This window comes from Jaculus jaculus, chromosome 12, assembly GCF_020740685.1.
Source record: "Jaculus jaculus isolate mJacJac1 chromosome 12, mJacJac1.mat.Y.cur, whole genome shotgun sequence".
Taxonomy (NCBI): domain Eukaryota; kingdom Metazoa; phylum Chordata; class Mammalia; order Rodentia; family Dipodidae; genus Jaculus; species Jaculus jaculus.
The window spans coordinates 5,029,736-5,168,539 of record NC_059113.1 but is presented as its reverse complement, the minus strand read 5'-3'; the positions used below and the strand labels follow the sequence as shown (position 1 = coordinate 5,168,539).

General features: G+C 50.1%; 5 protein-coding genes and 7 non-coding genes across 22 annotated transcripts in view; 4 read left to right on the top strand and 8 right to left on the bottom strand.

Moving 5' to 3' along the window:
* The window catches only part of Alox12b (arachidonate 12-lipoxygenase, 12R type), a 14,116-nt gene extending 1,820 nt beyond the window's left edge, over positions 1-12,296 (bottom strand). Inside the window, exons 1-12 of the mRNA XM_045131413.1 lie at positions 12,150-12,296; positions 10,276-10,477; positions 5,782-5,863; positions 5,571-5,663; positions 5,334-5,456; positions 4,744-4,847; positions 4,284-4,456; positions 3,926-4,066; positions 2,103-2,306; positions 1,822-1,908; positions 1,378-1,547; positions 825-946 (exon numbers count right to left, since the gene is read on the bottom strand). Of these exons, the coding sequence (XP_044987348.1) occupies positions 825-946; positions 1,378-1,547; positions 1,822-1,908; positions 2,103-2,306; positions 3,926-4,066; positions 4,284-4,456; positions 4,744-4,847; positions 5,334-5,456; positions 5,571-5,663; positions 5,782-5,863; positions 10,276-10,477; positions 12,150-12,296 (1,648 nt within the window). The remainder of the gene's footprint in view (positions 1-824; positions 947-1,377; positions 1,548-1,821; positions 1,909-2,102; positions 2,307-3,925; positions 4,067-4,283; positions 4,457-4,743; positions 4,848-5,333; positions 5,457-5,570; positions 5,664-5,781; positions 5,864-10,275; positions 10,478-12,149) is intronic.
* Positions 12,297-21,052: 8,756 nt separating this feature from the next.
* Aloxe3 (arachidonate lipoxygenase 3) lies at positions 21,053-46,807 on the bottom strand. 4 transcript variants are annotated; one of them, XM_045131170.1, is made up of 17 exons: positions 46,586-46,807; positions 46,324-46,398; positions 45,980-46,159; positions 45,262-45,466; positions 44,847-44,928; positions 44,353-44,472; positions 43,915-44,040; positions 40,746-40,849; positions 40,067-40,239; positions 39,246-39,389; positions 38,969-39,172; positions 38,794-38,880; positions 38,178-38,347; positions 37,605-37,726; positions 31,816-31,916; positions 31,088-31,258; positions 21,053-21,965 (listed from the first exon to the last, which is right to left on the bottom strand). In XM_045131170.1, the coding sequence occupies exons 3-17, from the start codon at positions 46,124-46,126 to the stop codon at positions 21,786-21,788; spliced, it is 2,136 nt and encodes a 711-aa protein (XP_044987105.1). In that variant the 5' UTR covers positions 46,127-46,159; positions 46,324-46,398; positions 46,586-46,807; the 3' UTR covers positions 21,053-21,785. The 4 variants fall into 4 exon arrangements, with proteins under 4 accessions (XP_044987105.1, XP_044987106.1, XP_044987104.1 ...); XM_045131171.1 differs by having other exon boundaries at positions 46,628-46,807; XM_045131169.1 differs by having other exon boundaries at positions 39,246-39,386; positions 46,628-46,688.
* A 437-nt stretch (positions 46,808-47,244) lies between these two features.
* Trnak-uuu lies at positions 47,245-47,317 on the top strand. The gene has a single exon. It is a non-coding gene; the product is annotated as a tRNA-Lys (tRNA).
* Positions 47,318-47,834: 517 nt separating this feature from the next.
* Trnaq-cug lies at positions 47,835-47,906 on the top strand. Its single transcript has one exon. It is a non-coding gene; the product is annotated as a tRNA-Gln (tRNA).
* A 353-nt stretch (positions 47,907-48,259) lies between these two features.
* Positions 48,260-48,341, bottom strand: Trnal-uag. The gene has a single exon. It is a non-coding gene; the product is annotated as a tRNA-Leu (tRNA).
* A 481-nt stretch (positions 48,342-48,822) lies between these two features.
* Trnar-ucu lies at positions 48,823-48,911 on the top strand. The gene is given in 2 exon segments: positions 48,823-48,859; positions 48,876-48,911. It is a non-coding gene; the product is annotated as a tRNA-Arg (tRNA).
* Positions 48,912-49,441: 530 nt separating this feature from the next.
* On the bottom strand, positions 49,442-51,813 carry Hes7 (hes family bHLH transcription factor 7). Of its 2 annotated transcripts, none has more exons than XM_004669203.2 (4): positions 51,772-51,813; positions 50,825-50,920; positions 50,168-50,267; positions 49,442-49,896 (listed from the first exon to the last, which is right to left on the bottom strand). In XM_004669203.2, exons 1-4 carry the CDS (start codon positions 51,811-51,813, stop codon positions 49,442-49,444), a joined length of 693 nt encoding a protein of 230 aa, XP_004669260.1. The 2 variants fall into 2 exon arrangements, with proteins under 2 accessions (XP_004669260.1, XP_004669259.1); XM_004669202.2 differs by having other exon boundaries at positions 49,442-49,893; positions 50,180-50,267.
* Positions 51,814-53,271: 1,458 nt separating this feature from the next.
* On the top strand, positions 53,272-53,342 carry Trnag-gcc. The gene has a single exon. It is a non-coding gene; the product is annotated as a tRNA-Gly (tRNA).
* A 12,244-nt stretch (positions 53,343-65,586) lies between these two features.
* On the bottom strand, positions 65,587-65,668 carry Trnas-cga. The gene has a single exon. It is a non-coding gene; the product is annotated as a tRNA-Ser (tRNA).
* Positions 65,669-66,120: 452 nt separating this feature from the next.
* Trnat-agu lies at positions 66,121-66,194 on the bottom strand. The gene has a single exon. It is a non-coding gene; the product is annotated as a tRNA-Thr (tRNA).
* A 768-nt stretch (positions 66,195-66,962) lies between these two features.
* On the bottom strand, positions 66,963-78,134 carry Per1 (period circadian regulator 1). Of its 3 annotated transcripts, none has more exons than XM_004669199.2 (23): positions 77,973-78,130; positions 75,777-76,190; positions 75,565-75,663; positions 75,315-75,469; positions 75,106-75,227; positions 74,815-75,016; positions 74,621-74,672; positions 74,351-74,493; positions 73,893-73,971; positions 73,711-73,817; positions 73,411-73,564; positions 73,199-73,307; positions 72,983-73,114; positions 72,661-72,766; positions 72,393-72,564; positions 72,174-72,304; positions 71,777-71,956; positions 70,950-71,192; positions 69,490-70,100; positions 68,882-69,068; positions 68,550-68,739; positions 68,124-68,274; positions 66,963-67,763 (listed from the first exon to the last, which is right to left on the bottom strand). In XM_004669199.2, exons 2-23 carry the CDS (start codon positions 76,049-76,051, stop codon positions 67,521-67,523), a joined length of 3,843 nt encoding a protein of 1,280 aa, XP_004669256.2. In that variant the 5' UTR covers positions 76,052-76,190; positions 77,973-78,130; the 3' UTR covers positions 66,963-67,520. The 3 variants fall into 3 exon arrangements, with proteins under 3 accessions (XP_004669256.2, XP_044986900.1, XP_044986901.1); XM_045130965.1 differs by lacking the exon at positions 77,973-78,130 and adding an exon at positions 76,456-76,823; XM_045130966.1 differs by lacking the exon at positions 71,777-71,956 and having other exon boundaries at positions 77,973-78,134.
* Positions 78,135-84,503: 6,369 nt separating this feature from the next.
* Positions 84,504-126,057, bottom strand: Fbxo25 (F-box protein 25). Of its 5 annotated transcripts, none has more exons than XM_045131885.1 (12): positions 125,960-126,029; positions 120,013-120,191; positions 118,923-119,063; positions 113,593-113,696; positions 112,101-112,150; positions 108,019-108,111; positions 99,323-99,416; positions 97,433-97,617; positions 94,618-94,797; positions 89,649-89,792; positions 85,731-85,757; positions 84,504-84,955 (listed from the first exon to the last, which is right to left on the bottom strand). In XM_045131885.1, exons 3-12 carry the CDS (start codon positions 119,054-119,056, stop codon positions 84,866-84,868), a joined length of 1,101 nt encoding a protein of 366 aa, XP_044987820.1. In that variant the 5' UTR covers positions 119,057-119,063; positions 120,013-120,191; positions 125,960-126,029; the 3' UTR covers positions 84,504-84,865. The 5 variants fall into 5 exon arrangements, with proteins under 5 accessions (XP_044987820.1, XP_044987819.1, XP_004669253.1 ...); XM_045131884.1 differs by having other exon boundaries at positions 94,618-94,800; positions 125,960-126,026; XM_004669196.2 differs by lacking the exon at positions 120,013-120,191 and having other exon boundaries at positions 94,618-94,800; positions 125,960-126,057.
* Positions 126,058-138,804: the final 12,747 nt, after the last annotated feature.

The window sequence follows — 138,804 nt, the reverse complement described above, 5'->3', positions numbered from 1 at the left end:
CTGGGTGAGCTGTCTCCCTGGTCACGTCTCGCCCCCTCCTGCCCTCCCTGGGCGCCCCTGTGTGCCCCAGTTCTGCTGCAGTGAAACTTCCCATTTGTCAACAGCAATCCCACCAGCGCAGGCCTTGTACGCCTGGGGTGGCACCTGCGCCTGTCTTGCTCCCTTTTGCAAGCTCAGAAGCCAGCCTACCATCACATCATAGCCCCGTGCTTGCTGGCCAAAGTCCACTCCTCCTGGAGCCTGCCACTACCCCAGCTGCACAGCCACCAGCACACTGTCCTCTCCTGCTTTGGAGCACTCACTCCATTTCTCAGTGCATAAAGGCTTGTCTCTAAGATCTGAAACGTGGATCCCTCTAGTTCTTTTTCAAGATTTAGTTTTATTTATTTATTAGAGACAGAGAGAAGGAGAGAGAGTGAGAATGGGCACACCACGGCCTCTAGCCACTGCAAAGGAACTCCAGACTCATGTGCCACCATGTGCATCTGGCTTATGTGGTACCTGGAGATTCGAACTTGGGTCCTTTGGCTTTGCAGGCAAGCACCTTACCTTTAAGCCATCTCTTCAGCCCGATCCCTCTACTTCTTGACCGAGACAAGCTACAGTGTCTGGGCCTAAGACAGGAGCCGGTGGCCAGCCACGCTCCCCTAATCCCCACCCCACACCTCACTGAGATGCTACTGCTCCAAGGGCCAGGCCAGGACCTTGTGAAGATTCTTAGGCAGTGCTTGGGCCTTCTTCAGCCCATAGGAAGACACATGGCAGACCAAGAGGGTCCTAGCAGACGTGCCTGGGATCAGTCACTAAGCCCCAGGCGCCTTTACCTGAGCTCTCACGCCCCAGAAGGCATTCCTTGAATATCTCCTGCACCCAGCACTGCAACTCTGGGTCGCCCTCCACGGCCGCGTCACACGGGTAATAATAGGTGATTATCTCTGTCACATACCTGCCCAGGGAACAGGGCCTCAGTATGCAGCTCTCCTTCCCGCCACCCCTGTAACCTGGCCTCCCCTTGCCTCCCCCTGTCACCCTGGCTCTGTTGTCCCCAGAGCTGTGCTGGGCCTGTAGTCAGCAAGTTCTGGGAGACAGGTGAGGGGTGCTGGTCAAGGTCAAAGCCATTCAGTTACCCCCAGAGGTCAAGGGAGGCTTCTTGGCAGCCCAGAGCCCAGGAGGGGTCTGGCCAGTACAGCTTGGCTGGAGACCAAGGCAAAAATGGATCCCATCAGGCCGAGGGAGCAGGTACGTAAACAGCTCAGATCTTGTTTCTGAGGCCAAGACCCGGGCGACACCCAAGGCAAGTCCTTAAAATCTCCTACATCCCTTCCAACATTCCAGGGTGTCCACACTGAGTGTCACTCACTGCTAGCCCGATCTCACCTCTCCATGGCATACCACACCGCCAAGCTGTCGTCCCGGAAGTAATATCCCGGCAGGTCCTGGACCCCACGCTTCACAAAGTCATTGGGGACGCAGAGGTCTTTGTAGGTGAGCTCAGACAGAGCCCGCACCATCACCTGCGCAAAGCCCTCCAGGCCCAGGGACATGGCCTTTAGGAGAGAAAGCACTGGGTGGGCATCTTTGCTGGGCCTGCTCTCTGAGGACCACAGCCACCTTCCATCCCCAAGACTCACTCGAGGCCTGCTCCACCTTTAGGGGCCCTCGCCATCCTCGCCATCCCTGTCTCCACACCCTTCTGGACGCTGCACCCGCTCTACCCAGCCCCGCTGCCCAGAATCCAAAAGCAGGTGGGAGTCCTGCTTTCAGTCCAGTCACAAAGGCCAGACGAAACCAAATGTCGAGGCTGGAGGACAGAAGCCATACCCTGGCAGAGAGGCCGCCCTCGTTCAGAAGGAGAGCCCGCCCGATGCTGTTGATCTGGACGTTGTAGCGGGTATGAGGAATGAGGAGCTGGGCGGGAAGGCAAGGACAGTGAGAGAGGGCTGAGTTGCTCCCCAAGAACCTCAGAAACCCTACTTCTGCAACATCAGGCCTCCGTACTTGTAGAAGTACTGCAAGCCCTCGCTGGGGATCCCCACAGTTCAATGGACCCCGCCCACCTGCTGGCCAGAGCTTTCAAAGGCTCCCTTCCTCCAAGCTCATACCTTGTACAAAGGGTGGCACATGGGTAGGTTCCTCAGCAAGGCCAAGCAGAAGGCCTCCCCAATGAGGTGGCTCTCCAGCAAGTGTGCCACGGCCTCGTGGCAGTAGAACTCGGCGTAGCGCACCCACGTCTTAGCCAGCAGCCAGTCCCATTCAGAGTCGCTGGGCAGAAAGATGGGGCAATCAGGCCCAGGGGTCTGGCTGAGCTGGGAATGTGGGGAAAGGGAGAGTTAGTGGGGGCAGAAATCCCCTGAAAGAAGCCCCCCGCCCAGTGAAAGAGAAAGGCAGAAAGGAGTCTTAGGAGATATAATGGCAGCCTCTGTCTACCAGTCTCTGTTCTGAGCAGCTTAGGGTCCTTCCTCCCCATATTCATGTCTGCTGTCAGGACCTTCCCTGCCCCTCCTCACAGCCCTGCCCATCTCAACCCCCACAGGCACCAGGCTGTGCATCGAACAAGGGCGAGCGTGACCGCCCCTGCATTGGGCGGGAAGGAGAGAGAGCCTTGAAATCCAGCCTCCACTGTTCCATTTGGAGTCAGGAGGGTCAGGGCTTAGCTGACACCCACCCCCCACCCCCCCACCGCCATGAGAGGGGCCTTTTCTAATTTATACATGACCCTTATGTGGCCCCACGAGGAGGAAATGCCTCACGTCTCTCTCTGCCAGAGCAGACCTCTGGGAAGCTGCTGAGTTTTACTAGCTTAGTATGTCAGCGGGAGTGGCTTTGTCAAGAAAATGGGTGAATGAAGCCAACAAGACATACTCAAGCCACCAAGCCCACTGGCATCTGTTCACCTCTGTTCACATACGGCGTGCTTAGCACTTCGGGTTTATCAGCGAGGATGCCCCAGGAGCCCCAGCTCATGCCAGGACGCAAAGACAAGCAGCGGCAGCACCCGGCGTGTGCGTGGCAGGGAGTGCAGCTCTCGCTGCAGGCACCCCATGGCCACCCACAGATTAAGACGCGCATGCACCAAAAATATATAGATAAATCAAGAACAAGAACAACAAAAAGCCAAGGCGTGGTGGTCCACTCCTGAATCTCAGCCCTCGGGAGGCAGAGGTAGGAGGATCGCCCTGAGTTCAAGGCCACCCTGAGACTACATAGTGAGTTCCAGGTCAGCCTGGGATAGAGGGAGACCCTACCTTGAAAAACAAAAACAAAGAACAATAATATGAAATAAATAATAATAATAAAGACATGCATACAGGGCTGGCAAGATGTCTTAGCAGCTAAGGTACTACTTGCCTGCAAAGCCAAAGGATCCAGGTTTGATTCCCCAGAACCCCCATAAGTCAGATGCCTAAGGTGGTGCATGTGTCTGGAGTTCATTTGCAGTAGCTGAAGGCCCCAGCATGCCCATTCTCTCTTCTCTACTTGCTTTTCACTCTCAAATATATATATAGTTTTGTTTTGTTTTGTTTTTTTGTTTTTTGTTTTTTGTTTTTCAGGGTAGTGTCTCACTCTAGCCCAGGCTGACCTGGAATTCACTATGTAGTCTCAGGGTGGCCTCGAACTCATGGCAATACTCCTACCTCTGCCTCCCAAGAGCTGGGATTAAAGGCATGCGCCACCATGCCCGGCTAAATAAATACAACCTTTTATGTGTATAAGTGTGCTCTCAGATGCACACGTAGGGAAATACATGAGGACCATACATAAGCGCACATGCTCACGTTTATAATAGAGCACACACATACATGCAAGCAGGTACACGGGCTCACACAGGTGCATGCACACGCACACACATGCGCAGAGGAACACTTGTGTGTGCAGGCATCTCTCCGGCCCGGCACTCATACAGCCCCTGCCACAGCCCAGGTACCTGGATGGCTATGGGCATCATGCCCTCGGGACCAAAGTGAAGCAGGCAGATGGGGGCGCAGTGGTGTTGCTTGTGGCCGTTGAGCTCCACTGTGGGGATACCCTCCAAGATGCGGTAGTCGGCCAGGTAAATGTTCCCCTTCTGGAGGGGAGCCACAGTGGGTGGAAGGGTGGGCGCTAAGATGGGCATCCCATGACCCCGATGTGGGATGTACTGACCCCAAATCTCCGTGGTTGCATGGGGGGTGGGAACGTGAAGGGCGTGGGCATGGGGGAGAATCGTGGTGGGCCTTGGAAGTGAGGAGACACCCAGGGCAGAGCCAGGGAGTCTGGCCGGGGTCTGCTAGTGGGAAGCTCACCTCTAGCTCTGCTTGGAGGCACGTTCCTTCACCCAGGAATGGGGCCACCATGTCGTCTGTGACGGGGAATTTGTCTGGGATCCTCATGCATCGTTGGATCAGGCCCGGGTTAATACCATTGAGATACTGGTACCCAAAGAAGCTGTCCTCTGCCCAGTGCTCAGCCACATACTCTGAAGGGACGGGACAAGTGTGTCACAATAGGCTCCAACCCCTCAGGGATGGAGAGACTTGGACAGAAGACAGTGGGAATCAAGAGGAGTCAGGGATGAAAATGAAGACCCCAGGTCCATCTTGAGGGGCTGAAGAGATCCAGGGTAATGGTGTCCAAGAAGAGCCCACGTGACTCGCAAACACTCCTCCCAGCTCTCCCTCTGACACCGACTCGAGGTGAGGGCCCGCCTCTTGCCCCAGAGACCCGGCTGCCCCCACGTTCTATCAGGAATGTCCTATGTCAGACCTGAGATGACAGTCTTCGTGGCAGGAAAAATATTCTTAATGTCCTTTAGTCTCTTCCACGACCGTTTGCGGTCCACCAGGCCACGCAATTTGAATGCCAGTGCCCTAGGAGATAGGGTGTGAGGGTGGCGGGTCTAAGAGGTGGTCAGGTGTGCTGGGACAAGTAGGAGAATCACCTGCCACTGGACTCTGGACTCGGAGGATCCAGGTCCCATGTCCCAGGTTTTGTTTTTTTTTTTTAATTTATTAGCAATCAGACTGAGATAGAGAGAAGAGAGACAGAGAGAATGGGCATGCCACTGCAAAAGAATTCCAGATGCATGCACCACCTTGTACATCTGGTTTTATGTGGGTACTGGGGAACTGAACTCAGGTCATTAGGCTTTGCAGGCAAGTGCCTTAAGGGCTAAGCCATCTCTCCAGCTCCCATGTCCCAGTTTTTAATGTCAAGGGGGTTTTTTGGTTGGTTTGTGTTCGGTTTCGCTCGACCTTCCTGAACATTTCAATCTGGGGCTGTCTTGGAGGTGGGCAGAAGGGGAAAGCGGGGAGCAATGGGAGAGTTTCTGCAGGTTCCTTCATTCACACACTCACATGGGCCCCAGGCGATAAAAGAAGGATGCTGTCTTGACAAAGGAGAAACGGAGATTTGAGTTCAGAAACTTGGTGGCCTTAATGTTGATGAGAATCGGGAATCCTGGAATATAGCCGTTCCACCTGCAGGAGAAACACAGGGCCGGGCCTTGCACCTGGGGTCCAGCAGGCAGGCAGGCAGGGCAGGAGCCCAGGTGCTGGTCTTGGGAAGGGCCTAGGCCAGCTTCAGGTCCTTACTCAGTCCGGTTGGTGCTGCGGCAGTGCCGGACAGGAGGGTGATAGCTGGGGATGTGCACATAGTTGGGGAGGCCAGGAACGAATTCCCTCCAGCTGCAAAGAGAAGCCAAGCCTGTGGGTCCTGGCGCCAGGCAGGACATCACGGACCCCCCCGCCCCAACCTCCCACGGCCTCCTCGGGTTCTGCAACCCACCACCGCCCCCCCCCTCACTGGTAGAAGTCCTGCTTGGCTCTGATCTCCTCTTGTCTGTGTTCCAGAAGGATGGGGAGTGTGTCATCTGCTGTTGTCTTTGCTGTAGAGAGATGAGGAGAGACTTAGGCTGACTCACCCTTAACACCCTACCCATCTGGCCAGGTGGAAAGAACGGGAGGTCACTTCTGCCCATAGGGCTATGGTCCTCCTGCTTCAGCCTTTCAAGTGCTGGGATTGCAGGCATGCCCCATCACACCAGGCTATATGTAGTCTTTATTTAACTTGCCTGGTGTGACTATAGTTTTGATGAGAAATACTAGTATGTTTAATTAAGGAAACCCTAATGGTGGATGCTTCACATATTACGTGGTGCGCATGTGTTCACCTCCCCCACTCCCAAAATACAAGACCCAAAATGCTCCAAATTCCATAGCTTTTCCTATAGCAACATTATTGCACACATGGAAAATTCCATGCCTGATCTTATGTCATAGATTACAGTCAAAATGTAAGTGGCAAGCCATGTGTGGTGGCGCCCGTCTTTAATCCCAGTACTCTGGGAGGCAGAGGTAGGAGGATTGCCATGAGTTCAAGGTTACCCTAAGACTCCATAGTGAATTCCAAGTCAGCCTGGGCTAGAGTGAGACCCTACCTCGAAAAAATGAAAAAAAAATAAGTGCATTAAAAATATTGTATAAAATTACTTTCAGGTTAGGCATATAAAGTCTAAATGAAACACAGATAAATTCCATGTTTATCTGCAAGATATTTTGTGTATATGAAAATATCCTAAAATAGCTGGGTGTGGTGGCACACACCTTTAATCCCAGCACTGGGGAGGCTGAAGTGGGAGGGTAGCAGTGAGTTCAAAGCCAGCCTGGGGCTGCAGAGTGAGTTCCAGGTCAGTCTGCACTGGAGTGAAACCTTGCCTCAAAAAAAAAAAAAAAAAAATCCAGGTAGGAGATGGCTCAGTAGTTAACAGCGCTGGTTGCTTAAGTGTGAGAGCCTGGGAAGGCTCCAGGTTAAGGGAGAACTGTCTCAAAGAAATACACAGGTAAACAGTAGAGAAGAGTGCCCAAAGCTCTCTTCTGGCCTGTGCACATGCATAGTGCATGCATCTGCAGACATGTGTATACGCCACGCACACACACAAAGAATACAAGAAAATGTTAAAATCTAAAACATTTTTTTTGATCTCAAACACTTTAAATGAGTAGATAGAAAAGATAGAGACAAAGAGATAGGTTTATATTTGTACATGTGTATACATGCATATGAACATATATGTGTAGCATCTACAGAAAATCTAAACTTCAAAATATCTCTGGCTCTAACAGCTTCAGCTAGAAACTTTCTTGTCATTCCCATTTTACCAGGAGAAAAAAAAAAATCAGTATTACTTAGGGAAAAAAGCAGATAATCTGGAATTTGATCCAAAGTAGGACTTCAACCCCACTTAGTAACAACTATGATAGTTAAGCTTTTTTTTTACAATTTCTTTTTTGTTGTTTGGAGGTAGGGTCTCACTCTAACCTAGGCTGACCTAGAATTCACTATTTAGTCACAGAGTGGCCTCAAACTCATGGTGATCCTCCTACCTCTGCCTCCCAAGTGCTGGGACTAAAGGCGTGTGCCACCATGCCCGGCACAATTTCTTTTTTAAATATATATATTTAATATATATATATTCTCAAGAGAGAGAGAGAGAGAGAGCATGTTAGGACCTCTATCCACTGTCAATGAATTACAGATGCATATGGCACACTACTTTGTGCATCTGGCTTTACGTGGGTACTGGGAGTCGAACCCAGGTCATTAAGCTTTACAGGCAAGCACCTTAACCACTAAGCCATTTTTCCAGGCCCTGCAATTTCTTCTAGGAGTTATGTCACTGGAGTCTCACAGCAACCCTACAAAGTAAGCTCTGTTGTGAGCTTAACAGATGAAGGTTCTGAAGCTTAAAAGACCGTGGAAACGCACCCAGCCATTCCGAGGATAAATGACAGAGCCCAGGCTGAGGCCCACCTCCCTGCAGTCTCCTGACGGTGTCCCCACACGGGCTTGTGTCTGTTAAGCAGCCTCAGCATTTACCTTTGCCTCACTGCCCTCCTCCATTTGCCCCAGCTCCTGTTGGGCTGATGGGAGCCATGCCCCCTGAAATTGTGCAATCTAGAACCCCGACTTGGCTCCATCCCCAGGGCGGGAGCCTTACTCCTTCAAGGGCCCAGCAGATGACTCAAGTCTCCCTGCCCTGGTGTTGCATGGCAGCCACCGCACCCAACCCCATTCCGGCCCAGCCAGCTAGTGTCACCTGCCCGTCCCCTGCCCATCCCCTGCGTCCATGGCACACAGACCTATCACCATGGGAGGCACTCAGCGTCCCGGTGATTCTCCCTGTGAGATCCCCACCCTCCCTGGCCAGCCTCCCTCTGCCTTTCCTTTCCCCAGCTCAGGCCCCATTCTCTACTCTCCTCCCAGGAAAATGCTGTAGCGCCAGGAAGGGAAGTAAGCAGACAAGGTGCTCCAGGCCCCAGAGTCACCCTCCCACCTGAGGATGCCAGGAGAAGCTCAGTGATAAGGCCCAGGAGGGGAAGAAAGAGCAGGGAGCAGGCCTCTAGCCTCACGCAGCAGCGACCGCACTTAGGAAGCTGTCTAGAGTAGCCGGATGAAGAGCTCGGGCAGGGGCAGACGCCCGGAGCTCGGACATTGGGGTCCTGTCCTTCTCCCTCGGGAGCAACCACTCAGCATGAAAACAGCAGGGCAGGGCTGGGGACACGACTCAGTGGTTAAGGCACTTGCCTGCAAATCTAGCGACCCAAGTTCAATTCCCCAGCACCCATGTAAGCCAGATGCACAAGGGGGCACATGCATCTGGAGTTTGTTTGCAGTGGCTGGAAGCTCTGGCAACCCATTCTCTCTCTCTCTCTCTCATTTCTCTCTATCTCTCAAATAAAAAATAAAAATAAAATAAAACAGCCGGCTTTCATCCAAGCACCTGGGAAGCAGAGGTAGGAGGATCACCGTGAGCTCGAGGCCAACCTGAGACTACATAGTAAATTCCAGGTTAGCCTGAACTACAGTGAGACCCTACCTTGGGGGGAGAAGGGGGGGTGCGGATAGCAGGGCAGCCTTGACCTGCGACTGGGCTTGTCATACCCCAACATGCAGGAGAAGCCTAAGGTCTGCATGAATATCAGAACCTCCTGTGGGGACAGAGTGGACCCTTGCTGGACAAAGGGGTCCTTTGGGGATAGCAATGAGTCCTGTTAGAGAAATAAAACGTCCCGTTCGGGTAATGGGGTTCTTCTGCGGCAACATAATAGTCCATCAATCCAACAAATACTCAGTTAAGAAACCACTGGAGAAGCCAGGTATGGTCTATAATCCCAGCACTTACGAGGATCACCATGAGTTCAAGGCCAACCTCACTACAGAGTGAGCTAAAGATCAGCCTGCTCTAGAGTGAGACTCTGCCTCAAAAAAAAAAAAGTGTTTTTAATGAATTTAATTAAAAAAAAATAAAATAAAAGGCTGGGGAGATGGCTCAGCAGTTAAAGGCACTTGCTTACGAAGTCTACTGGCCCAAGTTTGATTCCCCATGTAAAGTGGCACCCGAGTCTGGAGTTTGTTTGCAGTGACAAGAGACCCTGGAGTGCCCACACACTCTCTCTCTTTCCCTCCCTCTCAAATAAGTAAACAAATAACATTTTTAAAGATTTTTTTAAAAAAGAAAGAAAACCACTGGGGCTACAACTCAGTGGTAGAGTGCTTGCTTAACATGTACAGAGCTCTGAGTTCAAATGTCTAGAACCAAAAACAAAAAATCCAAACCAGGGCATCAAGATCATATACATAAGGCATAGTGCCTACAGAGCTGTTAAACTAACATGTTTCTTTTTTTTTTTTTTTTAGTTTTTAAAAAATATTTTATTTTTATTTATTTGACAGAGAAAGAGGGAAAGAGAGAGAATGGGCGCACCAGGGCCCCCAGCCACTTCAAATGAACTCCAGACATGTGCACCCCCTTGTGGGTCCTGGGGAATTGAACTTGGGTCCTTTGGCTTTACAGGCAAAAGTCTTACCGGCTACCCCATCCCTCCAGCCCTAACATGTTTCTATGTACGAAAACAGAATCCCACTTCAGACCGCCGGGACCATGCCCTCCAGAATGGTGAAGCTAGACTCCCGGCAGCAAAGTGTCTTTGTAGAACGCACGCGTCCTGCAGGACTCAGGCAGGGAACGTGCGATCTGGGCACGCTCTCTGCCGCCAGCCCGCCAGCATGCAGGCGCCTCCTGCGCCTAGGCTCCTGAGCGCGCAGCCCAGGGCAGCGGCGGTGACACACGCAGCAGTGACACACGCAGCAGTGACACACGCAGCAGTGACACACGCAGCAGTAATCCCAGGAGTCCCGGGTGCCTGGCGAGCTTGATGGAAGCCGGGGGTGACTGCGCCGGCGTGGCGGGGCTACAGGGACGGGCTCCCCGTGTAGGATGGGGCGGAACCTGCTCACCCGTGGCCTCCCGGAGTGCTAGGGTCTCATAGCCGTCCATCCACTGGTAGGCGGGGAAATGGTAGACGCGGCCGTCGGGGGCGCAGATCTGCACGTAGTTGCAGTACCAGGGGTCCTTGCGGAAGAAGGAGGGCTCCTTGTGAAGGCGGATGATGACGAGCTCCCCCAGCGCCTGCGGGCACTGCACCGCGTACTCGTCCACCTGCCGGGACAAGGGGCTCAGCGGCTGGGCCGTTCCTCAGACCTTCCCCCGCCCCGCGGGCCTCTCATCCAGGGTAACGTTCCCCTAGACGGAGGTGGGGACAGAGGAGGTGACAGTTTAGCTGGCCTCGTCTACAAAGGCAGGGTTGGCCCTTCAACCCCCTGTCCTTGATCCTTCCTGGTGGCTGAGGTCCTGCCCTCTCCCACCCTCTTCCCCAGGCTCTGGGGAGCCATGAAAATGCCCAGGAGCTGGTATACAAAGGAGTCCAAGCGAGACCAAGGCTTCCCAAGCCTCCTACAGTCCCCAAGTGGGGACAAGAGGCCTAGCCAGCCCTTCTCTAATTTCTCAATGAAGATGTAGGAATTCAGAAACGGCCGCGCGGATGGAGGACCTATTCAGGTCACATAGCAGCGGGTGGCTATCAAAAGCACCAAGTGTGGTTTCCATCATGGGCAAGCAGGACGGGCTGGTCGGATGCTATTTGAGGTCGCAGAGAATCCAATGCAAATGGAAGCAGGTTGTGACGCAACTTGGCTTAGAAAGAGTGAGTAAGAATGAGAGAAGGCAGAGGGAGAGGGAGAGAGGATGGACGGGTGAGAATGCAGGGGACGTGGAGGCACAGGAAGGGGCTAAGAGAACAAAGAGAGGAAGGATGGCCTGGATGCCATGACCTCACAGTGCCTGACCCTACCTACACAAGCCCATCATAAGAGAAGGAAAAGATCATGACATCAAAATAAAAGAGACTGACTGAGATGGGGAGGGGATATGATGGAGAATGGAGTTCCAAAGGGGAAAGTGGGGGGAGAGGGGATTACCATGGGATATTGTTTTATAATCATGGAAGTTGGTAACAAAAATTTGACTAAATAAATAAATACAACTAGAAAAAAAATAAAAGAGAGTAATTGAGATGGGAAGGGGATATGATGAAGAATGGAGTTTCAAAGGAGAAAGTGGGGGAGGGAGGGGATTACCATGGGATATTTTTTTTTTATAATCATGGAAGTTGTTAATAAAAAGTTGAAAAAATAAATAAATAAATACAACTAGAAACAAAAATAAAAGAGAGACTGATTGAGAAGGGGAGGGGATATGATGGAGAATGGAGTTTCAAAGGGGAAAGTGGGGGGAGGGAGGAGATTACCATGGGATTTTTTTTATAATCATGGAAGTTGTTAATAAAAAATTTGGGGAAAGAACAGAGGAAGGAAAAGGACTGGAGGAGGAAAAGTAGAGAGGAGGCGAGAAAAGGGAAGAGAGGATGAGGGATGTGGTAGCGGAGGACAGGTAGATGGCCCCATGAGCCAAGAGGGAGAGGGTTTGGAGGCGGGCATCGCTGCGGCATCCTGAGCCAACGCTTCAGCGCGGTCCCTGGCAGTCCAGCTCCCTTCCCAGCCCATCTCCATCCCTCCTGAACACCCACCTGCCCCCGACACGCGCACACACACCACACACACACACACGCACATCCCTCCTGAACACCCACCTGCCCCCAACACGCGCACACACACCACACACACACGCACATCCCTCCTGAACACCCACCTGCCCCCGACACGCGCACACACACCACACACACACACGCACATCCCTCCTGAACACCCACCTGCCCCCAACACGCGCACACACACTCACACACACGCGCGCGCACACACACACACACACTCACCGCCCCAGTGGCGAAGTCTCTCCCAAAGTGGTTCAGCCGCTGCTTGTGGCTCTCGCCTTCAGTGCCCACGATGGTCAGCGAGATGCAGTCCAGCGTTCCCGAGAAGAAGTCAGTGCCCGTGGCCACCTTGACTTTGTAGGTGGCCATGGGTGTCTCTCAGCAGGCGAGAAGGGGGGGCTCTGTGCCGGACACGGGGTGGGGGGGTCAAAGTCAGGCGCGGGGAGCCGGGCGCGGAGCAGAGCGGACGGCTGCAGCCCGGCGGGCGACGGGGAGAAGACAGCGGCACTGCGGCCCCGCGGGAGTCGCCCGAGCCCCGAGCAGCTGCCGCCCAGGGCGGGCGGGCGCAGAGCCGGCGCGGGGCGGGGCGGGGCGGGGCGGGGCGGGGCCGCGGGCCGGAGGAGGGGGAGCCCTGGGGGTGGGGGCCTCGGGCGCCGGGGCCCGAGGGAAGCTGGGGCAGGGGCGGGGCGGGGCCCCCAGATCTTTATCAGACTAATAAGCGCCTGCCTCCCCCTCGCCCCCACGTGGACTGCGGCACCCGGCTGAGCAGGGCCAGGGTCACAAGTGACCTGCTTCGGAGGACTCGGGGAACTTGCCCTCTGTCCAGTGGCCTGCTTTCAGAAATGGCCCCAGCCTCCCGCCTTAGCGCTGCTGTGTTAAGGACCTGCTGCGCGAAGCTGGGGGTCCCCGGGGGTGGACCCGTGAGGGGTCCTTCCAGACGCTGCAGGGAGACGTGGTCAAGGGCTGGAGAGCCTGGAACTATTTATTCCTCACCGCCAGCCAGCATTCGCAGGGGAGGAAGACACACCTAGAAGATAGTTGGAGTGGAAATTGAGGCAGGAGGATTAAGCTAAAGGGCTGGCGGGGGTGGGGGGGGTCGCGTAGTTCAGTGGTGGAGTGTTTGCAGAGCCTGCGCAGTCCCCAACAACCACAAGGGACAAGCTAAGCTAAAGAGCCAGGCAGCATGGTGCATACCTTAATTCCAGCTACTTGGGAGGCTGAGACAGGAGGATCTTGAAGCTGGGCTACATGGGGAGACCACTCTAAAGGGGCGAGAGGCAGAGAGACAGAGAAAAACGTTTTACTATATCTACACTATCCTTGGATTTTACAAGTTACACACCCTGACCAGGGAAATTTTAAAGAATTTTTTTTAATAAAAAAGAGGCCCGGAGAAATGGCTTAGCCGTTAAGGCACTTGCCTGCAAAGCCAAAGGACCCGGATTCATTTCCCCAGTACCCATGTAAGCCAGATAGGACAAAGTGGTGCAGGTGTCTGGAGTCCGTTTGCAGCTGTTAGAGACCCTGGAGCACCCATTCTCTTTCTCTCTCTGTCTCTCCCTCTCTCTCTCAAACAAGTAACTATAACTATAAATGTTTTTAAAAGGGCTGGAGACAATGATTGAGATGGGGAGGTAATATGATGGAGAATGGAATTTCAAAGGGGAAAGTGTCCGGGGGTGGGGAGGGAATTACCATGGGATTTTTTTTATAATCATGGAAAATGTTAATAAAAATTAAAAAAAAAAAAAAGATCTGGAGAGATGGCTTAGCACTTGATTGAAAAGCCTAAGGGCCCAGGTTTGATTCTCCAGGTCCCACCTAAGCCAGATGCACATGGTGGCTCATGCATCTGGAGTTCGTTCATTTGCAGTGGGTAGAGGCCCTGTTGTGTCCATTCTCTCTCTCTCCCCCACCCTTCTCTCTGTCTCAAATAAATAAAAATAAATAAATAAATCAGAAAACAGATTGGGATACATATAGGATGAAGGAAGGAAGAGGACCGGGCTGAGGGGAGGCTTCAGTGGAATTTGATCAAGATCTCCCATTTCCTCCTTCTTCCTTCCTTTTTTCCTTCTGTTTTTCCTTTTCCTCTTCTTTCCTTTCCTCCCTCCCTCCTCCCCCACCACAGACTTGAGCATGATGCATATTGTTACAAGCGTTGCAGACACAAGGAAGAAATAAAATGCTCAAGGCTGAAAGAGGACAAGGAACAGCGGGTAATGTGCTTACTGTGGTCTTAGACATTAAGCACTGAGGAAAATCAACCTGGAGTGGGATGGGGTTGGGATTAGGGCTGGTTTCTGATAGGACCACAGCAGCCGGAGCGATGGGGGCTGGGAATGGGACGGGCCTTGGATAAGGAGCAGGCAAATGGGCTGAGATGGAGAGGACCTGAGTTCTGCTCCCAGCAGACAGTGTTTGAGCCCCGGGGAGAGTTCCAGTCCTAGCCCCTTCTTCAGGATCTTCCCTCTTTCCTTCCGCCTCCCAGGGGCAGCCCTGCCATCCAGGAAGTGCCCGTTCTGGTTTCCTCCCTCGCGGCACCCTCCCGGCACGTCGCCGCGTCACCATCCAGGGAAGGTTACACAGTGCTCGGGCCAAGTGGAGGCCAAGAGGGGCTGGGATTCTGAGACACAGAAAAAGTCCCAATAGGATTGGGATTGGAAGAGGAATGCAATTCAATTTTAGTTTAGAAGTAGAAATGTGGATGGAACTAGAGATTGAAATTACTTTTTAGTGATAGAAACTTGCTTGTGTCACCTGCTCCCTGCCAAGCCAAAGAAATTCAACATTATGTTAAATGGCAACACACACGCGCGCGCGCGCACACACACACACACACATGCACGCACGCACACAAAGCAGGGACAGACACAATAAAGTACAAGGTAGGAGTATGCTCAATGGCAGAGGGCTTGCCCTCTAGGTTCAAGACCCCGAGCTTGGACCCAAGCACTGAAAAAAAAAAAAAAAAAAAGTGAATATTCAGTGGCCGTGAAAGAGCCCTGTGAATGCAGATCTGAAGGAAATGAAGGCAATTCCTCCCCCACCCGCAGGGCCTTTATGACATTATTCCTTCCCCACCTGGCTGTTGGTCTTATTAACGTCCTATTTTCCTTCTGATTTTAGCCCAAAAAGTGTCATTTCAGGCTAGGTTGTAGGACTAATAAAACACTTGCCTAACAAGTATGAGACCTTGAGTTCAAGTCCCAGCATTGAAAGCTTTTTTTTTTTTCCTTGCTTTTGCAAGTCCAAATTTAACTCTGAATGGTTCTCATAGCCCACAACTTCAACTGATATCCATTTTCCCTACTTGATTGCACAGTTCATGATTTGGCTTGATTTTCTCCCCATATCCTGCCATGGGATACCTGATTCCTAGGCGTGTCTTTAATCCCAGCACTCGGGAGGCAGAGGTAGGAGGATTGCCGTGAGTTCGATGCCACCCTGAGACTACTTAGTGAATTCCAGGTCAACTTGGGCTAGAGCGAGACCCTACCTGGAAAAACAAAACAAAAAAACAAAAAAACAAAAAACGTGATTCTTAGCCGGGCATGGTGGTGTACGCCTTTAATCCCAGCACTTGGGAGGCAGAGGTAGGAGGATCGCCATGAGTTCGAGGCCACCCTGAGACTATATAGTGAGTTCCAGGTCAGCCTGGGCTAGAGTGAGACCCCACCTCGGAAAACAAACAATCAAACAAGCCATGATTCTTAGTGGTTGGGTGGATCATTAATCAGAACAAGGTCCAGGGTTGGAGGTTGGTGAAGATTCCGAGAGGAGAGCAGGGTTGCTGTAGAGGCAGGGCTGTGCACAGGGAATGGGCTGAGAGGGCAGGGGTAGGATGGAGAGAAAACTGAGGGGCCCATAGCCTGAACTCAGCATGTCTCATCCCCCTGGGCACAGCACCATCCTGGACTGAGGATTAGACCTGTCAGGCCTGTCGGTCCCTGGGCTCTACTCAGCCACCTTGACTCTTGGAGGATGCCAAAGACCTAAATATGCAAATTCCATTTCAAACTCGCCTAGTCTCCAGCTTTTTAGCCACTCCCTTACCTTGGAGACTATGCCTCCAGGGGGCTGCTTGTTGGGTGGTGGAAGGGACAAAGTGAGGCTTGGTGGCGCACGCCTTTAATCCCAGCACTTGGGAGGCCGAGGTAGTAGGATTGCCAAGAGTTCAAGGCCACCCTGAGACTACGTAGTGAATTTCAGGTCAGCCTGGCCTAGAGGGAGATCCTACCTCAAAAACACACATACACACAAAAACGAACAAACAAACAATGTAAGGCTTATTGACTTGGGAAACAACACTTCCAGGCCCGTCCAGGACGCCAGGTTCTGAGGCACTTGAGGTGAGGGGGCCAACCTTGACTTGGAAGTCATTCCGTAGGGATGAGGAAGCGGGGCTCATAGACATCAGGGAGGACTGGGTAGGCGGAAGCTTTAGAGACACGGAGAAGGGGGCTGAGGTGTAGGAGAGGATGGGGTGACCACACATGGGAGGAATTATCCTCACCTCTCCCAAAAGCTGTCTTCTTAATCCCTCCCAAGCCAACCTCTCTCCCTCCAAAGCTGGAGTAGCAGCTCAGGGTTTGATCAGACTTCAAGTCTGGGTTGGAGCTTGGGCTCCTGAAGAGGTGGGTGTGGTGACGACGTGAGTGGGGCCAGGGCTGAGGCAGGGGACTTGGATGAGATTAAGCATAAGGATGTGAACGGGCACTCCCCACTTGTGACCCAAACTCGGATGCATAACTCTGGGTAGGTGCTCACGGAGGAACTGGTTCTCCTGGACCAGGGGCGGGGCCCAGAAAGCATGAGAGGCCCTAGGAAGTGCACTCACAGGGGTGGCTCATGGCACCCACCCACAGTGGAAGTCAGGTCCATACAGCTGGGGCACCCCTGCCTCACCCCACCCTAAGTCCTGGGGAGCAACCCCTGGGGCCCAGCTCCCCTAGGACACAGAGAATAAAATCAAATCAGGTCACTCCCCTGCTTAAAATGCACAACATTGGACCTTAGAATTCAAACCCAAAGACTGGACCATGTAGGACCCCACACCACTTTCTACTCCTCTGCTTCTGGAAGATGTGCTCGTGAACTTACCCAGTCCTAATTTATAGCATCTCCACACAAAAGCTGCTTCAAGAGCGTTTTGTTCTTGTCATCCAGATCTGCGCTATCACCTCAAGAGGCTTTCATTGACCACCACACTTCATGCCCCCTGCATCCCAGTCATGCCAGTGTGAGCCACCTGGTTGCACTTGGCACCATCTGAAAGATTCCTCTATCGATGCATTTACTGGTACAGATTTGTTATTTTGTTTTTTGAGGTAGGGTCTCCTTCAAGCCCAGGCCGACCCGGAATTCACTATGTAGTCTCAGGGTGGTTTCAAACTCATGGCGGCCCTCCTACCTCTGCCCCCTAGTACTGGGATTAAAGGCGTGCGCCACCATGCCTAGCGGTGTGGATTTTTTTTTTGGGGGGGTGGGGGCAGTGTCTAACTATCACCTGAAAGCTGATTGAATCAGGGATCAGCCTGGGGAATTCACAGCCACTTCCCTGAGGTTGCGAACAGAGGTGAGGAGACAGCACCATGACTCAAGCAGGTCCTAGGATGTCAGCTCAGGAAGGGACTTCCCAAGACTTCTCCTGCCACCCATTTTTCTGACACATTTGGGCCACTGAGGTGGAGGAACTTGTTCAAGGCAATTGGAGAAAGGGGCTGAAAGCCAGTCAGCGTTCCACACTGATGAAAAAGCGTGGAGGGGGCCAGCCTGAATGCCAGACTAACATGTTACAGGGCTCCGGGATGGGGTGAGACTTGCTCCACATCCATCTTGACATGTGCTCAGAGTCCCGGGAGAAGTCCTCTGTGCCTTCAGGTGTGTCTTCCCAATAATTTTCCCTATAAGCTAGCTTTCTGGGAAACCAGATCCTAGTGATCCACCCTGTTCCCTCCCTCTCTGGCTCAGGTGCATGTTTCAGGATGAGTGTGTCTTCTAATAGAGCCCTTTAAATAAAGACCGCTCCTCCTCCGGAGGGGGGGGGAGGCGGAGGGGGGCAAGCTGCTTGTGCAGTGCCAAGTTAAAGGGATCCCCATTTCCAGCTGCAACCATAGCCCAGCTGACCACAGACCAGGACAGCCCAGTGTCCCCTAGAGTTTCTGCTTTTTGTAGGGAGGTGACAGGGAGAGCTTTGGTTTTTCAATCAAGGTCTCATTCTAGCACAGGCTGACCTGGAACTCACTCTGCAGCACAGGCTGGTTTCAAACTCAGTGTTCCCCCTACCTCAGCCTCCTGAGCACTGGGATTATAGGGGAGCACCACCATGCCCACACCCAGAGCTCCTTAGTCCAAAGGCAAACCAAACTTGGTGGTTTTGGCTAAATCACTGGGCTCTTCAGATGGGACATCCCCAAACATACTTCTGCAGGCACAATGACACAGGGACTCTCTTCTTCATTACAGACACAGGAAATGACAGTCCTACATCTGACACGGCTCGCCCATCCCTCATACGCACGCACGCACGCACGCACTTGCTCCAGAGCAACAAGAGGTTTTGGTCGAATAGGAAGAAAAATGGGAGGGGGATGGGCAGTGTGTTTCCCCGGGTCTGTGAGACAATGGCTACCCCAAACGTTCAGCATTCTCAGAAGATCCCCACTTGGCATAAGCCTACACAAGTGACTCTGCACAGCTCATCAACACTCTTGGCTGTGAGAAACACTGACGGCAGAGACGGGGTCATCGCCAGTTATTCTGACTCTAAAACTGAGCCCTCTGCCACCAGCATAAGGGTACAGGGACAGTCATCATTGTCCCAAGGCACTCTTACTCTGACCAGAGAGATACCATGGCCAGGTTTGGTCAAGAGCAGACAATAATTCAGGTGACAGACGAGAATGAGGAATGGTGGTGTATACCTATAACCCCTGTGGTGGTTGGATTCAGGCGTCCCCATAAACTCAGGTGTTCTGAAGGCTAGCTCCCCAGCTGATGGAGATTTGGGAATTAATGCCTCCTGGAGGGAGTGTATTGTTGGGGGGCGGGCTTATGGGCTTTACGGCCAGTTTCCCCATGCCAGTGTTTGGCACACCCTCCTGTTGCTATGGTCCACCTTATGTTGGCCAGGGGGTGATGTCCACCCTCTGCTCATGTCATCATTTTCCCTGCCATCATGGAGCTTCCCCTCAAGCCTGTAAGCCAAAATAAACCTCTTTTTCCCAGAAGCTGCTCTTAGTTGGGTGATTTCTACCAGCAATTGCGAACTAGACTGCAACAACCCCAGAGCGCAGGAAGCTGACACAGCAAGCCACTCTCTCAAATCAAAAGCAAACAAAATGAGGCACAGAAGGAAAACTGGGCCGGGTGTGGTGGCGCCCGCCTTTAATCCCAGCACTGGAGAGGCAGAGGTAGGAGGATTGCTGTGAGTTCGAGGCCACCCTGAGACTCCATAGTGAATTCCAGGTCAGCCTGGGCTAGAGTGAAACCTACCTTGAAAACCAAAATAAGTAAATAAATCAATAAATAACGTAAATTGAACTACACCTGAAGCCTGGGGAAGCAGGAAACTGGGATGATATTGAGCAGCTCTGCAGAGGAATGTGAACAGCTGATTGAGGACTGTATAACTAAGGGGTTTTTATTATTTTTTTTTTATCAGAGAGAAGGAGAGAGAATGGGCACGCCAGGGTCTCCAGCCACTGCAGTCGAGCTCTAGACATGTGCGCCATCTTGTGCACAGGTGTGACTTTGCATGGTTATGTCACCTTGTGCGTCGGGCTTACGTGGGACCTGGAGAGTTGAACACAAGTCCTTAGGCTTCACAGGCAAGCACCTTAACTGCTAAGCCATCTCTCCAGCCCCTAAAACTTCATTTTTGAGGGCTATGTGATTGAAAGAGAGAAACAAGGCTCTCCTGATTCACTGCCTTTAGTCGAGGGAGGCCAACTAAGTCAGTTCCAGACTTCCAACAGCTTCCCACAGCTCAATTTTATTTCTTTTTTTAAAAATTTATTTATTTATTTATTTGAGAGCGACAGACAGAGAGAGAAGGACAGAGAGAGGGAGAGAGAGAGAATGGGCGCGCCAGGGCTTCCAGCCTCTGCAAACGAACTCCAGACGCGTGCGACCCCTTGTGCATCTGGCTAACTTGGAACCTGGGGAACCGAGCCTCGAACTGGGGTCCTTAGGCTTCACAGGCAAGCGCTTAACCGCTAAGCCATCTCTCCAGCCCTCAATTTTATTTCTTGTTTGTGTCCATGTCCATGTCAGTCACTGGGTCTCTGCTGGAGCCCCTCAGGCACCCTGATGCCAGTGCCATCACTACACACTTCTAGGAATGGAGAAGCAGAGTCTGCCAGAGGCTCCGCATCCCCGCCTGGAGAGTCCGTGCCACACTGGAGGTAAGTCAGCCAGGACTCAGCCGTGGCTCCATCCTTGCACAGGAGGGCCAGGGCGCGCCTCTTGTGTGTCCAGGAGCAGAACGGGGTTTCAGCGGCGCCGCTAACAACTCCAATACTCAGAAGCTGGATTCCAGAGATTTGCAAAATTACTAATTTCTTCCTACCAGTCCTTTGAATCCAGGTACCCCTGCTCCTTCTCATGGCTCACTCTAGGGCGCAAAGGCAGGAATGCAGGGCCTCAATGAGCCGAGAAGCTTGTCTGCGGGGCAGATGACTTAGGGTTCATTGTTGCTCCCTCCCCAGCACCTTGAACATACACCATCAAAACAAAAAGAAAACGGGAGCCAAATATGTTAGCTTTTTAAAAATTATTTACTTATTTGAGAGAGGGGAGAGAGAGACAGAGATTGCCACTGCAAATGAACTCCAGACACAGGTGCCCTCTGTGCATCTGGCTTTACATGGATACTGGGGAATCAAACCCAGACCAGCAGGCTTTGCAAGCAAGTGCTTTTAACTGCTAAGCTGTCTCCCCAGCCCATGTGTTAGCTTTTATTGAAGTCACTGGGCTCAAAGACAGGAAGAAAACAAATGGGAACTGGTTGTTGTGGCGCATGCCTTTAATCCCAGCATTTAGGAGGCAGAGGTAGGCAGATTGCCATGGGTTCCAGGCTACCCTGAGACTACATAGTGAATTCAAGGTCAACGTGGGCTAGAGCGAAACCCTACCTCAAATATTAAAGAGAGAAAGGAAGGAAGAAAGGAAGGAAGGAAGGAAGGAAGGAAGGAAGGAAGGAAGGAAGGAAGGAAGGAGGGAGAAAACAAGTGGGAAAAGAGTGGGTATGTTGAGTGCTGGAGAGAGAACACCCCCTCACACCCAGGCCACAGTTCCTGTCCTCAAGCACCCCACAGAGACATCAAATGAACTGGGCTCAGATTCTTCCTCTCCTTTAAAATGTTTGAGGAGCAGAGGGGACCGCCTGCAGCTCTGGGCAGGGAGGCTTTTCGCGCCTAGTTTCCCAGCCCTTTCAGAAAAGGAAGATCTGGGAAAGGCGAATCAAAAAAGGCACCGCATGATAAAAAGTGTGAGGGTGAGGAGGAAAAAGAAGGAGTACTCAGAAACCTGAGCCGGGATTCCTCAAGTGGGGAGGGAGATTGATCCCACAGGAGCCTGGAACAAGAGGCTGATCAAAGCAGGCCAAGAAGGACAGGGCTTCCTTCCTTTTCAAGGGGCCTATTGTGCACTTGACTTCAGATAGCGGCTTTTACTCCAGACACTGCGGTACCGGTCCCTCACAACTCAAATAATGTTGGAGCTATCTTGGGCCCCACACACACTGGAGAGGGTTCAAGCTGAGGGCAGGGAGTGTGGAAGGGTCTGGAAATCCCCAAGAAGCTGGCCTTCCTCCTAGCTGGACTCCCCTGTCCTCTGGGTGGTCTGAGGCAGGGCTCAGATGGAGACACTGTTCTCGATAAGGGGAGGGTCCAGGTAGGCATAGGGTAGTGCCAGGCTCTGGTTCCGTTCTCTGATGTCCCTTGAGATCTGGGCCAGGCAGTTCTGGAAGGCTGCAATACTCTGCCTTGGGGCCTCCTCTGTGAAATGTTCATCCGGGTAGGTTCCCAGAGGCCTCTGGAGAGAAAATAAGGGAAGAGGTGAAGATGATGTTAAGGATGGCATGGAGAAGAATGGATGCCAACAAATAAAGGGTAGGTAGCTTCTAAAGGTACAAGTCAGCCGTGGACAACGCAAGCCCTTAAATCATAACCCCAAACCACTACTTCGCTACAGCATCATGCAAAACAGCCCCCAAATGCCTAAATCCCACAATATAAACGACAGAATGTGAGAGCCAAACTTCAGTGCTCTGGCATTGGGCGACCCTTTTCGTGTTACTCTGACTCTAAAACTCCCACATATACAAGGGGGGGTATGGATCCAGAAAACCCGCAAGACTCCTTCCAGCGTCTGATCCTCTCTTCGAAAGAACAGAGTCACATTCATCACTGAAAAGGAGTTAATATAAACATAAGCCAACAAGTAGAATACATCTGCTATCTCATAACTTCACAAGATACAGCCCTCCAGGTAGCTTCACAATTAGCCAACATAATGGGATTTTGCCAACACAATCACCAATACCATAACTTTGTCACACTTTGTAACATGACCAACCACTATCAAGAAATGTCAGGACTGGGCTGGGGAGATAGCTTAGCAGTTAAGGCATTTGCCTGCAGAACCAAAGGATCCTGGTTCAACTCTCCAGGACCCACATAAGCCAGATGCACAAGGGAGCGCATGCATGTATCTGGAGTTCGTTTGAAGTGGATGGAGGCCCTGACATGTCCATTCTCTCTCTCTCTCTCTCTCTTTTTCTCAAATAAATAAATACAATATATATATTTTAAAAAGAAATGTCAGGACTGCCCAGTAAGGTGGCGCATGCCTTTAATCCCAGCACTTGGGAGGCAGAGGTAGGAGGATCGCCACGAGTTCAAGGCCAGTCTAAGACTACATAGTGAATTCCAGGTCAGCCTGGACTAGATTGAGACCCTATCTCCAAAAAAAAAAAAAAAAAAAAAAGTCAGGACTGGGGAGATGGCTCAGCAGGTGCTTGCTTGCAAAGCCTGATGACCCAGGGTCATAAAGCCAGATGCATAAAGGGGTACAGGTGGAGTTCATTTGCCACGGCAAGAGTCCCTGGAGCGCCCCCACCTCTTTCAGAAATAACAAGCATATTTTTAAAATATGTCACAATATGGGGGTGGGGTGGGGGGGAATTACCATGGGATATATTTTATAATCATGGAAAATGTTAATAAAAATTAAAAAAATTAAAAATTAAAAAATAAATAAAAAATAAAATATGTCACAATAATGTTCAGTCAGTGCTATCTCGTGTTCCTTCTCCCACGACTACATCACAGCACTCAGTCACAGGCAATCGCAGGAGTCCAGCCTCTGGACAGCACGCTTCCCACCCTCTGCAACCTTCCTAAGGAAAAGTGTGCCAGTACCACCGGCATGCAAACTTTCATTTTTCTTGTTTTATTGCCTTGGTGAAGCCCTTCAGACTAGCTTTTATTTTTTAATGTCTTTTTTATTTATTTACAAGAGAAAGCATGGGCATCCCAGGATCTCTCGACACATGTGCCACATTGTGCATCTGGTTTTATGTGGGGATTGGGGAATTGAACCCAGGTCTGCAGGCTTTACAAGCCAGTGCCTTTAACCACTGAGCCATCTCCCTAGCCCTGCTCAGACCAGTTTTAAATAATAGCATTAGTTTCTTGCCCATGGCTTTTTTTTTTAAACTTTTTATCTTTATTTATTTGAGAGCAACAGGCAGAGAAAGAGACAGAGAGAGAGAGAGAGAATGGGCGCGCCAGGGCTTCCAGCCACTGCAAATAAACTCCAGATGCGTGCGCCCCCTTGTGCATCTGGCTAACGTGGATCCTGGGGAATGAAGCCTCGAACCAGGGTCCTCAGGCTTCACAGGCAAGCGCTTAACTGCTAAGCCATCTCCCCAGCCCTTGTCCATGGTTTTTAATGAGAAGCAATCTGTTATAAGTACCTTTTTTGTTTGGTTGGTTGGTTTTTGTTTTGTTTGTTTTGTTTTCTGAGGTAGGGTCTCACTCTAGCCCAGGCTGACCTGGAATTCACTATGTAGTCTCAGGATGGCCTCAGACTCACAGTGATATTCCTACCTCTGCCTCCCAAGTGTTGGGATTAAAGGTGTGTGCCACCATGCCGGGCTAAGTACCATATTTTTTAAAATATACTTTTATAAAAACTTCTTCAGGGGACTGGAGAGATGGCTTAGACATTAAGGTGTTTGCCTGCAAAGCCAAAGGATCCTGGTTTGACTCTCCAGAACCCACGTAAGCCAGATGTACAAGGGGGTGCATGCATCTGGAATTTGTTTGTAGTAGCTGGAGGCCCTGGCGCACCAATCCTCTCTCTCCCTCTCTCTGCCTCTTTCTCTCTCTCTCTTCTCAAATAAATAAATAAAAATAAAGTTTAAAGGGCTGGGCGTGGTGGCGTATGCCTTTAATCCCAGCACTTGGGAGGCAGAGATAGGAGGATGCCGTGTGCTCGAGACCACCTTGAGACAACAGTGAATTCCAGGTCAGCCTGGGCTAGAGAGAGACCCTACCTCGAAAAACCAAAAAAGAAAAAAATAAATTCTTCAGGAACTTTCATTTCAAAATGAGCTTCTCTTAGTAATGGCTGTTGACACTGATCAAGTAGGTTTCCAGCAAGTGTTAAGATAATTATATGACATCTTCTATATTGATGTAAAATATCGTATTGTTGGATTTCACAAGGATGAATCAACCTTTCATCTTTAGAATAAGCTAGATATTGCCATGGTACATTACTGTTTACCATACACTATTGGCCTTTATTGGCTCATATATTTTTGAGATCGCTGTAGCTAAATGGAGTTTATAATTTCATTTCTTAATAACAGCTAACATGTAATCAAATGATATGAACCACCAACCACATAACAACCCTTAAACAGGTTATTTTATTGGTTCCACTTTACAGATAAGGAAATTGAGGCTTAGAGAGGCCAAATTACATGTCTAAGGTCACATGGCTTCTAAATGTGAATCCAGGACAGCAGACCTCTGATGAGGCCTGCCTCCTTCTTTAAGAGGACTACCTCAGCAAACACTGGGGTCAGAGTTCTCTAATCCAGCGACACAGTCAGGATCTTCTACCTTTCTTACGTTTTCAAATGGTTTGAATTGGGCTGGAGAGATGGCTTAGTGGTTAAGGCACTTGCCTACAAAGCCAAAAGGACCCAGGTTCAATTCCCCCAGGACCCACATAAGCCAGATATACAAGGTGGCGCATATGTCTGGAGTTTGTTTGCAGTGGTTAGGCCCTGGTGCACCCATTCTCTCCATATATATCTGCCTCTCTCACTCTCTCTCTCTCCTCTCTCAAATAAATAAATAATAAAAAGGTTTGAATGACTTGGGAACTTTTCCTTCCTTGAAGGCTTGACAGGATCAGACCTTTCACCTTTATGTATGATTTTGACTTGAGCCTTTCCTCCTCCTCTCCCCTCCCTCCTCCTTTTTCTGTTCTTCCTCCGTTTATTTATTTATTTTTAAATTTGTTTATTTACAAGAAGAGAGAGATAGAAGACAGAGAGACCACACAGGATGGGTACTCCATGGCTTCCAGCCGCTGCAAACTGACTCGGCGCCATGGAACCACCGTTGTTGGGCTCTTCAGGCAAGCTCCTTAACGGCTGAGCTGTCTCTCCAGCCCTTATTTAGTTATCTATTTTTATAAAAATACAGAGACAGGGAGGGAGGGGAGAGAGAGAGAATGGGCACACCCGGCCTCCAGCCATTGCAAACAAACTCCAGATGTGTGCGCCCCCTTGTGCATTCAACTTTATGTGGGCGCTGGAAATTGAACCCAGGCTGTTAGACTTTGCAAGCAAGTGTCTTAACTGCTGAGCCATCTCTCCATCCAGGCTGTTTCTTCCTTTTTAAGAAAAAATATTTATTTTATTATTTATTTGAGAGAGAGAGAGGCAGATAATACATAGAGGGAGAACGGATGGGCCAGAGCCTCTAGCCACTACAACAATCGCTTGTCCCACCTTGTGCCTCTGGCTTTACATGGGCCTGGGGAATTAATCCAGGATCCCTAGGCTTTGTAGGCAAGTACCTTAACTGCTGAGCCAGCCTCTTCTCCCCCGCCACCAGGTAGGGTCCCATTCTAATCCAGGCTTACCTGGAATTCACTATGCAGTCTCAGGCTGGCCTTGAACTCACAGAGATAGATCCTCCTATCTCTGCCTCCCTAGTACTGGGATTAAAGGCATGCGCCACCATGCCCGGCTTCCTTTTTAAGTAGTAATACAGGCTGGCCTTGAACTTGCAACCTTCGGGGATTATAAACATACACCACCACATTCACCTCTTATGTATAATTTTGGTTTCTGCAGAAGTTTCAATTACTTATATTTTTAGAAAGTCATTCATTTTATCAAGATTTCCAAACTTGTTTGCATAAAACTGTAAGCAACATTTTGTTATAATCTAAAAAGCTTTCTTTGTATCTGTGGATGTACATCTTTTCCTATTCCTAATATGTTTTTGTACGTGCATGCATTGTGCGTGTTTGCGTGGTTGTAAGTACATGGGCGCATGTGTACGCACGTGTGTGGAGGACACAGGTCAATGTCAGGTGTCTTCCTCAATCACCCTCCAACTTACTTGTTGGGAAATGGTCTCTCACTGAACCTGGAACTCACAGATTTAACTCTACTACCTTGCCAGCAAGCCCGAGGGGTCCTCCTACCTGGTTCCTCAGTGCTGTGGTTATATATACATAATACCATGTGCGGCTTTTTGAAAAATATCTATTTACTTACTTATTTTATTTATTTACTTGCAGAGAGAGAGAGAGAATGGACACTCTAGGGCTTTCTGCTGCAGCAGAGGAACTCCAGATGCATGTGCCACCTTGTGAATATGGCTTTACATTGGTAATGGAGAGTGGGACCTGGGCCTACAGGCTTTGTAACCATCGAGCTTAATGTTATTTTATTTTATTTATTTGCAAGCAGAGAGAGATAGAGAGAAGAGAGACAGATAGAGAATAGGGTTAGAATAGAAAACGCTAGGGCCTCCAGCCACTGCAAACGACACAAGTGCCCCTTGTGCATCTGGCTTACGTGGGTCCTGGGGAATCGAACCTGTGTCCTTTGGCTTCACAGGCAATCGCCTTACCTGCTAAGCCATCTTTCCAGCCCTAACCATTGAGCTATCTGCCCAGCCCCTGCGCACATGCACGGCTTTTCCATGCGTAGTGGGGAACCAACCTCATCCTCATGCTAGTTCAGCAGTTACCAACTGAGCCATCTCCCCAGCCTAATGTTACGTCAATATGTTCTCCTTCCCGTCCCTTTCTAGGTTAGAAGTGTCTATTATTATTTTTGTTGTTTTGTTTTTGAGGTAGGATCTTGCCTAGAATTCACTATGTAGTCTCAGGGTGGCTTGAACTCATGGCGATCCTCCTGCCTCCTCTTCCTGAGTGCTGGAATTAAAGGTGTGCACCACCACATCTGGCTATTATTTCTTTATAATATTGGTTCCTTTCTTTTTTTAATATTTTATTTTTATTTAGTTATTGTTTCGAGGTAGGGTCTCACTCTAATCTAGGCTGGCCCAGAATTCACTATGTAGTCTCAGGGTGGCCTGGAACTCTCAGTGATCCTCCAACCTCTGCTTCCTGAGTGCTAGGATTAAAGGTGTGCACCACCATGCCCAGTTTATTTTTATTTATTTATTTGACAGAGATACAGAGAGAAAAAGAGGCAGACAGAGAGAGAAAGAGAGACAATGAGTGCGTCAGGGCCTCCAGGCACTGCAAATGAACCCCAGACACATGCACCACTTTGTGTATCTGGCTTTACGTGGGTAATAGAGAATTGAACCTGTGTCATTAGGCTTTGCAAGTAAGCACCTTTAATCACTGAGCCATCTGTCCATCTTTCATTCTTTCAAGACAGGGTCTCACATTACAGCTCAGGCTGGCCTCAATCTTGCAGCAATTCTCCTAGCTCAGCCTCCTGAGTGCTGGAATTACAAGTGTGAACCATCATCACACCTTGTTTACTATTAGTCTTTTTAAAGAGTTAACTTTGGAGCTGGAGAGACAGCTCAGTGGTTAAGACACTTGCCTGCAAAGCCCTAGGACCCATGTTTGATTCCCCAGTACCCATGTAAAGTCAGATGCACAAGGTGGCGCATGTGTCTAGAGTTCATTTTCAGTGGCTGGAGGTCCTGCTGCACCCATACTTCTCCCTCTCTCTTTCTCTCTCTCTCCACCTCTTTCTCTCACATGCTCTCAAATAAAAACATTTAAAGTTAGTTTTGTGTCTTGTATACAAGACTGATATCTAATTTCTGAATCAATAGTAAATAATCATGTAAAAAGTAGAGCAGAGGACTGGAGAGATGGTCTAATGGTTAAGGCCCTTGTCTGCAAAGCTGAAGGACCCAAGTTCAGTTCCCCAGGACCCACAAAAGCCAGATGCACAAGGTGGGACATGCGTCTGGAGTTTGTTTGCAGTGGCTGAAGGCCTTGGTGCACCCATTATCTTTCTCTATCTGTCTCTCTTGCAAATAAAAATAAATAAAATAAAAACACATTTTTTAAGTAGAGAATTGTGATGGACTGAGTTCATCACATACTCCCTCACTCAGAGACATTGAATGAATTGCTTAATCTTCTAACTGCAGCTTTCTCCCCTGCAGTTGAAACTGTCATTCACTGAACACTGTATGCCAATACTAGAAATATAGTTACTTATTTGTTTTGGTTTTTTCTTTCTTTCTTTTTTTTTTTTTTTCTAGTTTTTTGAGGTAGGGTCTTACTCTAGCTCAGGCTGACCTGGAATTCACTCTGTAGTCTCAGGGTGGCTTCGAACTCACTGTGATTTTCCTACCTCTGCCTCCCCAGTGCTGGGATTAAAAGCGTGCGCCACCACGCCCAGCTCTTGCTTTGTATTTTAAGACAGTGCACACAACGTATCTGACTTGATGAACGGGCATGATGAACCCTCAGTAACTGCCAGTGCTATTTCGGTTGTTGTAAGTTTCCAGGCTCAACTTCTCTCTGGCTTAAGGCAGGGGCCCTTCCCCCACCATCTGCTTGCTCACTCATTCCTCCAGAGACAGAAAGTAGTAAGACTCAGGGACAAGTCCCTGTCATTCCCAGAGTAAAAGATGGTAAGTAAACACTTGCTAGGGAGGGTTGGTGAGATAGTGTTTGCCTGGCATGTTTGAGGCCCTGGGTCCAATCAGTTTTATAGTATTATGTATATATATATCCTGTCTGTGTGTGTGTGGTGTGTGGGGTGTGTGTGTGTGTCTGTTCTGAGCCAGACTATGGTACCAACTTATCTGGAGGCTGAGGCAGGAGGATGGTGTGAGCCTAGAACTTCAAGGCCAACCTGAGCATGGTAGAGAGATCTCTCCACAAACAGAAAACTTGTTAGAAAGGTACAGCATGTGCACCCCTCCTAACGCCCTAGTTTATGGAGAGAAATGATGCTCACAGGTGACACGTCAGTTTGATTTTGGTGCAAGACCAGGAGGCAGAGTAGCAAGACTGATACTATGCTCTGTGAATGGTCATGATGGTAATTGGTGAGTCAAGGGCCGCTCACCTTGCCTAAACTATTTAACTGCCTCACATCTGTCTCTTGCCTCCAAACTTGTCCCTGTCACCCATTCACACAGCCACAGGAGTGCCCTTGATGAAACAAGCTAAGTCATGTCACCTCTGGTTTCGAGTGGCCCAGCTGTCCTCTGAATAAATGCTTTGCAAAGTCCCGCCTTCCTCTTCTAGCCTGCCATGTTGAACAGTGGGAACTTGTTCCGACAATGCGCTGGTAGACTCTCCCCTCCGCTCCTCAGCCCCCTGCCTAGAACCCTGACCTGCCCCTCCTTTGTCTGCCAAGCTCCTGCTTGTCCCGCAGGTTTCAGCTTAGGTGCCATTTCCTCCAGGAAGTTCTTCTAGACCCATTTAGGTTCCACGAGGCCCTGTCCTTACCTCTGTCCCGGGACTCTAAGCTCATGGACAGTGTTCATAACTTAACACCAAGGTCTGGCATACCAGGATGCAGAGGAAGTGGTGCTGAATGAGAGAATTAATGTATAAAAAAGGGGGCTCAGCTGGGTGTGGTGCCGCACACCTTCCATCCCAGCACTCAGGAGGTAGAGGTAGGCGGACTGCCATGAGTGCAAGGCCACCCTGAGACTACATAGTGAATCCCAGGTGATCCTGGGATAGAGTGAGACCCTTCCTCGAAAAAAGAAAAAAAAAGGGGGGGGATTCAGAATGAATGGGATAAGTTAATAGGAAGTGATTATGATCAAAATATACTATGTAAACATATAAAATTAACAATAAATATAACATGTGAGTACCTCCTGCAACACTCCGGTATCTTTCTTCATTTATTGTATGTCTCAGACCATAGGCTTCAAGAAGGCAGGAGGGTGTCATTCAGGTTTGTGTAGCTGTTATCCAACACTGTGCATAACTGGTGATACCTCAACATGTTTGATGTTTGAATGAATTCGTGAGTGGTTGATAGATGAATGCATGGATGGATGGATGGATGGACAGAAAGATGGATTGGTAGCTTGTAAATCACACAGAAGTTGTAACTGGCACTGCTTCAATGCGTGTCTCTGGGATCAAGGCTGTAGAGATGGCTTAGCAGTTAAGGTGCATGCCTAGGAAGCCTAAGGATTCAGGTTCGACTCCCCAGAACCCATGTAAGCCAGATGCACAAGGTCACACATGTGTCTGGAGTTCAACTGTGGTGGCTGGAGGCACTGGTGTGCCAATTCATTCCCTCTCTCTCTCTCTCTCTCTCTCTCTTTTTCTCTCTCTCTCTCATAAGAAGCTGGGCAGAGCTGGGCATGGTGGCGCACGCCTTTAATCCCAGCACTCGGGAGGCTGAGGTAGGAGGATCGCAATGAGTTGGAGGCCACCCTGAGACTACATAGTGATTTCCAGGTCTGCCTGGACTTGAGCGAAACTCTACCTCGTAAAACCAAAAAAAAAAAAAAAAGAAGCTGGGCAGAGGCATAAATCTCAGCACGTAGTCCCTAAACCACCCCCAGAAACATCTGCCACCCCCATTCCGCTGCCTAGTCCTGTAATGCCCAACCCGTGTCCCGGCCCCTCTGCATACACACCTGGTCTTTGGGCTCTTGGCTGACCAGCCAGAAGAGGAGAAGGTTGTTACAGGTGACGTTCACCTCTGGAAGAGTGTCCAGGTAACTCTTCATGGTGGTGGTCCCCTTGGTCTGAGGTGGGGGCTGCCTCATGGATGATGGAGCATTAGGCATCCAGGCCCCAAAGTCATGCTGTGGAGAACCCCAACCCCAGCTGGGTCAGCCGGCTAGAGCCAGCATCCTCTTCATCATTCCTGATTCCACCCTTATCACCCCAGGCCTGCAAACTGGGAAATGAGGGGATCGTGGAAATTCCCAAAAGTGGGGCACAAGCCCAGTTCACCCCTTGACATTCCCCACACAGCATTCCAGGACAGAGTGGAATGAGTCACCAGGGAAGGAGGAGGACCTAGGAGAGGCAATCCTGGAAAAGGGCCTTGGGCTGGCATGCCTCACCGGGCAACCTGAGATGCCATCCGACCCAGTCCGTGTCAAAACAGGAGCCCACAGCTCTCCAACCTGAGTGGCCATTGTAACTGGGGCCCAGCTACACCCAGCTGTCACTCAACACTGGCCCTTCACCCACCCAGTCACACCACTCCAACCTGGATCATAAATCCCAATCCCGACCCACCCATGCTCTCAGCCAGAACTCTGACCTCAAGTCCACTGCTCAGCCCAATACGCCTTCGGTGGCCCAGCGCCCTCAGGCGGGCCCTCCACAGCCGGCCTTCTCCCCCCAGCCTCACCTGGCCGCTATTGACAGCAGCGTGCTGGGCGGAGCAGTTAAAGATGATTGCAGAGAGGTACTTGACCAGCTCTCCTGGACTGCACAGCCGGCTTGGGAAGCCTGGGTATGAGGAGGAAGGGAAGAAGGTGGAGATGGGAGATGCTAGACTCCTGAGTGAGGGCTGCTCAGGGCAAGAGCTCACTGCAGGGGGAGAGTAAGGAAGTACGGGATGCACATTGGACACAGCTGTCCCTAGACCAAGAGCAGCACTGGAATGCAGCTGCGGATGGCCTTCACCAAGGGCTCTGGTCTCTGGAAGGGACCAGCATAGGAGCTGCTTCCTGGACCAGAGGATGCTAGCTGACGGGCCTCAGGATGGAGCCAAGCTCTCGCCAAGCACCAAGCTGCCTCTCCTGGCTCTATCTGCGGGCCACATTTGCCCTTAATGGTTTAGTTCTGCTCCTTTTACCAAGATCTGTGCATATCCCCATTAGTAGGTCACCTTCCTGACTTAGCAGCGGAGACCAGTGGTCACACGTATGTCACTCCAGAGTGTGCAGAGAGTGAGGCAGAAAGAAGCATTGAAGGCGGAACGTGGCACTTAGGGAAGGTGACGGGACAGAGACAGGAGCTGGGCAGGCTGCAGCAACTAGAGGAGGCCTTGCTGGAGGAAGATAATCAAGCATCTCTCCAGGTTAAGGGACGGGTAAGATTTGAATTAAATATATACGTTCAGGTATAGCAGCCTTTGGAAGGCCTAGGCAGGGATATATTTGAGCCCAGGAGTTCAAGGTCAACCAGGGCCTTGAGAGACCTCATAACAAAATAAATAAAACTAAAAATAAGAAGCTGGGAGTAAGGGTTGGAGAGATGGCTTAGCCGCGCTTGCCTGTGAAGCCTAAGGACCTCTGTTCAAGGCTTGATTCCCCAGGACCCACATCAGCCAGATGCACAAGGGGGCGCACGTGTCTGGAGTTCCTTTGCAGTGGCTAGAAGCCCTGGCACGCCCACTCTCCTCTTTCTCTCTCTATCCTCTTTCTCTCTCTATCTGTTCTCTCTCTATCTGTCACTCTCAAATAAATAAATAAAAATAAACAAACAAACAAAAAAAGAAGCCGGGGGTGGTGGCACATGCCTTTAATCCCAGCACTCGGAAGGCAAAGGTAGGATTGCCACCCTGAGACTACAGAGTGAATTCCAAGTTAGCTCTACCTCAAAATAAATAAATAAATAAATAAAATAAAAATAAGCACTCGGGTGGTAGAGGTTGGAGAATCACCGTGAGTTCAAGTCCACCCTGAGACTACATAGTGAATTCCAGGTCAGGCTGAGCCAGAGTGAGACCCTACCTCAAGCTCAGCTCAGTTCTCCTCTCTGCACCAAACTGACCTCATCCATGGTCCAACTTATCCAACTGCTCAGGCCCAATCCATGCACTATCTCACACCAAATGCATCAACAAAGACCTCTAGAAATTCAGTTCTCTCTCTCTTTCCTGTCTTTAGCTTTTTATTTTATTTATTTATTAGATACACAGAGAGAAAGAGCGAGAATGGGCATGCCAGGGCCTCCAGCCACTGCAAACTCCAGATGCATGCCCTACCTTGTGTATCTGGCTTATCTGACCTGGAAAATTGAACCTGGATCCTTAGGCTTCACAGGCAAGTGCCTTAACCACTAAGTCATCTCTCCTACCTCTGCCTCCCAAGTGTTGAGATTAAAGGCGTGCGCCACCACGGCCGGCTAGAAGCCCATTTCTCTTGACACCTCAGTCTCCATCACTATCCAGCCAGTATCATCTCTCCTGGATGAGCCTGCCACTTAGACCCTTGTTGCCTTGTGGCCCACTGAGTGACCTTTTAAAATTACAAACCAGGGCTTGTGGGTATAGCTCAGTGCCCAGTGCCACAAGGTCCTGAGTTAGATCCCCCACACCACAAAAGGAAAGTCACAAATCAGATTGTGTCACCTTTCACTAGAGCTACCTAAGGAGTTCCCCATGTCACTTACCTTACCGTGGCTTGATCTAGCTCCATTCTCAACTTTTCTTCCCTCCACTAATTATACAGAAGCCACACAGGGCTTTGTGGCAGTCCTTAAACACACCAGTCTGCTCAGAGCTCGGGGCCTTTTTTTTGTGCTTACCATCCCTCTGCCTGAGAACCATCCCCTTCACTCTGTGTGGCTGTCCATGGTGCGAGCTCCCAGACAGCCCTCCCCTGGCCACTGACCTGAAACAGGCCTTCTACTTAGTTCTGGCTTTCTTCCTAGAGTTCGTAGGCAACCTATCTGTTGATCATCTGTATCTCCCTCCCTTAAAGAATGTTAAGCTTCATTAAGACCAAGGTTTTTGTCTGTTCACTGCCAAACATCAGCATCTAGAACGATATGTAATAAATATTAAAAGGCCTGTAATTATTAGTTGAGTGAAGCAAATGTATGAGAGGGAAAGAAGCTGGAGTGGGAAGGCATGGGGCGTGAAATAAGATAGGTGAGGGGACAGGGAAGGGACCTGGAGGCGAGGCCGCAGCGCAGCCTGGGGCATGGTCTGCTAGGCACTGCGGCTCTCAGGGCAGGACCCTGAAGGCCTAGCAAGGGAACAGCGGGGAGGCTGGAGAGGGGAAGCAGACAGACACAACGCAGGAGCATGTGACACTGTAACTAGGGTGGTGACAATGAGAAATGACAGCTCTCTGGATTGAGGAAGAAGAGGGGAAGATGAGTCAAAGAGTACCCCCTAGGAGCAGAGAGAGGCTGGGAGGGAAGATCAGCTGTCAGCCTGGCAGTGGGAATGTTCTGGCTATCTGTCTAAACTTGGAGGCTGTGAATGAAAAAATAAAGCAAGAGTCAGACCATCTGTGGGGCTTTTCTGTAGTTCCTGTTGCTTATTTTTTTTTTTTCCACTGGGGATATGAAGCCAAAGACACAGTGACAGGGTAATGAGTATGTTTTACCTTTGAATATATGAATCTAGGGTAAATTTGTACCAGTTGGAAGGAACTAGTGTCATTCTGAAGAATATTTGACACAAGAAATCAGGGACAAGTTTAATAATAAATAAATAAATAAGACAGGCGTGGTGGCACACACCTTTAATCCCAGAACTTGGGAGGCAGAAGTAGGAGGATCGCCATGTGTTCAAGGCCACCCTGAGACTACATAGTGAATTCCAGGTCAGCCTAGGCTAGAGCGAGACCCTACCTCAAAACAGAGAGAGAGAGAGAAAAGAGAGCTGAACCAATAGTAAGGAGAGCCCAATCTGAGTCTTAAATAGGAAACAAGTGTTCCAGAGGAGAGAAGCAGTCTGCAGAGAATGCTTAGGGTTAACAGTGGGTTTGCAAAACGCCGGGAGAAGTCACCCTTTCAAATACCTGAGAGAGATCTGGCTATCACAACCTTAACCCAGACCACACTTGTCCTGGTTAACAGTGGACGAGCTGGCGTCTGGTGCCTCCCAGGGTGATGCAACACATAGCACACAGCGTCACTGGAGAAATATTCTTGCCAAAAATGTGCAACCCTTAGATATTCCTTCCGGTTTATAAAAAACACCGAAGGCAGAGGAGTGAGATGGGTGATGCCATGAGAAAGCAATTAGCTCAAGTCAAAGGCCAGACATTCCGCAGAGCGAGTCTGGGCTCTTCTGTAAGTCCGCGTCATGTCATGGCTGAAAGCAGGGGACAAGATGCTGCGCTAAGTCAAAAGAGACTTTAGAGTCGAAGCAAACAAAATACCACATGTGAGCTCCACTGGCTAATAGGGGAAAACAGGGCAGGTGGGGACCTCTGAACATGCCCTCGATGTGAGGGTGACACTGGAGGGTCCTGCCAGTCTGTTACGGGTAGAGCCATGTGTGCCTTTCACTGAGAGTCCCCGGGGAAGGGAGGGGTTCCCTGACACCCTCAGATCCAGTTAGAATCCAATGCCCAGGCTTCCCTTAAGTCCATCCACCCCCATGAATCAAGGTGGCACAGCATTTGCCTGCCATGTGGGAGGCACTGGGTTCAATCCCCAATCCTGGGTTTAATCTACAAAAATTAATTGTTAATGCCGGGTGTGGTGGCACACGCCTTTACTCCCAGCACTCGGGAGGCTGAGGTAGGAAGATCATTGTGAGTTCAAGGCCACCCTGAGACTACATAGTAAATTCCAGGTCAGCCTGAGCTACAATGAGACCCTACCTCAAAAACAAAACAAAACAAAATAATAATAATAATTAATTGTTAAAAGGCAGGCTATAGTTCAAAGGTAGACCACATAAACAGCATGACTATAAACTCAATCTCAGCATCCTGCCTCCCCCAAAAAAAGACAAAAGAAGAGAGAGAGCACCAAGTAACATAAGTACTATGATTATGTGGAAAAATGTCATTTCAGCCAGGTATGGTGGCTCATGCCTATAATCCCAGCACTCAGGAGGCTGAAGTAGGAAGATCACCATGCGATTTAGGCCAACCTAGGTGACAAGGTGAATTTCAGGCCAACTTGGGCTAGTATAAGGCCCTGCCTCTAAAAAAGGTGAAGGGGAAGAGGAAAAGAAAAAGTAAAGAGAGGAGGAAAAAAGAAAAATGTCATTTTTCACTAGAGGTGAAGTATGATGACTAATTTATCTTAAAAGGCTTTAACACTAAACAAAATAAGCAGATTAATCATCTATGGCAAAATGTTGTCCACTGTTAAACGTGCCAGGTGGGTAAGCGGGTTATCTATTACAGTATTTTCTATATAGTATGTTTGAAAAGTTTTGTCTAAGGGAGGAGGGATGGCTCGGCAGTTCAAGGCACTTGCTTACAAATCCTGCTGGGCCTGGGTTCAACTTCTCAGTACTCACAGAAAGCCAGACACACAAGGTGGTGCATCTGGGGTTCATTTGCAAGACGCTCTGGTGCGCCCATTCGTATTCCTTCTCATTACCTCCTGCCCAGACAGAGCTCCCCTATGTGGCCACAAGAAGCACTAAATCAGCCGAAAGCCACATTTTCCTCAAGAAAGGTCCCAGGCCAGGGCAGGAGGAATTGAGGACAGGCATTTAAATTGCTTTAATCCCAGCAAGGCCATAAATTGCTTTTAGAAAAGAGAAAACATCCCACGGATCTTGTGATCCTTGGCGGTGTTCATATTTTAGGAAGAACCTGGAAGCGCTGGTGAGGGGTAGGTGGGGTTTGTCAGCCGTGAACTTGTTTTGTTTTGTTCTGTTTTGTTTTGTTTGTTTTTCAAGGTAGGGTCTTTCTGTAGCCCAAGCTGACCTGGAATTCACTATGCAGTCTCAGGGTGGCCTCGAACTCACAGCGATCCTTCTACCTCTGCCTCCCGAGTGCTGGGATTAAAGGCGTGCGCCACCACGCCCGGCTGGACATTCTTCTCTATGCCCTAGCTGCTCCTCTGCTAAGCGGGACAATAATAGTATGCACTCCAGGGACTGGGGGTGTAGCCCAGTGGTACAGCATGAACCTAGCATGAACCAAGCCCTGCATTCAATTTCCAGAAAATCAATAAATAAGAATTGATTAATGGAGCTGTTAAGGCGTTTGCATGCAAAGCCAAAGGACCCAGGTTTGATTCCCCAGGACCCACGTCAGCCAGATGCATAAGGGGGACCACACATCTGGAGTTCATTTGCAGTGGCTGGAGGCCCTGGCACGCCCTCTGTCTCCCACTTTCTCTGTCAAATAAATAAATAAATAAAAATAAAGTACATTAAAAAAAGAATTGATTAAGGGATGAGGAGGGTCTCTAGGGTGAGAACTGGATCATCCAGAGCCTGTGAAGAATGTGGGGTGGGGGGAGGGGAGGAGACAGAGGAGATACCTGAACTCTCCCGGCCCAGGAACGCCTGGGTAAAAATCTCGCCCACCCAGGCCTGCAGTTCCGAGTCCTGCTGCACAGCCGCATCGCTGCGATAGTAATAGCTCACGATCTCTGAGACAAACCTGCAGGAAAGAGATGCTGGAGTAACCTTGGGCCCAAGCCTGCACAGACTCCAGGGCAGATGACATTCTGACTCGCCAGTCTGGAGTCCTCAGGGAAGGGGGGGAGTCCAGTGGGATCCCTAGATTCAGCTGGAATCCAGGGTCCAGGTTTCTTAAGTCTCATTTGCCTTGGTGAATCAAGGACCGTCTAGGCCTCCTCCCTAGGGACAATGATGGAGGGGGATCTGCATCAAGTGACCTCCTCTGCCTGCCTGGATGAGCCCTGGTCCTCTTCTGCATTCAGCACGCAGTCACCGCTGTTTCACAGATGACCCCAGCTCACAATCCCCACGCGTAGGAATTTCTTATGCAAGCCTAAGAACACCTTGGAGTCCTCGGCCGCAGGCGCCTCGCTGCCCCCCAGCCTGAGGACTTGGGCGGTCTGCAGGGGCTGCAGGCCCCAGCCCCGCACCTCTCAATGGCTGACCAGATCTTCAGCCCATCGTCCCGGTAGTGGTAATTGGGGATGTGCATGACGCCGCGCGCCCGGAGGCTGTCCGGAAGGCAGAAGTCGGTGTAGGTGAAGTGGGCCAGACCCGTTCTCATGAGGTAGATGAGGCCGCGCCTCCCGATGGACGTGACCTGCGGACAGGGCGCAGCTGGACTCCGCAGGTTCGCCACCCCCTCCCCCAGTGACTCCGAGCGGAGCTTCCGTCCTGTGCCAAAGCAGTCCGCCACAGATCAGATACCCAAGCGGGCTGCGCGGGGTAGGTAGTGCCCTGGAGAGTGCCAGGGAGGAGATCTGAGATAGCTAAGAGAGGCGAGAGCGCAGGGTCAGCAGGTGGCACTGCTGGGCTTGGCATGCACTCTACAGAAGCCTGCTGGACCAGGGCGTGGGCCCCGCGGGTGGATGGATGGGCAGGCTGGATCAGAGCTCAGGGGTAGTGCCAACAGGCGGAGAGGGGTGCGGCTTTAGGAGGAACTACCCCTCCATCTAGGGCACCGGAGCAGAACCTGCGGGCGGGGCCGAGCATGCTCGGGGACAGGGGCCTCGGGATCTGGACGGGGTCCGGGGAGGAGACCCGCACCTTGTCCACGAGGCCGTCGGGGTTGAGCAGCGTGGCCCTGGCGATAGTGTTCACCTGCAGCGTGTAGCGAGTGTGGGGGAGCAGGAGCTACGAGCAGAAGGTTACGTGAGCCCGAAAGTCCCGGGCTGCCGTGGGGGTCACCCCGCCCCGCCCCCACCCGGCGGCGCGCACGGACCTTGTAGACCGGGTGGCAGAGCGGCAGCTGGCGCAGGGTGGCCACGGAGAACGCCTCGCACAGCAAGTGCGTGCACAGAAAGTGAGTGTTGTTCTCGTGCACCAGGAACTCGGAGTTGCGCACCCACGTCTTGGCCAGCAGCCAGTCCCACTCGCAGTCAGTGGGCAGGAAGATGGGGCACTCCGGCCCTGGCACCTGGCCGAGCTGCAAGCGAGTGGTAAGGGAACGGAGCCCAAGACCCGGGGCGGGCACCCCGCCAGCCCCGCCCCGCGCTCACCTGGATGGCCAGGGGCAGCAGCGTCCCCTGCGGGTTGACCCACAACAGGCAGAGCGGAGCGGCCACGTGCTGCTGGCGACCATTCAGGCAATTGACAGGGGCCTCTGCCAGGATCCAGTAGTCGGCTAGGAAGATGTTGCCCTTCTGGAGAGGGTGCAGAGAAACTCAGCACGTGCCCCGCTCCCCGCTTCTCTCTCGGGTTCCCCCCCGCCCGCGCCCCATCTCAAGGAGGAGTTGAGGTGCCCAATTCGAGCTTCAGCAACTCTTACTGCCTGCACGAATGACCAGTCCTGGGCACCGCACCCTTCCCAGAATGTCCGGAATGAAGTCCATTGGGCAATCTCTCCCCTGGCCTCTGGACTTAGGCAACCCAGCGTCCTCTCCACCTCTCCAAAACACCTTGACCTTCTTACTCCCTCGACTCAGAAGGAATCCCCATCCGAGATCCATCTCAGTGTGTCTAACAACAGTAAAATCAACATGCTATGCAAATTAGCCAGCCACAACTCCATCCTCTGGGAAAGGCCCGAGGGCTTGGCTGTCCCGGACAGACTGGGTTGTCGTCTATCCCACATCTTGAGAGCTGGTCCTCTATGATAGTGTAAGCTCAGCCTGCCCTTGGTCTGCCTCCAAGATGCCCCAGAACAGGCCTTCATCCACCCCGAGCCTTGCCTGTCCCTCATCCATGTCTTCTTTCCTTCCCAGCAGATGAGCCGCCTGTAGGCTCCCACGAAAACCTCTACCCTCTACACACAGCCCTCATCCGTACTGGCAACCTGCCTGTCTCCCTCGTGTTGGGCCCGGGAGCGGCCCTCACCCACCTCTAGCTCTGTCTGCAGGCAGGTGCTTGGGCCCAGCACTGGTGCCAGCATGTCACTGGTGACAGGCAGCTTGCTGGGCAAGCTGGAGAGGCAATGGAGCATGACAGGATTGACGCCATTCAGGTACTGGTACCCAAAGAAGCTGTCCTCGCACCAGTGCTCCGTGACGTACTCTGGGGGGGGGGGGAGAGAGGGAACCCGTGGATCCAGAAACTACTTTGCTAGGTCCTGGTCCTGTCCAGCCCTTCGTTCATCACTGGGGTTGTTTTCCTCTCAGAAACAGTGTGAGGCAAGTGCACCTACATCTTCACTTATGTGAAACACTGAGGGTTAGGGACATGAAGTGATTTGCCCACGTGAGTCGCAGTTCTGGTACTAGAAACCAAGTGTTTTTTATCCCAAAGCTCAGAACATAGGAGTAGAGAAGGAGGTTCTGTGACCCTGGCCAGGACTAAATCACGATAAGCCGAGTGTCTCTCTCTCTCTCTTCCCACTCTTGTATTCTTGTTCCCTCCTCTGAGAAGGTACCTGGGCTCCTGCGGGGAATCTAGGAGATTCCAACACCAAACACAAAAGCCCATGCCACTGAAATCTAGCAGTGTCCCTGGGAGGACAGGGAGGAAGGGCACGGGCATGACATCCAGCAAAGGACTGGCACCTTCTGGTAGGTTCCACACACCTGAAGTGAAGGTCTTGTGACACCAGAAGATGTTCCGAATGTCATCCAGCTTCTTCCAGGAGCCCTTGCGGTCCAGCAGCCCTCGAATCTTCATGCCCAAGGATCTGAGAAAGGGTGAAAGGTGAGAGCAGGGATTGGGGTCTGCTGGAAGCTAGTGTTCTGCACCCCGGAGAGAAGAACCCAGCCATTGCCCAAGTAGAAGTGGCTAAGGGCACACACACGTCTGAGAGGGGCGGGTCCAGGGCTCGGGGTGCGGGAGCTCTGCCCACTGGGAATGCCTGGGACCCTTGCTGGAGTTTGCTTGTCTGCCTTGTCGTAGTTCTTCCACCGCTCCCCTCTGCCTGAAGAAAAGCTCCAACTGCCCGCCAAGTCCATGACTCTTGCCCCACCCCCAAAATTTCTACAACCTTTTCAGATTTTTTTCCCTCCCTGTGCACCAGATAAGGCCAGCTAAGGTCTGCTTTCCAAACACAGCCCTCAGCATCCCTTGTTCACCGCTGGACCAGGGAGAGTGGGGTTGTGAGGCTGAGGGATGTACCTCTCCCATTGTGTGATGTCTACACTGCTGGAATTCCTTTTTGTTTGTTTTTGTGTTTCGAGGTAGGGTTTCACTCTAGCGTACTATTCACTATGTGGTCTCAGGGTGGACTTGAACTCACAGTGATCCTCCTACCTCTGCCTCCTGAGTGCATGCACCACCGTGTCCAGCTTGAATTTCCTTTACCATGAGCATCATCTTACAGCGGGGGGGGGGTGAATTTAGATCAGCTTTCCCCTGTTTCTAGAGCCTCACTCAGCTGGCCGTTCCTAGAGAGGCATCTCCTACAGTATTGAAGTCTCTGTTCTACTAGGTGCAACACAGATGCAAATTCCTTTATGCACTTTTGCCTGGCCTCCCCAAAGCACAAGCCGTAGATCTTTCACAGTTCACTAATCTCCCAGTTCACATATACCAACCCTCATCTCACGCGAGCTCCTTAAGACAAGGGCTCGGGTCAGTGTGTCCTGGTATGCCCAGTGGGCTGTGCGTGCTGAAAAGTGGGCAGCTGGGGAAGGCGGGTGCGTGCCGGGGGGAGGGAGGGTGGTGGGAAGAGGGATCAGTGATCTGACAGGCCCGAGGGTGAGGTTACCTGTGCTCACTAAGTGGCTTGGACAAACATGTTGAGGGCCTCCCAGTCACAACCCTGAAGATGAGGAAAACTGGGCAGAGCTGGGCGTAGTGGTGCAAGCCTACAATCTCGGCCACTCTGCCGGCTGAGGCAGGAGGATCGCACACTCAAGGCCTACCTGAGCTACAGAGAAAAACTGGCAGGAAGTTAATGGTGAAAGCAGAGGCTGAGAAGGCAAATAAAAAGAACAAAAGGAGATCTTCTCTGTCCAAGAGCCCACCACAAATGTCCTTCAGAACACCTTGCCGGCCGACCTGTGCCAGGCTCCCATTCCTTCTGGCCCTGCTCATAGCCCCATGGCGCTCACCCAGCCTTACACCCGTGCACTCCTCTAAGAATCAACCCAGGTCACTCTCTGCCTTCCCACATGTTCCTGCCCAGGCCTCATCACGTGTATTCATCCTGTAACCTAAGCTTCCTGTGAACTCCACCCGTCACAGGCACTCCCAAGCGTCCATTCCCTCGCCTCCACATCCATTTTCTATCTGTCCATCCTTCGCTGGGAGAATTACTGTGGACACTCAGGCCCAGCCCCGTCCTGAGCTCCTCTGGCCCTCCACGCGCAGCCCTTGCTCTACTGGCCCATGAGGCTTCCGTACCCAGCCTGGATTTGGCAGCCACCTAATGTCACCCTCATTTCTTCTCTCCTGGGCTTACTTTCATCCTTCCTGTCTCTGTAACAGAGACCTGTTGGACCCTGATGCCCCCGCCCCCCTCTCTCCAGACAGAGAAGGTAACTGAACTGCCTCAAGCCACAACATACGTACAGCCCCACATGTGGATTTAAGAGTGATAATGGCCGGGCGTGATAGTGCTCGCCTTTAATCTCAGGACTCGGGGAAGCAGAGGCAGGAGGATCACTGTGAGTTCAGGGTCACTCTGAGACTACATAGTGAATTCCAGGTCAGCCTGGGCTACAGTGAGACCCTACCTCAAAAAACAAAACAACAATAACGCCAAAAAAGTGCTAATGACTACTGAGACAACTCATTGTTTGCACACATGTCTCTTTCCTGACCCTGTGAATTCTTCCCTGTCAGAAGACATCTCCAATTACTGCTACTAAGGAATATCCACTGAGAGACTTTGTATTTGGAATTACCTCAATTCTCCTACGATATAGGAATGCATGTGTCATTTTACCAGTGAGGCAACTGTTTAGAAGCTATATAAAATCAAGGTTACAGCCAGGCGTGGTGGCACGCAGCTTTAATCCCAGCACTCGGGAGGCAGAGGTAGGAGGATCACCATGAGTTTGAGGCCACCCTGATATTAAGTAGTGAATTCCAGGTTAGCCTGGACTAGAATGAAACCCTACCTTGAAGAAAAAAAAAAACAAAGTTACATATTTATTTATTTTTTGTTTTGTTTTTTGAGGTAGGGTTTCACTCTAGCCCAGGCTGACCTGGAACTCACTATGTAGTCTCAGGGTGGCCTCAAACTCTCAGCGATTCTCCTACCTCTGCCACCCAAGTGCTGGGATTAAAGGTGTGTGCCACCACACACCACTTAAGGTTACATATTTTAAAAGTACAGGTTCTGGGGTTTGAACCTGACATGGTTTGACTTCACCTTCTCAAAGTTTAAAGGATGGGGTCTCAAAAGCTAAGTGTGGGGACGCACGCCTCTAATCCCAGCACTCAGGAGGCAGAGGTAGGAGGATCACTGTGAGTTCAAGGCCACCCTGAGACTACATAGTGAATTCCAGGTCAGCCTGGGCTACAGTGAGACCCTACCTTGAAAAACAAACACAAACAAACAGAAGGATGGTCTCTCTATCCTCCTGCACATGGCCCCACGGACCATGTTCTGCTCAAGATAGGAGTCCTGAGTGAGGTAGGGTATGCAAGGGTGTGGGAATACTGAAGGACTAGAGAAAAGGAGGCTGGTGAGCAGGGAAGCGGACACGTCAAGGTCCATTGGAAAGAAGAATGGGGGCAGAAAGAGGGGCTAGGGACCACACATAAGACTGGCATCATGGCAGGAGGGCATGGGCTCACGCGGGGATGGCATTGAAGAGCAGCGAGATCGTCTTGGTGGCTGAGTAGCGAATATTGGGTTCCATGTGGAGAAGAGATGGGATGTCAATTTTCATGGGAATGCAGGGCAGGTACCGGTTCCCAGGACTGAAGAGTGTCAAGGACGGAAACCAGTCAGTGGGATCTGTAACCTGTCCCCCGTAATTCCTTCACTCATTCTTACCCTGGGCTCCTCAGCCCTCTCCTCATTCCTGGCACTCCCCTGCCCTTTCTACTCAGAGCTACCCACTTCATTGTGGCTCACTGTTCCCGCTCCCTTGGGCCCAGTGATGGCTCCCCTCTGCTCCCCACATTTAAGAAAACTATACATGTAACAGACACGGATATTTCCCTTGAGTCTGCAAAGCTCCACCCTCAACATCCTTCCCCTCCACCTTCATCCCAAACCTTGGTCCTCACTTGTCATCCTGGTCTGCACAAGGGGCTGTCTTGGTCAAGGCAAATTTCTTATCTGACTCCATCTCCTCAAAGCTGCTCACATCCACCATGCGGGGGAAGCCAGGTGCATAAATCTTCCAGCTACTCCAAGAAAAGGACAGAAGTGGCCCACGCTTGAGACACACAGAAGCTTTAGCTCCTGGAATTCACTATGTAGACTCAGGGTAGCCTCGAACTCATGGTAATCCTCCTACCTCTGCCTCCTGAATGCTGGGATTAAAGGCATGCACCACCAGGCCCAGCAGAAGCTTTAACTTTTAAAGATATGACCTCACATGGTGTGGTGGCACAAGCCTGTAATCCCAGCCCTGGGGAAGCAGAGGCAAGAGGATTGATGAGAATTCCAGGCCACCCTGAGACAACATAGTGAATTCCAGGTCAGCCTGGCTTAGAGGGAGACCACCCTACCTTGAAAAACCAATTTTAAAAAAAAGGAAGTCAATTTGCCACCTCACCGGTAGCATTCTTGTCGAGCCTGGAGTTCCCGTTTCCTGTGATCGAGCAGGAGAGGAAGGGAGTCCTGACATATGGTTTTCGCTGTTGAGAATGAAAATGGGTTTTTCTTTAAAATCTTCAAACATCTCCATGTGCAAACGTCACCTGAACCCCTCGATCTTTCCCCAATCCACAGCCACCTCATGTGTGTCATGTGGCGGGTGGTCTCATGATCTTTGTTCATTCCTCATGGATTTGAGGCCATGGCACCTCCAAATTGAAACAATGTCCCTGTTTGTGGGTCTGTCTCCCTTCCTTGAGAGCAGAAGTTACGTTCCTCACTGTTTGCACTCCCATCTACTTGGGATCCAAACCCGGGTCCTATGTCCCACCACTCTGGGCGCTGTAACTCTCCATCTTTAATGCCGGGCCCACCTGTTCCTGGCCGCAGCTCCACGGTGCAGTAGCCCTCAACCCACTGATAGCAGGGGAAATGGACAACGGTGCCATCCGGGGCGGTGACCACAATGCGACTGCAGTACCAGGAGTCCTTGGCAAAGCAGGCGAAGCGCTCCTTGTGTAAGCGCAGCAGCAAGATGTCCCCCAGCTCGGCTGCACAGCGCACCTTATACTTCTGAACCTGGGGGCGGGGGACACCAAGGCCGGTGAGAGGCAAGGAACCTGTGAGGCTATCCTTGCCCCTCGCGAGGGAGGCTCCGTGGCGGCTCCTCCTGGGTGGATCCATAAAACAGCAGCTGCTGACCCATGCGGTTCTCGCGTGAGAGAGGGGCGCCCCTTCACGCAGGTGGAGGCGGGCACCACGCAGGGGCCGCCTGGGCCGCCTTGCCCTCTTTGGCAGCAGGGTACTCTTGTATTGGGTCACCCAAAGACAAACCCTAGGGGCTGGAAAAGAACAGAACCCTAGAGAACTCGACGGACGAGGAAATTCAGGCTCAGCGTGGGGAAGGGACTGGCCAAAGCCCAGAGTGATGATAAGAGGAGCCCGGGGCCAGTTCAGACCCCAAAGGAGACGCGGAGCGTCTGGCACCCTGAGCTCAGCAGGATGTGTGGCAAGTAGTAAACCTCCGCTCCTTCGGGGTACCCGCGGGGTCTCCCCCTCCGAGGCCCCGCCTCGCTCTCCCGTGTAACTCACCGACCCTGAGGCGAAGTCCCTGCCCACGCGATCCAGCCGCTGCTTGGGGCTCTCGCCACACGTGCCCACCAGTGTGGCAGAGATGTTGTCCAGCGTGCCCGCCTTCAGGTACGGTCCAGTGGTCACACACAGGCGGTACACGGCCATGATGGGGACAGACAGCGCCGCGCACACCAGCAGCTGCTCGGGGAGGTGGGCGGCAGGGGGGACAGGTGGACTGGGGGGAGGAGGGGCTGAGAAAGGCTCAGCTCCCAGGGATGCTCCTGGGCTCTGTCTGTCTTACAGGCGCTCCCGGCAGGTGGCTCAGGCTTCCTCTCCCCACCCACAGTCGGGCACCCCAATACCTGTTTGCTTGCCTCTGACACAGCCGGTCCGCTGGCTGGCTCAGCCAGATGGATATCTAGCAGGAGCCCAGTCCACTGGGGAGAGAGAGGGGGAGGGACCAGATGCTGAGAGACGAGGAGGTGACGCCCGTATGATTGGGACAGACACTGTCCCTCCCGGCCCGGTCAGGGGCACAGCTTCAAATCAAGGAGCCCTTGTCCACACACTCCGCGGGGTCGCCCCTCTCCACTACCCTCCCCCTGCCCCTGTCCTCCGGTTTACCAGCCAGAACCAGGACTGGGCACAGAGTCCCGGGATTCCTACATGTGAATCATTCGTGTGAATCACACCGTGCACAGATGAGCTGCAGCGACCTAAGGTCACTAGTGACCGCAGCCCAGGCGGGTGGGCAGCGCAGACAGGACCAGCTCTCCGGCCTTCGGCCCCGTCTCCTCCCACTCGGAGGCCAGCCCAGACCTCGATTTCTCCTTTGGGGAAAGGGTCGACGTGGTGGCGGAGGAGGAGCGCGGGCGCGCGGCGTCCCGGGGCCCGCGGCTCCTTCTTCCCGCCCCGGGCCCTCCCTCCGCCTGCGGGGCCGTGGGCGCGAGCCGGGCGCCGCGCCGCCGCACCCGGTAGCTCGCAGGGCCGCGCGCCCGCCCGGCGGCCCGGGAACCGCGTGGCCCGCAGCGACCCCGCGCGGCCAGTGCCGGCATCGCGCGAGTCCCGCCCGCGCGGCGGCGTCCGCAGCGCCCGAGACCCAGCGGCCGCCACGCTCCCGTGCAAGGAGAAGGCGCCGCCGGCCGCAGCCGGATTCCACCCGCGCCCCCCGACTCCACGTCAGGGACTTTGCACGCATACGCCCCCTCCCTCGGCGCCTGGAGACGCCGGCACATGCGTAAGGGAAAATCTCTTTTAGTTAGGAGACGGAGAGAAGTGCAAGGGCCCGGATAGCTCAGTCGGTAGAGCATCAGACTTTTAATCTGAGGGTCCAGGGTTCAAGTCCCTGTTCGGGCGTCTGCTCTCTTTTAGAAAGAAAGCTAACCACTGCAACCTGATATTTTCATTTTGGAGAAAACAAAGAAATAACGGAATAGCTGTCTTGTTTAAAACGAGTGAAGTCAAGTGGGTCTGGGATCTAATTTTCAACAAATTACAAACGAGAGGGATAATCAGACTTAAGAGCTACTCGTATGCAAACCACATGTATGAATTTTCTAATTTCTGGAAGCCACATCAAAGACTAAAGTTAGCAAAATTCATTTTCATGATGTTTTACTTAATCCGATATTTTCTAATTATTTTAGTTTGTCACCAGTATGTTATGATTAACATTTTGGTGACACTGTCTTCTTTCGTATAGCTCCAGCATTACGAGACAGTGCATGTTAATTAATATTTCAGGTACTCAGTAACCACATCCAGTAGTGATGGTCGCTTTCTTGTCTTTTACCTTGTTTGTTTTTGTAAATAAGGTTGGCGAGATACGATAGTGAATAATGTATAGAATTTCAGAAGAGAACTTTGTAAGGAGGGTTCCATGGTGTAATGGTTAGCACTCTGGACTCTGAATCCAGCGATCCGAGTTCAAATCTCGGTGGAACCTTGGGTTTTTAAAACCCAAAGAACTATCGATTTCAAGATTCTTATGGTACCCTTTTAGGTTTTAGCGCTGGGTAGTTGGAGGCAATAACATACCTTCAGAAAGAAATTACAGAAAATACTTGAAGCTGTATCCAACTTGAAATATGAGAGTATTTTAAATACCTTTACAATGGGGTTAGTTAAAAAGTAAAACTTCCTGGCAATTCTTGGCTGGGATTTACAGCACCAAATTCTGGGAACCGACAAACTGAGGAGGAAATTTGTGAAACTTCTAGTAGTGATTCTCATAAAAGCAAATCTCCATTAACCTTTACGATGCGTTAACACAGGGAATTTAGGAGAAAAAAGTAAGCTTGGCAGCGGTGGGATTCGAACCCACGCCTCCGAAGAGACTGGAGCCTAAATCCAGCGCCTTAGACCGCTCGGCCACGCTACCTGCCCGGGGACTACTTGCCCCTGCTGTCTTCCTAAGATAGTCAAAGCACGAATCCGAATAAAGGTAAAATGAAGGTAAATTTTATATTGATTGATATTTCCTTTCCTACATCTCTCGAACCAGGAATACAGAACCATCGACAAACGTGAGCCAGAGGACAGACATGCAGAAACTTGTAACAAACGAATGTTTATTGAGTGGGACCAAGTCTGGGAGCGGATTCAGCCTGAGCTGGGAGCACCCCCCGACGGGCTTTGGGAAGTTTGCGCTGATGGCTGGCTCCGTTCTCTCGCTCCCCGTTTCTTGCACTTGTGCCCGCCCTCGCCCGCTTAGCTGGCGATCTTGCGGCGCGCCGCCTCGCTGCAGAGGCCGGCCCCAGATCTCACCGCGCGCCCTGCGCGATTCCTCCCGTGCGTGCTCCGGCGCCCCGCTTTCTCTAGTCTAGCACGGGTAAGCTGCTAGAAGGGGCCGCCTGCCAGGTGGCTCTGTGGCGCAATGGATAGCGCATTGGACTTCTAGTTGATGAAATGAGCGATTCAAAGGTTGTGGGTTCGAATCCCACCAGAGTCGGTTTTATTTATTTTTCTTGCTCTTTTACTTAAAGACGTCCTAGTCTGTCTTTCCCTTGCATTTAGTTTCTGTACTAACCTTTAGTCTCCACACCGGTCTTTACTTACCTGTCTGCCCCGAGGCCTGAGCCGCACGGAGCACGATTGAGGGTGGGAAAGTCAGAAAAGGGCAAGTGGGCGTGGACACCGACATAAAGGCAGGCCCCCGGCTAGGGGGACACACGGGGATTTAATAACCACTTTATTCCATGCACTAGGGACTCGGGAAGGGGCCGGGGCTGGGTTGGGACAAGGGAGGGTAACAATCCTAGGCGGAGGGTGGTGGGACAGGGAAAAGGGACAGGAACCAGGGGAATATATATTTATATAGATACTCTAATATAGACCACATCTCACCCGCGCGCTGAGCCCGCGCGCCCCGCTGCCCTTCCCAACACCTCGCCCGGACGCTCGGGTCCCTCTGCTGCCCCCCGGGCTGGAGTCTCTAACCCACCTCCCCAGCCCCCGCCACAAACCCCAGCCCCTCAAAGCTCAGGGCCAAGGTCTCCAGAAAGCGGGGGGTGGGATCGGCGGGGCCTTGGGCGCCCCGTCTGGTCTGTAAGGAGGTGGCGGTGGCGGTGGCGGCAGCAGTCCGGTGAGGGGCGCCGAATCCCCGGCGCGAGGGGAGCAGCGAGAGGGGGACCAGGCGCAGCGCGGGCTCGGGGGGCCCTGGGGCCGCGGCGGGCGCTGGTGCAGCGCGGGGCCGAGGAGGGGTGGTGCGGCGGGGTCCAGCGGGGGGCGCGGCGCCGGAGGCCTGGGCTCCACCGGCTCGGGCCTGGGCGGTTTGGGGCGCAGGTAGCCGTGCAGCGCGGAGAAGAGCTGGGCGCGGGCGGCCGGGCTGGCGTCGTGCGCGAAGGCCGCCAGGCGAAGCAGACACTCGCGGAAACCCGACAAGTAGCAGCTGGCGAGCGCCTCGGCGTCCTGCGCCGGGGACCGGGGAAGCCCTGCTGCGGCCGGCGGGGAGGACGGACAAGGCGGGCAGGGCCGGGGCCCAGACGGGGTGGGGGGAAAGGGGACGGGGGGGTCGGTGGCGAGGGGGTGCGCAGAGGTACCGAGATCAGACGGGCGCACAGACGGACAGGAGGACACGAGGGAGACACAGAGACAGACACGCGCGGGTGTTATTAACCTCTCCTAGGAGCAGAAGCGGGCCGCACCCCACCCCGACCCCTCGGGGCCAGCCCTGCCCCGCCCCGCCCTCCCTCCGCCGCCCCACGCCCCGCGCTGTACCCGGGGGCTCCACGCGGCTGCGCTCCCGCAAGTAGCCCACGGCGAATTCCAGAATCTCGGCTTTCTCCAGCTTCGGGTTCCGGAGGTTCTGCAGCGGGCGGGGAGGGTGCAGAGACAGAAGGGGTGGGGAGAGAGGGGGGAAGTGGCAGGGGGAAGAAGGGAGGGCGCATACAGGAGCCGCGGGTGTCCCCCCATCACCCACCCACCGAACACTTGTGCGCGCTGCCCACAGAACGCTCCGCCCTGACCCCAGACTGTCCAGCCCCGAAGGAGTGGACTCCCCTCCCAACGTGTAAGGAATGTGTTTGAAAACAGCCCTGGGGCGGGGGGGAGCATCACCTCTGAACTGAAGCTGGGAGCTGTGGGGGAGCCGAAGCGTCCGTTAGGAGAACCCCCTCCCCAGGGTGAAAAAGACCCACACGGGCGTGCAATTTACAGAGCCAGACGCGAAACTTACAAAGCCGCAGAATGGCGAAGGTGGCGTTCTCAGAGCGAGGGGTTGGGACGGGGTTCCAAGGACAGGGCTTGGGTTAGCATGGTTTGGGGGTCGGGGTTACCACTCCGGTTTATGTCCCCAACCCAGTGGGAATTCCGGGGACGCGGGCACGGGACGCTTGGGGGTCCGGGGCTGGCGATGGGACTGACCTGGTCCCGGGTCCGCTCCAGCAGCAGCAGCCGCAGCTCTTCCAGGCTGCGGTTGATGCGGTCCCGGCGCCGCTTCTCCACCAACGGCTTCAACATCTGCGGCCAGCGGGAGGGGACAGCGGGCTGACCCCACCGAGACTCGGCACCGCCACGCAGAAGAACCCCTTAACACACCTTCCCAACACCCCAAGGTTGCCTAGGGCCAGGATCATTCCACTCCCCACACAGCGCCCCAGGGTGGGCATGTGTGACTCGCCTTCCCTCTCTCTCAGACTCGGGCTCAGTGAATAAGTTTGGGGAACCTCTTTGCTCCTCCCCTCCAGGGGACCGCACGGCTCGGGGCTCAGAGCTGGCGGCCCCAGCGCAGACGGGGAGACACCCCTCCCCCATCGCGACCGCGCCCCCTCTTCTGCCTCAAACCCTGCTACCCAGCCACCCCTCTCCGCAGGTTCTGGTCTCTCACGCAGCCCTACACCTCTGGAACCTGACCGCTTTCGGACAGACCGGACTCACTGCCCGACCCTTTTCCCTGGCCTTCATCCTTTCTGATTTTCCCCCCTGAGTTGGTTTGTTTTTGCCTGACACAGGTCTCCTCTCACTCTGCAGCCCAGGCTGGCCTCAAACTTTACGCAGCGCTCCGCCCGCCGCGGCCTTCCCCGGGGTGGCATTTCTAACACGAGCCACCACGCGCGGCTTCTTCGCGCTCGGTTTGCTCAGATCCTGTCCCCCACCGCCCGGGCCGCGGAACCCAGGACGCGTGCCGGCACCGCCCGCGCAGCTCCCGCTTCCTCCCCGTCCCCTGCACACCGCCCCAGCCTGGTCCTGGGGTCCCACGGACACTTCTTCCCCCCAAGCCCTGCGTCCTCATTCTCACCCCTAACCCACAGTGTCTTTCAGGGCTTTTAAAGGCCCCGGGCAGGAGCAAGGAGCTCGGCTTCCTCCCTCACCTTGGGGGCGTCCCTATTCTCAGCTCGATCCCGGGTGACCATGGCTCCTCGGGACCCCGGCGCGGACAGGAGGTGTGCTTGACCGGATCCTTATATCCCGCCGCGCCAGGGAACCGGGAAAAGGGGGATAGGACATGGTCCCGCCCCCTTCGGCACCTGGATGGGCGGGGGAGGGGGGGCGAAGACCCCGGCACGAGGCTCCCGGAAAGGGAAGGAGCGAAGGGGGAGGGGAAGGATAGGAACAAACTGTCCGCAAGTGGAGAAGTGAGGGAGGAATAGGGAGCCGGCTGGTTAGAGAGCCATACGGCTGAAATGGAAGTTAACACTTTTCAGAAATAAATATATATATTTATATATTATGTATACATATATGAGTATATGAATATAAAATCTTCCCCCAAACTCCCCTCCCGCTCGGCATAAGGAAAATTCTGGACAGATCCTCCCGGCTGCGAGAAAGACACTCCTGCCACATGCGCCGGCGTCCCCAGCCCGCGCGCAGGGCGCGGGTCTAGGCGTGGGCGGTCAAGCCGGTGGGGGGAGGCTGCCTACCCTGCAGACCTACTGAGTGGGCACCGCTACAGAAGCCATTGTGGAAATGTGTGGCCGAGGAAAGGACTTCCCAAGAGTTGCTGGACCGAGGGGGTAGCAACAAGGATCACGTGCAAGCACGGTTCGGAGGGAAGAGATCTTTCCATTTACAAGCATCTGGTTTCAAACTCAATTCTGGAGAGCGGCTGACGTGACCCCTCACACCAGCGCCCTTGGGTGGGGGGGTGAGCAGTAACTGTAGGGGAGCAGGGAAGCGTGAGTTTTCCCAAAGGGAAAAGAAAGGGGTGCAAAGGGATCAGCACCCACCTTCCACCAAGAGTATGACCCTCAGGAGAGGGGGCGCCTCAAACACTTGTGGACTCCAGCAGGAAGTGTCTGAGAAGAGAAATCAGAAATTTAACAGCACAGGGAGAGTGCCAGGGCAAAGAACGCGGCAAGACAGGGCTACGAACCAGGACGAAAGGTAGCTGTGGACTCGGAGACAATGGGGCGTCCTCCAGGACCTTCCAGCGGTCCTCCACTTTCTGGGTTTCGCCCCGGAGGCTGTCTGGCAAAAGCCGGCGCGGGGCGGAAGAGACCCAGGGGAGGAGTCTCCCATTTGGGATCAGAGCCCCCCTCCATCCCGCCTCCCCCGGCCTCGGCCAAATGGAAGCACAGATGTGTGGGCCCCGCGGCCCCGCTACCCCCCTCCTTGGGAACCTGGGCTCGGGCTGAGTTTTTCTCACCTGCACGTGAGGCTCGGGGCCCTGTTCAGTTCGCACCCGGGTGTGGGGCCGCCCCTGGCCATATGGAAGGACTTTATGGCCCGGTGGCCGGATCCCAGGGAAGCGATGAATGAGCGGGCGCTCCGCCCACCTCAATCCGTCCCCTTTCTCGTGCTGAGCAGTTTAGGCACGCTTCTCCCGGGCGCAAGCTCAGATACGCTTACTACGGCCTCCTAGCCAAGCTGCATTGGTGGTTCAGTGGTAGAATTCTCGCCTGCCACGCGGGAGGCCCGGGTTCGATTCCCGGCCAATGCACAGAGCGTTTCGTTCGCCTTTTCTTTCCATGGACACTTTTTGCAAGCATCTTTGACTCTTCTTTCTTTCCCCCCCTCCTTTCGCCATTCTCCAAAGAGAAGAGAGTAAGTTTAATGACATTTCTAGCAAGCATCTTTGTTTAGCCACTTCAACTTAACAAGAAGCGTCTTGCTTCGGCAGCTCCGGGTCTAGTCCCCTCCTCCTAGCCTGCGGTCCAGCGGTCTGCACCGCGCCCTGTCCAGCCCTGGCCCGCACCTCCGCAGGCGGGACCCCGAGAAAGGACGCGACACTGGGGTCCCCGCCCCGAGGTGGGGGGGTTCCTCTCGGCCTAGGAGGAGCCGGGTCTTCCGCCCCCGGCGCTCCGCGGGCCTCCCGGTTCCTCGTCCTCCTCGCGTGCGGCGGGCCGGCCTCGCCTCGCCGTCCTGACTTCCTCCGCTCTGCACCGCTCGCCCCCGAGCCCCCGGCGGCCCCTGTGGCTCGGGGTGCTCCCTCCGTCCCTGGTCCCCGGGCCAGGCTCTCGCTGCTCGGTCTCGGTCCCTCGGCCGCCGGGGCTGGCCGGGACGGCCCTGTCTTCGCCGGGGACCGCGCGCTCCCACGCTCGGCCGCCCCGCCCCTTCCCGCCCCCTCCCCGCCGCTTTGATCCGCACGCGTCGCGCCGGGGGCGGGCGGGCCGGCGCGCGGCCACCTTCCGGGGCCTCCGTGCGCCCCGGGGTCGGGGCGGGGCGGGGCGGGGCCGCCGGGCTCCCCGCGGTCTTCCGCCTCCCGCCGGCCCGGTCTGAGCCCCTCCGTCGCCCCACGCGCGATCCGCCCTGCGTGGGGCTCCGCTGTGTCCAGGGCCGACCTCGCTCCGGGCTCCGCTCCCGGCCAGGACTGGGCCCTGGGTGGGAAACCAGGGCGTCCCGGCGGCGTCCGCGGGCGCCGCTGCCCGGATGGGGACTCGGCCTGCATCTGGGATTAGACAGGAGTCGGGTACCCTGGCCCTGGGCTTTCCTGAAGCGCGGATGGGAGATGGGGACTGGACGTGACCAAGAAAGTGGAAAATGGAGTAGGATAATCTTAAATGGTTGTATGGCCGTAGGGGCTAGGGGAAAAAGAAAAGAAAGAAAGAGAGAGAAAGGAAGGAAGGAAAGGAAAGGAAAGTTGAAAAAAAAAAAACAAAAAAACAGGATGGTGGCCATGACTTGAGGGCGGGTGTTCAGAGTCAGCTTCCATAAGGAGGCAATAATATGTCACAGCGGGGTCAGCCCATGATCCCAGGCAAAAGGATAGAAAAGCTCAACGGTAGAAAGGGCTTTTCTGGCGGGCGGGAGCTGGGACAGAGAATTTGGGAGTCACAGACGAGAAAGTCAGTCATGATCTAGCTTATAGAATCTGGAAAGCTCTGGGGGGACTTTGGGGGTTATTCCAAGTGCACGGGGAAAACTGCATAATCTTCATCAAGAAAGCAATAGGGGATATATATATATCCCCAGCACTAGGGAGGCAGAAGTAGGAGGATCTCTGTGAGTTCGAAGCCAGCCTGAGACTACATAGTGACTTCCAGGTCAGCCTGGCCTAGACTGAGACCCTACCTCGAAAAACCAAAAAAAAAAAAAAGAGAAAGCTATAGTTGTCAGGCGTGGTGACACACGTCTTTAATACCCAGGCAGAGGTAGGAGGATCACCATGAGTTTGAGCCCACCCTGAGACCACAGAGTGAATTCCAGGTCAGTCTGGGCTACAGTGAAACCTTACCTCGAAAGACTCACCACCACCCTCCCAAAAAGAAAGAAAGAAAGAAAAAAAGTCATAGTTGGATTTATGTTTCAAAGGAGAACTGGGGGTGCAACTGAGTAGCAGAATGTGCCCAAGACCCTGAGTTTGTCTGCCAGTACTGCAAATTAACTAATTATTTTATTTATTTGAAAAAGAGAAAGGGGGAGAGAGAAAATGGGCGTGCCAGAGCCTTTAGCCCTTGCAGTTGAACTCCAGAGATTTTGCACATGCCTGGATCCTTTGGTTTATAGCAGGCAAACGCCTTAACCACTAAGCCATCTCTCCAGCCCCTAACTAGCTAATTTTTAATTACTGTGGAGTTTGCCATGGTGAACTATGTCTATAGACCTACCTGCTGGAGTTCAAGGACTTGGCAACAAAGACCACTTTGGCATTGGCATCTTAGCGTGATCCACTGTTCTGCAAAAAAAGGGGGGAGGGCAGAGAGAGCTCTCATCCTCCCGGCACCAAGCTTTCTGCTACCCACTAGTGCAGGAGAGGGGTATTCCCTTCTACTGAGGCTGATTTCTTCACCTCCGCTGACCTCTTCCCACCCCCCTAGATCCTGGTTATTCTCATAGGCATCAAAAGTGTCATAGGTCATTTGAGGAGAAAAGTGTCAAATGTTCATTTTGAAAAAACAAGCCTGCTGGGCTAATAGGCCTTCTCAGCAGGCTGTGAGCCCATTTGAGATGTGGGACCAGGAACTTTAAGTGCACAGACTAATTCACCACGGTGCTGATGTAATTTAAGAGCCCTCACTGACACAGGCCCTGGGGAAGGTTCCAGCAAGTTGTTCACAGGGCCTTTGTACTCTGTAAATTTTACAAACATTAGGTGTTTTGACTCTTAAGTGTTAAAGCCTGGTCTCTCTCTACCCCACTGCACTTCCCTGTGGTGTTGGCGGCCAGCAGATTGGAGCCCTGGTTACAGGAAAGGTGAGGACATCAGACCTGCACCTGTCTTCTCTGGAGGCAGGGCCTCACTCTGCAGTCCCAGGCTGGCCTTGAACTCGCGGTGATCCTCCTAGGTGTGCGCCACCATGCCTGGCTGGAATTTCAATTTTATGGGATGTGTTTCCGTGATTTGTAGTCATTTTAAATATTGAAGTAGACGAAGCATCTGGTATGGGAATAGGCCTGCCATCGGCGCCTGGCCTTTGAGGTGTCTGGATGGTAGAGGAGTAAGTTTTCTGGGGGTGAAGCTCAGTCAGTGGTAGAAGCGCTTGCCTAGCATGTTTAAAACACTACCTTTAATTCTTAGTACCACAAAAAAGAAAGAAAGAGGGCTGGAGAGGTGGCTTAGTGGTTAAGTAACTTGTAAGTAAATTATTTTGTGATGTTTGTCAGCTTTAACTTTTTCTGCTACATATTATTGTAATGTTTTTTTAATAATTTAAAACTTTTATTTACTCATTTGAGAGAAAATGGACACACCAGGGCCTCCGACCCTTGCAGACAAACTCCGGATGCATGTGCAACCTTGTACACCAGGCTAACATGGATCCTGGGGGGTTGAACCAAGGTCCCTTGGCTTTGCAAGTAAATACCTTAACCACTAAGCCATCTTAAGTTGTTTGTGAGACAAGGAGTCATGCTGTGTTACCTAAGCTGTCCTTGAACTCCTGGGCGTAAGCCATCCTCCCACTTCAGGTTCCTTAAGTGGCTAGGAATATAGCTCTGTTTTACCTCACTGGTTCTTTGAAGGGTTTTTCTTTCCCTTTTGTTTTTGCAGTCCTAGGGATTGAACTCATTACTTGATAGATGTAACTGTTACAGCCCCACTTGTCAGCACTTAAAATTTGTAAATTGGTTTGTTTGTTTTTTCGAGGTATAGGGTCTCACTCTAGCCCAGGCTGACCTGAAATTCACTATGGAGTCTCAGGGTGGCCTCGAACTCACGGCAATCGTCCTACCTCTGCCTCCTGAGTGCTGGGATTAAAGGCGTGTGCCACCATGCCCGGCTTAAAATTTGTAAACTGGGCTGGAGAGGTGGCTTAGCAGTTAAAGCACTTGCCTACAAAGCCTAAGGATTGAAGTTTGGCTCTCCAGGTCCTAAATAAGCCAGACACCCAAAGTAATGCAAGCATGCAAGGTTGCGCATGCGCACAGGGGTCTGGTGAATATGGAGTTCAACTGCAGTGACTGGAGGTTTGGGTACACCAATTCTCTCTCTCTCGCTCCCTCTCATTAAAAAAAAAAAAAAAAAAAAAAAAAAGAGTCCAGAGGGCTGGAGAGATGGCTTAGTGGTTAAGGCATTTGCCTGCAAAGCAAAAGGATCCCGGTTCAATACCCCCAGCAATTCCCCCTGGTTCAAGTCCCCAGGACCTATGTAAGCCAGATGTACAAGGGGGCACATGTGTCTGGAGGCCATTTGCAATGGCTGGAGGCCTTGACGCATCCATTTGCTCCCACTGTCTTTCTCTCTGCCTCTTCCACTTCATCAAACAAATAAAATATATTTTAAAAATATTCTTAGAGCCGGGCATGGTGGTGCACAGGAAGCAGAGGTAGGAGGATGGCCATGAATTCAAGGCCACCCTGAGACTCCCTGGTGAATTAATTCCAAGTCAGCTTGAGCTAGAGTGAGACCCTACCTCGGAAAACCAAAATAAGTAAATAAATTTTTAAAAATTCTTAAAAACAAATAGTCCAGAGCTGGGTATGGTGGCGCACGCCTTTAATCCCAGCACTCAGGAGGCAGAGGTAGGATGATTGCCATGAGTTTGAGGCCACCCTGAGACTACATATTGAATTCCAGGTTAGCCTGGGATAGAGACCCTACCTCGGAAAACCAAAAATGAAATAAAATAAAAACATATAAAAGTCCAGTCTCTTGGGCTTGCCTATAATTTGTAAATATTGCGCTCTTACTTCACTCTAAACATGACTTTTTATACCTAGTTTTATACTTTTCCTTTCAAAATTATATAGTCTCCAGGCCCTCAAAGCCCAGGGCTGCCCTCAGGTGAGACTAGTCTAATGACCTGAGTGACTTTCTCCAGCCATTGCTCTGCTACACAGGACGCCCGTGAGGACACCGACCCCGTCCCCAGCACCCCTGTGTCTGAGGGTGGCTACCAGGCGTCTCTGGGCAATCACACGCCTCTGTTTCAGACAGGGCCTGTGTCCATGCAAGTCATGGCTGTATTCTGATGGCATGCATATGAGCGTCTGGGTCTCCCTGTGGCCCACGCTGAGGGAAGATCCAGACTAACACAGCCACTGGAGTATATCAGCCTTCCCTTCCCCCACTGTGACATTTCCCCCAGCCTGGGTTTCAAGCTCTTATCCCATCCTTCCCCAACCTCCCTTCAGTTCTTAAAAGGAAAGGCTGACTTTCTGAGAAACCCTGGGTTTGGATAGAACGATTCCTGGAAGGTTGTCTCCTGGGGGTTTGAGGGTTGGGAAGTAAGAGGACCTGGTTCCTGGGCCAAGGGAATTACTCATGTAAAAAAAAAAAGGTGGGGGGGAGGGGGCTGGAGAGATGGCTTAGAGGTTAAGGCACATGCCTGCGAAGCCTAAGAACCTAGGTTCAATTCGGTCCCACATAAGCCAAATGCACATGTTGGTCTGGAGTTCGTTTGCAATGGCTAGAGGCCCTGAGACTATGTAGTGACTTCCAGGTCAGCTAGAGCTTGAGGGAGACCCTACCTCTAAAGACAAAAGGAAAAAAAAAAAAAATCTCAAGGCCCACAAGCAGACTCCAGACTCCAGGTTCCACTTCCCCACTTGTCTTGGATATCAGAACCCAAGAGGAGGAGTCAGAGACCCAAGCAAAGAATATTTTTTCTTTATTCCTTTCTTTTTGTTGCTGTTATTTTTGTTATTTGAGGCACAGTTTCATCAGGGAAGCACTTTATAAATTGAAAACTGTAATGCCAGTTGATATCAGAACCTAAGAGGGGGAATCGGAGACCCAAGTGGAATAGAAAGGGCAATTTTTTTTCCCCCCCAAGGTAGGCCCTTGCTCTGACCCAGGCTGACCTGGAATTCTCAGGCTGGCCTTGAACTCATGGCACTCCTCCTACCTCTGCCTCCCAAGTGCTGGATTAAAGGCGTGTGCCACCACATCTAGCAGGAATTTTACTTATTTATTTTATGTTTTGTTATCAAATATTTATTTATTTTTGTTGACAACTTCCATAATTATAGACAATAAATCATTCCCTCCCCCACTTTGTCCTTCACAAATCCATGCTTCATGATATCACCTCTGGAGTTTCATTTGCAGTGGTTGAAGGCTCTGGTGTGTCATTCTCTCCTTCTGTCTCTCCCTGCAAGCAAATAAATAAATAAAAAGTTAAAAAACAAAGAGTTCATGGGCTTTAGAGATTGCTCAGTGGTTAAGGTATCTGCCTGCCACACCTAAGGACCCAGGTCCAATTCCCCAGTAACTATGTAAAACCAGAAGCAGCGAGTGATGCATGCATCTGGAGTTCGTTTGCAGCAGCTGGAGGCCCTGGTGTGCCCATTCTCTCTCTCCCTCTCCTTGTAAATAAGATATTATTAAAAAAAAAAAAAAAAAAAGAGTTCAAAGCTGGGTGTGGTGATGCAAACCTTTAATCCCAGTACTTGGGAGGCAGAGGTAGGAAGACTGTGGTGAGTTTGAGGCCAGCCTGAGACTACATAGTGAATTCCAGGCCAGTCTGGGCTAGAGCTAGACTATCTCAGAAAGAAGAAAAAAAAAAAAAAGTTCAAAGTTGGGTTGGAGAGACAGCTCAGGTTAAAGGTGCTTGCTGAGGACATGGGTTCCATTCCCTAGACTCACAAAGTGACACAAACAGCTGGGTGTCTGCTTTGCAGCGGCAGAATCCTACCGAGCCTCCAAGCGCTGTGTTGCTAGGCGGGAGGCCCTGCCTCCACCTTCTGAGTGTGACGTTTACAGGTCTGTATCCCACCTTCATAAATTAAAATAGGATTTGGGGGTCCAGGAGGACTCCCCCAGAACTTATGAACCTCAAGTGTTAGGTTCTGTCCTACCTTTAATAAAGAATTCATAAGCACTGACTCAAGAAGGATACATTATGAATTATTAATTTATTTAGGGGGAAATCACAAATTGTGCAGTTTACTTAAGGGAGATTGGAGTCTAGGAAGGGAGGCTAGAGCAGAGTCCTAAGTACATGGCAAGTAGGAAACACGCTGTCATGTCACTGCATAGTTCATAAGATTCCTTTTAAGAAAAATTGAGGTTTTTAGAGGAAGACGGGCCTAGAGCCGCAGCACATGGAGAGGAGTTCATGAAGCTCTCTTAAGAGAAACTGAGGCTCTTAGGGGGAGATTAGAGCAAAGTTGCAGGCACATATAGAGCTCACTTAAGAGAAACTTTAAAAATATATATATTATTTATTTACTTATTTATTTTGGTTTTGCAAGGTAGGGTTTCACTGTAGCTTACCTTGAATTCACTATGTAGTCTCAGGGTGGCTTTGAACTCATGGCGATCCTCCTACTTCTGCCTCCTGAGTGCTGGGAGTAAAATGTGTGCTACCATGCCAGGCCTTAAAATTTTTATTTTTATTTTTCTCAATTTTTACTAACATTTTCCATGATTATAAAAAATACCCCATGGTAATATCCTCCCTCCCCCCACTTTCCCCTTTGAAATTCCATTCTCCATCATATACCCTCCTCATCTCAATCAGTCTCTCTTTTATTTTGATGTCATGATCTTTTCCTCCTCTTATGATGGTCTTACATAGGCAGTGTCAGGCACTGTGAGGTCTTGGATATCCAGGCCATTTTATGTCTGAGGGAGCACGTTGTAAGGAGTCCTACCCTTCCTTTAGTTCTTAAATTCTTTCTGCCACCTCTTCCGCATTAGACCCTGGGCCTTGGAAGATGCGATTGAGATGTAACTCCGTACTCCAGTCACTTCTTTCCAGCACTATGGTAAAATTTTTATTTTTGAAAGAGATAAAGAGAGAAAAAGAGAATGGGTGTACTAGGACCTCCAGCCTCTGCAAATGAACTCCTGACATATGTCCCACTTTGTGCATCTGTCTTAGGTGGGTTCTGGGAAATTGAGCCTGGGTCCTTTGGCTATGCAGGCAAGTGCCTTAACCATCGCTCCAGCTCTTTTTTTTTTTTCTCTCTCTCTCTCTTTTTTGTTTGTTTTGTTTTGTTTTTTGAGGTCTCACTCTAGCTCAGGCTGATCTGGAATTTACTATGTAGTCTCAGACTGGCCTCAAACTCACTGCAATCCTTCTATCTCTGCTTCCTGAGTGCTGGGATTAAAGGCGTGCGCCACCACGCCCATCTGTCCGCCCCCCCCCCCCCCCTTTTGAGGTAGCGTCTTGTTCTAGCCCTTCCTGACCTGGAATTCACTATGTAGTCTCAGGCTAGCCTCAAACTCATGGCAATCCTACCTCTGTCTCTTGAGTGCTAGGAGTGAAGGCATGCACCACCACAGGAGGCTTTTAAAGAGGGATTAGAGTAAAGCCACAATTACGTGGAAGGTAGAATTTAGGAGCTTGGGCAGGGAGATTTAGGAGGAGCCCACATGTCATCTGTCATGTGCTTTTCCATGTAGGGAAGATAACAGGGCAAATGGTGAGGCTCAAGGAAAAATGAGAGTGCAGATATCAAAGCAGAGACCAGGAGATTCAGAGGAGAAATGAGTAATGAAGAGGGTTACACTCATGGTTACCCTGAATTTGAAGAAATTACAGAGGTAGCAGGCCTGGAGCTGGTGAGAACACCCACATGGTAGATCTGGAGATCACAGGAACATCATACAAGTGATCAAAGTGGGAAATTATTCCAAACTATACAACAGAGGCAAGCAGAAAAGTTCAGACCGAGAAACAATGCCATAGGGCTGGAGAGATGGCTTAGTGGTTAAGGTGTTTGCATGATAAGCCTGAAGGCCCATGTTCTTCTCCAGATCCCATGTAAGCCAGGCGCACAAGGTGACACATACGTGTCATACGTGTGCACAAGGTGGCATGCATATCTGGAGTTCTACTGCAGTGGCTGGAGGCCCTGGTGTACCAATTTTCTCTCTCTCTCTCGCTCTCTAATAAAAAAAGAAACAATGCTATAGACCAGGCATGGTGGTGTACATCTTTAATCCCAGGTAGAGGTAGGAAGACCCCCATGAGTTCAAGGTCACACTGAGACTACATAATGAATTCCAGGTCAGCCTGGGATAGAGTGAGAACCAGACTCAGGGGAAAAAAAAAAAAAAGCTATGTTCTCCCCCACCCCCTCAGCCTTGGGTGGGTGTAGAGGCCAGACTCACGTGTGTCTAAACAACACAAGGTAAAAGCCAGGGAGACAAGATTCAGGTGTGCAAGGGGAAGATCCTATTGGTTTGCAGGGTAGATCCCAGGGTCAGCCCACCTGGGCTGTTTATTTAGGTGGACTAGACGGTGGGCAGCAGGGGCTGCTAGAGACCAGTCTTGATCAGACATGAGTTTCATGTGTGTTCTTGTGCCAAGGCAAGGTGGCATGGGGGGTGGCATCTCCTGGTTCTCTTTGGGCCTCAATCTCTAACTGAAACTGCCTAAAAGAAGCTAGCTTTCTCCTATCCTCCTTCAATTCTTTGCCCACTGTGTTAAGAATAGATGTCAGGGTAGGAACAAGAAGGGAAGCCAGAGGGCCAGGGACATAATTTAGTCTAATTTAAAAAATTTATTTAGTTAGTTTTTTTGTTTTGTTTTTCAAGGTAGGCCCTCACTATAGCCCAGGCTGGCTGGCCTCAAACACAGTGATCCTCCTACCTCTGTCTCCTAAGTGCTGGGATTAAAAGTGTGCGCCACCACACCCTGCTTAGATTATTTGATTTATGTATTTGAGGTAGGGTTTCACTGTAGTCCAGGCTGACCTGGAATTCACTATGTAGTCTCAGGGTGACCTTGAACTCATGGTGATCCTCCTACCTCTGCTTTCCAAGTGCTGGGATTAAAGGTGTGCACCACCTCACTTGGTGTTAGTTTTATTTTATCTTAATTTTTCTTTTATTTATGAGAGACAGACTGACAATGAAGCAGAGAGAGAGAGAAAGAGAGGGAGAAAATGGGTTCGCCAGAGCCTCCTGCCATTGTAAACATATTCCCATTTTGTGCATCTGGCTCTACATGGGCACTAGGAAATCAAACCCGGGTTTTCAAGCTTGTGTAAGTAAGCACCTTAACTCGAAAAAAAAAATGTAGTAGTGAATTTAGCTAAGTCTTTCAGCATATTATAAAAATAAATTGCTAATCAGTCCAAAAAAGAAGCAGGATGAGTGGTTTTTGTTCATTTGTTTTTGAGGTAGGGTCTCACTCTAGTCCAGGATGACCTGGAATTTACTATGTAGTTTCAAGGTGGCCTCAAACTCACAGTGATCTTCCTACCTACCTTCGCCTCCCAAGTGCTGGGATTAAAGGCATGCATCTGAATTAGAGTGAGACCCTACCTCAAAAAAAAAAAAAAAAAAAAAAAAAAAGGTGGGATGACTTACTTCATGTGTTACTTGATTTGATTTGATTTTTTTTTTGGTTTTTCAAGATAGGGTTTCACTCTAGCCCAGACTGACCTGGAATTCCCTATGTAATCTCAGGTTGGCCTTGAACTCAAGGGGATCCTCCTACCAGCCTCCCAAGTGCTGGGATTAAAGGCGTGCGCCACCACACCCGGCTTGTATCACTTGATTTTTTTTTTTTAAATTTTTTTTTGTTCATTTTTTATTTATTTATTTGAGAGCGACAGACATAGAGAGAAAGACAGATAGAGGGAGAGAGAGAATGGGCGCGCCAGGGCTTCCAGCCACTGCAAACGAACTCCAGACGCGTGCGCCCTCTTGTGCATCTGGCTAACGTGGGACCTGGGGAACCGAGCCTTGAACCGGGGTCCTTAGGCTAAGCCATCTCTCCAGCCCTCACTTGATTTTTAAAGGCACCAGACCAAGATCACGGGGTAGGGAGCACAGATAGAAGCGAAGCTGTTGGAGAGTTGGATCTTGGGAGCCACTCCACCATTTAGAGATCCAGAAGATGCAGCCACAGGGTGGTCTATGGATGAGGGCCAGTGAAACAGGACAGTCAGAAGGGTGTGGTGGCCAGAAGTGAAGAGGGTGCCCCTGAGAGGCAAGGACAGGCACCTGTGCCAATCACTGCTAACTAGTGCTCAATGGATTTAGTAACGTGATGGTCACTTGCCAACTGTATCAAAGGCGGTTGTGGTGGGAAGCTCAGGATGAGCCTGGTTGGAGGCAGTACCAAACAGAAGAGGTGGAGACAGTGAGATAATTTGCCGTGCTTGTGATATAGAGGAGGAGAGAGATGGAGTGGTGCTGTGAGGAATGCAAGGAGTCTTGTCCGTCTTCTTGCCGTGCTCCTGCCCTAGCAGGCCATCACTCAACTCCGCCACAGCCTGAAAACCCAACAGAGGCTTGTTGAGCTCACAGTTCCGAACGCTGGGAGGTCAAAAGCTTGGTGCCTTCTTGTTCATAACATGGCAGAGTGTCCCATGGTCAAAGCAATGAGCTTGTCAGTCTTTCTTCCTCTTATAAAACTGCTATCTGTAGGACCTTATCTAGTTTAATAGTGTCCCAACATCCATGCTTCTCAACAACATGAATTTGGGGATTGAGTTGCTAACACTTGGACTTTCCACATTCAAGCCTGAGGAGCTTTTTTTTTTTTTTTTTTTTTCTGTCTTACTTGTTGTGAATGACACAAATTACTAATTCTGCGAGTAGATGAAAACAATCCAGTAGAAATGTTGATGGTATAAAAAAAGAGCAACGTAAGCCAGGTGTGGTGGCGCACGCCTTTCTTCCAGCACTCCGGAGGCAGAGGTAGGTGGACTGCAATGAGTTCAAGGCCACCCTGAGACTCCATAATGAATTCGAGGTCAGCCTGGAACAGGAAGAAGAACGTGGGCCAGGGAGCACAGAAGATCTACTACATGCAGAGATGTGAAGTATGGCCAAAAATCCGTGAAAGCGTTCTTCAACAGTCCTGGAGGAAAGGAAGGGTGGTGACTGGTAGATCCCATTGTGTATGTCCATGGGAAACTATTTTCTTGGTAAAACAGAAAGTAGCCGGGTGCCTTTAATCCGAGCACGTGAGAGGTAGAGAGAGGTAGGAGGATCATCGTGAGTTCAAGACCACCCTGAGACTACATAGTGAATTCCAGGTCAGCCTGAGCTACAATGAAACCCTACTTAGAAAAACCAAAATCAAAACAAACAAAAAAACTAAAACAGAAAGTTGAGGCAACGTGAAGTGGGAATTTATAGTTTGAAGTGTCAAGAGTACAGGAGAGCAGAAGGCGGAGTTAGGGAAACACGAGTGCTTAGTGGAGTTAGGAATTGAAATGCCCAGTAAAGCGTTTTGTAGGTCGACAGGAGCTCTGCCTTCGCTAGGGGGCGCGGAGGGATGTCCCCGGGTGCAGAGTCCCTGAGATCTTAGAGCGCAAGGTTCTCCAAGGAAGAAAGAACTAGAAAACAAACTTGCATTCTCCTCCCAGGCAGCAATGCCCAGTATTAAAACTATTAGCGCTGTGAGCAGGATTCGAACCTGCGCGGGGAGACCCCATTGGATTTCGAGTCCAACGCCTTAACCACTCGGCCATCACAGCCGCGTGCGGCCTCGGGCCTGCGCAGCTATAGCTGCCTGTCATTGCACCCGCCCCCTGCAGGTCAGCCCTCGCTTTCCCCGGGCGGCAGTGCGCGTGCGCTGCGCCTAGGCCGCCAAGTCCGGCCTTCTCTGGAGCAATAGGCTCTGTTGTCCAGCTGGCTTCCACGTTGCCCCGCTCGCGGAGCCAGTTCCCTCTCCCCCGGGTCACAACTACACCCAATCCAAGTCAAATCCTCCGTAACACTGGGGGTCAGTGAGATAAGATGCGTGCCTCTTTCTAGAAGTTGAGAGCGAGGTGTCTAGGCATCTGAATGCAGACTAAAACTGCAGGAAAGGAGGCCCAAAGAAGTTGGGTTTAGTAAGAAGAATCTATGAGTGCGATACAAATACGAAATACTTTCTTGGTAAGGGGGTAGGATGCACTCTTCTTGCAGCAATAATATACCCGTTCCTAGGCACCGCTGGGATTCGAACCCAGGATCTCCTGTTTACTAGACAGGCACTTTAACCAGCTAAGCCACGGCGCCGGTGGCCTGTGTTGGGTGCCTCAAGGTAGATCAGCAGTTACTGGGCAGCAGAAATTTGAGACTCAAGAAACGGACTTAGGTGATTCAACCCAAGGTACCCCTTTCCTTGGACTCAGAACCCCAAGAGACTGAGTTTCTGCTCCCTTCTCCAATACCTTCAGGAGCCAGCTCAACCAGGAACGTGGCCCTCACTCACCGGTGCCTTATCAACCTAAAACCGACCTGCTGAAGGGCCCTCCCTAGGGTGCTGACCATGAAGCTTAAAAAGCAACTGAGCCTTTAATCCCAGTACTCAGGAGGCAGAGGAGGGAGGGTCGCTGGGAGTTGGAGGCCACCCTGAGCCTACATAGTGAATTCCAGGTCAGCCTGAGCTAGAGTGAGACCCTACCTCAAACCTCACCTCCTCAAACATAAATAAAATAAGCCCTCTACTGCTTCAGGACGCTGCGGGGTTGACTAGCTGGCACTTGCCTCTCCACTGTCCCCACAGCTGGAGTTTGCCCAGGCCTTAGCCACAGCCTCTTGTGTGTCCCAGGACCAACCCAGCTAAGGTCGTGGTAAAGATGCCAGTGTTGTTGTTAGGTGTGAATTTCGTAGGCTCAGGAAGGCCCCTGACTGGCAGGAATGTAGAGAGAAGAGAAATGGGGTTCATAAGGGATATGGTAATGTCCACCCTCAATACACCCACACTGGCTGCCGAGCCACCCCTCCCTTACCCAAACTCCCAACTTCATTCCACAAAGTCCTGGTTCCTTTTTTTCCTTTTTGTATTAAAAAAAACAACAACAGACACAATATCAAAAACACAAATGCCACTGGCAGAGGGTAGAGCTGAGAACACCTGGGTCCCGCTTGAGGGGCAGCACCAGGGACTCCATGGTCCACCAACCTCCACCCTGGAGCAGCTAGGGGTTCAAACCCCTGGGTCCGCCTTAGGCCCCAGGCTCCCCTCCTCTCACCTTTGGAGGAGGTGAGTGAGCTGTCTACCCCAATAAATAAGTGCAGCCCGACCCTCAGACAGGGACTTGGGCTCGGCTGGGACTTTCTCCACCTCAGCAGCTGGTCCTCAGCCATCTCCAGAGGAGGAAGGACTCCTCACCAGGGTGGGAACTAACAATCGGCTGGACTGGGCTGAAACCTTCCACCCTCCGTTCCCTAAGAGGAGGCAGCCACAAATCTTAGGCTGGTGATGGGGAGCCTGTCCCCCTGGTGGGAGAAGCTGGGGCAGTTTCCTATTGGTTGGTCCGGCCACATCGGAGTTCTGAGAATCGCAAAGGTTTGAGCAGCAAGTCTCCGGGACTGGCACACATGGCCCCAAAATGTAGTCTAGCTGGTGCCATTTTCTGTGGCAGGTAAGGCTGGAATGCATGAGCCTTGTTCTTCTTCCTCCATGGCAGAGTCCTGAGAGCGTGAGACCTTGGCCCCAATTTGGATCTGGGTGTCCTCACCACCCTCACCACCACCTCCACCCTCCTCCATGGGCTCTAGACCCAGTCCATCCAGCTCTGAGAAGAGTGGGTCACCAGAGTGGCCAGGATCTTGGGCGCTGCTGCCGCAGTCCACACAGGCCTTCGAGGGAGAAAGGAGATATGAGTGAGCCAGGCAGGGTCCTCACTGCCATCTGCCAGCAGTTTCCTACTTCTAACCCAATGGCGATTCCCCCCAAATATCCTACACAAATGCACCAACTAACAAGGTTGGAAAGTGCTTTGTACCCTCTATGGAACTGTCACAGTGTGGTTAAATACGGTGCAAAAACTTGTGTGTGTTTTCTATATAATATAATCCAGCACCATATTTAGTAGAATTAGCATCCTTCAGAAGTAATGATCCAAGAACACTGAGATCAGCCTTTAGTCTACTATCCCTTGAACTTGAGTTCAACAGCCACCGCCTCAGTCTCTCCCTGGCCTCCCGGACTTCTCTCACCATCACATCAAGGGCCCGAGGCAGCTGGCCCTTCCGGACCCAGGAATGCACAGCACCCAGCTCCCGCCGCTGGTCCTCTGAGAACCGAGGCTGCTGCTTCTGCATGGCTCGGAGCCGCTCCCGGTCCTGCTTCAGCACAGAAGCCGTGTCCCTGCTCGAGGAGACAGAGGGAGCGGGAATGAGGGCCAGGTCCGACGGGGAGTCAGCATACCACAGTGAACCCAACGACACTGCCAACACCAACACTGGGAAACCTGCCCTCAGCCGGGGAGAACTGCCACAGGATCTCAAGGGGAAGAGTGTCCAGTGGAGACCTCCAGGTCAGTCAGCCCCAGAAAAGATAGCCCCAGTGAGCTGTGCGGTAAAGCTAGGCTGACCTCTACTATGCTAAAAGCAAGGAAAAAGGAGGCCTCTGACGCCGCTCACCTGGAGGGCACCTGGTAGGTCATCATGACGCGCTGATCAGCATTGGCCATGAGCAGCCAGATGGGATCCTGGAGCACGTACTTAATGACCTGGTCCCCAGGCTCAGCCCTGCCCTGAGCAGCCCCAGCTTCAGTTTCCGAAGAGTCGATGCTGCCAAAGTACTTGCTCGTGTGGCTGCTCTGACTGCTGCCTGTGAAGGGGCGAGGCACACCAATGGAGCCAGGATGACCAGCACCCCCAGCTCCAAGGGCCCCCCAAGCCTTACGAAGCTATGCCAAGGTAGGGTTTGGATTCCCAACTACCCTGGGAAGTGCTGGAGGGTGGGCACTCACGGGTGATGCTGGCTGAGGTGCTGCCCCCTTCATGGGAGCCTGAACCAGACCCCGAGCCCAAGCCGGAGCCTAGAGAGCCAGAGGCGGCCGAGCCTGAGCCGGAACGGGAGTCTTCTTGAAGCAACAGCTCCAGCAGGTCACTGGAGCCCGAAAGTGCGTCCTGATTAGAGGACTCAGTTACGTCCACCTGAAGCAGGCAGGGGTAGGGAAGGGTTAAGGGTTCAACATTTTCAGTTTCCCTTCAACTGCCTCTATTACTGGGGGGCCAGGGAAAGCACATTCAGTCTAAGAGGCCCTTGCTCCCCAACCCCTGACACAGGGCCAGGCAGACAGGAGGGCTGATGAGCAGGGACTTGATGCCAAGACCCTCTCCATGTCAGGGGCTCTTGGGAAGCAGTGGGGATTGTCTTCGCCACTTGTCACACAGCAGCTCTGTCCCTTCAAAGAGGAGGCAGTCTACTCCTGCTGTACTTCGAATTCAGCTAGGCTCTACCACCCACACGTCTCCAGGAGGCTGAGACAGCAGCCCAGAAGGTGGCAGCACCTGGCAGAGGGGCAGTGCCAAGGGCTGGGGCGAGTAGTCGGGGCGTTAGGAGATCGGTGCTCACCAGTCTGGCCTCTGGCTCAGCGGCTTCCTCACTGGGAGGCGGGGGCCCAGCACTGTTCCCGGGGCCCCCTGCAGCAGCACCCCCATCCGTGCGGGGGGGCTCCTCAAGCTGGAGCAGGTTGAGCTGGAGTGGGGAACTGCATCTTGAGTTGAACAGGGGTGAGTCTGCGCGGTGCAGGGGGCTGGGGGGCAGCGGGGGCAGGGATGGCGATGGGGAGTGAGGGGCAGGAGTGGGAGGCCCCTCCGCAGCAGCCTGGGGCACTCCATACGCATAGCTAGATGGGGTAGGGAACAGATAGTTCGGGAGCACCAAGGCCACCATTGGGGTCCCCAGGGGGGCAGGGAAAGTAGCTGGGGGCACAGGTGTGGGGGCAGGGGGAAGAGGCTGGGTGCCTCCTCGAGTGGGGAACACTGGGAGGGGGTATGGTTGGACCACCGCTGGGAAGGGGGTGGTGGCTGGTGGGGGAGGCCAGGGTCCAGAAGGAGGCACAGGTGCGGGGTGAGACACACAGCAGGGGCCCTCAGGCCGGGGGGCCTGGTGGTGGCGAGAACGCTTGGCTTTGGATCGGCAGTGGTGTCGACGGCCAGGCGGTGCGGGGCCATGGTGGCAGCCTGTGGGGAAAGACCAGGGTTAGCTAGGGCCTTAATCTGGGGGTTAGTAACCCTGCTGCCCCCACTGCCTTGACACGCTGACAGGAAGAGGTGGGCAAAGGCCCCAGAGAAGCTGGGGCATTGCGCCTGAGCAGGAGATGGGCGACGGGGACCCTTCAGGGAAGAATCACAGTAGCCAAGGGACAGGGGTTTATTGTGGAAGGAGCCAAGGTTACATGAAGGTTAAGACAGAAGACGCGGGCAGATGCGAGGAAGCAGCGGGGGTCCTTGGATGACGAGTGGGCAAGGCGGCATCAGTCCCTGCGCCGCAGCCGCTCAGCACGCCGGCCTTGCTCGGTGTCCCGCCAGGCGGGGCTGTGTTCTGCCTAGCTCACCATGGAGCGGAAGGCGGCAGGAGCGCCCAAGTCTGCGTCCTTAAGTCTTGTACTATCTACACAGGGCCTCTACCAGGCTCCAGGAGAAGCTGCTGCCTTCCGTCTGTCCTTGAAGCCCAGCCCCGATCAGAAGCGGCCCCAGTCTCTACGGATCTCCATGCAAGACTCTGTCTCCCATGGGCATACTTCTCACCCCGATCCCCAGGCGAGGCCTGAAGTGGCTTACCTGGAACAGTACTTTCATGCACCTGTCTCAGTGCCAGCCCCCAGGCCGCCCTTCTCTGGACGCACCCAGACCCCAGCCTAGCCAGGCTAGGACAGCAAGTAGTCTCCCCTTAGGCAGGGCCTCGTGGAGGCAGCACCAGCCTGTGTCTCAGAGCAGAAGCATCTCGCTCACTTCCACCCCACCACCTCCAGCAAGTGGCCCGTGGGCTAGCTGGGCAGAAGGCAGCTCAAGGAAGCTCCAGGTGGCTACCTCGCTCGCCAGGGCTTGAGGGAGTCGCAGAAGAGCTGTCAAGTCCACGCAGCCTGCCAAGGTCTCTGAAGCGGCTGAGGAAGGCTTGCTCTTCCTTCTGGGTATGCAGGGACAGCACAGCCTTCGTCAGACCCACTGGGCGATACGCATCTGGGGCGGGGTCAGGAGCTACCGCAGGGCTGGGGGCTGGGCTGGGGACCGGGCCAGGGGTTAAGCCAGGCAGGTCCTCCATCATGACGATGTCTGTAAAGGTAAGATGGGAGAAAGATCATGAGAACCACCTCGGCGGTCAGCACGTCCACACCACACCCTTTCTGCCCAACAGCCCAGCCAGCCCTAGATCTGTCCCATAGTCAAACTTGGACCCTTGTCTACCAGGCCACCTCCCTGCCAAGGGCTGGACTCCATGCAAAGCTGTCCTAGGAGGAAAGGAGGACACTCAGTCCTCAACGGTGGCCAAAAACCCTGCCAGAGACTTGATGGGATACCTCTCACAAGTCTTTTAGGGAAGCCAGTATCTTAACACATTTAAGGACCCTTTAAGAATCTTCAGTTTCCTTGCCTTAAACTCTCTATGGTCGGCATCTTAGGCCTAGACCACACTTACATCCCAGACTTTACACTTCAACTACCAATAAGCACACCAGAAGCAGAACGGCGAAGGCGCAAGCAATCAGGGTTGGCAGGGTGGACAGCCAGGAGACACGGGAGGCCCGAGCTCCGAGGAAAGCCCCGTTCTCTCCACCGGGGCAGGAAAGGTGGCAGGAGGGAAATCTAAATAAGGAACCAAGTGGGGCCAGCCACTGCCCCTTGCTCCACACCCATACCCGACTCCGGGGGCTTCTTGTCTCCCACATGGACGATGGTGGAGCTGAAGCTACACTGACTGGTGACAGACACCACGCTCTCCGCCTTATTGGCCAGAGTGAGCGGGCTGAGGGTGCCTCCCACCACTGGCTCCTTCGGAGGAGTGGGGCCCTCGCCAGACAGCACTGCCGGCGATGGATCTGTGCGGAGAGATGGCACCAGTTACCGCCTGTACCCCCTGGGAGGTCAGAAGAGGGGATCCCAGGAAGGACTCTGGAGGGACTGACTAGAGGAAAGAGATCAGGAGGCGGGCAGAAGGGCAGGGCCAAAGCGAAGTGGGGGCCTACCAGGCAGAAGTGTACACATCAGGGCTACCGGGCGGGGACAGGCAGTGGCCAGGCTGCTCTAGTTCTTTACCTTTCTTGGCCCCAACAGGGACAGGGCCTGTCCTCTGCCTGTCATCATCAGAGGCTGACGAGGCAGTGTAGGAAGAGGAGGAGGCACACTTTCGCTTGGCGGTGCCAGGAATATTGCAGCTCTCCAAGTACCTGGGGATGGTTGGAGGGCAGAGTATAAGGCAGACTGTGGGGTGGGGCAATGGCCGAGTCAAGGGAGAGGGTGCCTGGCTGGCCTCACCTGAGGATGCTGTCTAGGCAGTTGATCTGCTGGTAGGAGCAGCTGGAGACCTCTTTCCTCTCAGCGTCCTCAGGGGCCAAGACGAGTGGGGCGTGGCTGGAGGAAGGGCCCGCCCCCAGCTCTGGGTCTAGGGGTTGGCAGGGAAGGGCCTTGGCCTTGAGTGGGCCTATAGCTGGGGCAAGAAGAGCAAAAGGAACATGGTTGGGGGTGAGGTCCCAGGACTCTCAGGTCTTAGTCCTCACCCCTGCCCACAGCACCACCAACGCACCAGGGGGGCGGGGCCGGGCCGGAGGGCGCACCCGGGACTCGATGAAGAGCTGCTGTCCCTGGTGCTTCACCAGGTGCACGTCCTTGCAGATCTGCTGGAAAGTCACCTGGGGGACGAGGAAGCGTTGGTGTGGTCAGGGCCTGAGGCCAAGGGCACAATGAAACACGTTGCACTCGGTAGGCCTGGAGGTCATGATGGGAGCAGGGCAAGGAAAAGGGCAGGAGGCGAGGCGAGGCAAGGGACCAAAGCTCTGGGACTGGCAATGCTGGTCCCAGGAGGGAGGACGGGCAATGGAATGGGTACACGAGAAAGGGCCCCTCACTGGTGTGGGAGGCCCAGGCCCCTCAGCATCTCCCCCGTTGCTGTTGCTCGAAGACACAGGACTATGGAGAAAGCCTGGAGAAGTCACAGGGCCGACTCCGCAGAGCCCCGTGGGACTGGAGCTGTGCACAGGCTGCAGCAGGGAGAGAGAAGGTCAGTGTCCTCAGCCTGCTCCTCCCACTCCTTTACACCTCCCAGCCCTTCCCTCCACTCTCACCTGCAGCAGCAACCGATGGATCTGCTCTGAGAGCTCCTGGATATCAGAGTCCAAGGACAGGGCTGGACTGGGAGCCGGGGGTGTGAACACGTCCTCATTCAGGGGCACCCTGCGGGGAGGGGAGGGGAGGGTGAGCGCTGCCCTGTCCCCAACCCTGTGACCTCTCACGCTGCTCCACTCCCAGTGTCAGCTCAGCGACGCAGTCGACTTACGTGCGTACTTTATGGCGGCCCAAAACGAAGGCCACCTTGCGGCTCCAGGGGTGCACAAAGCCAGCCCAGCTGGTGTCCATGGTAACATACTCCCCATTACGGGCGCAGAAACGGATGGGGGAGTGATCAAAGGGCTGGCCGGCTAGCTGCAAGACTGGTGGAAAAGAAGTCAGGGTCAGTAGGAGGGCAAACGGAGTAGGGTACAGCGTGTCTAAGAGAACATGGCACCAAGGGACACCACCAAGGGCAGCTAAGAGCCCTGGGGACAGGCAGTGAGAGGGACGGATGGAGAGCACTCACTCTTCTTGTGGATGGCCAGCATCAGCGGTCGGTCTTCCGGATGCAGGAACAGGAGCACTGGGGCCCCCAGGAGATCCTGAGGCAGATAGCCCAACAGTGGGGCAGCCCTGCAACGGGAGGGGCGTCACTGTGGCCATGGCCTCGGCTCTGGCTGACCCTCTCGCCCCAGGCCCTGACCTCACCTTTCGTCCACATCCTGGAAGAGGCAGCTGGGTGTATGCCTTGTGGTGAAGATTCTCTTGTCAGGGGGGATCCGGGGAGCTGCAGCGCAGAACACGTGGCTTTTGGGGTGCCTCTACAATGGGCCAGTTCCTCGGCTCCCCCCGCCCTGCCTGGGGCAGAGCTGTGGCTGACAATCCTTGCCCTAGCTTAGCCCTGGACCACAGAGGCTCTCCGCTTTTTGGTGCCTCATAGCAGAAACGACACCGAAAATCATGACAGTATTCTTCGCCTTGTCCCAGCTCAGGGCTCCCACCCAACGCTACCTTCAAGTAGGGCCACAACCCTCATCCTTACACTTTCTCCTGTCCAAATCCGAAGGTCCAGCCTGGTGCCCCCTACACTCAATTCGACCCCTATCCCTGACTAAAGAAAGGGTGCCTTCCTCCTGTGCCCTGTGCCAAGTTCCTGGCCCACCCACCTTCATAACCCGAGTGGATACGCTCTGCGATGAGTAGACAACATGGCTGTGCAGGGGCCCCATCTGACACCCGGATCTTGGTCACATATGGGGTCAGGCGGAAGGGCTGGTACCGCGGTCCTGAGTCCCGGTCGGGACCTCCTCTGGCGAAGGAGAGGCGAGCATGAGCATTTGGAAGTTTCAGTGGAAACCTACCCACCCCCACCTCAACAAGACAGTACAACAAAGACAGAGGGAGGCGTAACACGGGGACGCCAGCCCTCCACCTACCTAATTCGGCAGAAGACAGATTTCTCCTGGGTGAAGTCCTTGGGGCCAGAACCTAGGGTCAGTGAGCACAGTGAGCACAGCCCCAGCCCCACTCCCGGCCCGAGCAGAGCCCCGCAGCTGAAAGTTGAGGCCAAGCTGCTCAGAGCAGCAGCTTCCAGGAGCTACCACTCCCCACGCGTATGTGGGTGCTTTACCTGCAGAGGCCCCAGTGCCCCAGGTGGGCAGACGAGATGGGGCAGTGGAACCATAGAAGATGCCCACATCCTGGGGAGCCAGAAGCTCTGAGAAGCGGGTGCCCCGAAATACATCCCGTTTGCACCGCAACAAGACCCCTGCCTGCTCCGAAATGTACACGATGCGGCCTGTCAGGAAGGAGACGGCCACCGAGAAGGTGTCCTGGGAGGAGGGAGAGCGAGAGGAGACTCAGAAGCTGTGGGAGTGGGGATTAAGGTCCGCTGGGACAGAGGGCCCAGTGTGCGGCCAACCTGGTTGCGAAGCGTGTACTCAGACGTGATGTGCTCCAGCTCTTCGAGGGTGTAGGTGGACATGTCCATGACGCAAGGCTCACCCTCCTCCAGGCTCCACTGCTGGTAGTACTCCTGGTTGGCTGTGACGAGAGGGTGTGCACACCTCACGCACTAAGTAGACACATCTTTACACTAAGGCCGTCCCCCAGCCCAGGAACACCACGCACCTTGCACCTGCTTGACACAGGCCAGCGCGTACTGGAGTGTAGCCAGGGTTCCGGAGCGGCCCTTCCCCCGACGCTCAGGTGGCAGTCGAAGTTTGAGCTCCCGAAGTGCTGTCATGAGCTCCTTCTGGGTCCTCGCCCGGGCTGACTGTTCACTGCTGCATGCCCCGCAGGGAAGGAAGGGGTACACGCGTTAGCCTGGAGACTGAGGTTCCAGGCGCAGCCCTCTCCCACAGCCCCTCACTCCACAGACCTGCAGCCACTGGTAGACGGGTTGTCCTGCTCAGAGCTGGCGCTCAGCAAGCTGTAGGCGATGGAACTGCTGGGTGGGGATGGGCTCTGAGAGTTTGTGCTAGGAAAGGAGCAAGGGCCCAAGGTGAGGCCCAGGTGGCGCCAGCGTGCTCTCCCCTAGCTCCCCTTCCTCACAAGACCCCGCCCTGACCCTGCAGCGCAAGCACCACACACCTTTTGCTGCTCTCAGTGGTCTCCAGCAGGGCAGAGTCCTTGCCATTGCCGGAGGAGGAGCTATGTGAGCTCCGCTGGGATGCGCCCCGAGACTCATGCCCATTGGACTCATTGCCGCTTGAGCCATTGCTGTTGGCATCAGTGTCATCAGCCAGGCTGGGGCCTGCGCAAGGCCGGTGCTGTGGGGGCCCAGGAGATGGGACTCCTCCAGGACAAAAGGATTCTGCGGGCCTGGGGTCCCCTCCCCCATCAGCCCCTTCTAGGGGGCCACTCATGTCTGGGCCATGTGGAGGACAGGAGGAGAAGAGGGAAGGCGAAGAGGCCACCACGGATGCACAAAGGGGCCTTGAGGCCTGGCTGAGGGAATGAGGTGGAACGTCTGTCTCTGAGGGTTGACAAACTCACAGTCAGCACCTGAAAAGGGGAGACCAAGAAGGGAGGCTTGGAGCTGGGCGTGGTGACACACGCCTTTAATCCCAGCAGAGAGAGGAGGATCGCTGTGAGTTCGAGGCCACCCTGACGCTACATAGTGAATTCCGGATCGTCCTGAGCTACAGTGAGACCTTACCTCGAAAAAACAAAATAAATAAAACAATAAAAATAAAAATAAAGGAGGAGGCATGGAACTAGCTGAGCAGTCAAGCCCACAGCTGCTTGCTTCACCCAGACCCTCCCTTACCTGCCCCAGGCCGCGGACACCTCCGCAGGCTATAGGAAGCCAAGGTCAAGTTATGCTGCTTATCCCCAGAGACGCTGCAAGTGTAACGGGGGCTCTGCTAGGCTTTCTGCCACATGCCCTGGAAGAGTGGGAGTGGCTGGACAGAGCCTCAGCACTGTGGCTGAGAGCTAAAGCTCAGAGAATGTTCTGCCTCCAGTCCCCGCACTGAGGGGGCTGAGGTGGTCACCATGAGTTCGAGGCCAGCCTGCGCTAGGGGCCCTACCTCGACACACACACACACACAAAAATACAAGCTCAGAAATTTCCCATCCCCGTTATTATTAGGTCCGAACTTGGCCTGGGACTCTTAAGAGCAGTGGGGAGCCGACTGCCTCCTATATTTAGGCTTCCGGGCTAATTTTATCCGGGGGCGGCACCACCCCCTCTGCACATGCGCGGCGACGTGCGCGATCCCCACCACGCGCTTCCGCCGCCGCCGTCGTCAGGGAAACCGACGTCAGCCGCTGAGCTCAGCGGTTGCTGGAGGGACCACTGAGGGGCGGGAGCGACCCCTCCCCCCACCTCCCCCGCGGAAGTGGGGGAAACGACCCCCCACTTCCCACCCAGGCCGGCACGGCCGGGGTCACCCATCCTAACTTGTGCCCTGAGCTCGGCCGGTCCTTAAGACAGACAGACAGACCGACAGACTACAGGGATTCCGGGGGAGGGGGCCTGGTCCAAGCGCCCCGGGATCCTAGCTCCCCCGCCTGGAGCCGCGTCTTTGGGATCCAGACGACACAGCGCCTTTCGGCGGCCCCAGCCCGCCTCCCGGCCGCGGAAGGCCGAAGCCACCAGCGCAGGCCACCCGCGGGGACCTGGGCACCCTGCTCCGTGCCCACTTTCCTTCCTTGCACCCCCCGCCGCGCCGCGCGTCCCAGGCTCCAGGCGGGGAACGCACCCCACACCCCCAGCATAGTTTTGCTCCACTCCTCGCCTAGCCACACCCCCATCCCGAGCGTCTTCCAAGCGCCAGGAGAAGAGGGAAGGCTGCGGCCAACAGCAGGAACTAGCGCCGGGAACGGGATGTTCCAGCCCGGAGCGGGCTGACATCACGGCCGGCGCCGAGCCAGGGATCCGAGGCTAGGAGGGCGGGAAGCGCTGGGAGCTTCAAGGGGGTCCTTGGGTGCAAAAGGTGGGGGGGATGGTGGTGGCAAATCCGAGGACCCTTGAGTAACGAGGAGGAGTTGGGGCGTGCTCGCTAAGGGTCGGTTGTGGGGCCGGGATCCACGATCTGAGCTGGAGACGGGGCGAGCGAGGAGTGCGGGGACGCGGTGACGGATTGAAGGGACTACCTGGGTAGCTTCCCCGGGGCCGGTGAGGGGGTGGACCGCGGAGCAGGAACGCGGGGTGTTATTGTGCTGTCTGAGCGCCTAGGCTGAAAGTGACCCTCCCTCCCCCCAACCACCAAAATACAAGCGCCTAGGCTGAAAGTGATCGAGGACGGACACTGGCCCCGGGGTGACCGCGGGGAGCCCTACCTGGCCGTGCGCTCGAGCGTCTCCAGCCTCCGCCTGCCCGCCCGCTGCCGTTTCAGCCCGCAACCGAGTAGAAGCTCGGCGAGGCGGGGAGGCGGGTTGCATAATGCCAGGCACTGCCCCTCATTGGCCTTCTGCCCGCAGCGCCGCAGGCCCCGCCCCCGATTGGCTGGGGAATCTCTCCCCGGCGCCTGATTGGCTACTGGCTCCCACTGAGGTCAGGGCTGTGTCACACACACGGGCGCACGTGGACCTGGGTGCTGGCGCTGGACTGAAGGGCCTCGGGCAGCGCTCAGCCAATGGGCGTCGGCAGCCTCGCACAGCGAATAAAGAAAGGGAAGTGAGGGGAGGGGAAGAGGGGCCCTCTTCAGATAAAACGCCGGGGCCACAGTGATGCCCAAGATAGGCCACTTCCTGAGCTGACCAGCCTTGCAGAAAACAACGGCCGTCCCGTAGACCCTGGAACTGGAACAAGCTGCGGGAGATAAATAACTGGGATACCGTGCGAGAAAAGAGACACACAGAAACCTAGCTTGGCATTTTTTGGGGTGCTCCTCAGCCTTGTCTTCATTACGAACCCAACCCCTTCCTGTCGCACCGCAGACCCTGGGAGGAGAGCAATTGAGGGTGCACGTGTGATTAAGGACCGAGTGGGTGTTGGGAGGAGGCAGACAATGGAAGGGGCAGTGAGAGCCAATGGAGACCGTGAAGGGGGGACAATGGCAGGGGCTTAGATGGCCAATCAGAGAAAAGGTCTCGATGCAGCCTACTTGGTGATTAGTGCCGCTTCTCTCCAGAGGATGCAGCCACCCACATCCACGGCTGCCCCCAAAGTGGTGGCCAAGCAGGCCAGGGCTACCCAGTGGGCAGCAGGGAGGATGGCTTAAGGACCTGGAGAGATGCGATGGCAAGGGCTTCGTATCTCCACTGCTTGGGGTGGGGGGAGGCGAGGAGGAGACACAAGATTTGGGGACCCCGCAGCAACTTCATCCGTCTCATTTCCCGTACTCTTGGTACAGCACCAGATAGCTGGCAGGTCATTAATAAGCATGGCTCTGTTTCTAGCAAGCGTAGGTCGGGGAGAGGGGATTTCAGAAGTGAAGAGGGAGATACAAATTATAATTGTTTAAAACAGCGGAGCGCTGAGTCCTAAAAGGAGCAGGGGCTGGTTTGGAGGGGCAAAATGCCAGTTTGACGTGTAGACGTGACCCAGCTTCCCCGTCCAGGGCTCTGAAGAGTGGTCCCTGGAAACGTGGGTTGCCAGTGAGGAGGCCGCCACGCACCTGCTGACATAATCAGCGGTAAGTGCACGCCCCTCGCCGTCACGTGGCCTAAGCTTTCCTCAACAATGATGTTTCCCTTAGGCAAGGTGAAGGGTAGGGCTCGGTGGAAAAGCTGGGACGCCGAGGTGTGGTAATCCAGAAAAACCAAAACAGGAAAACAGACAAGATCACGAAGCCTAGATTCTCGGCCTCCTTCCTCTCCGTGGGTGCGATTCCGCTGCTCCCTCACCCTGTGATCCTGTTCTTGTCTTCAGAGCTTTTTTTCCTCTGGAAACAAGTTTTCTCCCTCCCAAGCTCTCCTGGAGGGTTTAGGTGTGATTCCCGTGGCCCAGGCAGGCAGAGCTGCACACCGTGGCTCGCACACCTCCATTTCCATCTCCGTCTTTTGCGCGGCCTAAAGGGCTGCGAGTTGCGCCCGGAGTGATGGGTGCCCATTTAGTCCCCAGCGCTCACCACTGAGGGTAGGTGGGTGCAAGGCCCGCCTGGGGGGCGACGGGGTGAGCTCCAGGTCACCTGGGGCTAGACCCCTCGCCTCCCACAAATAAATAAATAAGTAAGTAAATAAATAATTGGTTCCAGCGCTTCGGCAAGCAAGCAGCCAGCTGCTCCCAAGGCCCCGGCGCTCTGCCGGGGCTCACGATCCCCACAGTAACCGGGCTCCGCTGCCGTCAATGGAGCCGAGGGGGCGGGCGGCCGCGGTGACGTCAAAGCGGAGGCCGGGCGGGGCGGGCCGCCGGGGAATGTGGGGCAGGGAGGCGGCGAGGCAGCGGTTTGGGAGGCGGCCAGCCCCGGAGGGCGGCGGCCGGCGCACCAGGGAACATCGTGTACTTTTGGCGGGTGGCCCAGGACATGCACTCAGCCTTGGCGCCTCCCCCAAGCCCCACGCCAGCCCGTTCTGTCCCAAAGCCAGGGATTCCTGGAGAGAGGGTTAGGAGGCAGGGGGTCCTCCCCCTGCACCCAACCCCCCCACGCCTGGCATGTGCCAGCCCTGCGCCTGCTTCTTCCAGGGCCCCCTGGCATCTCCCCGTCTCCCAAAACGTACACAGCTGCGGCCCGGCCCGGAGAGCCAGGGCGGATAAACTGGAGGCCCGGGTTCGGCGAGACCACGCACGCGCCTTTGCTCCTCCCACAGGCTTCCTTCCTTCCCGGGAGGAATTTCTTGTTACTATGACAACGCGGGCGGGCGGGGGGAGCGACCGGGAGGAGGACCTCAAACTGGGACAGAGCAAGTACTCCGGGTCCCGAAGAAGGATACAGGGGAGGAACGAGGGAATTTGGGCTGGAGCCTGAAGAAATATCAGGAAGAGGGGAAATGGGAACTCATCAAAATTTGCAGAAAACAGCCGGGCGGCGCACACCTCGAATCCCTTGAGGCCGAGGTTGGAGGATCACCGTGAGTTCGAGGCCACCCTGAGACTACACAGCGACTACCAGGTCAGCCCGGGCTAGAGCGAGACCCTACCTCAAAAACAAAACAACAACAACAGCAAAAAACAGGAGACTATAAGGATAGTTCTCAACCACAACATTCACAGAAATTCCTCATATCACTATGGTTTTGGTGCCGTATAGTTATTTTAAACGACATTAAACAATAAAAACATGCCGGGCGTGGTGGCACACGCCTTTAATCCCAGCACTCGGGAGGCAGAGGTAGGAAGATAACTGAGTTCGAGGGCACCCTGAGACTCCATAGTGAATTCCAGGTCAGCCTGGGCTAGAGTGAGACCCTACCTCGGAAAAATAAACATAAATAAAATAAACATGATACAGGCATTGTGCAAAGTACTTTGCATATGTTGATCTTAACCACAGAACAGCCCACAGCCCTGTGAGATGGATAGCATTACCTCCATTTCATGGGGGACGGGACAGCTTAAGGCTCGGCAGTTGCCACGCTGGCCTTAATTGTTGGCTTCGTAATAACTATGTTCTCCGGTTCCTAACAAACGCAGCCCAGGGTTCAAACTCTCAAGACGGCTTGTCTTCCCGGTTTCTCACCCTTTTGAAGCCTGTGAAGTGTTACTTAACCTCTACTTTGCATTTCAGCGCTGACAAGCCAAGACCTCTCAGCTCTCCAGCTGATTCCAAGTTCGGTGCCTCAGAACACAGGCTCCACGCAAACCCTTCCACCGTGAGCCAGGTCTCAAGACCTTGCGCTCTCCACGCAGTGACCATCAGAGTTCATTTTTGCTTTGCTCATGCCCTTGAGATCATCCTAGAAGACCCCAGCCCCAATTCTTTTTTTTTTTTTTGGTATTGCCACCTGGAATTCACTATGGAGTCTCAGGATGGACTTGAACTCACGGTGATCCTCCTACCCCTGCTAGGAAAACTAGAAATTCACATCCAAGAAATGAAGTAGGACCATTTCCTTACCCCATGTGATAGTATGAATGTATGTCCTCCAATATTCATATATATTTTTTCAAGATAGGGTCTTGCTGTAGTCCTGGCTAACCTGGAATTCACTATGTAGTCTCAGGGTGGCCTTGAACTCATGGAAATCTCCCTACCTTGGCTTCCCAAGTGCTGAGATTAGCTGTGTGCACCACTATGCCCAGCTCAGATTTCTTTTTTAAAAGAAAACTTTATATTTTATTTGTTTGTTTGTTTGAGAAAGAGGCAGAGGGTGAGAGAGAATGGGCGTACCAGGGCCTCCAAGGCCACTGCAAATGAACTCCAGATGCATGCACCCCCTTGTGCATCTGGCTTATGTGGGTCCTAGGGAATCGAACCGAGGTCCTTTGGCTTTGCAGGCAAACACCTTAACCACTAAGCCATCTCTCCAGCCCCAGATATTTTTATTTTTCGAGGTAGGGTCTTGCTCTGGCCCAGATTGACCTGGGATTTACTATGTAGTCTCAGAGTGGCCTTGAACTCACTGCGATCCACCTACCTCGTCCTGATTAACTGCGTGCACCACCGTGCCTGGCTCAGATTTTTTTTTTTTTTTTTTTTTTGAGGCAGGCTCTTGTTCTGACCCAGGCTGACCTGGAATTCACAGTGTAGTTTCAGGTGGACTTGAACTCACTGTGATCCTTCTACCTCTGTCTCCTGAGTGCTTGGCTTAAAGGTGTACATCACCACAGTCAGCTGCTCAGGTGTCTTATTAAAGCTTGTAACTTGGATTTCCAGCCACCTGGCTGGAAGTGGTGTGACTCAGAGTGGATCCTGGGGTATAGCCTAAGGTATGTGCAGTGAGCTCTGCCCGAATCCCCACTGGTTTTTTTTTTTTTTTTGAGAGAGAGAGAGAGAGAGAGAGAGAGAATATGGATGTATCAGGGCTTTCAGCTGCTGCAAATGTACTCGACACGTGTGCCCCTTTTGACACATGTGCAACATTGTGCGTTTTGTCACTGTGTGTCTGGCTTATGTGGGACCTGGAGATTCAAACATTTTGAGTGAAATGAGCTGAGAGACAAATACTGTGTGTCCTCATTCCTATGAGGCTCTTAGGAATCATTTGTGGACAGAAAGGTGGTGCCAGGTACTGAGGGAGGGCAAGGTGCATGTTGTTTGGGAAAGTAGCATTCTGATAGTGAAGACTGCATGGCAATGTGAATGTGCTTAAGGTGGACCTGGGAGGCATGTGACATGAATTGAAAGATACCTTGTTTGTCCTGTTGAGTTTTGGTCTTCTTTTGGGAATGCCGTTATATGTTGGAGTATGTAATGTGTTTGATCCTATATGGGCTCACAATAAAAGAGACTGCTTGTGTCTCAGAAGAATCTCTATGCTCATGCTTCTGAAGTGTTGGAATTACTAAAGACTATGGGGACTTTTGCATTTGGCCTGGATAACTTTTACATTATGTGATAGCCACAAGCCTAGGAGACAGAGTGGAAAGTTATGGTTTAAAATTGATGTCTGGATGTCAAGTGCACAAGGGGTAGAAATGTGATGGTTCATACTGTCAACATGACCAAGAATCATGTTACCTAGGAGACAATTTCTGAGCATGCCTATGAGAGGTTTTCTAGGTAAGTTAATTGAGGTGGGAAGACCTACCCAAAATGTGGGTGGCACCACTGCATGGGCTGGGGTTCTCGACGGCATGCGGAGGGGCACGGTAGCCAAGCAGCAGCACTCTTGCTTCACCCTCCCTCCACTCTCTGGGACTGCAAGGTGACCTGCTGCCTCGGGCTCCCGCCGTTTGCCTTCTTCAACACAGTGCACTGCAGACCTCAACTACATGCTGACCAGACCCTTCCTCTCCCAAGCTGCTGTTGTCAGGGCATATGGTCACAGCAGCGAGAGCCAATCCAGAAGCCGCTCGTGGCTACAACGTCCATTCAGCACAGAATGTGATGCTAGAAAGTCGCAGTATTTTTGATCCATATTTACAAATACGAAGTTACAGATTTTAATGCTTAGAAGAAAAGTTTACAGAAATGATGAGCCTGGGTCTCTTGATTCATTCAGTGGTGAAAGTATATAGCAATCCACTACTGCTGAAGGGTAACTTTTTACTCTTTTTAGCAAGCAGTTATCTTTTGGAGGGCAGAATTGTAGGTGATTTTAATTTTCTATATCTTTATTTTTCAATTTTAAAAAAACGAACGTGTTATTTTAAAAACAAAACCATACTGTTTAAAGACAACACCACATTTTAAAGTCTGATGAATTTCAAACAATAGACAACAAGGTGTATTACTCTGCTACAGAAACCCAGCTGCTCCTGTAGAGGCGCCATCCTGGTTGGGAGCCCACAGCCAGCTGTGAACGCAGAATGGCCCCACAGTGGGATGTCCACAAACAGAGACCAGAGCTGCCTACAGACAGTTCACAGCCTGATGCATAACAGCAGGATGGAATTGAGCCAAGCACTTCCCAAAGTTCATCATGTATTCAAAGAAGACTCATTTGGGCACAGGGTTCTGAAAATACATTTTAAGCAAAAATAAATATTCTGCACAATTATTCACAAGGGTCAATTAGTTTTTCCTTCACCCTAATTGTTGTGGGAAACTATAATTTGACAACTAAGAAGTATACTCTTAGCTGTTCTTGTTAGTTCAGCACATAATGTGGGACAGAAAATCCAATTATTTTTTATCCATATTTATAAACATACAAAATTTCAAACTTAGAAAAGTTTTCTCTTTCCTTTTTTCAAAATAATTTTTATTGTTTTTTTTTTTTTTTTTGAGAGAGAAACAGAAAAAGAGGCTGAGAGAGAGAGAGAGAATGGATGCACCAGGGCCTTTTAGCCCCTGTGAGTGAGCTCCAGATGCGTGCACCCCCAGTGTGCCTGTGTGACACTGCACACTTATATCACTGCATCTGGCTTCATGGGACCTGGAGATTCGAACATGCGTTCTTGGGCTTTGCAGGACAGCACCTTAACTACTGAGCCATCTTTCCAGCCCTTAGAAGAGTTTTAAAGAAATAAGTACAAATGATTTTGGGGTCTCCATTCCTTCACTGATGCTGCACAGCCTTCAGGGCATCTTTCACGTCCTTTCTGGTCTTTCTGGAAGCAAGGGTCTTGCAGACTCTCCCAGTCACTGACGTTATAATCACTTTGTGTCACAGAGAACACTTACATCAGCTACACACAGGAAGCACTAGGAATCACCATGGACAAGGGTGTAGGGCTGAGGGGACCATTAAAACTTGAAGAGGTCAATGAAGTGCTGTGGGGACACAGGCATGAAGCAGCTGTCAGGGTCGGCTGCAGTGCAGGGGTGTCCTGAGTCCTGTGAAAAAGGGAGGAGGTGGGTCAGGACACAGTATTGTTACAGCTGGCCACAGTTCCACAGGGACACTTTCTACATTTGATTACGTGAACCCTGACCCCGCCTCAGTGCTCTGCAAACAACCAGGATGGGCCATGGGAAGTCTGACAGATCCTAATGTCTCGTCTCTGGAGTCACTCTGTAAGAAGCCTGGGAGCTGCAGGCTCTGCATCCACGCTCGCCGCACCACCCGGCCTCCTGGCCTCAGCTGACCTGCCGCCCGGCTCCCTTCACTCTGCAGGCCCGGGAGCGAGCAGGGTGACGGCCGACACAGCCCTCCTCGGGGCTCACCAGCACTACCGCCGCTTCTGCAGCTGCTCCACAGCCCCACACTCATGGCTACCTTCATGTTCACACCACAACACGGCCAGAGGGTGTCTGTCTTTCCACTGCTCAGGGCTGGGTGGCCTGTCAGCCCTGCTCATAGAAATGGCCCTGGCATCACTCCTGATGCCCACGATCAGGTGTGAAGAAGTTAGCAGTGCTCACAACCAAGAAGCTGCAACTACACTTAGCTGAAGTGACAAGAGAAAAAGAAAACTTGCTGAAGAAAACTGACACCATCTTGAGAAGCTAAGTGTGACTAGAATTCTTTCTCTCTGGCAGCCAGTGGGCCATCTGAAGTACACGAGTCGCTATTCTGTCAGCTTTTGGGGACAAGTTGACTGTTAGAAAAGCTGTCACCTGGCCAGGACCATGCATGAAATGGAGCAACACACATGGTCACATTGAGTACCTTAAACAACCAAGCAAGATGGTAGTCCTTTGAGAACGTCAAGAGAGTCAGCAAGGGAGCAGCAAAAAGAAGAAAAAGGAAAAGTTAGGATTAGACAGCGCTACATGTAATTAGGCATTTAACTTGAAGCATAAATATGTGAAAATAACTAAAATTCTGGATAATTGTTTGGGCAATATAAAATATTAGAAGACAAGTACCACATGATAGCCCAAATCTTAAATGACTTGAAGATCACCAAGGGTGGGAGAATAGTTCCATTCCCCTTCAAGTCTCTCAAACTGACAACTCAGGAGGCCGTACCAGTCAACTGTTGGCTGAAAAAGGTCAGTAGTCATACTTCTCATATTTCCATGAAAAAAATTGTTTTTGCTTTTTCGAGGTAGGGTCTCATTCTGGCCCAAGCAGTTCTGAAATTCACTATGCAGTCTCAGGGTGGCCTTGAACTCACGGTGATCCTCCTACCTCTGCCTCCCGAGTGCTGGGATTAAAGGCGTGAGCCACCACACCTGGCTTCCTCCATGAAAATCTTTTTCTTTTTCTTTTTTCTTTTTCCTTTTTCGTTAGTTTTTTCCAGGTAGGGTCTCACTCCAGCCCAGGCTGACCTGGAATTCACTATGTAGTCTCAGGGTGGCCTTGAACTCACAGCGATCCTCCTACCTCTGCCTCCCGAGTGCTGGGATTAAAGGCGTGTGCCACCATGCTTGGCCTCCATGAACACTTTTAACAGATTCCCGCCCTGCACTCATGGTCACTTCCACACTCACACCATGCCGCAACTGCTTTTCTCCCTGTGCTCAGTAGCAGGGTGGCCTGCCAGCCCTGCTCATGCAAAGATGGCTCATGGGGACCAGGCAAATGGACGGGATGGGGGGCCTCTGCCTCACGACTTTTTCTGCTATGGCATCACTTGATGCCCACACTGGCCTCACGGTCACTGCTGGATGTCAGTCTCTGTCTTGGCTGGTGGCACACTGGTGTAAGAACGAGGCATAGAAAGGCTGGGTCCTTGAACGGGCTTCCCCAGCTCACTCTGCAATTTCATGGTTTCTTACAGGCTTTGTACAGTCTGCAGACTGGGGAGTAGGGACGGCAACATCAATGCACTGACGGCCCTTTTAGGCACGCTGGTGATCTGGGTAGGAGCCAGGACAGGGTCTTGAGAGGCAGGCAGAAAAACTAACACGAACCACTCCAACAGAGTGGAGCCAAGGCAGATGGAAAACGAGCTTGGGAGCAGGTCAGGGACTCCGTGGGGACAGGTAGGCACTAAGGAACTGGCAGCATGCCTGTTACAAAATGAGGTGGAGCCCAGTGGTGGTGCAGCTCCTCCACGTTCCTAACAACATTTAAGTTCCCACTGCCAAGGTCAGCACAGTGTCCCAGCAGGCTCCACATGCACAGCAGCGGGCAGCCTCGGAGCTATGCCACACTTCCACGTGCCGCGCTGCAAGTGTCCATGCCAGTAGACCTACTGGAGGCCATTTGGCCTGCGTGACTCTGCCTATGCACCTGTGCTCTGCCCACAAGGCTGTCATTTCTGGACGGTGGCTGGGCAAACCTGGGCAGAGAGAAGTATCTGACAACTTCAGGAGTCAAGGTACAGGTGGCTTCCTCACACTTTTACACTTACGTTTAATAACAGAACAGCAACAAAGCAGGGGCTCGAGGGTGGTGGGAGAGCTGTGCTGGGTTGACTCTCTGGGGCCTTACCTACTTGCCAAATGCACGGCCCCAGTTACACTCCAGGTGGAAGTGTTGGCCTAAATGGCAAAGACTAGCAGCCATCTCCCTGGGAAGGACTTGTTATGGATTTTCATAATATGACCACGATGGCAGGATAGGTCACTAAATACAGAAACCTGCAGGTCAATTGTTTAGAAAGCTAAAAATAATCTCTCACTTAAAAAAATCAAAATCAGAACTTACATATTTCAGCAAACTTAAACAGCACATTCTTATAGTGCCCAGCAACATACAAACTACAGAGAAAGCCAACATGTTTCTTTGCATTATTTTCCTTTGCAGAAAGGGTAAGTGCCAATACTCTTAGAAATTGTTCCAAGAAAAATATTGAAAATCACATACAAAACTAAAAGCCATCAATCCTATGAATAACATCTTTTGGCATAATATTATCCACACTTTAAAATTGTCTATGCTACAAAATATATTTTTTTTCACTATGTAGTTTCAGGGTGGCCTTGAACTCAAGGCGATCCTCCTACCACTGCATCTTGAGTGCTGGGATTAAAGGTGTGTGCCACCACGCCCGGCTTAGAAAATAATCTTAAAAAGAAGAGGAAAAAGAATTCCTACAAACATTATTCAAACTGGATGTTACCCACCTCATCTACTTTGTCACAGAGACATGTCCTTGTATTTGTAAGGCAAAAGAGATTCAGAGACACTGGGTTGGCATCCTAAAAGTGTAACCCTAAACCTGTTGGGGTCAGCGTCCAAGTGTATCCCCTTTCTTAGTGGCCCATGACTGGGGAAAAGGGACAGCAGAGGGCTGTTTCCTGTGTATGCTTAATCTCACCAAACAAGATGACCCTGTTCTCAAAGGACAACAGCTGGCCCATCACAAAGGAACATCACAACACTTGGCATCTTTTAATTTTAAAAGAGAGGAGAGGCGCCTACATCAAGGTCAGAAATGACAAATCCTAATCCTCACTATGTTCTTGCTGCAGGAACCAGCAACGACTCCTCAAGCCGCTTCTGTCCCTGATAAGATAGTCAGAACTCTGTGAAGATAACATAAGACAACCTCAGCATCTTTATTTCTCTGCTTAGCTATGGATCATCATGATTTTAAAAAGCCATGCCTTTATAATGAGTTTGAAATGAAACAATATTAAAAACAGTTATCTCTTTGCCAACAATTTAGCTTGTGATCCATCTAATAGCAAATTTAGATAGATATAAAGCAAAACAATCCAAGCATGTTATGTGGCTACCAGTAAAACCTTCACGTGCCTCACGTGCAAGTTGAGGGGACAAAGCCTGGGAAGGCTGACCTCCTCTGACCTAGGGGAGTAGTGAAGGGGTTTCTGGAGGCAGCCTGCATACACATACTCTCAGGCACTGTACTTCTCCAGTTCCATTATCTTTCCCAGTGAAGCCCTAACATCAAATAATTAAGCACCAGGTAGACCACAGCATGCACTCCAGGGGGATGCATCATCAACACAGTAAAACAAGTCATAGAAGTGATGAAAAGGCTCTCCTCTGATTACATATGGGAAGCATATTGTCACTACAGACACAGTATATGCAATGAGATTTCAAACAATAGATGATAGGTTGAAGGACCCCTAATTTACTGTTTAGAAATTGCCCATGACAAAGTTTTTCACTAAAGAATCAGCCTTTCATGTAAGTAGTTACAGTCTTGTTAGGTTTTGAAGACCTGGGTGAGAAAAGTAGCTCCTCTGGAGCCTGTGCCCTCTTCGCTGGCTCCACTGCCAAAGCATGTGCTCTGAGAGAGGGCCGCAGGTTTGTTTCCTCACCTTGCAAATGGTGGACCTATCTTAAGACCCGACACCCTGGGGGGTGGACAGATGAGGACGGATTCTTTGGGTTGGTGTGAGACACCCAGACTAGATGCTCAGAAGCCTCACTGTTCCTGCCCATCTCTCTCTCCCACACCCACATCCCTGGCAGGAAGAAGACTGCCCACACTCACGAGTGGCTTATAGCATCTCAACTTTTCAACAGTGCTGACTCAAAACACACACGCTCCTTTTTAGGGAAACCCTGTTCTCCCAAATCTGATGCAATATATCTCAACAGCTTTCCCATCATAAATCGTATTTTCCATTCTTTTCTTACCTTTCTACTTAAAATACAGGTGAAGAGTTTGTTTCACTGATTCCAATCCTCAAATTCCAAGAGTACATTTTAAATTATTACCTTCCAGAAGAGAATGCTGCAGTGCCGACAGAAATGTAAAGTGTCTCCGTACTGTTCTTTAGTTGGGTAATATTTCTGAAGTGTAAAATACATCAACTTCCATTCAATATGACCTTTTTCTGAAAGGATCAAATGTCTACAAAACTAAACAAATGAAATCTTGTTCAGAATCAGCAAATGATTTTTAAAAACATATTTTTTTCTCAATTTTTATTAACATTTTCCATGATTATAAAAAAATCCCATGGTAATACCCTCCCTCCCCCCTCACTTCCCCCCTTTGAAATTCCAAAAAACACATTTGAGATATATATATATATATATATATATATATATTTAAAGACCATGCACTATATGAAAAATTTAATTATTTTAAGTTAAATTTGGATTGAATCAGTGAGACACACAGTGTCAGCAAGCAGCTGTGAGACAGTAGGAAGAGTGTTCTGGGATGAGATCTGTGACAGTTAAAGGTGTCATATCAGTATGCAGGATATATTAAAAACCAGCACCCCACTTGAACATGAGCAGAGGACTTGGAAAGGCACTGCTCCTGAGATGACACACAAATGACCAGTGTGCTCACGAAGATGCCAACCACCTGAAATGCAGACACATACGCTTCCTGCCCATTGGGGTGGCTGTAATCAAACAACAGTAAGTGCCCGTGAGGGTGTGGAGAGCTGGAGACTGCTGGCAGAAGTGGAAAGTGGTGTATCCACTGTGGAAAACAGTCGGCAATTTCTCCACAGATTAAGCACTGTCATCATCTGATGTGTGAGTCCACTCAGGAAAGAATTGGGAGAAATGAAAACATGTCAACACACTCTCATCCGTTCATGTCCACAGCAGCAATTATCTCAACAGCCACAAGGTGGAAGCAAACCCAGTCGGCTTCACCGAACGAGAGGGAGAACAATTCAGCTCCCAAAGGCTTGAAGTTCTGATTCATAATGTCACATGCATCCCTTGGAACACTATGCTGAGAGGAAAGAGCCCATTACAAAACCTACAAGGTGTAGATCCCACTAACATCAAGCATTTACAACAGGGACATCCAGAGACAAGGGGAAGGAGAGTTTAGGGCTGGGTTGACAGGTGAAGAGTTCAGGGCTCTGAGGTGACAACTGCTTTGGGAAACTGACTGCAGTGACAGCTGTACATAGTAGGTAGTTTTTTTTGTTTTGTTTTTTTTCTGAGATAGGGTTTCACTGTAGCTCAGACTGACCTGGAATTCACTCTGTAGTCTCAGGGTGGCCTTGAACTCAAAGTGATCCTCCTACCTCTGCCTCCCAAGTGCTGGGATTAAAGGTGTGTGCCACCACGCCATTTAGGCTGTTTGTTTGTTTTTTGCTTACTTTATTTATTTATTTGAGAGTGAAAGACAGAGAGAAAGAGGCAGACAGAGAGAGAATTGGCACGCCAGGGCCTCCAACCACTGCAAACAAACTCCAGATGCATACGCCACCTTGTGCATCTGGCTTACATGGGTCCTGGGGAATCAAGCCTTGAACTGGGGTCCTCAGGCTTCACAGGCAAGCACTTAACCACTAGGCCATCTCTCCAGCTCTATCTTTTTTTTAGTAAATATATTATTTATTTAAGAGAAAGGGGCTGGAGAGATGGCCCAGTGGTTAAGACACTTGCCTGCAAAGCCTAAGGACCCGGGCTTGATTTGCCAGTACCCACATCAAGCCAAATGCACCAGGTGTGGGGTATGCATTTTGGGTTCATTTACAGACACTGGAGAACCTGGTCTGCCCTTCCTCTCTCCCCCCGCTTCTGCTTGCAAGTAAATAAATAAAAATATTTCTTTTTTAAAAAAAGAGAGAGAGTAACTAGGGGCACACTAGGGCCTTCTGACACTGCAAATAAACTCCAGGCACATGTGTTACTTTGTGCATCTGGCTTTATGTGAGTATTAGGGAACTGAACCCAGGCCATCAGGCTTTCCATGCAAGCACCTTTAACTGCCAAAATATCTCTCTAGCCCAATACAGTATCTTTTAAAAATTCAATATGCAGTCTCAAGCTGGCCTTGAATTCACAGTGATCCTCTTGCCTCATCCTTCTGAGTGCTGGGATTAAAGGCATGAGCCACCATACCCTGTCCAATATAGTATCTTAATGAAGGTGTTACCAAAAAAATGTAACAGCAATATGATTTGGATCATGGAAAAGTAAAGAATGTGACTAGGTCAGTTCCATGTGTGTGTTGTATGCAGAGGGAGTGGTGAGGCCCCGGGGCTGACAGGCTCTCTCTCCTCGTTCTCTTTGTCAGATGATGCCCTTGTCTATGTTAGCACCTGCAATGTGGGCTTTGCTTTTTACAGTCACGAGCACAACATACTTGCACTTCACTCTACCATCTGAGGCCTTTGGAAACTATGAAGGAGCCAATGAGGAAATCTTGTTTGAAATACAAGTTGAGAAGAGCACAGCTTGGAAAGCCAGGGGACAACTACAGGTTGGCTAGAGCCACTCCTGCACCCGCAGGCACCGCGGAGACACCTGCGCTCCGAGAAAGGCATCGCTCTTGTCTCCTCTCAAACCCTGGGCTGCCCATGTTCACGGGAGGAGCAGTTTCTTCTGAATATGCTGCTGGGAAGTGGTTATATTCCAGTTCCATATCCACGCCAGGTGCTCAGGTCAAGCATGTCTTGCCAGTGGCCCCTCCCAATGTCACTTTAGACTGTCAATCCAAGATCCACGTGGCCCTGAGCTTCCACTGTTAGGTTCTTCCTAACCTGTACTGTTTGTCTAGTTCTAACACTGTCCGATCACTAGTCTGGAGAAATCAGGGTGCTATTGTTAGTCACCAAAATCTGAAAAACAGATGATTACATCTTTTGGATTTTGATCTGTGAGTCAGTCAAGAAAATGTACACCATGGGCTGGAGAGATGGCTTAGTGGTTAAGTGCTTGCCTGTGAAGCCTAAGGACCCCAGTTCGAGGCTCGGTTCCCCAGGTCCCACATTAGCCAGATGCACAAGGGGGCGCATGCATCTGGAGTTCGTTTGCAGAGGCTGGAAGCCCTGGCGCGCCCATTCTCTCTCTCTCCCTCTATCTGTCTTTCTCTCTGTGTCTGTCGCTCTCAAATAAATAAATAAAAATTAAAAAAAAAAAAGAAAATGTACATCAAAAGATGCATCTGTAAGTGCTAACTACAAATTCTACCCTAGCATCTGGTAGGACAGTGACTGCTGATGCAGATGGACATTTTCCGTCTCACAGGCCATCAGCGGATATCCTGGACCTGTCTAAGTACTGGCCAAGCATGCTGACTGGCAGCTTGCACATGGCCTGGCCTGAGCTGAGGGAGCAGGTTATCAGAGCTCTGGCTCCTCTCCCCATTGGTGTCCCTGCATAGGCCCCAGGGCAATTATGAAATACACAGAGCCCAACCCAGACATACCTTCAATCTCTTGTCCTTGGTTCTAAATCTTCCCTCCAAAAGATTATCCAACTTTTCCTCCTTCTCTGATGTCAACTCAGAATTCAACCCAGTTGATCTCAAAAGAGGGAGAGAGCAAAATTTGTGCCTCCCAGGGGCTGAAAAAGGTGTGGAGGAGGGAGTGGTGGGGTGAGAATGGTCAGCAGTCCAGGGTGCAGTGGGAAGGTCCTTCCTTTCAGAGGAGTGGCCCAATTCCTTCTCTTTGACCATGCCCACCTGGCAGTTCTCAGGCCCCATCTTCTGCAAAACCCTATCCAATGCGCTTGTTGCATCCGTGTTCCTCTTTCTACCTGGGTGGCTCTTGTGCCTGTAGGGTCTAGTTCTCTCTGAGCTCACATACCTGCTGAGTCCCAGGAGGCATCTCTTTAGAACTCCACCTGGGCCTTTCATTCTGTTCAGGCCTCTGCTGGGAATATCCAGCTGCCTTGGCATCACCCTCAGGATCTTCCTGGCAAGCCTTGCCCTGTACATTTCTGTCTGACCACTACCCTTCCTTTGCCAGAAGAGTTGCTCGGTGGGCCTCCTTGTGCCTTCCCAAGTCTGGTCCTTCAGCAAGACGACTAGGTCTTTAGAAGCTGCCCTGTGTTCCAGATGCTTCATTAGCTTTTCTTTCTCTTTCTTTATTTAAAAAAAATATATTGTTTATTTATTTGAGAGAGGCAGAAAGAGAGAGAGAGAGAGAGAAAGGGAGAGAGAATGGGTACGCCAGAGCCTATACATGCTGCAAACAGACTCCAGATGCATGTGCCACCTGTGCCCCTGGCTTTATGTGGGCATTGGGGAACTGAAGCTAGGTCCTCTCTCCAGTCTTTCATGAGCTTGTCTGAGCTGCCTGGATGAGGCCAAGGATCTTGGGTGTGGCTCAGACTCTACTGTGACCCCTTCCTTTATCAAAGGAAGCCCTCTCTTCGTGCAATGAAACTGGCACAATTCTATCAATGTTTTCACAGTACTCCTACACCTGATTAGGCTCACACTGATAAGGTGTACAGCGTCTCTCCTGCCTTCCTTAGCCCTGTCTACGATGGGCATGCTGGTGTGCACACTCGCCTGGTTTTCTGGAGGAGGAGAGGCAGGGGCCACAGGACTTCACACTGGAGAGCAGAGCAGTAGGAAAGAGGACTGCAGGCAGAGCCACTCCTGAGACCTTGAGACAGAGCCACGTGGGAAGTGCCTGAGATGCAAGCAGCCAATAACTACGCCAGGAAAAACGCTGATGAGAGGCAGTTAGAATGTGACTATCAGGTAAAGGGAACTTTCATTATGATTTTGTCACCAGCTCCAGCTATGTTGTTTGGTAATGGCCCTTTTTAAGCTCATGTTTCCTCTTTGAAATGAAAACTAAATCTTGCAATTGGTAGGAGAGCACTCAGAAGCACCCTCCGTACGTGTGGAGTGCTCTTGAACCTGTGGAAGGAGAGGGAACCCACATCCTGCACAAGTGCAGCCGAGTGAGTGCAGTGGTCCTGGGGGAAACAGGCAAGTCCTCACCTGAGGACACTGCTACGCACTCACCTGCTTCTCAGCAAAGTGGTACTGACACAGCTTTTTCCACAGCCGCCTGTCCTCACTGAGAATGGACAGTGTGGGTGTCACCTGGCCCAGGGTAACAATATCCCAGCCATCTGAGAAGCGGTAAAGGATGTTGTTCAGCATGTGCAAGGGCAGGTCACTGAGCGTGAGGCCGGTATTCACCTGCTGAAATGAAGCGTCGTGGTAATTTATGGAGAAAAGACCGTGGTATCGTTCACGCAGAAGCTAAGGGCTAAGCTGGGACACGCTCAGGAAGCCCTGCCCTTCAGGGACTGCTTCTCTCTCATGGACTTACATACTGAGGGTGGCTCAGGGGGAGGCGCACGGCCTGCACTCGGAGGCTGTGCTCCTGCAAGTGCCCAGGCTCTACCCGAATGAGTGAAGGCAAGTGCTCCACTGGCTCATTAGAAGAACACCTCGTAGTTAACTTTACGCTGCTGGGATAAACGTCTACAGATGCAGGGGAAATGCTACCAAATGGCGGAAGAAGCTGGCTCCTATTCACAAGTCCAGCAGGGACACCACCAAGCGGCCAGCCCACCAGCACACAACTGCCAACAAGCAGCAGGGGACTACAGTGAACAGGACCACCGAGCTCAGACTTCTCTGCACACCATTGGGCTGGGATTCAGATCTGCCCCCAAACACACCTTTGGGCTGGACCCCAGCTTCCACCCCCCACCCAGTGACACCTCATCCAGCCAGGCAGGAGATCCAAGTTACAAGTTTAATTTAACAATGGAGTCTATGGAAGACATACATTCAAGCCACCACACACATGGAAAATGGAGGGTCTAAAATGTGGAACTGCTGATGAACAAATAACAATCCTGCTTCACGAGGGAAACGGACACGAGCACCATGAGGAGCGCACGGGGCTGCCAGCCAGGTCAGACCCAGACCCAGGTCAGCCGCACTGCTGGCCAGGTGCTTCAGTGAGGACGCGGTCCAGCTGTGTGTGTCTGCTTTACTGGTCTTTGGAAGTGCTCAACACATCTCCCTGACCTGCCACTAAACTATATTTTGCCTGTTGTGGGTTAATTTTGTTTTTATCCAAACTGGATACCACTGGACAGTGTATACAAATGGCATCCAGCACAGGGACATTATAACCCAGGAGGTGTGAAAAGCCGAGGAAACCTGAGGAAAAAGGGGAGCTCTGCAGTGCAACCCTAAGTAATGGGAATTCTACCTGTCTTGGGAGTGAGTCCACTAGGGAACCCAGGGGAATAATTTCCCACAGAACAGAAAGAATACATTAAGGTTTTTGACACTTTTTAAATTCTCAGAGGCTCAAGTCTCAGAGGAACAACACTTAAAGCTACTGCAGACAGAAGATGACATGGTTTTTGGCTTCCTGACAATGGCACAATGGATCTGGCGTTGTGAGCTTGTGAGATGGGCTCATGAGAAGGGAGACTTCCAATGTTAGCCTCTCTGTCAGTTCTTCTCTCAGACCCAGGTCCTCCCGGGGGACACAGTTCTTCTCTTCTTCCCATTCAATGGTTATTATGAGCCAGGACCACACACCTTGCCTGGGCCCAAGGAGGTGATCAAGCCCTCTCTCACTGTGCCACATGTGTTGGATCATTTTGCTTCCCTGTTTCTACAGTGCATGGTTTCTCTGGTGGCATGTCATCTCCAGGCCGATTCCCTGATAGTCTAACCACGCTCCTTACCTTCAAGAGAGCAACTGGAAACACTGTAGGTGTGCTACTCTTAAAACAGAACATTCTGGATTCAATATATAAAAAACTGGAAGCCAGGCATCGTGGCGCACTCTTTTAACCCCAGCACTTGGGAGGTGGAGGTAGAAGGATCATGGTAAGTTCAAGACCTCCCTGAGACTACATAGTGAATTCCAAGTCAGCCTAGCATAGAGTGAGACCCTACCTTGAACACCCCCTCCCCAAAAAAGAGTTTATCAACAATATAAGCACATTTGTGGAATACAATGTGAAGTGTGATACCAATGAAAAGGCTTCTGCACCACAAAGGAAGTAACAGAGTAAAGGAGCTGCGTGGTGGAGAGCAGCTGCTAACTAGTCACCTGTTAAAGGATTCATTTCCAAATATGTTAGGAACTCAACTCAATAATTAGTTATTAATTAATTTAATTAATAATCCAACCAATCTAGTTTAAAAATGGGTAAATTAGGCTGGGTGTGGTGGCGCCCGCCTTTAATCCCAGCACTCAGGAGGCATAGGTAAGAGGTTCGTCATGAGTTCAAGGCCACCCTGAGACTACAGAGTGAATTCCAGGTTAGCCTGGAAAGAAATTGTGGTATATATACATAATGGAATACTATTTAGCCACAAACAATGACCTGTTATTTGCAGCAATATGGATGGAACTGGAGAATACCAATGCTAGTTGAAACAAGTCAGGTACAGCAAGACAAATACTGGATGTTCTAACTTACTTGTAGAGGCTAGAAGGTTAGTATCACAGAAATAGAGAATAAAACAGCAGTTACCAGAGGCAGGGGAAGGATGAGGGAGAGGGAAAGAGAGAAAGAAAGAAAGAGGATGGCTACTGGGTCCAGGGGGACACATGGGTAAACAGGAGGAGCAGTGTCTAATGTCTGGACACAAGAAGTACAACTGTAGTTAACAACAATAATGGAGTATTTCAAAACACACATCACAGGGTTTTGAAAGTTCCCCAAGCAGAGACGATCAATGTTTGAGATGATGGCCATGCCAACTGCCCTGATACTATCATTCCACATCACACATGTACAATAACTATGTACCCATTCAAAACAAAAGCATTTTTAAGAAGAGAAACATCTACCTTAGTCATCTGAAGATTCTGTAGCTGCTGTTGCCAGCTGAGAACAGTTTCCAAGCGGCAACTCCAGATGTTGATGTTCCCCACTAGCACTGACTTGCCCACCCCTCTAACAAGGATGCAAAGGGTAGAGCTCAGGTCTTGGAGAAGGTCTTTGATGAGGCGAGGATTCTGGTGGTCATCAAGAACTGAAATAAATAATAAGAACAAAGCCTCATCACTTTAAAAAAGGATCTAGTTTCACAACCCAAGTAGCCATCAACAGAAGAACAAACAGCAAAATGTGGTCCTTCCACCCACTGAGATGTGACTCAGCCTTAGAAAGAGAGATTCTGACCTGCTACTGACGGATGAGTCTTGGAGACACCATGTGAACTGCAGTGATTCAATCACAGAAGAACAAATGTAGTGCGATCCCACTTACATCAAGTGCCCAAGAGTGAGAGTCAGAGGCAGGAAATGGACAGGCGGTGGCAGAGACTGGGGAAGGGGAGGGCCAGGGGGAGGGACATCAGTGCTTAGTGGGTTCTGAGTTTTAGCTGCAGACACGAAGACGTTCTGGAGTTGGGAAGTAGTGAGGGCTGCACAAAGTACATGCATGGAATGCTACCACACTGCATATTGAAAGCTGGGCAAATGTTATCTGTAGTCTATCACAATAAAAAAAAAAAAATGCTGGGCGTGGTGACACACGCCTTTAATCCCAGCACTCGGGAGGCAGAGGTAGGAGGATCGCTGTGAGTTCGAGGCCACCCTGAGACTACTTAGTGAATTCCAAGTCAGCCTGGACTAGAGTAAAACCCTAACTTGAAAAAAAAACAAAAAACAAAAAACAAGGATCTAATCTTACTGCAATGCTACAGTGGTATCATTTTTGTAATATGACACAACAAGAGTTTTTAAAGTTTCATCTGATAGTAAGTTTTCAGTTGGGTCTACAATTTTCTCTTTAAAGTGGTCAGTGTAGGGCTGAGAGATGGCTCAGTGGTTAAAGGCACTTGCTTGCAAAGCCTGATGGCTTGGGTTCAGGTCTCCAGTACCCACATAAAGCCAGAGGTATAAAGTGACACATGCATCTGGAGTTCATGTGCAGAGGTAGGAGGCCCTGGTGTGCCCATATTCACTCTCTCATAAATAAATAATAAAATGTTTTAAAGTGATCAATGCATATTTTCTTATGTACTTACCATAAGGAAATCACTCAAAAATGGCTTATACATAGTCATAAATTCCTGTATTCATAAACGCCAGTGTATAAAATTTACAGTTCTCTTTACTAATAGCCACTAACCAATAAAGGCAAGTTGTCTACTAAATTTTAAAAAACAAACAAACATGTGGTTCAGGCTGGAGAGATGGTTCGGCAGTTAGAGGCACTTGCTTGGAAAGCCTGACAGCCAGGATTCAACTCCCAAGTATCCACATAAAACTAGATGCACAAAATGACACGTTTGTTGGCAGTGGCAGGAAGCCCTCGTGTGCCCATATGCATTCTTTCTGTCTTCCTCTTTCTGTCTCTCTCAAATTCTCCCATAAATAAATAAAAATATATGCTATATAGCTCGTAGGATGCCCAAGTGAAGAAGCTATAATCTTGCTGATTAGGGAACTGAATGAACTGTGACTAGCTAGCCATGGAAGGACCAAGTGGCTGTGTAGGGCCAGGTCTCTATGACAGGCTCTTTCCGCTGTGGTCTACCCTCGATGTGTGCGGGTACAAAGCAAGCACACAAAGGGTTGCAGCTAAAGGCATCTGACTGCCAGCTTAATGTCACAGTGTCCACATCATCTTTTACTGCATACATACTAGAAACAGAAAACAGAAAAAGTCCCTTTCCTTGAAAGAGATTTCCAATTAAGATATAGGCTTTAAAATTCCAATGATAATCTTACCCTTCTGAACGATTTTATCCAAAATGTTGAAGTAATTCTTCTGTGCTACACCACTCAGTGAAGTTAACTGGGATTTTGCAATTAGCTGCAACAGCTTAAAGGAAAAAGGAAAAAATCCATTTACTATGGAAACTCTGGTGACATGTTACAAGCAGTGTGAAGATGTATTGTCGATTAGTCACTGACTGAGTCTGATCCTGAGTACAGCTATTTTGCTACTTACATGAGCTAAGCTGCTCAAGCAATAGCACCTCTGCTTTCTAGCCCTACACAAGCTCCTACAGGGAACTTACCTTCCTCCAGGCCCTGCTGCAGGCCTGTGAGACACATGTTAGTCTTCCAGCCTCGTTCAGGGCCTCAAGCAAGGGGCTGCAGAGAGTGTCCAGTCACCAAATAACAGCAAATGGCTTTGCTGCTGAATTCCATCACTTAAAGAACCATTTTGCTACTTCCACCCCCCCCCAAAAAAAAATCTAGCAAGGATAAAGCAACAGCCTATCAAGATTACTCACTACCATCAAGAATAGTTCAACAAGGAAAAGGTGGCAGAAAGAATGTAAGAGCCAAAGGAAGGGCAGGACTCCTTACAACATGCTCCTCCAGACAAATTGGCCTGGATATCCATGACTTCACAGTGCCCGACAGTACCTACACAAGACCATCACAATCGGAGGAAAAGAAGATGACACCAAAATAAAACAGAGACTGATTGAGAGGGGGAAGGAGTATGATGGAAAGTGCAGTTTCAAAGGGGAAAGTGGGGGAAGGGAGGGAATTACCATGGGTTATTATCTATAGTTATGGAAGTTGTCAATAAAAAAAGAGAAAAATAATGGTTCAACATGTGCAAACCAGTAACATTATACACCATATTAAATAGACACAAGGACAAAAGCAATAAGATGACCCCAATAAACATTGGAAGAGTGTTTGTTCAAATTCAACACTGTTTCATGATCCCAAATGATATACAGAAGGAGCTTAACACAATACAATTAAGGACGCAGTCAATGAACCACACCTGCCCTCACAATGAGCAGGAGCTTTCTGAGATGTGGAACAGACAAGAATATCCATGGTGTCACTTTTATTCATTATAGTGCTGGAAGTCCTGGCCAATGCAATCAGGCATAAAAGGAATAAAAGGTATTCAGCCTGGAAGGAGACTGTCAAACTGTCATGCTGTGAAGATTGTATGACCTTATATGACTCCCAACACTGCCAAAAGAAAACCCTATCATGCCAGGCATGGTGATGCACACCTCTAATCCCAGGGCTTGGGAGGCAGAAGTAGGAGGATCGCCATGAGTTCAAGGCCACCCTGAGACTACACAGTGAATTTCAGGTGAGCTAGAGCAAGGCCCTACCTGGAAAAAAACAAAAACAAACAAGCAAACAAAAAAGTTACCAAAATAAATTTGGCAAGTGTGCAGCATACAAAATCAACATACAGGGCTGGAGAGCTAGCTTAGCGATTAAGGGGCTTGCCTGTGAAGCCTAAGGACCCAGGTTCAATTCCCCAGTACCCACATAAACCAGATGCACAAGGTGGTACATATGTTTGGAGTATGGTGGCTAAAGGCCCTGGTGCACTTATTCTCTTTCCCTCTATCTACTTCTCTCTCTCAAATAAGTTATAAATAAAAATATTTTTAAAAATCAACATACAAGTTGGGCGTGATGGTACATGACCTTAATCCCAGCACTCTGGGAGGCAGAGGTAGGAGGATAGCTGTGAGTTCGAGGCCACCCTGAGAATACAGAATGAATTCCAGGTCAGCCTAGACTAGAGTGAAACCCTACCTAGAAACAAACAAACAAACAACAAAACACAGTAAAATGAGCCACTGGTGATAATGGATGGCAGAATGACACATATTTCAAGATCTTGCTCCTAAATGGAATTTTACAAAGTTGTTCGCATAGAAACAGAGTATAGCAGTGATTCCCAGATGCTGGGGAGGGTAGTTTGGTCAACGGGTACTATTACAGTTAGTAGGAGCGGTGAGTTCTGGTGTTCTATTATACGGTAAATATCAGTAGATACTAATCAGTTCAATGGAGGGTAAGTTCTAGTCTTCTACTGTACAGCAAGTGAATGCACTCACCACCAAGCCATGGTTTGAAGTAATGGACAAGCTAATTAACTCGATCTAATCATTATACATTATGAACATCACACTATCTCACATAAATTTGTTCAATTTTTTTTAATTTTTCTATTCTTATTTGAGAGAGAGAGAGAGAAATAGGCAGGGGAACAGAGAGAGAGAGAGAATGGGTGCCCCAGGGCCTCCAGCCACTGCAAACAAACTCCAGATGCATGTGCCCCCTGTGCATCTGGCTTACATGGGACTTGGGGAATTGAACCTGGGTCCTTTGGCTTTGTAGGCAAGCACCTTAACCACTAAGCCACTTTTCCAGCCCCAATTTGTTCAAATGCTATGTGCCAATTAATTTTTTTTCCTGCCAGGTGTGGTGGCACATGCCTTTAATCCCAGCACTTGGGAGGCTGAGGTAGGAGGATCACCATGAGTTCAAGGCCACCCTGAGGCTACATAGTGAATACCAGGTCAGCCTGGGCTAGAGTAAGACCCTACCTCAAACCTCCCCCCACCAAAAAAATTATTTGTAAGTGCTTATAGACAGCAGTCTTGAAACAAGAGACCATCTGGGTTCATGTGCTCTTTCTTAGGAGATCAAGAGAGGATTTCTCCACTACATAGGAAATAGGAAGAAATGTTAAGTTCTTATCCCTTCTGATCAGTTTCTTCAGAACCTAGAAATACTGGGCAGCTTCCCACACATGGCTTTTAGGCCTGCATACTCCCTGAGGTCCTGTGCAGCCCGCGGTGTGTCCTCCGGGGCTTCCCGCTGCGGACGCAATGGCCCCCTCCCGTCCGCAGCGCTAGTCCGCCTGTCCTCCCACCTCCCCGGTGTAGGCCTGTCAGCTGCGCCATCCTCTCGTCCGGGGCTTGCCCGTGTCCTTCTCGCTCGGCTCATGAACTCTCTCTGAGTCTACACCAGGCCTTCCCTCACAGAACTGCTTCCTACTGGTGCCTCCGTCTTAGGAAGCAGGGTCGTGACCTCCTCCCTGCTTCACAGACATGTCCTTCTGGTATTCATCTGCCAGCTACTTTTGCTGCTCTTTCCATGTCTTCTTCAGAGAATACTCACAATGTGAAAGATGTTTTCTTTATACTTAAGTTTTTGGGTGGGATACTGTTTCCTGGCCTCCTTTTGCTGGAAACTCCAGGAGCAGGCGAGGGCAGCTTCTATACTGCGCAGTCCTAGGCTCTCATGGGCTGCTATGTGTCACTGTGATGTTCCCAACGGTGAGCCTGCCATCCATCCCTGAGTACAAGGAGGCTGGGAAGCTTTGGCTGCTGGGCCTCGCACTGTGCTCTGCTGTAACTGCAAGCAGGGGTCGGCGCCTGTGACTTCCAGCACAGGTTTGGGCAGTCTCTGCCACCAGACACTTCTGATCTCATCTACTTTCACCTGAAATGCTCCATCCAGTCTTGGTTGCCTTGGGAGCCTACACAGCTCACAAAGGCTCCTACTTCTCCAGAAGATTTTCTTATTACTTCCTTCTTGCCTTACTGACTTCCAGAGGGAGAGCATCAAGTGATAGCTTTACCTAGCCATAAATAGTGTTACAAAAGGCAATCCCCAAAAAGCTCTGAAACAAGCCATGTTGCAACATCTAATATGTTTAGCACAAGGTATCTCACGCAAACATGACCATGGAAACACACAGTTCAGGCACCGTCAAGATCAGTTCTGTGTCCATGCGTTACGCTGGCGCTGGAACCCAGTGCCAGGCACATTCTAGGCAAGCACCTAGCGCTGAGTTATGTCCCCAGCTCTTATCTTTTCTAATTGCTCAAATAGTACTATTAAATGTCAACCTTGTTCCTACTGTGATCACAGTGACCATAGGAAGTCCTTGCCTCAGTTTAGAGACGGGAGCTAGGCTGCTATTGCTTTTGGGCTTTGCTGCTAATAATAACTGGAGCAGCAGAAAGGATCAGACCCGTAACAATGGAGTGCCTTATCTCACATAAAAGAGTCACACACACCCTGCTTCTCCCCTACGAGACAGTAGGAGTAGAGTCCAAGAGTTTCCACAGCAACTGGGAAACCCCAAATTCATTTCCACCTTCTCCAATTTCTTACTCCTACCACAGGCTACCTGATGGGTGTCACTATTGCACACTTGGCAAAAATGAGTATTTCTGTTGCTACAGATACCAAGAGGATGTACAAAGGAATGTGAGGCCAACACTTTTGTGTTCCAGTAAGTGAAGAAATATTCAAATGTGTTTTTACTCCTGTATATGGTAAACATTAACAGATTTGACTCATATGACTTAAATCCTTTAGGATTCTCATTAATTCTATGAATTGAAAAGGCCCCTGAGATGGAGTTGAGCTAAAAGCTATTGCCTGAGGAAGGAAATTCTGGTGAGGGAACAGGCATGATAAGGACAAGTCCCCATCACCCTATCACCAACACAGATACAACTGGTTTCAAATACTGCACTTAAGAAATCCTTGGGCTGAAGAGATGGCTCAGTGGTTAAAGGCACTTGCTTGTAAAGCCTGCTGGCCAGGGTTTGGTTCCCTTGCACTGACATAAAGTCAGATGCACAAAGTGACATGTGTCTGGAGCTTGTTTGCAGTAGCAGGAGGCTTTGACATGCCCATTCACTCTCTCCAACTCCTTTTTCTCTGCTTGCAAATAAAAATTTTAAAAATCCATCCTCATAAGACACTGAAATCACTAACAGAAATCTCAGACTAGTGACCCATAGACAGCTAGTTAGGGGAGCCACAGACACTGCCAGCATGTGAGACTTAAAACAAGACAGCAATATAATGGTATTTTAGGCAAGGGAGTAACTAAAATAAAATTACAAAGACAATATAACCAGTCCTAAACCTCTATCTACATAGCTCTAAAGCAAAATCTGTTGGAATGAAATCTTCCAATGAAAATCTGTTTCAAACACAAACATTGTGGAGAAAAATATGTCTAACAATTCCAAACAAGCAAGCACATGAAAGAATTAAGTAACATAACTATAACAACTTGTCTTTTTAAAAATAAACTTTAAATTATTTATTTATTTGCAAGCAGAGAGAGAGAGAGAGAGAGAGAGAAGAGAAATACACACAGAGAAAGGGTGCATCAGGCCCTCCAGTCACTGCAAACAAACTCCAGATGCATGGGCCACTTTGTGCATCTGGCTTTCTGTGGGTACTGAGGAATTAAACACTGCTTTGTAGGCAAGCAGTTATGACCACTAAGCAATCTTTCTAGCCCCAAATTTTTATTTTTTGAGGCAGTGTTTCACTCTAGCCCAGGCTGACCTGGAATTCACTATGTAGTCTCAGGGTGGCCTCAAACTCACGGTGATCCTCCTACCTCTGCCTCCTGAGTGCTGGGATTAAAGGCATGAGCCACCATGCCCAGCTCTAAAACTTGTATTTTTACACAGAAAAAAATGACATCTTTTAGTGTTTTTCTTTCTTTCTGGTACGTGTGTGGTAATATGTGTGGTTTGTATGTCGTCCTCCTCTACTGATTTTCTGTTTTATTTCCTCAAGACAGAGTATCTCACTGAATGTGGAGGTCCCCATCTTTTTTTTGTTAGACTGGCTGGCCATTGATTCTCCTGTGTCTGTTGCCCTCAGGGCTAGGTACAGTATGTGCAGCCATGACTGGCTTTTCATGTGTGTTGAGGATTCAAAAAGTTTTCATGCTTGAACAGTAAATATTCTTATCCACAGTGCCATCTTCCTAGTCCCTATTAAATCTTTTAAGTTGAGACTGCAGTTTCAGTAAAATTGTTACAAAAATCATGGAAATCCTGGGCACGGGGACACACACCTTTAATCTCAGCACTCAGGAGGTAGAGATGGGAAGATAGCTGTAAGTCTGAAGCCAGCCTGAGACTACATAGTGAATTCAAGGTCAGCCGGTACTAGAGTGAGACCTTACCTCAAAAAACTGAAAAATTTAAAAAAAGTCATGGAAATGGTCACAAAGGGAAATCATTTCAAAGCAGCAGTGGCCTCATAGGCCAAAGCCTGCTATGGCAATACTATTCAAATTCAATAACATCAAAACTGTAGCTGTTGGACATGAAGGCACACTCCTTGCATCTGAGGACGTCTGACCTCACAGACGGGTACAGGGCATGTGTTATTCTATACAGATGAGAGACGAGGGGACGAGCCCAGAGCTGGGAGCTAAGGCAGGTACAACTTCAGAAGTGAGCAAGGTGCTTTCCACCCACATCAAACAGAACAACGATCCCGGAATGGCCTCCCGCGATCTCTGGAGTGGCTATCGGATTCTGAAGTCTCCCGTTTTATTGCCTTCAGCACCACCTATCCTCTGAGAGCAGGCCAAAGCAGACCCACCAGTCCCTAACCTCGTCTGCAGTTCTCTTCCTGGACGCCGGCAGGAGCTTCAACAGCCCCTCCAACTGCAGGTATGAGGCCCGTTCACGGCCTCCTCCTCAGGAAGCAGCTCCTCGCGTACCTGACCCAGAGTTGCTCAGGGAGGGTCTGGAAGAAGAGCTCTGCTGTCTGGATCCCCCTTCTCCTTCTTCTTTGGAAACTGGTTTCATCTTGTCTGTGGACTTCTAGCACTGGCAGAAAAACTGCTATTTTACCTAAAATTGAACTACTTTATAACTTGCAGTTTTAATTTTGGTTGAAAACATTTCTTAGTTTTTGTTGACAGGATAAAAATTCTGAGAGTTAAAAAAAATAAAGATGGCACTGGAGACTTGCAGCCTGCATTAGCAACATTCACCCCAAATCTGTTGCAATTTAATTATGTATCTAAAGGAGTTCTGTCAACAGTTCACTTAATAAACAACAGTGCAACCTACCATCAAAATCTTCAATTACACCCAATTTTTCTTAAAAGCATCACAGCTATCAGATCACATTTAGTCCAGCAGACGACACTCTCAAATAGTCAGTGGCACTTCCTTCCTGTGAAAAGAGCTTCTCTCAGTGGTCTTGAGGCTGCGTCCTCAATCCTGGCTGCCTGACAGTACTGCCTTTAAGTCTATTAACATATGATTTGAACACAGCTGGATTCAGCAATTAAAAAAATAAAATTACAGGAGATACCTGGAGTTCATTAAACAGCCTACATTAAATTCTTAAAATCAGAACTTACTAGGGAAGATTTTAGAAGACACATACACACACATTCTACAGCACAAACCAACCGAAGAGATGGTGGAGAAACAGCAAATGTAAAACAGACCTGTATCTTTCTTGGATATTTAACTCCAGAACACATGGACCAGCCAGAGTTGAATCTCAGTTTCGTCTTTAGAACAAAGGTACCTAAGAAGACACTTCTAGAACCTTTTCTCTCTACATAAGAACTAAGAAAACCGTGAAGGCAACACCATACAACTGAGGACAGTAGCAATTTAATTGTCACATCTTTGTGCACTTCTGAAGGAGTCTCAGAACACCACTGAAACACAGTAAACCATGACTTGTACTTAACCTACAACGTAATGAGGTAAAGGAGCCACAGTGATGATTCTTTGGACAAACAAAAGCCAACTATAAATGGAATATATGGCCAAGATCTTTCTGAATGAGCCCAAGGTAAGATTCTACTTGTCTGTACATAATGCCGGATCTTCCTCTGTATAAAAATCTCGTGCTCAGTGAAAAGCATGACGTGGAGTGGATGTGGAGTCAGCAGGATCCGCCTGAGCCAGGGAGTCTGAAGTGAGAACAGGAAAGATGCCCCGTAGGTGCCCTTTGCCCTGCGTCCCAGGGCAGGAAAGACGCCCCGTAGGTGCCCTTAGCCCTGCGTCCCAGGGCAGGAAAGACGCCCCGTAGGTGCCCTTAGCCCCGCGTCCCAGGGCAGGAAAGACGCCCCGTAGGTGCCCTTAGCCCCGCGTCCCAGGGCAGGAAAGACGCCCCGTAGGTGCCCTTAGCCCCGCGTCCCAGGGCAGGAAGGACGCCCCGTAGGTGCCCTTCACCCTGCGTCCCAGGGCAGGAAAGACGCCCCGTAGGTGCCCTTAGCCCCGCGTCCCAGGGCAGGAAAGACGCCCCGTAGGTGCCCTTAGCCCCGCGTCCCAGGGCAGGAAAGACGCCCCGTAGGTGCCCTTAGCCCCGCGTCCCAGGGCAGGAAAGACGCCCCGTAGGTGCCCTTAGCCCCGCGTCCCAGGGCAGGAAGGACGCCCCGTAGGTGCCCTTCACCCTGCGTCCCAGGGCAGGAAAGACGCCCCGTAGGTGCCCTTAGCCCCGCGTCCCAGGGCAGGAAAGACGCCCCGTAGGTGCCCTTAGCCCCGCGTCCCAGGGCAGGAAAGACGCCCCGTAGGTGCCCTTAGCCCCGCGTCCCAGGGCAGGAAAGACGCCCCGTAGGTGCCCTTAGCCCCACGTCCCAGGGCAGGAAGGACGCCCCATAGGTGCCCTTCACCCTGCGTCCCAGGGCAGGAAATGCCAGCACTGCTGGAGACCTGCAACCAGTGTTAGCAGACCCCCATTCCTGTCTTCTCCTGAGCTTGCTCCCCTTCCCTCCTACACAACCAACAGGTGGATCATTATCAGCTGTCACGACGACAACGAACAGCTCACACCTGTGACCTCTAAAACACAGTTGTTCAAGAGTCATCAAAGTTGTTCTTAAAAGAAACACGTACTTTGACCACGTACGTGAACCTTCGGATATCTTGAATGGCACTTGAAAAGTCGAGCCGGTTGAAGGCTTCTCCCAGGGTGCAGTAGCCGTGCCTCTGGAAAACAACGGAAAGTGCTGCTGTCAACAAGGAGGTCAACATGAGCTGACGGCTGCTGCCAGTTGGGATGTGTGAACACTTATAAAATCTTAGCAAAAGGCATTTGTTTTTATTCTCAAAATTCATGCTAGATTTAAATGAGAAAAGACTGAAATTATAGCAATGCTAAATATAAGCCATGTATGCATAACTGAAACCCTGCATGTTAACTGACTTTTTTTTTTTTAACACAGTGCTGATGTAACGAGTATGTTGTTTCATTTTGCTGGGGACGGCTGGGCAGACATGAGGTTTAAGACACTGGTCTTGTACATGCAGAACCAGATCTCTGCAGCAAGCTCTACACTGCCCTAGAAGGAGTGTGCTCCACTACTAAGGAGCAAGCCTCAGAAAGAACCAACAAGAGGCCACCTCTGAAAAACAGATGCGAGTGGGGAAGCTGAAATCATGTGGCCTGGACCGACAATGGCTGGTTTCCTGGTTGGGAACATGGGTGCTGAGTAATTTTCTCTTGGTCCCATAAACAATGTGGTTATACCTAAGGAATATTTCCTTTTCTGCACTTATCTATATAGATTTCACCTCAGCTCAGAAATGATTATGACCTCTTCCACCTGCAATTAAACTACACAAATTTTCAAGTTAGAACTGTAGAGGCAGATTAGGGCAATACAGGAACCAGTCCTGTGCCACTCTGCAGGTTCCAAGCAGGCAAGCATGGCTGGTGAGGGCGGCAGGGTGCTGTTGGCCTCTGCGGGGAGACTATGGAGTCTGCCTGGTTTTGTGCCCAGTAAAAGTCCTAATGTGTACAACAACCCAACTACATGGTCACATGAGAAGTCAACACACATGCACTCTGAGCATCTGCTCTGCACAGGATACTTTCCTGGAGTTGTGAAGAAGCCAAAGACCATGAGCTACAAGCTATGATCTGAAAGCCACCCACCTCAATGTCTCACCCCAAGAAACATTTTTTTTTTTTTGGTTGTTCGAGGTAGGGTCTTGCTCTAGCCCAGGCTGACCTGGAATTCACTACGTATTCTCAGGGTGGCCTTGAACTCACAGCAATCCTCCTTCCTCTGCCTCCCAAGTGCTGGATTAAAGGTGTGCGCCACCATGCCTGGCAAGGAACATAATTCTGAATGGTGGAGTAGATGCTCTGAAGGAGTCATGACTTCACAAGAGAACTGCATTGGGTCCAAGTGTATATATTATGAGTGAGTACAGCTGCCTTCTCAGGCTGCACAGGTCAGAAGACAAAGGAGCATGACTCGAAGTCATTGTCTCCTGGCACGAGTCTTGGGCCTTTGTGAGCCTGTCAGAGAACTGACAAAGAAGCCATAGCAGCCGGGCATGGTGGCGCACGCCTTTAATCCCAGCACTCGGGAGGCAGAGGTAGGAGAATAACCATGAGTTCGAGGCCACCCTGAGAATACATAGTGAACTCCAGGTCAAAAAAAAAAGAAGCCACAGCACATTTCAGCAGCACCTAACATACTCCTCTTGTTGCTTATGCCGGACACAATCTCTGCGGCTCACAGAGTATGTGAGACATTTAATGAAGCGTTTTCTTATACAAATTAAGCTAATTCTACCAGTCTTCCAATGGCAGCTTTTGAGTATATGTCAAGAATTAGAGTCATGTTACATCCATTAAATAATATTAAGCATCAACAAGTAAGTGCTGCCAGGTGTGGTGGCACACGCCCTTAATCCCAGTACCTGGGAGACAGAAATAGGAGGATGGCCATGAGATTGAGGTCACCCTGACAGCACATAGTGAATTCCAAATCAACCTGGGCTAGAGTGAGACCTAAGCTTGAAAAACAAACAAACAAAATCCTATTTCTCAAAATCTGATTTTTAGGAAGCTGAGCTAGCTTGAAGATATCCATGAACACTTCTAAAACTAATCCTCACCGAATAACTACATAAGAAGATAATGAACCCATATTTTATTTTTCTCAACTGTCATTAAAAAAAAAAAAAAAGCCAATAAAGCTCCGAGGGCTGTGAAGGGTCTAGGCTTGCTTGGCACTAGGCAGAGAAACAGGACAGTATTAACCAGCCCAGCGGTTAGTGGGGCAGCTGGTAAGAACGCTCTAAGCAACAGATAAAGAATCTGAACTGCTTGGTTGGACCAACCTCAATGCTTCACTTCCTACAGAGCCACTCCCCATATAGAATAGGGGTTCACTGATGTCTTCTTCCTCCAAACACATGAGACTGGGGGACATTTTCACCAGCAGCAGCAGCTCACACTGACAGAACACGTCAACCCCCACAAGACTACACACTCCATCTGAAGGAACCCCTGACACGCATCCAAATAAACACACCATGGGTATAAGCACTACACCACATGCATACATACCACATGTGTCACACACACAAACACGCCCACAATCACTGTCATGATTTATATTGTCAACTTGAATGGGACTGGAATCATGAGGGATTATCTTGATAGGTTAACCGAGGTGGGAAGACCCTCCTTAACTGTGGGCAGCACCAGTGCGTGGGCTGGGGCCAGGGGCTGCGGACAAGGAGAGAGCTGGCTGAGCCCCGTGGTCATCACTCTGCCTCCTCACTTGAAATGAATGTGAGCAGCTGCCTCAAGTTCCTGCCATCATGCCCTGCACACGGGATGTAACCTGGATCTACAGGCTGAAATAAACACTTCTATTCTGACAGAGGGGATGGGTATGCCAGGGCTTCTTGCCCATTTGCTAACAAATTCCAGATGTAAGCGCCACTTTGGGCATCTGGCTTTATGTGGGTACTTGGAAAATTGAGCCCAGATCGTCAGGCTTTGCAAGCAAATGCCTTTAACTGCTGAGCCATCTCTGCAGTCTCAACCTTTCCGCTCTTAACGTGATTTTTGTCAAGCGTGGTAGTTTGACAGGATGGCTCCACAGACTGCTGTTTTGTTGAAACTGAGTTTGCAGCTTCAGGCCCAGCCAGCAGCTGCGGGAGAGGGTGTCCCAAAGGTATGGAGAAGAGCTGCTTTTTGTTGTTGTTTACTAGCTGTCTGGTGCTTTCTCTCTGCGTGGCTCTATGGAAGGGGGTCAGCTTCTTCCACTACTGATGGCCTTCCTCTGGATCTGTAAGCCTGAAATAAACCCACTCCTCCCATAAAGCGTGCCTGGTTGGCTGCTCATCCCAGCAACGTGGAGCTGGCTGAAACAGCAGGTCTGTCCAGCAGCAAGAACGTAACTAACGTGACCACACAGCAAACACATGCTCCATGCACACACATGCCGTAAGCATGTTTTGCACACACCACACCAACAGCACACTCCTATATGCCTATCAAGCATACATGCATGCACACTCACATAATTGCAATTGTTGTTTCAACAAGTTCCCACAAATATTCATCTGTTAAGAATGTGAGCCAGGTTTTAATCCCAGCACTCAGGAGGCAGAGGTAGGAGGACTGCTGTGAGTTATAGGCCACCCTGAGACTCCATAGCAAATTCCAGGTCAGCCTGGGCCAGAGTGAGACCCTACCTTGAAAAACAAAACAAAACAAACAAACAAACAAAAAAAAGAATGTGAGTCAGGGCTGGAGGGATGGCTTAGCGGTTAAGGTGGCTGCCTGCAAAGCCAAAAGTCCTTGGTTCGATTCCCCAGGACTTAAGTGAGCCAAATGCACAAGGGGCACATGTGTCTAGAGTTTGTTTGCAGTGGCTGGAGGCCCTGGCATGCCCATTCTCTCTCTCCCTATCTCTCTGCCTCTTTCTCTCTCTCTCTCTCAAATAAATAAATTAAAAAAAAAAAAAAAAAAAGAATGTGAGCCAGATCTTATATTGCAAAAGAAAGAAATTCAGAGCTGGGGATGTAGCTCAGTGGTAGACTACTTGCCTAATATGTCTGCAGCCCTAAGTTCAATTCCAAGGGCCACAGAAAAAATAAGTTCACTAATTGGGTTATGTTCAACAAAGCAATACAATATACACTCTTACTTATAACAGCATACTCACTTCTTTTGTGCTTTCTTTATGGACATAAATCCACTTTTCACGATAAAAACCTAGAATGAAAATTAACTTTGCTTTAAAATTTTGGCAAATTGGGTTGAAGAGATGGCTTAATGGTTAAGGCACTTGCCTGTGAAGCCTAAGGACCCAGGTTCAATTCCCCAGTACCCACAAAAGCCTGATGCATAAGGCGGCACATGTGTTGCACATGTGTCTGGAGTTCCTTCACAGTGGCTAAGAGGCTCTGGAGCACCCTTTCTCAACCTTCTTCTCTTTCTCTCAAATAAATAAATAAAAAATCTGGCAAGTCATTTCAAAATAAAGATATTAAGGAAAATTTAAATAACTGGACATGCTAATAAAATTATCTGAATTTACTGTATCAATGGTATGGTGGTACACATCTTTAACCTCAGCACTTGGGAGGCAGAGGTAAGAGGATGGCTGTGAGTTCAAGGACAGTCTGGGACTACAGAATGAGTTTCTGGCCATTCTGAACTAGACCAAGACCCTACCTGGAAAAAAGAGGGAGACACTTTTACACGGGTAAATGTAAGCTGAATGCTTTGTTTCCTATTACTGCTTAGGTGCTCAGACACCTCTGCCTAGAAAATTATTTAAGAGAGTACCACTCCCAGTGACTTAGAAAACAATTAGTGTTATTAGTGACTGTGGTAGTTTGAATGTATAACCCTATGTGTTTTATTTTATTACAGTTATTTTGCAGTTTCAGCAGGGGCTTGGCACTGGGGCCAATCTGAATTCCAGCCCAAAGGCATACAGGAGAGTCTGAGCTCTGGACTTTGTGTTTCCTTCATTTGGTGTTTGCTGGCTGTTTGGCTGTTTCTCTGGAAGATTCTCCTAGATTGGTAAACTTCAAATAAATCCCTTGCTCCCATAGAAAACTGGTTTGGATGTTCATCCCAGCACCTTGTAGCTTACTACAACAGTGACTGAAGTCATATGAAAACATAAATTGTTATAAAAATTCAACTAAATTAGCCATACATCTTTACATTCCCTGATAGAAGGTTTCACTTGTACTGCATTCCATCAACACACAAAGTCCACATAGGTCAGACCACAGAGCTTCTCCACGTGGCCTTGCCTTCTTCACACCTTGACAGGCACCATAACCTCCATCACAGTGGACAGGGCTGTGACAGGCAGCAACTTTCTCATGCTCTTCTACCTGCAGCTCAGCTCTGCCTCCTTCTGCTTCCTGCCTCGACTCCCCAGTGGTCCTGCGCCTAGATCCTCATTCCTTCTCAGAGGCTTTCTACTCAGGAAGGCAATCAGCTCAGGACTGCATTTAGTCACGTGGATACAGGGCTATGCTGTGGGCTCACCATTTTCTCTTTGAGCAGATCTCACCAGCTTTAATGCTGAGTTACTAGCAGCCTCTTTGTTTACACAGTTGCATAACTTTTTCTCTCACACGATGTCACATTACACAAGTAAAATGTGATAACAGTATTGATGAAAATGGTCTTACTTTGAGCAGTAGTATCATTTCCAAAATGGTCCTTTTTTCTCTTTTTGGATGCATATTCACATTCTTTATTACTGAATATTTCTTCTTCTCCACTATTTAATATACTGAAATGAAAACATTTTATTAAATAATTTTTTTCAGGTAGTTCTTCATTTGGCTTTTCTTTTCTAAGAGAATAAACATCTGATTTGCACTTTAGGAGATCAACATAAAGGTCATATTAAATTCTGAAAGTGCTAGCTATTTTTCAGAGAAGTCATGAATGTGAAACCCAAGGGTAAAGTCCATTGTATTATTTTCATTGAGGGAACTCAGATATATCCTAATTCTTTTGAAAATGTTATTCTGTGAAGTGCTATACATGCTTTAGAATCTCCAAAGGATTTTGATGTGCTTGGCCAAACATCAAAATGCTTTAATAGGGGTAGAAAGGTTGCTTAGTGGTTAACACACTTGCCTGCAAAGCCTAAGGACCCAGGTTTGATTCCCAAGGACCCACGTAAGCCAGATGCACAAGGTGGCGCATGTATCTGGAATTTGTCTGCAGTGGCTGAAGGCCCTGGCATGCCTATTCTTTCCATATCTGCCTCTTCCTCTTTCTCACCCTCTCAAATATATTAAATAAATAATTAATTTAAAATAAATAATTTTAAAATGCTTTTACACAGACATTGTAAACAAAATTATAAAATCTCTGAAAATAAAGCTCCCACGTAAGCCAGATACACAAGGTGGCACATATATCTGGAGTTCATCTGCAGTGGCTAGAGATCCTGGTGTACCCATTTTCTCTCTCTCTCTCAAATAAATAAATATTAAAAAGTGTAATTCATTTTTTTAAAAACCAGATGGATAAAACTTAAATTTGTACCACTTAAATACATTTAAAGTTTTCTAACATTCTTTCTGTATTATTTATTTATGTGTAAGTGAGGGGGGATGGAGAGAGAGAGGGAGAAAGACACTGATTGACTATGGACAAGCCAAGGCCTCTTGCCACAGCAAACAAACTCTTGAAACATGTGCCACTTTGTGCATATGGCTTTTTGTGAGTACTGGGAAACTGAATGTGGGTCTTCAAGCTTTACAAGCCTTTAACCTGACCCATTTCCCTAGCCCTATTTTTCTTTGTGCATATATATATATAAATATATATATATATTTATTAAAGATGTATACATACATGTCTATATACATATCTATCCATCATCCCTCTACTGGCTTCGCTGTCACTGTCACTGTCACTGCAGAGAAGGCAGTCTAGAAGCTTAGGCCAGTCTCTACCACACAAAGCAGCCTGGGGAAAGTGGACTCGTACCAGCGGTGTACAACAACTGATCACGACTGTGCAAAGACAGAGACTTGCTCCCCACATCACATTCAGGATGAATCGTGAAGACTAGTCAGTGGAATGCAGACATCTTGAGGCACTGTTCAGGGAGCTCCGACCCCGTGGAGAGCCATGTCTCCATACTGCAGAAAGCTGTCTCCCGCTCCTCCCTCAGAGCCACCATGTCAGGAGCAGGGAAGACACACAACACTTCTGCCTCTGCACTGGCACAGGCATGGCTGGCCAGCATGCTCAGCCATGTGACACTGATGCCTAGTCTGCTCTGCCTATTCATTTTCTCCTTGAGAACCTAGGCTGACTTCTCGCACGCCGTGGTCCTGAGTTCTCATGCTCTGCCTATTATCATACAGTCAAGAAGCAAGGATCAAGAAAATGAACCACGGGGAATGCCACAGGCGCACTTGGAGTCAGCCTCCCTCTGGCAACCTGTTACTTCACTCACTGCCACGCAGGACCTGTGCTGCCTTTATCCTTTGTCCTTCATGCCCGTGGCAGTTTCAGTACTGGCTGTCACTTTGTAGAATGCCTTATTGTCTGTTCTTACCCAAACCCTCCACGTCTCCATCATTATCAAAGAGGAAAAAGCAGTGACATTTTAGTCTACTGAATAATGGCAGATCACCATGCCCTACCTTGGCCTCCCAAGTGCTGGTATTAAAGGTGTATGTCACCATGCCTGACTCCAGATGGTTATTTTTAAAAATTATTATTATTATTATTATTTTGGTTTTTCGAGGAAGGGTCTCACTCTGGCTCAGGCTGACCCGGAATTCACTATGTAGTCTCAGGGTGGCCTCGAACTCTCGGTGATCCTCCTACCTCTGCCTCCCAAGTGATGGGATTAATTATTACTTTTGGGGGGTGTTGTAGGTAGGGTCTCTGTCTAGCTCAGGCTGATCTGGCTATGTCATCTCAGGGTGGTCTCGAACTCACGGTGATCCTCCTACCTATGCCTCCCAAGTGCTGGGATTAAAGGCATGTGCCACAATGGCAAGCATCCAAATGGTTATGTTTTAAGTGTGAACTGAGGGAGACTGTAATTTATTTTAAACATTTTATTTTATTTTGTTTTATTTGAGGGAAAGAGATAGATAGATAAGATAGAGCGAGAGAGAGACAGAGACAGAGAGAGAGAGAGAATGGGTGCTCCAAGGCAACAAATTCCAAATGCATGCACCACCTTGTGTATCTGGCTTATGTGGGTACTGGGGAATTGAACCTGAGTCTTTAGGCTTCACAGGCACGTGCTTTAAGTGCTAAGCCATTTCTCCAGCCCAAATGTGTAATCCAGGCTGGTCTCAAACTCCTGACCCTTCTGCTTTTGCCTCTTCAGCATGTACCACTACAACCGCCTCTTTTAACAGATTCCTTCAAGAGTAACTCTTGCTGGCAGAGACCAGAAAGAGTGAAACGACTAATACTCAAACTTAAACACGCAATTGTATTAGGAAGTTAAGATGCCATAAATATTCAACAAGTCTGCAAATGAATACATAAAATGACTAAGCTATTCTGTCAGAAATGATGAGAAATGGGAACTAACCCACATGCTCTTGGTGGAAGCTTGGGTATATAAGTTACACTTTACCCAAATAATGAAATAGTGTCATCATAAAGAACAAGATGAATCCATACGGCTGACAAAATCTAAAGTGAGAAAATGGCTTAGCCCCCATGGGTATGAAGAACACAGAAACCAGCTCTGTGGGAAGTGACCAGGTGCATTACCTGTGACCCAAGCAGAGACCCCTTGGGACTGGTACACACTTTTGGGTATGCATCTAGATGTTCCTATAGTTAATGACACTCTGTTGCAGTCAGGTTCGCTCTGCTGGCAGAAATCACCCAACCAAAAGCAGCTTGTGGGGAAAAAAGGGTGTATTTTGGCTTACAGACTAGAGGGGAAGCTCCGTGATGGCAGGAAAACGACGGCATGAGCAGAGGGTGGACTTCAACCCCTGGCCAACATCAGGTGGACAACAGCAACATGAGAGTGTGCCAAACACTGGCAAGGAGAATCTAGCTATAATACCTACAAGCCAGCCCCCCAAAATACACTGCCTCTTGGAGCCGTTAACTCCCAAATCTCCAACAGCTGGGAACCTACCATTCAGAACACCTAAGTTTACGGGGGACTCCTGGTAATCCCATTGTCATCCCAACAGAGAACCAAGAAACCCAAATAAACCTTCAGTATTCAAGGAAAAGAAAGTTTAACTGAGGTTTAAATTTAAATCGTGGTACAAAGAGGTAATGAATCAATACAAAAGGAAACCAACCCTGGGAGCTTAAGTGTGAGGCCCGAGTACCAACTACAGGCTTCTTCCTGATGCTCAGGTCAGTAAGGGACCTGTGTGCACATCCTCAACAGTGCTTCACAACAAGCCATACGGAGACGTGACTGACAAAGGAAGAGGTTCGCACTGACCGCAGCAACCAGACTCTCATTCACAGCTTCCCGCAGCTCAACCACGCATTCTCTGCCATCAGACAAAGAGCGGTGGCGACACCGGGATGGAGAGGCCCAGCAGCTCTGTCCAGTCAGGCAACCCGATCTAGTCCAAGACCTCGGGATCTGTATCCTCTCTGCTCAGCCAGTGTGATGCCCACTTGCCAGCCCAGCCCTCTACCAAACACACACAGGCTCATGACCTAACAACAGCTCACCACTGGGCAGCAGGACCCAGGCCACCTCCTCCACCTGCGCCCCTTCAGGCTGCTTCATTCTGTGCCTGCAATTCATGGTAGTCCTTAGGGACGTGCAAGTGGAACTCACTATGTGCCAAGCTGTGCTCTGCAGGAGATAAAAAAGTTTCACCAAGCTCTGATGGAGAACATTTTTCAATGAGGAACTAGGCAATCCGAATTTTTTTTTTTTTTCGAGGTAGGGTCTCACTCTTACTCAGCCCAGGCTGAGGTTTTGGACTGGAAACTTACAAGGTTAAGGAAGCCCAGAAAGTTGCAAGATTCACAAGTGACCTAAACTCAGGTTATACAAGCAGTAACCTGGCAGAGCTGCAGCCTTCCTCGCCCGTGCAGGGTGGACTTTGCAGTGATGCAGCTACCTTTGAGTCAGACACGCTCCTGTAAGTAACCCCAATAAACCATTCGTTCACCAAGTTACATGGGCTGCAGCCTTTTCTTTGGTCTCTCCTCAGTACCTTACCAAGGGTGACTAGGGGTTCAGTCACATCTCCGGGGAAGATACAACACGCCAGTGAAGCATCCAACCACTCCTATGCTCATGCGGTCATAGGTTCCACACAACCCAGGCCACAGCCATGGTTTATAGTGGCCAGTGTTCAAGGCACTGATGGCTGAGGGGTGGCATGACCCATTTAACTTGTAGGGCACATCAACAAGTACAGACATATCTTTACCCCACCAACTGCAGTGCAGGTGTGGTGGGTTAACACAGTTCTTGGGGCCATGCAGATGAAGTGGCTTACTTAGCAATAAGACAGAGTGTCACTTGACCCCAATTATCACAGAATAGTTACTATGCTGGCATACGTTTGAAGAGAAAACATTTTACCCTCATCTTTTTTTTTTTTTCTTTTGGTTTTTTGAGATAGGGTCTCACTCTAGCCCAGGCTAACCTGAAATTCACTATGTAGTCTCAGGCTGGCCTCGAACTCACAGCAATCCTCCTACTTCTGCCTCCCAAGTGCTAGGATTAAAGGCATGCCCTGTATCCAGCTTTCTCAGTTTTGTTTTGAGGTTAATAATAAATCTTGTCTCAGATTATCATGAGGGTTAAATATTTTAAATAAGGAGAAGAAACAGTGCCCATGTGCTGATGTCAGGCAATCTGCAGGCTACTTTAGTAAACAACCTGCTTCCTCACACCAGCTTTCTGTGTGTACAATACCAAGCAAAACTGTACATGGTGAGGACCTGTGTCTACAGTGATCTGAAAAACCTATGAGGTCACAAATGTCAGGCTGGCAGGCAGAGGTGGTGCCTGAGTGGAACTTACATGCTATGGTTGACGGTACACTGGTTGTTCTCACTTCTGAGCTCCTGATTACAGGAGTCACACCTTTTCCAGCCATCCTCAGTTTTAATCCAGCTCCATCCAGGGGATCTCCAGTCCTGACCCAGAAATGGCATAGTTCTCCTATTAAAAAAAGTTAGTTTACATAAAAGTATACATATACATAATGAACTGAAGTTGTTTTTCATTTGAAACAAATTGTTACTTCACATGTAAAAGCCAGCTCACCACTTAACATTGGCTGTTCTTGGTGAACAAGCAAAAATGACACAGTACTGCAGATGTACTGAGCGATTCGCTGAGTAGCTGTTATAGATCAATACTGGTGTCACGAAAGGCTTACCCCAGGTGACACCCGCGGTTGTATCAGAAGCAGGAAGCAAGCAAGGGAATACCATGCCAAAACAGCACCCCTTCCAAAAATCATATTCCACCTAACCCAGGGAGACCACTGTGAACCATACAGCACAAAAGGAAAGAGTGGGGACAAGGCCCGGAGAGATGGGGAGGCATAAAGACCACGGGAGGCTAAAAGACTAGACTTCATCATGAGGACAACCACCGTCCAAGAAAGAAACTGCTCCCTTCTGCCAGTACCACTCCAGCCCATCAGTCTCTGCCATTACCCATTGGCTGAATTATTTCCATTCTCACCACCTGTTTTCTTCCAAGAGCATGCATGCCTCATTCACCTCTATACCCCGATTACCTTGAACAGTAAGAGGCACACAGCCAGCACTCAATAAATACCTACTGATGAGTATCTACTTACTTCCAAGGCTCAGCAAAGAGTCAGACTGGAGAAAAATACAGAAAGATCACTAGTATTCAGAACAACCAAAATCATGGCAGTATACCGAGGGAGTGTTGCATGGAAAGTCAAGTTGGCTGAAGGAAGAGTCTCGAGAGCACAAGCGGACAATAAGCAAGAGAGCAGGGAGAAGCGGGAAGCCAACAGAACGCATCTGCAGCAGTGAGAGGAAACGATGAACTAGCTGTGCATCACAGAAGCCAAGGAGGAGGCAGTTTTAATGCAGCTATACAGAGCAAGCTTGCAAAAGCACAAACACACCTTCAGCAGAGATCTGCTCATATCCAGAGTCCTGGCATATTCAGAATGAGGCGCAGGTGCATTACACAGCAGTGTCCTAAAATCTCCCCTGTTCAGAGGACTCTGGAAGGCAGGGCCAGGGTGTGGCTCCAGGGTACACTTCTAGCATTCACAGGGCCTAGTGATTGGTATCCCCAGTACTAAAAACAAACAAACAAACAAAAAAACCCACAATCAAACAGCGCACACTCGGCGCACTTCATAAGACAGCACACTCCAGGGCTGAGAACTTGGGAGATTCAAGTACCCAAACACCACCCTCAACTCTACTGTAGCTAACAAAGGCCCAGTTACCAAATAGGAATTTACACTAGCTTAAAAGAGACAATTAGGAAGGAAATTCTATAAACTTCAATATTATCCACAGATACAAGGACTCAGACGCTGGCCCAGTATAGGAAACATATGCTGAAATAATTTTTCTTTACACCAAGATGATCTCAGAACTGTGCTAACCTAATTTGTACTTAGAACACATCTTTTTGTCACATATTAAATTCCTGCTTTAGAATATATCTAACCAGTGTCCTTTAGATCTTAGTTTTGTGTGTTACAGACCCACTTCACAGTTACCAATAATCTCAAAATGCAACCCAGAGTTACCTGATCCTCAACAATAGTTATATGCAGGCCAAAGAATACTCACTAAAGAGTAAAATAATAGAGGAAGCCGGGTGTGGTGGCGCACACCTTTAGTCCCAGCACTCAGGAGGCAGAGGTAGGAGGATCGCCATGAGTTCAAGGCCACCCTGAGACGACATAGTAAATTCCAGGTCAGCCTGAGCCAGAGTGAGACCCTACCTCGAAAAATAAAATAAAATAAAAAGAGTACAGGAGATGGCTCAGTGGTTAAAGGTGCTTGCTTGCAAAGCCTGTCGGCCTGGGTTCACTTTCCCAGCCACCCATGTGAAAGTCAGACAGGCATCTGTTTGTAGCAGCAAAAGATCCTAGTGATCCCATACACACATATGTGCAAATAAAAAAAGAAAATTAAGTAGCTGGACGTGGTGGCACACACCTTTAATCCCAGCACTTGGGAGGCAGAGGTAGGAGGATTGCCATGAGTTCGAGGCCACCCTGAGACAACACAGTGAATTCCAGGACTGCCTGAGCTACAGTGAGACACTACCTCAAAAAACAACAATAAAAAACAGAAAGAAATTTAAGGCCATGAGACAATGCTTAACCTACGGAAAGCCATCTTAACACACCCAGCCATTTTTGTAATAATAAAAGCCTCACCTCAGTTAAAGTTCAACACAGAGCCATAAAAAGAACGAGGATGTAGTCTCAGCTAAGATATCTGGTATTTGCTCCATATCACGTGCTAACCACAAAATCCTGCTTTTGGAATCATGCTTGCTTGCTATCACAAAATAGGATGGGGGGGGGGGCGCTTCTGGGGACTTTCAATGCCATTGTAAAAGAATATGGTTTTTCTTTCCTTAACATTGTAAAAGAATGTCTTTTTTTGCCTTTATAAACTCACTGTTAAGACAGGGTTGCTCTCCTCCTCAGCATCTTGCTGGGAGGAACAGTCACTGGATGGCTAATAAAGACTCTCCTTTTAAAAATCCTTATTCAGATGGTCTTGAACTTGATTTCTGGTCTGGAACTTGCTACAAACTGACAACTTTAGCCTCAAAAAACAGAAATTGGAGTGATCTGATAACTGTTCACGTGTTTCTCACTATCACACTGAAACTAGATTAAAAATATATCAGGGGCTGGAGAGATGGCTTAGCAGTTAAGGTGCTTGCCTGTACAGCCTAAGGACCCAGGTTCAATTCTCCAGGTCCCATGTAAGCCAGATGCATGTGGTGGCGCATGCATCTGGAGTTTGTTTACAGTGGCTAGAGGCCCTGGCACGCCCATTCTCTCTCAGTCTCTAATAAATAAATAAAAACAAATCTTTAAAAAAATCAGGGCTGGGCTGGAGAGATGGCTTAGCGGTTAAGCGCTTGCCTGTGAAGCCTAAGGACCCCGGTTCGAGGCTCGGTTCCCCAGGTCCCACGTTAGCCAGATGCACAAGGGGGCGCACGCGTCTGGAGTTTGTTTGCAGAGGCTGGAAGCCCTGGCGCGCCCATTCTCTCTCTCTCCCTCTATCTGTCTTTCTCTCTGTGTCTGTCGCTCTCAAATAAATAAATAAAAAATTAAAAAAAAAATCAGGGCTGGAGAGATAGCTTAGCAGTTAAGGTGCTTGCTGGCAAAGCCAAAGGATCCAGGTACAATTCCTCAGGACCCATGTGGGCCAGATGCACAGGGTGGCGCATGCATCTGGAATTCATTTGCAGTGCCCATTCTTTCTCTCTCTCTCTCACCCTCCCTCTCTCTCTCCTTGCAAATAAGTATTTTTTTAAATCAACTCCAAAAACTCTTAAAAATTGACTAAACAAAGGTAAATGATGGATTACTTCAACCACAAACACAGCAGACACTAAATATTATGACAGTTGTCCAACTTGTCCTGGGGGAGCCACTGACCCAGAAACTTAAAAAAAAAAAATCCAGCAGAACAAAAGCATCCACTATATAGCCGTGTGAGTTATAAACCAATGTGTTTACATGCATGTGCATACACACATCATCTTGTAATGAGCACTACACAAGAGTGTGGTAGTTTGAATGGATGTCCCCCAATAGATTCAGTTTATTAAAGCTTTAGATTTCTAGCTGTCTGGCTGTAGGAGGTCACTGTGGGCAGATCCTGGGGTCCAGCCCTAACATGTGTTTGGGGGCAGATATGAATTCCAGCCTAAGGTATGCAGAATGCTTGAGCTCTGCCTGGGGTTCCTGGAATACGCTTGCTTATGGTATTGGTGGTGGTCTTTCTCTGGGAAAGGGGCCAGCTTCTTCAGCCATTGTGGAATTTCCCCTGGATCTATAAGCTTCAACAAATCCCGTTCCTCTCACTAACACTGTCTGGTCTGGAGGTTCATCCCAGCAACTTACAGCTGACTACGACAAAGGAGACATAGTCGTAAAGAGAGTAACAAACTTCACTAGAGGAAGTAGCATCAGGAAGGCCCTGAGGAGAATAAGGCATGCACTGGGCATTAACCCAAAACTTACATTTTATGTAAATGGAAAGGCAAAGAAGAAATATTAGCCACAGGTAGAGTGTAGATGAAAAACTTAAGGCTAGAATGAATGTGACATGTTTGAGAGAAATGAACAGAACAAGGTGGCTGAGTTGGAGAGGGTCAAAGGTGTTTAGACTCCACTTTCTGAGAACTGCAAGTTTTTTTAGCATTGTGTCCATGTGAACTGTATTATTTAGAATGACAATCTTCTAGGGCAAGTAACATAAAATAAGAGGGAGAACACACACAGAAAAGAAACTCCTAAAGCAGTTCCTCATCCATGTCTTGTGCTGACCTGTGTCCTCAATAAACATCTTAAGCTTGAAGCCACGGAAGCACTGCCGTGATCTAGGAAGACACAATGCTTACTCCTCGCTTAGTACACTATTCTTCTAGCTTCAAAAACAAGTTCAACACCATGTATGTCAAAAGCTACTGTAGCATTTCCATGAACAACTTTTTTTTCAACTCTACATGTTGTCTACACATTCAAAGACTTAACTTGGTGAGAAACAACAGTTTGGTCTGAACTCCTCAGCTGCGGAGTGCTGTTGTTTTCAAGGATTAGCAGGCATGAAATGTAGTTAGTGGACCATGAAAATAAAACCCCCATGGTGCAAGATTCTGTTCAACACAGAGGAAAATATTTGTTCTTCTGCAGATGTATTTTACAGACTTGTCATGATCTTTGGATGACAATCTATACAGCACATGAACTAAGACAGACTCTGGAAACAATTATTAATAAACAATAAGAAAAAGTAACTGGGATGTTGGGACGACAACTCAGGGACAGAACATTGCCTGGTCTGTGTGAGGCACTAGGTTCAATCTCAAGTACTACCACGGTAGCAGCAGCAGGGGACCCTGAGACCAGGCACAGGAGCTCATACCTGTAATCCTAACCCTGGAACTCCAGCAGCTGGGGCAGGACTTCAAGGACAATCTAGGCTACATACAGAGACCTTCTCTCAAAAAGAAAATCAGTGAAGTCAGGTGTGGTGGCGCATGCCTTTAATCCCAGCAGTCGGAAGGCAGAGGTAAGAGAATTGCCATGAGTTTGAGGCCACCCTGAGACTACATAGTGAATTCCAGGTCAGCCTGAGCTATAGTGAGACCCTACCTTGAAAAAAAAAAACAAAAAAAACAAAAAGAAAATCAACCAATTAATCAAATAATAAGACAAGCTGCAATTTAAAAGGCCCATGTCTCAAGTTTTCAAAACTATTCCCCATTTCAGCAACTGATATTGCATGTCAGACAACTTTTACAATGGCAACTCACTGCTTTTATAGAAATTTACCTATTTGGCTACAAAAAAAGACACGCATTGTTAGAATCTTATAAATGTGTCTCAACAAATATAGATCAGGAGTAACTTCTAAAGGGAGCCTACTCAGTTACGACACAGCTTGAATAACTGGCACTACTGAAGCACACTGGAGGATAATGCCATCAGGCATATGTGGCAGAAAAATTTTGAACCTTCCCCCCATTCTATTTGACATGTCAGGACAGGAGGGTGTGGTTCTGCAGAACCGTTCATGAAGTTCATTTCCTGCTATAAGCTCCTGACACTAGTGAACATGAACTAACCAAGAAATGTTTTTCCTAGCTGGGCATGGTGGCACACACCTTTACTCCCAGCACATGGGAGGCAGAGGAAGGAGATCGCCATGAGTTCAAGGCCACTCTGAGACTACATGGCCTGTCCTCTGCACGCCGGCCAAGTCCATTCTCTCTCGAATAAATAAAGACAAAATATTAATCACAGCACTCAGAGGTAGGAGGGATTGCTGAGAGTTCAAGGCTACCCTGAGACTACATAGTTAACTCCATGTCAGCCAGGGCTAGAGCAAGACCCTACCTTGAAAACAAGTCACAACAAAAACAGCAAAGTAGCTTTCCAAATTCAGAAAGTCTGTAAATTAATTTTTATTTTCCATTTTAATTTTTGAGAAAATATTTTTCATTACACTGGAATAAGAATGAATGTTCTTCAATTTGATAAGCACGTGTTTGTTTTCTTCCTTCAAGAGCTTAAGGTTAAGCTAAGCGACCTAGGACAAAAGTGAAAGGACTTGTTTGGATGAATCTAATCAAGAAAGTACATCAAAAACTGCAAATTGGGCTGGAGAGATAGCTTAGCGGTTAAGGCACTTGCTGGCAAAGGCAAAGGACCCAGGTTCAATTCCCCAGGACCCACGTAAGGCACAAGGGGGATGCATACATCTGGAGTTCATTTGCAGTGGCTGGAGGTCCTGGTGTACCCATTCTCTCTCTCTGCTTGCAAATAAATAAAAATAAAATAAAATAAAATAAAAGCAAACTGCATATTGCAGGCCAAAGAGCTCATCAGAGATGCTTCATGCACAAGGAAAATGAAACAAGGGGAGAGGAAATGGAATGGAAGGAGAAACAGCACGTCTTTTCTGATTGGGGTGGGAAGGGAAGGGAGGAGGGAGTTTGAATGGAGAAAGCCCCGTCTCCCCCACCCCACTGGAAAAGAGGTAAAGGGGTTCAGTCAGCGGTTCACAGTGAGCGGAAGGATGCAAAATGCACCTCGAGAAAAGCCGCTGGAGAGGCACGTGCGGGCCTGAAGGGGCGCAGGATGGTGCCCAGGCCGGGGCGCGCGGGGCAGGTGCAGAACCCCGCCGAGGCCGGGCCGGGAGGGCGGACGCCTGGGGGGCCGGCGGGGGGCCGGGAGGCGGACAGGCCCAGCGCCGACCCGAGGCCGGGTGGGCAGCGGCGGCGGGCGCGCGGAGGACGGGCCGGGGGCGGCGTGCCCGGTGGACCCACCCCACCCGGAGCCCCCGGGCCCTCACCTGGCGCTCCCGCACGAGCCGCGGCAGCCTCCGAGCGCACCCACGGGCGGCGTCTGCTTATTGCCGGAAGTCGCGGCGCGCAGCCGGGGCGCCGCGGGAGGCCCCGCCCCTGCTCGCTGATTGGCCGCTGCGGCTCCGCGTGGCCGTGTTGCTACCCGGTCCCGGAGGCTTGGGCGCGCGCGTGCGCGGTGACCTTCCTTCCGTGCCCCCCTTGCCGTAGCAGCCGGGATGGGTGGGGGTCTCCGGACCCCCAGACTGTAGGCTCACCCTTCCACTTCTCCGCTCAGTGGCAGTGTTCCCGCCCAGCCAGGCCCAGAGCCATCACCTGTGCCTGCTTTCACCTGGTGGCACGAGCAGGTGTGCGCCCTTGCCCTTGGGACAGCCTGGAAGCTTTGACTGTTCTAGGCTGCACCACAGTATGTTTAATGGAGCTTAAAAAAAACAAACAAACACTTATTTTATTTTTATTTATTTGAGACGGGGGAAGGAGGGCGCGCGAGAGAAACGAATTCCAGACACACGCGCCACCATGTGCATCTAGCTTACGTGGGACTTGGAGAATCATGCGCCTTAACCGCTAAACCATCTCTCCAGCCTTCAACATTTATTTGTTTGAGAGAGAAAGAATGGGGCACTCTAGCCACTGCAAATGAACTCCAGGTGCATGGGCCGCCTTGTGCATCTGGTTTACGTGAGTACTGGAGAACAGAATGTGCGTTCTTAGGCTTCGCAAGCAAATGTCTTAACCACCTAGCCATTTCTCCAGTACACCCTCCCCCGCCCCCGCCAATTTTTTTTTCCGAGGTAGGGTCTCCCTCTAGCCCAGGCTGATCTGGAATTGACTATGTAGTCTAAGGGTGGCCGTGGACTCATGGCGATCCTTCTACTTCTGCCTCCCAACTGCTAGGATTAAAGGCGTGTACCACCACGCCTGGTTTAAAATATTGTTGTCGTTTTATTTATTTATTTATTATAGAGGAAGGGAGGGACGGGGAGAGAGAGAGAGAAAGAAGGGGGGAGGGAGAGAATGAGCACTCCAGGGCCTCTAACCACAGCAACAACTCCAAACGCACGTGTCACGATGTGCATCTGGCTAACGTGGGACCTGGAGAATTGAACCTGGTGAGACCAGGATTTCAGGGTCGCCCGCCTAGCCCAGGGGCAGCATGGTGTTGAGTGTGGGATGTCAGAATGGGAAGGTCATGGTGGGTCACTTATAACTCATTCCAACTTGATTACCCAGACCTATGGTCCTCAACTCTCCTCTTTCCATTCAGAAAGCTTCTTCAGGGCTGGAGAGATGGCTTAGCCGTTAAGGCACTTGCTGCGCCAGAGGACCCAGGTTCCATTCCCTGTACCCATGTAAACCAGATGCACAATCTGGAGTTCGTTTGCCTTGGTTGGAGGCACTGGTGCACCCATTCTATCTGTGTTACAACCCCCCCACCCACCCTCCCACCTTCCCCCATCCCCCCCTCCGTCTTGGTACTGGCTATATTCATAACCTGAGATGGTGAAGAGGGTGACCTCACTTCCTCCTCCTTCCTGGCCTAAATGAATTTGCCGCCACCAAGCTGGCTTGGACCCAACCAGTACTTTCAAAGATGAGCAGTCATGGGTGGGCTTCCCTCATTTGATAAAAGTCCAGCTCCCAGAGGACTCTGTTCTCACTGCTTTCTGTTTCTCTTACTTTGAAATAAACTTTATTCTTTTAAACTCCTTCCGTACTTTTATTTCTTTAATCAGAAGAGCAAATGAACCCAACACCCCAAGACATCTCACTACTTGCTTCGCATAGCACAGCGGGAGCAGGGCTCAACAGACTGAGGATCAGCTCTGGAACCTTAAACTTTTGGGACCTTAAACTCCCTTTCCCATCTACACGCAGGAGAGGTGGGTCTAGGGTGGGATTTCTGGTTTGTCTCACCCCAGCTGCTCCCCTGATTTGCTTCATCAGCAGTCCTTGCAAAGCACCCCAATGAGCAGCTATTTCCAAGCACTTTCTTCTCCTCCAGCTGCCTACCGCCCTTATTGGTCACCACACAGTTTCCATTTCTTATGACTTTCTTCAGTTATTCTCTACTGAAAGCAGAGCAAAGAAAAGGCTGGAGAGATGTCTCAGTGGGTAAGGCACTCACCTGCAAAACCTAACAACCCGGGTTTCATTGCCTAGTACCCACATAAAGCCACGTGCACAAAGTGACACGTGTATCTGGAGTTTGTTTGCAGTGGCTAGAGGCCCTGGTCTCTTTCTCCTTGCAAATACATAAATAAAATATTAAACGAAAAGAAAAAGTCAGTTCCTTAGGAAGGTGGAGAGCTCTCTAAAGGCAAAGATAAAAGTCTCATATTTTTGGTTTTTTTGTTTTGTTTTGTTTTTTGTTTTTTGAGGTAGGTTCTCACACTAGCCCAAGCTGACCTGGAATTCACTATGTAGTCTCAGGGTGGCCTCGAACTCATGGCAATCCTCCTACCTCTGCCTCCCTAGTGCTGGTATTAAAAGCATGCGCCACCATGCCCAGCAAAAGTCTCATATTTTTTAGAGTCCTCTGTCTAACTGTGGAGAAAGAAGCAAGGAGCGACCCAATTGGTGGGCTGACATTCCTAGCTGGAAACTCCATCCATGCAGAACATCTGTTCCTGACATGCAAGGAACACACCCAGACTTCAAAGGTGCATCAGATATGGCCTGTACCAGTGTTAGCTTGTCATGTTTATGAGTATGATGTGCTGGCCTTGTTTTTATATAGAGAAGCAGCAGAGTCTTATGACTGAAAGGGACCTTTGCCACAGAACCAAAGATCATGGTAGAACCAAAGTTCATGTCCCTGCCTTCACGGAGTACATGGACAGAGGCTGCCCGGAGCTGGGGTCTGGACTCCAGATACAGCTTTTTTTTCCTCCTCACACAACAGACAGGTTTTGTTCCTCTAGTCATACAGCCTGGAATCCTAAAGTGTGGTTTTGTGGTTAAGGTTTTGGCAGTGGGGCTTTCAAGAGCTGCCTCTGGCTCCAGTGATCTTAGCCCCTCTGCACTCTCTCTTTTTTTAAATAAATATATTTTATTTATTTATTAGAGAGAGAAAGAGACAATGGGCACACAAGGGCCTCTAGCCACTGCAAAGGAATTCCAGATGCATGTGCCTCCTTGTGCATCTGGCTTATGTGGGTCTTGGAGAATTGAACTGGGATCCTTTGGCTTTGCAGGCAAATACCTTAACCACTAAGCCATCCCTCCAGCCTGCCCCTCAGCACTCTTGCCCACTGTAATTGTCCACTACTTCAAGGTCTTTAATGACCATGGAGTGTCACAAAGCCTGGCTTCAGGGAGCAATTCAGAAAATCTGTTGCTGAAACCCTCAAAAAACCGAAAATAAAACACCCCCCAGAAAATCCATTGAGGGGAATATATTTATGGGGTGTTGGGAGAAGCACTCGAAAGCCAGGAGGAGAGACAGAGATGAGCGGAGAGTTGCTGGCTACTTGACAGAGGAAGTGAGGAGGACATGCCACCAGCAAAAACGGGAAGCCCTGTGGCACAGGAGTCACCAGAAATCCAAGCAAGGTAGTTTTTTTGGGGGGAGGGGGCAAGCCATCTCTTCAGTCCTCCAGCCCTATGATTTTTTTTTTTCTTTTTTTTGAGGCACACCCAACAGACTGGCCTTTTTTTGAGGTAGAGTCTCGCTTTAGCCCAGGTTGACCTGAAATTCACTCAGTAGTCTCAGGGTGGCCTTGAACTCATGGCAATCCTCCTACCTCTCTGCCTCCCAAGTGCTGGGATTAAAAGTTTAATGCCACCATGCCTGGCCTGGCCTTTTTTTTTTTTTTTTTTAAATAAGAGAGATGAGTGGGAGGAGAGAAAACTGATAGACCAGGGTCTCCAGTCACTGCAATCAAGTGCCAGATGTGTGTGCCACCTTGTACACACATGTGACCTTGTGAGCTTGCAAGCAGACCTTGTGTGTCTGGCTTACATAGGATCCGGAGAGTTGGAGTAGGTCCTTAGGGTTTGCAGGCAAACATCTTAATCACTAAGGCATCTCTTCAGTCATTTATGTTTTCCCCAGGACCCACATAAGCCAGATGCACAAGGTGGCACATGCGTCTGAAGTTTGTTTACAATGGCTGGAGGCCCTGGCACGCCTATTCTCCCCACCGTCCCTCTTTCTGTCTCAAATAAATAAAATGTTTTTAAAAATCAGTTATTTCCCATTCTCACCTGAGCCTGATGGTAAAGCCCATCTTAATTAGCTGTGAGAGGACCTTGGCTGTTCATTTCTCCTCCTGACATTTGAACTTCAAGGTGCCTGTTCTGATAAGCTCCCCCCACAAGCTGGGCTGGAATGGGGGGAGCTTTCTTCACACCCTTCTGCTCCACTTCCTGTGCAGAAGTACATTATTCCTTTACACACTCACACTCCAGTTCCCCCATGGCTGTGAGTGTTACTCTACACCCCTATGCCTGCTTCCTCTGTGTATGTGTCTTTAAATTTCCATGTATGTGTATACACATCCTAGTCTTTCCTTGGATATCAATTTTCCCCAAATAAATTAACTTTCAGGTGTGGTGGTTCATGCCTTTAATCCTAGCACTTAGAGAAGCAGAGGTAGGAGGATCACCATGAGTTCAAGGCCAGCCTGAGACTGCATAGTGAATTCCAGGTCAGCCTGGGTGTTGCAGTCAGGTCCGCATTGCTGGTAGAAATCAACCAACCAAGAGCAGCTTGTGGGAAAAAGAGGTTTATTTTGGCTTATAGGCTTGAGGGGGAAGCTCCACAATGGGAGGGAAAATAATGACATGAGCCGAGGGTGGACATCACCCCCTGGCCAATATAAGGTGGACCATAGCAACAGGAGAATGTGCCAAACGCCGGCAAGGGAAAACTGGCTATAACTCCCATAAGCCCGCCTCCAACAATACACTGCCTCCAGGAGGCTTTAATTTCCAATTGCCATCAGCTGGGGAATCTAACATCCAGAACAGTTAAGTTTATGGGGGACACCTGAATCAAACCACCACACTGGGCTGGAGTGAGACTCTACCTCAAAACATAAAAATAGCGGGTTGGAGAGATGGTTTAGCAGTTAAGCACTTGCCTGTAAGGCCTAAAGACCCTGGTTCCAGGCTTGATTCCCCAGGACCCACGTTAGCCAGATGCACAAGGGGGCGCACATGTCGTGTCTGGAGTTCTTTTGCAGTGGCTGGATACCCTGGGGTGCCCATTCTCTCTCTCTCTCTCTCTCTCTCTAACTGCCTCTTTCTCTCTCTCTGTCACTCACAAATAAACAAATAAAAATTTTTTAAATAAATAAAAACATTGGGGCTGGAGAGATGGCTTAGCTGTTAAGGCACATGCCTGTGAAACCTAAAGACCCATGTTCAATGCTCTAGGTCTCATGTAAGCCAGATGCAAGGTGACGCAAGTGTGCAAGGTTGCACATGTGTAATAGGTGGCACATGTGTTTGGAGTTTGATTACAGTGGCTGGAGGCACTGGTGTGCCATTTCTTTCTCTCTCTCTCTCTCTCTCTCTCTCACACACACACACACACACACACACAAACACTCTTGCTCTTTCACATAAGAAAAGGCCAGTCTGTTGGGCTTGCCTCAAAAAAATGGTGGGGGCGCTCGATGGGCTGGAGATATGGCTTAGCAGTTAAGGCACTTGTCTGAGAAGCCTAGGAGCTCATATTTGCCTCTCCAGGTCCCATGTAAGTCAGATGCACAAGGTGATGCAAGCATGTCACGCATGTGTGCAAAGGGGTGCACGCATCTGGAGTTCCATTGCAGCAGCTAGAGGCCCTGACATTCCAATTCTCTCTCTCTCTTGCATAAAAAGCGAGGGGTAGTCTGTTGGACTTACCTAAAAAAAAATTGGAGATGGCTTAGTGGTTTAGGCGCTTGCCTGTGAAAGCTAAGGACACATGTTTGACTCTCCAGGTCTCATGTAAGCCAGATGCACAAAGTGACGCAATTGATTGTATATGCGTACAAGGTGGTACACATGTCTAGAGTTCAATTGCAGTAGCTAGAGGCCCTGGCACACCAATTCTTTCTCTCTCTCTCTCTTGCATTAAAAAAAAAAAAAAAAGGCCAGCTGGGCGTGGTGGCCCACACTATTAATCCAGCATTTGGGAGGCAGAGGTAGGAGGATCACTGTGAGTTTGAGGACACCCTGAAACTACATGGTGAGTTCCAGGTCAGCCTGGGCTAGAGTGAGACTGTACCTCGAAAAACAAAAAACAAAACAGAACAAAAAGGCCAATCTGTTGGGCTTGCCTCAAATAAATAAAATTTTAAAAAATAGGGCTGAAGAAGATTGCTTAGTGGTTAAGGTACTTGCCTGCAAAGCCAAAGGACCCTGGTTTGATTCTCTAGGGCCCACGTAAGCCAGATGCACAAGGGGGCACATGCATCTGGAGTTTGTTTGCAGTGGCTGGAGGCCCTGGCACACCCATTCTCTCTCTCTCACTCTCTCTACCTCTTTCTCTCTCTCTAAAATAAATAAATAAAATATATTTAAAAAAATTAAAAAATGGGGCTGGAGGGATGGCTTAGTGATTAAGTCATTTGCCTACAAATCCAAAGGACTCAGGTTTGATTCTCCAGGACCCACGTTAGCCAGATGCACAAGGGGGCACAAGTGTCTGGAGTTCGTTTGCAGTGGTTGGAGACCCTGGCATGCCCATTCTTTCTCTCTCTTTCTCTGTCAAATAAATAAATAAATGAATAAAAATAAAAGTTAAAAAAATAGATAAATAAAAGTTGGGATTCACAGGCTAGTGGGGAAAACTCCCTGTACTGCAAACATCCTGTAACATAGGGACCAGGGGTGAAGTGAAGTTGTCCTTAGGCAGGCAGAGGAGTGTGGCATTGTGGAGACCTGGGAAATCACAGACACCACAGATGGGTTGGCTAATGTGTAACTTACTACTCACTGTTCTTCTGGCAGGAGCTCTGTCACGGGCATCTCTGTGCCAGTTGTGAACAGCTTTACTCACACTGGTTTCCACTTCCTGCTGGTGCCAGTGAGTCAATGTGTAATGGAATATTCAAGAAGAAAAGAAATGTGTTGAATGCCATGGCTGCAGAAACAGTCACTATTGCCTTGAGGGTATAAAGCACATATCCATTATCTTGTAGTTCTTGGATTGAACAACTGGAACTGGAGAGAGCTGAGGCACAACTGTGCTTTGTTGTGAAGGACTCCATCACGAACCTGTTCAGTTTCCAGAGGTGCCAGTAACCCTTCAAGGCTTGTTAGTCTCCCCACATGACCATCTGTGCCCTCTGTGCTCTGCGTGAGAATGACAGCCCACCACTGCATGAGCAGGTGAAAGACAGAAACTTGGCCACCTACTATTTCTGCTTTTTGAGATGTGCTTTCTCTCATTTTCTTTCTTACCCTGTAGGCACAGGGCTTTCTTTCTTTCTTTCTTTCTTTCTTTCTTTCTTTCTTTCTTTCTTTTTGTTTTGTTTATTTTTATTTATCTATTTAAGAGTGAGAGCGAGAGAGTGAGAGAGAGAGAGAATGGGCGCACCAGGACCTCCAGCTACTACAAACAAACTCCAGATGCGTGCGCCCCCTTGTGCATCTGGCTAACGTGGGTCCTGGGGAATTGAGCCTCGAACCAGGGTCCATAGACTTCGCAGGCAAGTGCTTAACCACTAAGCCATCTCTCCAGCCCTCATTTTTTACTTTATAATTGAGAATCTTATTGCTCAATTGAGGTTTTCCCCCCACTACTGAACTATTGATTAGTTGTTTAAACACCCCAAGATAGAAAAGAAGACCATAGGGGTTTCTTAACATAATTGGCCAGGTGGCTGGACAGTGACCCCTTCTGCATGCTAGAATCTGGGTTCACTTAGGTACCAGGCACGTAAATCACAAAGAAATGAAAACTAAGCCAGGCGTGGTGGTGCACGCCTTTAATCCCAGAGCTCGGGAGGCAGAGGTAGGAGCATCGCCATGAGTTTGAGGTCACCCTGAGACTCCATAGTGAATTCCAGGTCCTCCTGAGCTAGAGAGAAAACCCTACCAAAAAAAAAAAAAAAAAAAAAAACACGAAAACTAAAACAAAAACAAGAAGAAGCCACTGAACACTGTGAGAACGACCAAAATTCAGGTGCTGACAACACCACACGTGAGAGAATGGAGCCACAGGGCCCTTTAGTTACTGCTGGTGGGAAGGAAAAGTGCCACAGTCACTGTTGAAGCCAGCCTGGTGGTTTCTTACAAAACTCAACACACTTTTACCAGATCATTCAGCTCTCCCATCCTTGTTATTTATGCAAAGGAGTTGAAAACTGATGTCTACACAAAACCCTCATGGATAATCACAACATCAGAAATGCCAAAACTCAGAAGCAATGGAGACATCCTTTAGTGATGAATGGGTCAACTGTGGTCCATCCAAATGAGATGGAATGTTATTCAGCACTAAAAGGTGCCTCATGTAAACCCAGGGCTGTGTGTGGCCCATCGAGACCGATGAGGAGCCTGGTATGGTGACACACACCTTTGATACCAGCCCTCAGGAGGCAGAGCTAGGAGGATCGCCGTGAGTTCGAGGCCAGCCTGAGTGATGAGAGGCAGAGGTAGGAAGATCGCTGTGAGTTCAAGGCCAGCCTGAGTGATGAAAGCTGTACTGTAATTCACCACATGTATGCAGTACAGAAACCAAAAGGCATCTACAGGTAAAACATTATTTCTTTTAAATGCAGAAACAAACCAGAAGCTATCAGACAGACCAGCTACTAGCAAGTGCCTCCCCATGAAGTTATCTGTTGAGCCTCTGGGTGGCTGGTTTTAGGACTAAGTGGATGAGCCTGTCTCAGCCTTCCACCCAGCTAACCTCCCTTGAGCAAGTCACACAACCACACGGTCCCAGCCTGTGGACTCTGCTGCCACCTGGCCACCACTTGCCACCCATGGGTTGCAGCCCTGCAGGGTCTGGGTGTCCTGTGGAGCCCACCTGGGCCCCTTTTCAGTGACTGGCTCACTGAAAGTAAAAGCAGGGGGAAAGCTGCCCTTGCAGACTCCACTTGGTTACAGATCAGAAAAGGATCTAGGGTTCTCCTTGTCTCTTGCCTAAAGGAGTTCCCTAGATCTTTTTTTCTGAAAACAACCTGAGTCCCTCCCTAGGAGGGAGTTCCCTTTCCTAGAATTAAGATTCCTGGGGGCTGGAGGGATGGCTTAGCAGTTAAGGCATTTTCCTGCAAAGCCAAAGATACTGGTTTGATTCTCTAGGAACCATGCAAGCCAGATGCACCAGGGGCACGTGCGTGCTGGAGGCCCTGGCATGCCCATTTTCTTTCTCTCTCCCTCTCAAATAAATAAATAAAATATATTTAAGAAAAAGATTCCTGGAAGGATTAGACCTGAACCTGGCACTGGTTGGTTAGCTCATCAGTTTGGGTTTCTGCGCCGGCCCTTACCCCTCCCGCCATCTCATGGAAAGGAGTTTTCTGCATTTTTGCCTCTTTCCTTCGTAATCTCATAAAATTTCTCTAGACCTTGAACTCTTGTCTGTGGATTTCAATTCTTTGAATTAATAAGAAAAGAATTTGGACCCAGGCGTGGTGGAGCACGTCTTTAATCCCAGCACTCAGGAGGCTGAGGTAGGAGGATCACCATGAGTTCAAGGCCCCCTGAGACTACATAGTGAATTCCAGGTCAACCTGAGCTAGAGGGAGACCCTACCTCGAAAAACAAAACACACAAAACAAATCAAAAAAGCTGGGCGTGGTGGTGCACGCCTTTAATCCTAGAACTTGGGAGGCAGAGGTAGGAGGATCACCATGAGTTCAAGATCACCCTCATCTACAAAGTGAATTCTAGGTCATCTTGAGCTAGAGTGAGACCCTACCTCGAAAAACCAAAAAGAATAATAATAATAATAATAATAATAATAATAATAATAATAATTTGGGGATATCACATGAGTGCATAGACAGAGGGGCTCCAAACTTCTGTGTCATTGGCACATTGGCCTGAAGTGTGAGAGGATAAGTGCTCTCCTGAATCCTGTCCTTCAGCAGGAGGCGCAATCTGCTCTGGGCTCATTTCTCCCTCTTGTAGCTCTCCTCAGCTTGGGGACTGGGTACATTAGAAATTTAATAGATGACAGATTTGAGACATTTCTATGGAAGACCCGTATTAAAACTTTCTGTTTTCTCTTTCTACCTGCTTGTAAAGCTAATAGCAAAATGTAAATGCTGGGTGTACAATGTTGACTGGGTTTTAAATGTATATATATATTTATTTACTTTCAAGCAAAGAGAGAAGAGAAGGAGGGAGGCACATATGGAAGGAGTGAGGGAGAGAGAGCTTGGCTTATGTGGTTACTGAGGAATCTAACGTGGGTCCTTAGTCTTCACAGAAAAGTGCCTTAACCACTAAGCAATCTCTCCAGCTCTATTATAGCATTGCTAATCCAGGCAGCCCAAGGGATTTAAATAGGGAATGCTTGCATTTTATTTATTCTGGATTTTTGCCTGTATTTTATTTACTTTAGAAATTGCCATAGGTGAGCTGGATTCTGGGAAAATGGTAGATCTCAGACCCCAATCCGATTTATACCATGTGTCCTCCAGATCTTGTCTTGAGACCAAATGATTTTTTAATCTTTCATTTTATTTTATTTGAGAAGGAGAGAGAGAGGAAGAGAGGGAGGGAGGGAGAGAGAGAGTGAGAGAGACAGGGAGGAGAGAATGGGTATGTCAGGGCCTTCAGCCACTGTACTCTAAATAAAAATCCAGATGCATGTGCTACCTTGTGCATCTGGCTTATGTGGGTACTGGGGATCAAACTTGGGTCATTTGGCTTTGCAGGCAAATGCCTTAGCCGCTATGGCATCCCTCCAACCCTGAAATGATTACTAAATGTTAGAATGCAGTTCTCAGACCTCTGCGAGACAAACAGGGACATAAAAAGTGACAACCAGGTTTAACTAAGTCTCACAGTGAACTAGAAGTGTATCATTTAATAACTTGTAAACAGGAGGGTCTTGAAGTGTTACATATATGCTCACGCAGATTTGTCATTGCTCCGTTTATAACTCAGGTTTTGTAAAAAAGAGACCTTCAAGCTGCTTAAAGGGTTATTGGGAATGACAAGATTCCACTAGGTGCGATGGCTAACTCCTTCAATCCCAGAAGGAGGCATTTTAGGGGACTAAGGGAATTACTGGCTCACACCTTTAATCAAAGCACTTGAGGACCAGGCTTGGAACTCATCTCTATCCTCCTACCTCTGCTTCTCTGAAAGGTGGGATTAATGGCATGGTCACCACACCTGGTTTAATATATATTTTTATTTATTTATTTGCGAGAAAGAGGCAGACAGAGAGAGTAAATGCCAGGGTATTCTGTTACTTTGCAAGTGAGTTCCAGACACATGTGCCACTATGTACTGTACATCTGGCTTTATGTGAGGACTGGGGAATTGAACCCTGATTGTCAGGCTTTGCAAGCAAGTGTCTTTGACCATTAAACTATCTCTCCAACCCAACCACACTGATTTTATCCCAAACTCTTTCTACTCTACCACAGTTGTTGCTTCCAACATTACTGACAACTTACTGAGTGGAACAGTGTCTATTGGTGAGAAACAGGAATGGACAACAAAAACTTCTCCCACGGTGTGTTATGGCCTCAGCCAGCTACAGATCTTACATTACTTCTTCTTAATTATTTTTTTATTTCGTTTTTTTTTCTTGTATTTTTTTGTTTGCTTTTCCGAGGTAGGGTCTCTCTCTAGCTCAGGCTGACCTGGAATTCACTATGTAGTCTCAGGGTGGCCTCGAACTCATGGTGATCCTCCTACCTCTGCTTCCCGAGTGCTGGGATTAAAGGTGTGTGCCACCACGCCTGGCTCATTTCCCAGTTTTTCTAATTGTATCTATATAATTACTTGAGGGGAGGCAAGCCTTTATTACATTTACCTTGATCACACCCAAATGGTTGATGGGATTACATTGATAAAGTTAAGATTAATGAAATTATCAGGGGGTAACAGGTATAAAAGAGTTCGGTTTCAGAACTGCTTTCTCTTGAGCGGAAACTCGGGCCCACACAGAGGCAGTGCCCTCCACGGAGACCAGGCTTCGCTGAGGAGTCTTTGTGAGGACGGTGAGTACTAAAGAAACTTTCGTTTGGAGATACAAACTTTCTATATTTTTTCAATAAGCTTTAATATGAAGATAACTTTTAAAGTCTTTTTCCAGGAGTTGGGTTGCAGGACGCCTCTAGTTATAGCATTGTGATCCTAGAATTCTTCTCAATTTATAATTTATGGTAGGGTTTCACTCTAGTCCAGGCTGACCTGGAATTCACTGTGTAGTCTCAAGGTGGCCTTTAACTCATGATGATCCTCCTACCTTTGCCTCCGGAGTACTGGGGTTAAAGGTGTGCACCACCAAACCTGGCTCCAGAACTGGTTTTCTTTAATATTTTATTCATTTATTTGAGAAAGGGGGGGGGAGGAAGAGAGGATCACAGAGGAAGTGTCAGAATAAGAATGGGCGCATCAGGACCCCTAGTCACTGCAAACAAACTCTAGATGCATGTGTCACCTTGTGCATCTGGCTCATGTGGGTCCTGAGGAATCAAACCTGGGTCCTTAGGCTTTGCAGGCAAGCACCTAACCCCTAAACCATCTCTCCAGCCTGGAACTGGTTTTCTTTTTTCTTTCTTTTTTTTTTTTTTGGTTTTTTGTATTTTTGAGGTAGGGTCTCACTCTAGCCCAGGCTGACCTGGAATTCACTATGGAGTCTCAAGGTGGCCTCGAACTCATGGTGATCCTCCTACCTCTGCTTCCCAAGTGCTGGGATTAAAGG

Bases quoted from the DNA above. Each gene is read 5' to 3' on its own strand.
- Aloxe3 (XM_045131170.1), bottom strand. From the start codon at position 46,126: ATGGCCGTGTACCGCCTGTGTGTGACCACTGGACCGTACCTGAAGGCG. The intron at 45,467-45,979 runs GTGAGTTACACG...CCCCGCCCCCAG, and splicing joins GGGACTTCGCCTCAGGGTCG to GTTCAGAAGTATAAGGTGCG. The intron at 21,966-31,087 runs GTGTGTATGCAG...TTTTCTCTCCAG, and splicing joins GCCAAGAGCCCAAAGACCAG to AGGCCTCTGGGAACCTACCC.
- Hes7 (XM_004669203.2), bottom strand. From the start codon at position 51,813: ATGGTCACCCGGGATCGAGCTGAGAATAGGGACGCCCCCAAG. The intron at 50,921-51,771 runs GTGAGGGAGGAA...CGCTGGCCGCAG, and splicing joins AGAATAGGGACGCCCCCAAG to ATGTTGAAGCCGTTGGTGGA. The intron at 50,268-50,824 runs GTCAGTCCCATC...CGCCCGCTGCAG, and splicing joins TGGAGCGGACCCGGGACCAG to AACCTCCGGAACCCGAAGCT.
- Per1 (XM_004669199.2), bottom strand. From the start codon at position 76,051: ATGAGTGGCCCCCTAGAAGGGGCTGATGGGGGAGGGGACCCCAGGCCC. The intron at 73,115-73,198 runs GTGAGAGTGGAG...TCCCTGCTGCAG, and splicing joins TCCATCGGTTGCTGCTGCAG to CCTGTGCACAGCTCCAGTCC. The intron at 72,305-72,392 runs GTGAGGCCAGCC...AACCATCCCCAG, and splicing joins TGCCTAGACAGCATCCTCAG to GTACTTGGAGAGCTGCAATA.
- Fbxo25 (XM_004669196.2), bottom strand. From the start codon at position 119,056: ATGCCATTTCTGGGTCAGGACTGGAGATCCCCTGGATGGAGCTGGATT. The intron at 113,697-118,922 runs GTAAGTTCCACT...TTTTCATTTCAG, and splicing joins TGTACCGTCAACCATAGCAT to TATATTAAATAGTGGAGAAG. The intron at 94,801-97,432 runs GTAGATGTTTCT...GCTTCATTTCAG, and splicing joins AGAATCTTCAGATGACTAAG to CAGGTGAATACCGGCCTCAC.